This window comes from Dromiciops gliroides, chromosome 2, assembly GCF_019393635.1.
Source record: "Dromiciops gliroides isolate mDroGli1 chromosome 2, mDroGli1.pri, whole genome shotgun sequence".
NCBI lineage: Eukaryota > Metazoa > Chordata > Mammalia > Microbiotheria > Microbiotheriidae > Dromiciops > Dromiciops gliroides.
The window spans coordinates 463,091,614-463,235,792 of NC_057862.1; the positions used below are offsets into that span (position 1 = coordinate 463,091,614).

The 144,179-nt window shown below is 42.8% G+C and overlaps 4 protein-coding genes across 5 annotated transcripts; 2 read left to right on the forward strand and 2 right to left on the reverse strand.

Moving 5' to 3' along the window:
• The first annotated feature begins 3,013 nt into the window (after positions 1-3,013).
• On the forward strand, positions 3,014-9,593 carry LOC122743251 (thyrotropin-releasing hormone receptor-like). Of its 2 annotated transcripts, none has more exons than XM_043988059.1 (3): positions 3,014-3,228; positions 3,794-4,627; positions 7,831-9,593. In XM_043988059.1, exons 2-3 carry the CDS (start codon positions 3,806-3,808, stop codon positions 8,155-8,157), a joined length of 1,149 nt encoding a protein of 382 aa, XP_043843994.1. In that variant the 5' UTR covers positions 3,014-3,228; positions 3,794-3,805; the 3' UTR covers positions 8,158-9,593. The 2 variants fall into 2 exon arrangements, with proteins under 2 accessions (XP_043843994.1, XP_043843993.1); XM_043988058.1 differs by having other exon boundaries at positions 3,799-4,627.
• Positions 9,594-25,349: 15,756 nt separating this feature from the next.
• JPH2 (junctophilin 2) lies at positions 25,350-88,335 on the reverse strand. Its single transcript, XM_043989635.1, has 6 exons — positions 87,372-88,335; positions 63,988-64,777; positions 32,423-32,541; positions 29,155-29,957; positions 28,268-28,364; positions 25,350-27,288 (listed from the first exon to the last, which is right to left on the reverse strand). Exons 1-5 carry the CDS (start codon positions 87,748-87,750, stop codon positions 28,284-28,286), a joined length of 2,172 nt encoding a protein of 723 aa, XP_043845570.1. The 5' UTR covers positions 87,751-88,335; the 3' UTR covers positions 25,350-27,288; positions 28,268-28,283.
• Positions 88,336-96,620: 8,285 nt separating this feature from the next.
• Positions 96,621-109,774, reverse strand: OSER1 (oxidative stress responsive serine rich 1). The gene is made up of 4 exons (XM_043987541.1): positions 109,640-109,774; positions 105,512-105,629; positions 97,802-97,915; positions 96,621-97,463 (listed from the first exon to the last, which is right to left on the reverse strand). The coding sequence occupies exons 2-4, from the start codon at positions 105,586-105,588 to the stop codon at positions 96,767-96,769; spliced, it is 888 nt and encodes a 295-aa protein (XP_043843476.1). The 5' UTR covers positions 105,589-105,629; positions 109,640-109,774; the 3' UTR covers positions 96,621-96,766.
• A 475-nt stretch (positions 109,775-110,249) lies between these two features.
• Positions 110,250-114,954, forward strand: LOC122739850 (60S ribosomal protein L30-like). The gene is made up of 4 exons (XM_043981555.1): positions 110,250-110,491; positions 110,603-110,651; positions 110,763-110,894; positions 114,469-114,954. Exon 4 carries the CDS (start codon positions 114,501-114,503, stop codon positions 114,846-114,848), a length of 348 nt encoding a protein of 115 aa, XP_043837490.1. The 5' UTR covers positions 110,250-110,491; positions 110,603-110,651; positions 110,763-110,894; positions 114,469-114,500; the 3' UTR covers positions 114,849-114,954.
• The last annotated feature ends 29,225 nt before the right edge of the window (positions 114,955-144,179 follow it).

The following is a 144,179-nucleotide window of genomic DNA, read 5'->3' on the forward strand; positions in this document are numbered from 1 at the left end:
ATCCTGCCTCAGACACCTGACACTTGCTAGCTGTGACCCTGCGCAAGTCACTCAACCCAAATTGTCTCACCCACAAAAAATTTTTTTTAAAAAGAACATAGAATGTCAGAGCTAGAAAGAATCTTAGAACATCGAATGTAGAGGCTGCTAGGTATTAGAGTAGATAGAGTGCTAGACTTCTTATCAAGAAGATCTGAATTCAAATCCTGCATCATACACTTAATAGCTGTGTGATCCTGGGCAAGTCTCTATTTCTCTCAGCCTCAATTTCATAATTTGTTAAATGGGGATAATAATAACACCCTCCTCAGAGGATTGTTATAAAGATCAAATGATATACGAAGTGCTTTATAAATTTGAAAGTGATATATAAATGCTAGTGATTATCATACATCATCATCATTAAAGTGTCAGAGCTAGAAGAGACTTAAGAATATAGAACACAGAATGTCTGAGCTGGATGGGGTGGGACCTTAGAATAGAGGATTTGGTGCATTGGATAAGGAACCTTTGAATACAAGGTGTCAGGACTAGAAGCATCCTCAGACTGGGTATAGGAGAAAGAACCTGGACTTGGAGTCAAGAGAAAGACCAGGGTTCTAATCCTACTTCCACCACTTACTAGCTTCAAGTCTGTGGGCAAGATCTCTCTGGGTCTCAGCCTTCTCATCTGCAAAACAGCAATGCCCGTATCACCCACCTCCAAGAGTTGTGAGGATCAGAGGAAACATGACATGTACTCTAGAATCCTTAGCTACAGAGGGTCAGCCATTATTGTTATTGGGCCAGAGACCATCAAAGCCAAATAGGATGTTAGAATGTAGATCAGAGACTATCAGAGCTGGAAGAACCTTGGAACATACACACATCATGGAATATCAGACCTAGGCAGGATCTCATATCACAGAAAAACCAAAATTGGAAAGTCCCTTAGAGACTAATTCAACTTTTTATGTTACAGAAAAAGAAGGTGAGGCCCGGAGAAGGGAAGAGACTTGCCCAAGACAAGGTAGCAAGTTAGCTGCAAAGTTAGATCTAGAACCTGGATCTTTTGACGTTGATAGTATCACAAGGTGATGGATTTAGAGTGGAGATGGGACCTTTTTGGCCATCTGGTTCAACTCTTCCTTTTTACAAATGAGGAGCTGAAATCCAGGTGTTAAGTGACTTGCCCAAGGTCTCACAAATAGAAAGCAGCAGTTGTCATTTGAACTCTGGTCCTTTGACTCCACATACAGTGCTTTTTCTATTGCACCATGATTTATCAAAGTCTTCTTTGATAGGGGCTTCCTACTGACCCACACTCTGTCCTCAGGATCCTTGAGACATTTAGACAATTGTTTATTCTGCTTATGGGTAAGGGTGGCCCTGGCCCATTGTCTCCTGGGTGACTTTCATGCCATTTTTCAGTTATTTTGATAACAGAGGTTGTGGATTTGGGGATCTGGGCTTTAGGGTAAAGGGATGGTCCTAGCTCACCTGGCCTCCTCTTTGACTGCTGGCAGCTGGAACTACCTAGAATTCCAACTATCTCTTTGGTTGTAGAGAGGTCCAGGGAACAATTTGTTTTTCATGTTACTAGCTGTGTGACCTTGGACAAGTCATTTAACCCTGTTTGCCTCAGTTTCCTCATCTGGAAAAAAAGCTGGAGAAGTCAATGGCAAACCATTCTAGTATCTTTGTCAAGAAAACTCCAAAAATGGTTACAAAGAGTCATATTCAAACTCCTGAAAAGCAACAGCAAAGGTTTAATAGGCAACTAGCCACTGAAATGGCATCAAAGCCTTAAAGGATGGGGGATGGTGCTCCTATCCACAAATTTGTTGTTCCAGTTCAGTCATGTCTCTTCGTGACCCTATTTGGTGTTTTCTTGGCAAAGATACTGGAGTGGTTTGCCATTTCTTTTGCCAGCTAATTTCCAGATGAGGAAACTAAGGCAAGCAGGGTTAAGTGACTTGCTCAGGGTCACACAGTTAGTAAGTGGCCATTCCCCGATTGATGGGCGTTCCCTGGATTTACAATTCCCTGCCCCCACAAAGAGAGCTGCTATAAATATTTTTGTACATGTGGGTCCTTCCCCCCCTTCCATGATCTCTTTGGGAGCAGTGGTACTACTGGGTCAAAGGGAATGTGCAGCCTCATAGCCCCTTGGGCATAGCTCCAAATTGTTTTCCAGAATGGTTGGACCATGGAACTCACATTTAAAAAAAAATTAATGCTAAAAATTGGGGAATAAATAAAATGCTATTAAAAAGAAAGTGATGGTTAAAATGTTAATAGTGCAGAATTCACTTAGAAGTGTGTTGTGTGTATTTCTTTCCCCTAGAAAGCAGGCTGTTAAATATTTCTCAGCACATCTTTGATTTTCTAATCATTCTCTAATTGGACAGAGCTCAATAAGCCCTGGGTCGGTGATGAGTAGTGTTAGTGAGGGCTTTGGGGTAGAGTGAAGAGATGCTGAGATATTGAAGACTCCTAGTGGAGCCAAGTAAAGCAGACTATATTCTTTCAGCAAGTGAAAAGACTTGAAACTAGAAGAATTGTGTTCAAATCCTGCCTTAGACACTCACTATGTGATCAGTGTCGGCTAACACCTTGGTTTTCTTATTTGTAGAATAAGGATAATAATAACCCACCTCCCATACGGGTTGGTCATGAGGGAGGCAATTTGTGAGATAGAAAGTTTGGAGGATTCTGGAATGAACCCAAGTCCAAACCACTAAAAGGTGGTTTGCTTCATAGAATAAACAGGGTAAGACGCAGCAACACCCTGGTATGGTCGGAGAAAGGGGCGAGAGGGGAACGCAGAGTACTTAGCTGCTGCATCAGGCCATGGTTATTCAACTCTTCCTCCGCTGGGCTTCCCTGGGCTCGGAGGCTCTTTGACCCTTAGAGAGCTAAGGCTGGGGGAGGCTGGGGGTGGCGCTAGGACCCCAAAGGGGCGGACCCGCGCAAGGCTATGCGGGGCGGAGTTGAGTTGGAGCCGACCAGAGGCTGAGTCGGCAGCCAGAGCCCACAGTTAGTTCCCGCACTCTGCTTCTGACCAAGTCCAGTCCCAGAGAAAGATCACAAACGGACCCGACGTCCTGCGGTGGGAAGGTGAAGATGGGGAGAAGGCAGGCTCTAATCCTGCTTTAACTCGGGTCCTGCAAACTTGGGGAAGGAGGAATCTGGTTGGGGAAGAGGCATTCGGTTTGCATGCACTAGGAGCTTGGAGCCAAAGGAAAGGTGAGGTCTTAGCTGAATTTATGTCATGGGAAGGGGAGATTTAAAGGGTGGAGGCCAGGACAGAAACAACTGGATCTGGGGGGACGCAAGCAGGAGTCGCCAGCTGAGAAGGGTTATAGATCTCATAACCTATATATATATATATATATATGTGTGTGTGTGTGTGTGTGTGTGTGTGTGTGTGTGTGTGTATGTATATACATATAGCTGATCTAATAACATATATATGTATGTGTGCATACACACACACATATATACATATACATACATACACCCTCTTTTCTATGTGTGATCTCATAGTATCATAAAGTCAGAACTGGAAGGAACCTTAAAGGTCATTGAGTCTACCTTATTTTACAGATCCGGAAACTAAACCCAGACAGGATAATTAACTTGCCCAGGGTGACACAATTGTTAAGTGTCTGAGTCAGGATTCGAACCCGTGTTTTATTAACTCTAAGTACAGTAATCTCCTTAGAGGGTTGGGGAGGAGGTAACAGTTGAATCTGTGCGGTGGGAAGTGCCTAGAGGTGGACTTCACTGGCCTCCTCCTGTCTCCTCCAAGGGTAGTTCGGCCATGGAGAACGGAACATGGGAAGTCGGCGGTCTCCCAGTCAACGACTCAGATCCTGGTAGGACCCTGGGCCTGATGCCTCGGACGCCCCTGGCTGTTCAGGTGGTGACCATCGCGTTGGTTCTGCTCATCTGTGGCGTGGGCATCGCAGGCAATGTCATGGTAGTCCTGGTGGTGGCCCGGAGTCGCCAGATGGTCACCCCCACCAACTGCTACTTGGTCAGTCTGGCAGCCGCCGATCTCCTAGTGCTGCTGGCGGCTGGGCTGCCCAATCTGTCCGACGTTGTGGCTTCTTGGGTGTTTGGTCACGCGGGCTGCCTGTGCATCACCTACCTACAGTACTTGGGCATCAACGCGTCCACCGGTTCACTCACAGCGTTCACCGTGGAGCGCTACCTGGCCATCTGCCACCCCATCCGCGCACAGTCCCTGTGCACTGTGGCCCGGGCCAAACGCATCATCGCTCTTGTGTGGCTGGGCACAGCAGCCTACTGTGTCATGTGGCTCTTCCTGGTGGACACGAGCGAGGTGGCTTTCGACGATGGCGTGAGGGTGCAGTGCGGCTACCGCGTGTCCCGCAAGCTCTACCTGCCCGTCTACTTCCTAGACTTCGCACTGTTCTACGCGCTGCCACTGGGACTGGCCACTGTGCTGTACACTCTCATCGCGCGCATCCTCTTCCTAGGTCCCCTGCCCCGCGCGAACGATGCAGACTCTGCCAGCTCCATCCACCAGGGCCGCTCCCTAGAACTCCCTCCCGGCTCAGACGGGTCAGTTCGCTTTTCGTGCCGCGGGAACAGGGGCGCCCTGAGCTCCAGGAAGCAGGTAGAGGTTAACTCTAATCCTCCCCTTTTCTCTTTCCCCCGCCTGGTGAAGAGGCACAGGGGACGCGGGAGTGGGGAACGCAGCCTCGAAGGCGTATAAGGAAAGTCTGCTGAGAGGGTTAGGGCCAGATTTAGGGAGCTCGGTGGGTCTGATTGTGGCAGGACTAGGAAAAACGGGTGGCAATTTTGAAGAGGCCAGTTTGGGCAAACAAGGATAATAAAAAAAACAACTTCCCTAGCAATTGGAGCTGTCCAAAAGTAGCAAGGGCTTTCTCAAGAGGGGATGGATTTCCCTCCCACCTTGGAGGTCTTCAAACAGAAGCAGAATGACTACAAAGACGGATATGCAGTAGTGGGGAGTCTTTAGAGGCACGGGTTGGCTTAGATGGCCCCTGGATTAATTCCAGCTCTCAAAATTCTGTGATTCCGTGACTCGTCCAGTTTGTTTTTTGAAGCTTAAAGGGCCTCCTTTTGGGAGTCTTGACAGTTGATCTGTTTTTTTAGGTAGTGAGAAAATGTGGAGGTTCGAGCTTTTTCCATAAGAAATGAATCAGTCATGAATCACTAGACTTTGGTTCTTCTAACTTTGTCAAAGTCCATTCGCACCCATTATCACATCCGATCTTTTATGATGTGTCTTCTCCATCTTCTTGGCTACCACCCTAGCCCAGGTCCCCATCGCCTCTGGCCAGAAATGTTGCAGAAGATTTGTATCTCCTTACCTCCAGCCTCGCTCTCCCTAGATAAGAACCCACATCTAACTGCTGCAATAGCCGACTTTATAATTGTAGGGCTTGGTTACACTGTATCTTCCTTGCAAAAAGATCCCGGCCCACTTACATTATCAAATGTCAGAACTGGAAGAGACCTTGGAACATGGAATGTTTTTTTTTTTGTTTTTGTTTTTGTTTTTGTTTTTGTTTTTTTACAAGGCAATTGGGGTTAAGTGACTTGCCAAGGGTCACACAGCTAGTAAGTGTTAAGTGTCTGAGGCTGGATTTGAACTCAGGTTCTCCTGAATCCAGGGCCGGTGCTTTATCCACTGTGCCACCTAGCTGCCCCGGAACATGGAATGTTACTACTGGGAGGAACCTTAAAACCGAGTAGATCAGAGCTGGGGGTGGGGGGTGGAAATCTTAGAACATATAATGTTCCAACTATTTAATTTTTTCCAACCATTTAATTTTACAGATAAGGAAATTGGGGCCCAAAGAAGGCAACTGTTGCTCCTGAACATAGTGTGAAATAGTGGTGATATGGGTTTAAAAAATCAATTAGTTGGGTATGCTATAGTTCCTGCTCAGCAGTTTGGCTCTGCAGGAATTTCGCCAATGTTTTTGGAGATGATGTTCCATTCTAGTTGCATTTCTCATAGAGCCAAGGGGAAGGAAAAAATCTGGGGCAAGGGACTGATAACGTGTCATTCAGGGTAGAGTCTGAGAATAAAAGCCCTTCCAGGATTCACACCACCGCAGCATCAAACCACCGATTAGAACTCCCAAGTGGGTGTTGGTGTGGGGGTGGAGTTGGGAGGCTGGTCTAATTAGCAAGTTTGAAGTGCTAATGGTGGGCTTACTTGTTCTGTCTGCCTGGGCCGCCCCCACTTTCACTCCCCTGGCTTGTTTATAAACAATGCAGCTAGATTCTTTGGACCTTTCAGAATTGCTGTCTGGCTCAGCCTAGAAGTTCTCAGAGTCACTGCAGGACAGAATGTGAAATGGAAGGGAGGAGGAGTGACCTAGTGCTGGACAGAGCACAGGTTATGAGGAAGGGGGAACCTGGAAATCTGGAAGGGTAGCCACAGAGGGAGAGGACAGTCTCTTAGGGAATTTCCAGGTGAAGGAGAAATAACCTGGAGTGAGATGTGAATCTCCAGGGGAATCACAGACAGATTCATTGGATCATAGAAAAATTGGACTCACAAATTCATCTTTCACTCAAAGACTCATAAACTCTCAAGTTAGAGAGGAATCTTAGAGATTATCTGCTTAATTAATTCAATAAACATGCCTTTTTTTTTTGGACAGGGCAATGAGGGTTAAGTGACTTGCCCAGGGTCACACAGCTAGTGCCTGTCAAGTGTCTGAGGCTGGATTTGAACTCAAGACCTCCTGAATCCAAGGCTGGTACTTTATCCACTTCGATACCTAGCTGCCTCCTAAATATGCCTTTGTTAAGCACCTGTTGGTGATATAAGGATAAAAGTGAAACAATTCCTACCTTCAGGGAGTTTAATAATCTATCAGGGAAACATGTACCTGAATGCACATGTATGAAATATAAATCAAATAAATACAAGGTGACTTGAGGGGGAGGGGAGAGGTACTAGCACTTGGAAGAATCATGAAAAGCCTTATGTAGAACATGGCACTTGAGCTGAGTTTTGAAGGAAATGAGAGATTCTAAAAGATGAAAAAAGGAATGTATTTCTGACATGGAGAAACTTTTGTAAAAACATAAAGAAAGGAGATGAAATGTCTTGTGTGAGGAAAAGCAAGAGTCCAGTTTGCGTGAAATGTAGAGTTCTTGAAGAATGTCATATAGAATACTCTGGGAAAGGTGGAATGAAGCCAGATTGGGCAAGGCTTTTGTTGACAAACAGAAGGATTTGTATTTCACCTTAGAGGTAATAGGAAGCCAATAGAGTATACTGAATAGGGTAGTGATATGGTCAGACCTGTGATTTAGTAATATCACTTTGGCACATGCGTGGGAGACAGATTGGAAAGGGGAGAGAAATGAGGTAAGGAGACCAATTAGGAGGCTCTAAACAAAGTTAAGAATTTGTTGAATTGCAATGAACTGAATCAGGTAAAGAAACAAAACCATACCCACAGAGCCACCAAATTGTCCACATTTCGTGGTTAATAAGTTGTGACTCCAGATGCCTGGGGAGGGGTTATAGAGTGGGTAGGATAGAAGGGAATCAGTCCATTCCTGAAAAGAGGCAGAGATTGTTGACAAAATGACCCAGTGAAGCTCCCAAGTCACCACTGAGACAAAACATTGTTACACATTCCTTGAAGTTGGCTTGTGGTCCCATATTGCCCCCGTTTTGTAGGTGGTGAAACTGAGACTCAGAGATTAAGTGAACTGCTTAAGGGGAGCATAGCTAGTAAACTCAGATCTCCTGATTCCAAGTTCAGTGCCTTGTCTCCTCTACAAAACCTGAACAGGACTTCTTATCCCTTCCTTGCGTGGCAGGTCACCAAGATGCTGGTCGTGGTGGTAATTCTGTTTGCCCTCCTCTGGATGCCATACCGCACCCTGGTGGTGGTGAACTCCTTCCTCAACCCACCCTATCTGAATCTCTGGTTCCTCCTCTTCTGTCGAATCTGCATCTACCTAAACAGCGCTGTCAACCCAATCATCTACAACCTGATGTCCCAGAAGTTCCGCACTGCCTTTCAGAAGTTGTGCAGGTGTAGGACAGCCCAGCCTGAGCCTCCATCCCAATATACAGCCCCTATCTACTACAGCGTCATGAAGGATTGTTCCCGCAAGGATCCTGACTCTAATATCAACCATTGAAACAGCATCCCTGCTTCTGGCCAGGGGAGCTAACTGTCCAAATGAGATAGTGCCCTGGGATCTCCGAGCCTGGTGATAGGAGCCCCAGTTAGCCAAGAGCCCTCCACCTCACCCCCAATGCCATTCCAGATAGGTTGGATTGGTTAGTCTCAAGGGTCACCTCTGTAACAAATGCATGACATGAGCCTGTTTAGTTGGGTTGAGGATGGGAGGAAGTGACCATAAGATTTCTAACTTGAAGGGATCTTAGAAATCATCCATATGAACAGAACCCCTTCATTTTACAGGTGTGAAGATGGAATCCCGAGAGGACAAATAACTTGCCCAAGATTACACAGAGAGTTAAGAACGAAGCCAGTATTTGAACCCAGGTCCCCTGATTCCACTCGACCACAGTGCCTGTCTTCTTAACGAATAGAGGAGAGGGATAGGGGGTTGGAGGGACATTTCTCCATGCCAGAGCCTCCTGTTTCTTACTGGGTGGTCCCCTCCTCCCCGAGGAGATCACAGATAGCTCAGAGTCACCAGGAGTTCCTGGGAGTTCAGGGAGATAATACTTTCCCATCTCCAGCCAGAGTTGGCCATAATTGTCCCAGGCAGCTTGTTGAAGGGAGACTTCCATGGAGGGTGCTTTGAAGAATAGGGAGGCAAGCCATCATGGCAGAGCCAAGTCAGCATCCTACCTGGATGGGCATCCCATTCCAGGCATCTCTCATAGATGTTTCTGGATTCCCATTGTCAGTTCTGTGAGTCCTAAGTGTTGGGGGGGGGGTCATTTTACTTTCCTAAATTTGCCCAGATGTTTTCAACCAGATAAAACTGATTTCTTACTCGCCTGGAAAAGGGGAATGCTGAAGACATTTTGGAAGGGTGGACATTTTTCTGTGGGATGAGGGGATGGACCTTTTTGCATGCTTAGAAGCTATGCTTATCCTTTTATTCTTTACTGAAAATAATAGTGGAGTATTTCTTTAATTGAGCTGTTGCCCTCCACTCCAGATGCAGCTGCATTTCTATGCACTCTCTGTGCTTATGGGAGTCATTGATGACACAGAGGCCAAGAGGGTGTTCAGAAGAGCAGAAAGGATACAATGGGGAAAGGGATGAATTTTGAATTTTCTGAGAGAGAGAGAGAGAGAGAGAGAGAGAGAGAGAGAGAGAGAGAATATACTCCCATCCAATCCACAACTGTTGATGCTCTCTAGCTCACAGGAACCCACCAAAATAATCCCCAATTCCTTGAGAGAAAGGAAGAAATGGATTGGACAGACAATGGTGTCTAGCCCTGACTTGAACTATTCCCTAATCTCCCACTGGGACTTTGAGTGACAGAAGTCATTGGGATGAGGGGTTCAACAAATGCTTTACAAAAAGAAAGTGTCAAGGCTTCTGTTTCCATGTCTCTATACCTATGGTTGCATGCTATAATTATATCTTTGTAATTATAATAATAATAGCAATAATTCCTATTTCTCTAGTTCTTTAAGGTTTACAAAATGATTTCCCAATATAGTTTGGTGAGGTAGGCAATGCAAAGTATTATTTTCCCATTTTGAAGATGAGGAAACTGAGGTTCATAAGGTAAAGTGACTTGCCCAGGACTTGATCACAGGCCTTTCCTGACTCCAAGCCCTCTGCCTTACACCTATGTGGTTGTTGAGGTGTTAGACCTTATGACTCAGATGCAATCACCACATAGAGTCTGTTAACCCAAATCCTGATCAGAGGAGAGGGTGGGAAGGATGGTTAGGCTGGGTGGGGATGAGTCAGTGTCTCGAGGTGGGAGGATACTGGGCAGATCCTAGAGGACTGGAGCTTGACATCTCAGGCAGCCCAGGGACATATCCGTGGGATTTAGAAATGGCCCATAAAGGTCATCTAAGCTAATGCCCTTCATTCATTCAATAAGCATTTATTAAGTGCAGTCCATATGCCAAGCACTCTGCTAGGGATACAAGTCCCAAGGATGAAACAATACCCAAGGAAACTGAGGTCCCAAAAGATGAGGTGATTTGTCCAGGGTCATGGTAAGGAGAGCAGTGGGGATTGAGAACCCAGATTCTTCTGTTTGAGCCACCTAATAGTTCTGACTCATTCAACTCCCTTCCCCTTGCTAACCTCCCCCCCCAACTGATCCCAGCTGGGATGGTTTACCATGGCAACAGAGAAGCAGCTACCCCTCCTTTTTGCCCTGACCCCAAACCTACTAGACCTAGACTATCTATAGACCCTTTCTCCCAGAAAGCAAACAGCTGCTTCTCACTTCCCACACATACTTAGATTTAATTGGCCCCTGTGAAAAGGCATAAGCTTATGGTAAAACAACCCAAAAGGGAGAGAAGCCAAAAGAACCAAATGACTCAGACCATCGGGCAGGCAGCAAGTGGGACAGTAATAACCAAAGAGCACCCTTTCATGTAATCTACACCCATCCTGCCCCTGAATAACTAACAGGTGCCATCCAGGTGAGGTTCCAACAGGTGGAGAGAGCTCCAGTGATGCAGGGGAAGGAACCTGAAATATAGTCCCCACAGGGCCACTTTCACTGTGTGCCCTTGTGCAAATAATTTCTCCTCTATGGGGCTCAGTTTCCCCACCTGTGAAATGAAGAGGTTGACCAAATGACCTTTTCTTTCTAGTTCTAACATTCTAACTTTGTAATAAAAGAATTCCTTCAATTTATAAAAGAGCTTTATAGTTTATGACCATCTCATATAATCTTCATAATAGTTCTAAATATCCTAGCACAATTATAGCAGGGCAGGCATCGTACCCATTTGAAAGATGTGATGCTTGGTGTTCAGAGAATTTGTGACATCTCAAGTCACATAGCCAGTAATGATAGACCTACATTTATACACTGTTTTAGGGTTTGAAAAGTGTTCTTACAAGAGCTTATTTGAACCTGACAATAGGCCCCATAAAGTTGGCAGTGCAAATCTCATCAGCCCCATTGGACAGATGAGGCTCAGAGTTGAGGTGGCTTGCCCAGGGTGCCATGGCTACTAAGTAGTGGAAATCAGGACTCAAGCCAGGCTCCCTCGACTAGGAAGTCACTATGTCAAACCGCATCCTATTTGTTCCCCCTCACCCCCTCCAGGGTGAGTAGTCCCTTTGGCTGAGGGATCTGGGGACAGTGGGTAGAAAAGGATGAAGATGGATAGACAAAAGTTGAGGGAGGAATTCAGAGCACAAATCTAGAAGCTTCATCTTGCTTTGGGGTTCTATGCCTCTAATGCAGAATAACTGTGAGGATGCTAGCCAACCTTCCTCCTGCTTTCCAGCTATCCTCTGGCCAAACTCCTATTTTATGCTCCCATTTATCCTCATGCTTCAACCTTTGCACACTGTCCCCTGCATCTGGGAGGAGACCAGATCGATAAGTAATTCCATTATGGTTTCTGGGAACCTGGCTGCAGCAACCACTGAGATGAAGATGAATGATGCCGGCTTCATCTCCCTGCTCTGCCAGAGGATGGACCACAGTTATCTTGTGGAGGAATCAGCACCCTGGAGGAGGATGTGGCTACCCACAAGTCCCAGGATTGCAGGGCTGAGAGGGGCCTTAGAACACAGACTGTCAGAGCTAGGAGAGGCCCTGGGGCATAGAGTGTATAGTGTCAGTGCTGGATTGAAACTTGTGTTAAAAGAACATTTGTTAGTGCCCAGAGTATGAGCTGCTTGGGGTCCTATTCCATCACAGACCTAGTTAAGTGCCATATTTTACCCAGTTATCTCCGCCTTCCTAAATCCTACTTGTACTTTCAGTTTATGCTTTGGAGTGGGGGAATAAAAGATCCCAAGGGCTCCACCTCCCTGGAAAGGAGAGGTTCAGTCTCTGACTATCAGGACAGATTACCCTTCCTGACATTTGTCCTCATTTTTTTTTTTTGCTTTAAAAAATATATATTTTTGTCCTTTTTTTTTTGGTGAGGCAATTGGGGTTAAGTGATTTGCCCAGGGTCACACAGCTAGTAAGTGTCCACTGCACCACCTAGCTTCCCCTGTCCTCATTTTTAAAAAAGAAAAACATAGATAGAATGTAAGCTTTGATGTGGTCACAAGAAAACTAAATCCCCAAATGGGGGAGACTGGCTGGCCTTGTCCCGCACTCCCACCATGCCTGATGACCCAGGAGCCCAATCACCAGGCAGAACTCAAGGATGAGGATCATAATTTTAGGACAGGGGGCAGCTAGGTGGCACAGTGGATAGAGCACCGGCCCTGGATTCAGGAGGTCCTGAGTTCAAATCCAGCCTCAGACACTTAACACACTACCTGTGTGACCTTGGGCAAGTCACTTAACCCTCGTTGCCCTGAAAAACAAAACAAAACAATAAGTTTAGGACAGGAAAAGACTTCAAAAATCACCTTGTCCAAGACCCTCATTTTATGTGTGGAAACTGAACCCCACAGGGGTTAGGTGATTTGCTCCAGGTTGCGCAGGTAGTAAATAACAGAGCTAGGATCTGAAGCCACATTCTCTGATGCCAGGTACTGAAGTGCTGCTCCTAAAAATAGTGATGGGACCCAAGTCTATAGAAACTCAAGCTTAGTGTCTAGAGTGAGGGGGATGATAGTCTCACTGTCCTCTGCCCTGGTCAGCCACATTTGAAGAATTATACTCCTCCTAGGGCAGTCAGGTGACACAGTGGATAGAGCTCTGGGCCTGGAGTCAGGCAGTCTCAACTTGAGTTCAAATCCAGCCTCAGACATTTACTTGCTGTATGACCCTGGGCAGGTCACTTGATCACTCTTGGCCTCAGTTTCCTTATATGTACAATGGTAGATTAGACTGGATGACTTCTAAGGTCCTTTCCACCTCTATATCTATGATCCCATGACCCAGATTTTCTGACTCCTGGACTTGGACTGCCCTTTGCCTATTCCTGGAGGACCCAATTTTTGCTTCCTAGGGTCACTAAAACTCCTAAGAGCTCTCATCCCCACCTCTTTTAAGGCAACCAACAGATGATGAAAAGGCAGAAAAACAGAGTCAATAGGAGACCAGTAATAGAGTAGAAAAATATCTGGACTTGGTATCCAGAGAACTGGCATCAAGTCCTAGCTTGGTCACTTACTCCTCATGTAAATTAGGATGAGTCACTTAATCTTCCCGAGCTCAATTTCTTCAAATTGTCCCCTCAGGGCAGCTAAGTGGTGCAGTGGATAGAGCACCAGCCCTGGAGTTAGGAGTACCTGAGTTCAAATTCGGCCTCAGACACTTAACACTTACTAGCTGTGTGACCCTGGGCAAGTCACTTAACATCAATTGCCTCACTAAAAAAACAAACAAACAAAAAAATTGTCCCCTCACCCCGGAGTAAAATAACCATAATTCCTGTCCTGAAAACCTCAAAAGTAAAATTGTAAAGGGTTACAGAAAAGTGGGCTACTCATTATTGTTTGGTAGCATCTTTTCCTTTCAAGATTTAAAATGTTTAAGGACCTTCTGGGGGTGGCTGAATCCACAGGCAAGCATCTATCTGTTAGATAGAGATAGAGATGGAGAGATAGAGAAGGAGAAAGGAAAGAAGTCTAGGCAGATGGGAAGTGGGATGGTCTAAGTCTTCTGGGAGGTTGTGGGGGTAGAGAGGGAATGGGAGGAGTTTTTCTCCCGAGGCAGGGCAATCAATGATCCCAAAGTGGAGGGAAAACTCTGAGTCTGCTTAGCAACTGGATGGAAAGGAAATGGATTGAATTCCCAGAGATAGAGAACATTTCATCAAAGAGACTATAAACACATCAATAGCCTAAAAAATAAAAACCAAGAAGAAATACATCTGAGGGATTCACTTTAATTGGAAAGAGGAATTATTGGAAACATAAAGAAACCCTAGTGAACCAGGCTTGGGCTCACTTTTGGCCTGAGCTGATAGCCCTTTGGGAGTCTCCATCCGCTGGAAGGGGAACCCAGGGACAACGCCTGATTCTTCCTGGTTAGTTCTAACAAACCAAGGCGGTTCTTGCTGCCTCATACCCAGATTCTAGGGAGGAAAGCTGAAGACTCAGGGAACCACTTGGCCAAATGAATTTTAGTCCCTATCTTCTCCCACAACCAAACTAGTCACTCCCTAATGGAAAGAATATATGGGGACCAACATGGCTAATGTGGGAAAGTGTTTTACATGACTGTACATGTATAACCTAAATCAAATTGTTTGACTTCTCAATGAAGGGAGAGGGAAGGGAGGAAGAGAATTTGGAACTAAGGATTTTTTTTTAAAGAATGTTAGGGGCAGCTAGGTGGTGCAGTGGATAAAGCATCCTCCCTGGATTCAGGAGGACCTGACTTCAAATCTGGTCTCAGACACTGGACACTTACTAGCTGTGTGACCCTGGACAAGTCACTTAACCCTCACTGCCCCACCAAAAAAAATGTTAAAGATTGTTTTTGTGTGTAATTGGGGAGAAATAAAATATTAAATCCTTTAAAAAAGACTATATGGGAACAAGGAGGGTGGTTTGGGGAGGGATCATCCCTTGCCTTGCTCCATGTCTGAAGTTTCCCCAAGCACTTTCCCAGTGCCTTGTACATAGTAGATGCCTCACACGTTTGTCCTGTTTCCCATCCTCAACCATCCCATTTGCTGCTTACAACAGTCCCAGGAGGGCATCAGGGCAGCAGTGATCAACCCTGTGTGATTTCAGATATGGAAACTGAAGCATAGAAAGGGGGAGTTATGAGTAGTGTAAAAGAAAGAGCACCTGAGCAGGCACCCCAAGACTAGTCTTGTTGGAGTCCCTGCTCTACCATTTAATTAACTGTGTAACTTATGGTTAGTAATTTCCATTCCCTAGATTCTTTATCCATATGTAACCAGTGACCCAGAAGACCCTGAGGCTCTGGGTTTATGCAGACTATGTTCAATCTTGGGGTGTGTATAGATAAAGGAATGGGGGAGGGGGCAGGGGTGTGCTACAGCTAGCTGAGACAGCTTCCTAGAGTCGTAGTGAACAGGGCCTGCCCTCACCCCTGGACTGGGGCCAATGAGCCTTTGGGAGCCCCCTTCTGCTGGCAGAGGAGCCCAGCAACAGCTCCCTATTGTACCGAGTTAATTCTAGATGCTTTCTTTCTTTCTTTCTTTCTTCCTTCCTTCCTTCCTTCCTTCCTTCCTTCCTTCCTTCCTTCCTTCCTTTCTTTCTTTCTTTCTTTCTTTCTTTCTTTCTTTCTTTCTTTCTTTCTTTCTTTCTTTCTTTCTTTCTTTCTTTCTTTCTTTCTTTCTTTCTTTTTTGGCACGGCCATGATGGTTAAGTGACTTGCCCAGGGTCACACAGCTAGTAAGTGTCAAGTGTCTGAACTTAGATTTGAACTGGAGTCCTTCTGAATCCAGGACTGGTGCTTTATCCACTACGCCACCTAGCTGCCCCTCTAGATGCTTTCTTGATGCTTTTCCCCTAGCCTCTAAGCAGGGAGGAGGCTGAGGGTTCAGAGAACCCCCTTGGCCAAATGAATTTTAGTCTCCATATCCCTAGAGCCCATTGTTAAATTGCCTGTGTGTTTTTGCACCTAGGAAATCAGCAAAGCTACAGATCAGGGCTTGGTTTACAGTTTTGTTGATATGCAGATTTTAAAAAGTATTGATGATGAAATCTGAGTGCTGATTGAAGCATACTTTTTTTACTTAATTTGTCTTGGGTTTGTGTGTGTGTTTGCTTTTGCAACATGGCTAATATAAATATATGTTTTGCATGACTCCACATATATAACTGAGATTGTATGGCTTGCCTTCTCAGGGGGTAGGGAAGGGGCAGGAGGGAGAGAGAGAATTGGGAACTAAAAATGTTTACATGTAAACAGGAACTATTTGATGAAAGAAATAAAAATATATTTTAAAAAGTAACTTTACAAGGGGCAGCTAGGTGGCACAGTGAATGGAGCACCGGCCCTGGAGTCAGGAGTACCTGAGTTCAAATCCGGCCTCAGACACTTAACACTTACTAGCTGTGTGACCCTGGGCAAGTCACTTAACCCCAATTGCCTCACTAAAAAAAAAAAAGTAACATTACAGATTAAACTCAAAAGTGTGTACATACAGGGGCAGCTAGGTGGCGCAGTGGATAGAGCACCAGCCCTGGAGTCAGGAGTACCTGAGTTCAGATCCGACCTCAGACACTTAACACTTACTAGCTGTGTGACCCTGGGCAAGTCACTTAACCCCAATTGCCTCACTAAAAAAAAAAAAAGGGCGTACATACAGTTCACCCTTCCCCCAGTCTGGTTGTTGAACATTCACCAGCATATGCCTGAATTGCTCGAGAAATATAGCTTGAGCTCAGCAGTAGTACAATAGAAGACTCAGGGAATGAAATCATCACTAGACTTGGAAACCTGGTGATTATAGGCTAAAATAATGATGATGATGGCAACAACAATTATAACTGGAATTTATATAGTGATTTAAGATTTGCCAAGTGTTTTACATCCATTGCCTCATTTTAAGCCTGGAGATGGTAGGCTAAAGATGGTGGTGGTGGTGGTGATGAAGACAACACAATAGTAGTAACTGGAATTTATACAGCAGTTTAAGGTTTGCAAAGTGCATTGTCTTGTTTGAGACTCACAACAACCCTAGGTTGAGAGGACTTCTGACATCAGTACTTTTTTCGGTTTATATTCCTGGTTTGGTTTCCTCTGGGAAGATCAAAATTTTGTTCATCTGTAGGTTTCTACAGATAAAGTAGAGGGTCCTTGACTTCTACGCACTTGTTAGTACTTGAGTCAACAAGCAATTAAATATAAGAGAGACTTTATTTAATTTGGCATACTCTCCTGGATATGCAGTCCGTATAACTCACAATACCAGTGAAGGACAAGGACTAGGTGTATTCTTCCACATCACAATAATGAGGGTTCCTTAATTCTGGCCTCAACTGCTTCTTGGTCCATGGACTCCTCTATTAGGTCCAGGGGGCTTAATACTGGAACTCTTTAATCAAGGCACCATGCCTATTCCCTTTCTAATGCTGAAGCTCCTACCTTTGGCAAGGAACTCTTGTATCTAACCACTGTCTCCATCAGCCCTATCTCTAGGACCTCATGGTTCCCTGCTGGGGAGCACATATTTCCTTGTTGCATATGGTTCCATGGATGGGTCTCATTGATATGCAAGCATGCAAGCCTTCCCTTCAGGAAATGAAGTCCAAATGTCTGTAGCTCCTCTCCTCTCTGTCCCTCTCATTTCTAGTTTTCTGTCTCCTCTCCCTTTAAAAAAAATGTTATTGATATCTTTTTGTTTTTACATTTCCCTCAGTGTCCTTGCCCTATCTTACTTCCAGAGAGCTATCTCATGTGACTAAGAATACTTTTTTCTTTCAGGACAATGAGGGTTAAGTGACTTGTCCAGGGTCACACAGCTAGTTAAGTGGCAAGTGTCTGAGGCTGGATTTGAACTCAGGTCCTTCTGAACCCAAGGCCAGTGCTTTATCCACTGTGCCACCTAGCTGCCCCCTAAGAATACTTTTTTTTTTTTTAGTGAGGCAATTGGGGTTAAGTGACTTGCCCAGGGTCACACAGCTAGTAAGTGTCAAGTGTCTGAGGCCGGACTTGAACTCAGGTACTCCTGACTCCAAGGCTGGTGCTCTATCCACTGCGCCACCTAGCTGCCCCCTAAGAATACTTTTTAATGAGGAAACCCCTCCCCAGCAAAACCATTCAATGCATCAAAAAATCTGAAAATATATACAATTTTTTCATACCTAGGAACCTCCCATCTCTGCAAAGAAGACCAGGGAGGTATGTTATCCTATCTCTTTTTTGGGACCGTGCTTTCTCTTTGTAATTCTACAACATTTACTTTCAATTGTTTTATTGTGGTGCATCTTTTCATTTATGTTGCAGTAGTAATTTATTATATATATGTGTGTGTATATATGTATGTATATACATACATATGTATATCTTTTTCATGACCTTGTTTACTTCACTCTGCATCAGTTCACATAAGTCTTTACATGTTTTTTGTTTGTTTTTGTTTTTTTGTGGGGCAATGAGGGTTAAGTGACTTGCCCAGGGTCACACAACTAGTAAGTGTCAAGTGTCTGAGCCCAGATCTGAACTCAGGTCCTCCTGAATCCAGGGCCAGTACTTTATCCACTGCACCACCTAGTTGCCCCAGGACTTTCTTCTTATCAATGATCTCTTTGGGGGTAAATGCCTAGTAGTCAAAAAGTGTAGATATTTTAGTTACTTGATTTGCATAATCCCAAATTGCTTTCCAATATGAGCATACAGTAATGATTCGCTTCTCTACCAACAATGCACTGGTGCACCTACCTTCCAACACTGACTGTTCCCATCTTTTGTTATCTTTGTCAATTTGCTGGGTATGAGTCAAAGCCTCCAGTTCATTTGCTTTGTTTTTCCCTTATTATTAGTGATCTGGAGCATACTTTCATGTAATTGTTAATAGTTTGCAGTTCTTCTTAGTGAGTGGACCCTGTGGTCAACGCCCGTCTCAGACACTTACTAACTTCATGAATCTGGGCAAGTCACTTAGCCTTGGCTTGACTCAGTTTCTTCATCTATAAAGTGAGGCTAATGAGAGCTCCTGCCTCCTAGCCTTGCTGTGAGGATAAAATGAGATAATATTTGTAAAGATCTTTGCAAACTCCAAAGCTCTACTTAAATGCCAGTCATCGTTGTTGCTTTTGTTCTCTCCTTTGACTACTTCTCTATTGGGAAGTCTCCTCTCCCTTTCAAAGACCAAGTGCAAGCGTCTGGTCATAGATCAGTCAACCTCAGTCAATGCAGGGGCAAGGTGAGTTCCATGCCTTATCAAAGGGTCAATCATGACAAAGAAATTCTTCATTTTTTCTTCTTCAGTGGGTTCCAATGAGGACTTTTGCCTTTATTTGCTAAAAAGTCATCAAAGCCAGAATAAAGGCCCCATGGGAGAGTCACGTTAGGCCTCGGGATGATGCCTGAAGGATGCTCTTGCATGTAAAATGAAGGAGGTGGACTAGAAGCTATCTAAAGACCCTTCCAGCTCCAATATTCTCATTCTAATTATATGAAAGAGATCATGTGGATTGGCAGGCGCCGAAGCTAAATATGAGAGGGAAGCTGGGGGAGCTAAGAGCTCCCTCCCCATTCCCCTCCCATGCTCTGGTGCTGAAGGCAGAGAGAGAGAGAGACAGATCCATGAGGAGGAAGCTCCCCTCTCACAGAGCTCATTTTGTTCTTCAATTTCAAATGTGTGCTTGACTATCCATTTTGATCTCCATGGTTCACTTCCAAAGCCTTGGAGTCCAAAGAAGCTGCCTGGGGACTAGGAAGAGTGGGAGGGATGGGGAGATGGAGAAAGGCAAAGGAGAGGCAGAGCTACTGCTGAGCAGAGAGACCTTTCCTATGTAATCTGGGGATTCTACTCAAGTTATTGTTCTTTGTTCTTTATTTCAGGGGTTGAGGTGGGAAGGATGCTCTACCAAGCACTTCCCCTTTTTTCTGGCTCTCTTCTTTCTTCTTCTTCCTTATGAGGACACTCTTCTAGGCAGAGATGCCCATGGGTAGAGGCATTCCACAAAGCTGGAGTTGACGGAAACAGGTACAAATAGGAGGGGGCCGGCAGAACCCTGACCCCTTGTAATAATAATGACTCATATTGCTGTTCATTAAGATTTACAAAAACCTTTCCTCATGATAACCTGGTGAGTCAGGCAAAGCAGAGACTGTGCTAATGCCTTTGAGAGTATCTCCAATTTATCCTAATAATCAGAGCTAGCATTTATAAAATGGACTTTACAGATACTATCTCATTTGATCCTCACAACAATCCTGAGAGGAAGATGCTATTATTTTACAGATATGGAAACTGAGGCAGGTAGTGATTAAGTGACTCTCCCAGGGTCATAGGGCTAGTAAGTGTCTGAGATGGGATAGAAACTCAGATCTTCCTGACTCCATGCCCAGAGCTCTATCAACTGCACTGTCCACCTGCCTTGTCTTGTTTGTTTGCATAGCTGTTTGCATGTTCTCTCCCCTATTAGACTACGGACTCATTTACATCACAAACTAGGTTTTTGTTCGTTTATTTTTTGCCTTTCTTAGTATCCCCAGTGCTTGGCACATAGTAGGAGCTTAATAAATGCTGACTAACAATTCATCTTACAGATGAAACTGAGCTTCAGAAAGGTGCTAAATCCTAAACCTAACCCTAACCCTAATGCCCAAGGGCATATAGTCAGTCAGTACTGGAACTACATCCTAAAATCCAATATTGAAATCCTGACTCCAAGATCCCTCCATTACTCTCACTTAATGTGTCCATCCAGACTAGGCCGTGGCCTGTATTCCTATTTGGGATGGGAAATCTCCCTACACAGCTTTCTTAGGCAGACGGGGACAAGGGCCAGGACTTGCTTGGAACCATCTAAGGGCATCATCTGCTTTTCACGTTTCTCTGTATCCCCATAACTAACACAGTGCCTGGCATATAGTAAGTCAGACTAACTGAGTCACCATCAGATACCAAGCCTGGAGGAGCTAAGGCACTTTGGTTCTTCACTCTGAGGGACCACAAGTTCTGAATCTGAGCCCCTTCCCATGTATCACCCCTTAGACACCTCTTTTTCCGAGACCTGTAATCAAATCACCACTCCCCATGTTTCTGCAAAGGTATGTGGATGGACAGCTCTATTGTTTGCAATCACCATTTATGTAACTTTACCAGATCATTATTCCTTTCCCTGGCTACCATTCATTCCCCCATTGAAAGCAGAAACTATCTCCATTTTAAATTTGTATCTCCAGGGTTTAGCACAGTACTTGGTACACAGTAAGTGCTTAATAAATATTTTGTTTCTTTCATTCATTCATTCATTCATTCATTCATTCATTCATTCATTCATTTCTGTTTTCATTCTGCATAGTCTTTCTCCCCTCAGTCTTGGAGTGAGCATGGGGACAGTCTCTCCTCAAAGCTTACATTTCCTCATTCCCAGGACAGTCCCTGGATTCAGCAGTGACAGAGATGAAACCTGTTCTTCATAGGACTCCTTGGATACCCAAAGATTCCCTCTGCTCCACTCATAAAGACCTTCCCTACTTTCTCAGTTTTCTATGCTTCCTAGACCAATCCCTAAGTCAAAATTTACCTCTTTGGTGTCTGTTCCCTTCTGGTTTCTCTGTTCTCTCCTGATTTCAGCATGGTGGATCCTAAAGCATGCACTTATGTGACCTTAGGCAAGTCACTTTCACTTTCCCCATCCAGGTTAGTTCATACCTCAACATACCCATCTGAGCCTCAGTTTCCTCATTTGTAAGAATGAGAGAATAGGGGCAGCTAGGTGGTGCAGTGGATAGAGAACTGGCCCTGGAGTCAGGAGGACCTGAGTTCAAACCTGGCCTCAGACACTTGACACTTATTAGCTGTGTGTGACCCTGGGCAAGTCACTAACCCCAATTGCCTCACACACACAAAAAAAAGAATGAGAGAATAATATTTGGACCGATTGACCCTATTGGACTGTTTTGAGAATCAAATGAAAAAATGAATATAAAATGTGTTGTAATTTTTAAAAAAGCTATTGACAGAGGACAGGGGAAGGCTCATTCTTAATAGGCTACTAAATTAGCCCTTGCAGGTAACATACTCCCAGTACGCATGACTGTGGGTGTTGCCTCTATCACTACAGATTGCAGTTTAACCAGGCCTTCTCATCCTAGAGCATTCTTGGCCTTGGAGCATGGGGTCTGTCCATCTAGTCTCCTTTGATTTCAATACATAATTGCCCCCCTCTTCTTTCCCAATCAAGCCTGTAGGTGATCATCAGAAATTCGCTTCAGTCTATTTGGGCCTCAACATGGATCCCTCTGCCACAGCTATGATTCTTCAGATACAGAACATCACAAGATCACAGTTACATAGCATCATCGGGAAAATGTGTTAAGAAAAGATGAGGGGGCAGCTAGGTGGCGCAGTGGATAAAGCACCAGCCCTGGATTCAGGAGGACCTGAGTTCAAATTCTGCCTCAGACACTTGACACTTACTAGCTGTGTGACAGTCACTTAACCCTCATTGCCCTGCAAAAAAAAAAAGATGAGTCATTATATCAGGAAGAAATTTAGGATTGTGAAAAATCACTGAGCGGTTTCCCAAATTCAGCCCTGCCTCCTTTTCTGGAAATCTGGGACTGCCTTATTTTTTCTATTTGTATCCCCAGTGTCCAGGACTTTGCACACGATGAGTGCTTAAGTCAAGTCAGCAATCATTTATTAAGGTCACACTATGTTCCAGGCACTATGCTATAGACTGGTGATACAAAGAAAAGCAAAAATAGTCCCTACCATCAAGGAGCTCACATTCTAATGTTTAATAAGTGTCCATTCATTCATTCATTCATTCATTTCCCCCTTATACAACGCTAGACCCTGTTCCTCTTCAGGGCCAGACATATTATTGTTGAGTCTGTACAACAGGTATTTTTCATCCATATAGTTGTTCCTGTGTGGATCATTATGCCAATATCTTTTGAGTAATTATGGATTTCATTGATGATGCCTCATAATGTTCTGGGGCTTGGCACAATTAGCACAACATCATCTTCAAACAGGAGAACCTGGAGGATTTAATCATCCATAGGAAATAGCTCTTCTATTTGGACTTTGCTCAGGATATCCCCCATCATATATTCCTGGATAGCATTGCTGCAGTTTGACAGGGGTTTTCTGAAAGCAGAACCTGAGGCCAAAGCAGTATCCTTAAGGGGAGGTAGACCTTTCATTGTCCCTCAAATCACCTCTGGAGCACAAGAGCTCCTCTCTCTCTTCAGGTATTATTGCTACTCATCCTTTTAAAGCCTTACTCAAATGCCATATGCCTGATGGAGAGCCTTCTGATCCCCAAAGAGCCCCCATCAATGCTGATTTTCCCTCTTGGACCTGATATAACACTTTGTACCTCTCTGACACGTTTATCCTGTATTATAACTATATGTATTGGGGCTCATTCCCTTTGCTACATTATAGACTCCTTGGGGACATTTTAGTGAAGTAGGTACTATGCTATGTTTTGAGTCAAGTGTTCTATTTGGGTACAAATCCTGCCTCAGACACTTACTGCACTCACTGGTTATATAACTAGAAAGTTATTAATCTTTCAAAGCCTCAGTTTTCTTATCTGCAAACCAAGAATAATCATATTTTACCTGCCTCACCAGGGTGTTATGAGGAAATTACTATAGAAATAAACTATTACAGTTATGTGAACATGGGCCATGTTTTGTCTATACCTTGTGCTTGTGCCTGTGCTTGGCACAATACTCTGTACACAGTAGGTGCTGTTAAGGGCTGTTAAGTTGTGATTTCCTGTTGACATAGCTTAGTAGTGTTTAAAGGTTTGGAAAGTGCTTTCCTCACCCCATGAAGTAAACACCTGAGATTTGGGATGTGACTTAGAGCAGCCCCTCAGCCCTCCTTGGCTGAAGGTCTCCTCCCTGTTCATGAACTAATCCTATGACCTAGTCCCTGCCAACTGAGCCTGGCTGAGAGGCAGCATAGTGTGCCCACTGAGCTCAAGAGTCTAAATCTCCCTACTTGGGTTTTTCATCTGTAAAATAAGGGGTTGGGCAGAGAGGGGGGAGGGGTTTGGACCAGATGGCTTCTGGGGTTCCAGCTCTAGGGTCCTGTGTACTCCTTTCCCTCCCCCCAAACATACTCTGTCTCTGTGTGTGTCTCTCTCCCTGTTTCTCTGTCTGTCTGTGTGTGTCTCTCTCTCACACACACACACATACACAGACATGCACAGACACACACACCCCCTTCCTTTCCCTCAAAGCCCTTTAATGGCAGGGCTTGGGATGCAGGAGGGGAGCAGAGGGCTGGGGAGCTCTGAGGGCCGTGTGCAGTATTGTCTCAGATTGGAAAGAGAAGCAGGGCCAGATGCTGGGAGGGGTAAAGGGCTGTTCCAGCCCCATCAAGCCCTCAGCCAGAGCCAAGGCTGTTGGGGGAGCCCCTAGGGCATCATGATCACCAGCAGAGGGCTCCCTCGCACCATCCTCATCCCTCTGTACTGGAGATGGGGAGATCAGAAGTCTTATTGAGAGTAGCTGGGGCACAGCCATTGTTAAATTTTCCCTGTGAACACCTTGGAAATCAGAAAATACTACAAATCAGAGTTTGATTTATTGTCTTGATGATGGTCTAGACTTGAGAAAGTCACGAAAAAGATGTTAATAATGATGATTAAGCCTAAAAGTGGGCCATGCATACATATTGGGTGAGATCTGGTTATTGAATGTTTTCCAGCACATCCCTGACATCACACACACACACACACACACACACACACACACACACACACACACACCATATTTCCAGAACCCTTACACTGAAGCCCCTCAAGACCACTAAGCCCCTCCTTCCCCCTCCTCTGGGACAGGGCCAGCCTGACAATCTCAGTCACACAGTCCTTTTCGGACACTGGGCAGGCCTCTATCACTCAAAATATTTCCCCATGTGCTTATAACAGATGCCCCAAAGTCTCCTTTTCCTTTGGGACTCCATGAACACTGGTTTTGAAATCAGAAGAACTGGGTTCAAATCTCAGTTCTGTCACTTACTGAATGAGTTTAGGCAAGTCATTTTTTTTTCCTCTCAGACTTGTAGCTTCTTCCTACATAAAACAAGGGGATCTCCAAGACCCCTTCCACCTCTAAAAACTATGCTCTTATGTTGTCACCTCTTCACCTGCCTCAGTTCTCTCTCTCTCTCTCTCTCTCTCTCTCTCTCTCTCTCTCTCTCTCTCTCTCTCTCTCTCTCTCTGTCTCACACACACACACACACACACACACACACACACACACACACACACACACACTGAAATAAAAATAGCTTGGGAAGGGGTGAAACTGGATCCATTCATCCCTTTACCCCTTAGAGGGATTGTAAAGGGAATAGGATCTAAGAATCAGTAAGGAGGAAGAGTGAGATGAGCCCCCAAAGATAAGGAATTTTTCCTGGATCCCTAACAAATTCTGAGAGGTCATGCAGAGTTAAATTCCAGGGTCTCAGGGATGAGTGACACATCCAAAGGTCATCTGCATCTGATCCATCTCCTTGCCTCCAAACCCCTCCCTCACCAAACTTCACTTCCAATCAAGGATGTCTCCTATGCCTGAATATCCCCCAACCCTTTTAGTTGAGAGAAGAGTTTGACCCACGTATAGAACCAATACACAGGCCTCAGCCTAGGAAAGTGAGCAGGTAACTTTATTATTGCACAGAGTATAGCAGAAAGATAGACAGACAGGCCAGGATATAGCACACAGGCACCTCCCCCTGCCATCATCCTCTGGCCCTGGGCATGACCAGAGAGGGACATCCCAAGGCTGGAACCAGGTCTGAAAGGCTCCATGCTAGTCCTGGGGATTGAGGTGTTCTAGCCTGAGGTAGCAGGTACTTTTAGGTACCTCCTCTGAAAGGTCAATCCCCACATTCACACAAAAGTCAGGCTGGGTACCCCATCTCAGCCTAAAGCAAGAGGAGAGGAACCTCTGACCTCCCTGTGTAGAAATCAGAGCTGAGATTTAAACCAAGCTAAAGGGAAGCTGATGTCTGAACCTTGGCAAAGCGGACAAACGTCCTCAAGATCCCAAGGTCCAGAAACAGGGCTCAGGAGTATTTGGAGAAAGAGAGAAAAGAGATGACAGAGAAAGCTCAGTGTTCCTCACCCCAGCTCCAGCTCTCTGCCCATCTCCCTCCCAATCTGAGAGGCTTTGGGCGAGCACAGGATGGAAGCGGGGAGGGGTGGGGGGAGAAGGGGAAGGAGAGGAGAAGCCGTATTTTTCACCCCATTGCCCCTCCTTACGGCAGGATCTGGAAGGCAATCCTCCTCACATAGGACCAACTGAGGAGCTTCAAAAGCTGCCCTCCTCCCAGAAAAACAGGGACCAAAGAAAGTAAGAAATCAAGAAAGAAACCAGCCATGTCACTGACTTGGGCTCCCATAACCCACACATCTGCTAGTCCCACTCCTTACCAGCTTTCTCTTAGGCCAGGGCACCAAGGGACTGGCACTGATCTGAGTCCTTCCCCCTCAGGCCACTCTGCCTCCTCACTTACCTTCAGGGCTTTCTTACCCACCCCTCTCCACATCAGAGGGGCACATTCTGGGAGACCCACCACGGACAAAAATGCCTTTAAACATAGGCGCATGCAAATGCCATTCTCTACCAGTCAAGCCAAAAGTCATCTTCAAGCACTCCAAATAAACAGACAGTGATCTCCAAGCACCTAGCCTCCCATCCCAACAGAATTCCATGGGCTACCTGACCCACCTCTGCCACAGGGGGAGCCCCTTTTCACCACTGGGTTCAGGAAAGGCATCATCACTTGAAGTGGCTTTCCCAATGAACTTGGGCCTCAGACAGCTGGAGTGGATGGATTTGTGTTTGCTCCTTTCTTTTGGGGGGATAGTGTAGGTAGGCTGGGTCTAAGCTGCCATCATCTTGCTCTGTAGTGTCAGCCCAGAAGCAGAAATGGGAGAGAGGCAGGCCTGAGCCAAGGCAGCGTTTCCCCCCCCTGCCCCAAAGGAGAGCAAATGCCTCTCCGGTGCTTCTGCTCACCTTATGCCACCCTCCTTCCCAGCTGCCCCTGGCCACTTGAATCAGAGAGCCCCTTGTTCAGCTCTTTGAATTTCTAGAGGGATCCTACAAGAGGGTCTGGGCTAACCTCAGCAGCCTCAGAGAGCAAAACCAAACCCCTGCCTTGGGAAAGTGAGGCTTGGGGGTTGGGGCTGGAGAGAGTCATCCCATTGTACCCCAGATGCTCCTGGAGACACCTCAGCCAAGAGCCAGACAGCAGGAAGAGTGGGGGATTTTCTGGTCCCCTTCTCTGGGTCCACATGCAGGTGCAGCCACAAACACTCATGGAGGTGATGCTGCCCTCAGATTCAGAGAGGGCATAGAGAGGAAGGGCCCCTCCTCACCCCACACTGGGAGGGACCAAGCCAGATGGGGGTCAGGGAAATGAAACAGAGCACGGGGCAGTTTTCTTTCAGGGCCAGGGCTGCCGGAGCTGGAAAGCCTGCGCCCAGTTCCTGGGTCCAGTATCTTGCCCTCAGCATCTCTCCACAGCTGCGGTTGCATCCAGTCATTGCAAAGAGATCCAACATTTGCATGGGTGGGAACTCCTGGGGTCAGCAAAAAAATGAGCAAGAGTCATCACAAAGGAACAAGCTTGGGGACAGTACAGAGCAAGAAGGGACACTGTCTCTGGCCAGCTAAGCCTCACCCTAGGAGTCCAGGCCACGGAGAAGGCTCTTGGGAGTGTCTGGGTATCAGGTCATGAGGCAGAGCTGGGTAAGAATGTCAGAGGGACTAGGCTATGGGGAATTTACCCTGGAGAATTCAGGACATAGGGAGAGGGCCCTAGTATGGAGCCTGAAGATTAAGGTCCAGGGCAATGTCCAAAGGGCTCAGGATCTAGGCTAGTGTTTGAGAGATTAAACCACTGATCCACCTCTAAGGAGGTTTTTTTGGAGGCTTAGGTCAGGGGCTAGTGTTGGAAGAGTGTTTGAGGGCTCAGGCCACAGGGAGATGTTTTCGAGGGCTTGGCTCAAGGCCAGAGAGTAGAGTATCCAAGGACACTATCTGGAGACTTGAGCCCCCGGGGTCCCAACAGGGGAGAGGCTGTAGAGGCTCAGTCTGTGAAGCAAAATATTGGGGGGGGAGGCTCCCTGACAGGCCTGCCCATAGCTTAGGCTCCCTGGCTCAGAGAAGAGGTCAGATGGAGGGTCTAGCCTGGAACTGAAGCGCTGGCTACAGGGATAAAGTTCAGCCCACACCCTTGGGGGACCAGTGATAAATCTCTCTCATGTCCAGAACAGTTCCAGCAAAGTCACTCGTCAAAGCCCCAGGCAGCATTGCTTTCCCACCTTCTCCTGCTTGTTTCTAAGCATCTCACCTGTACTACAATGCCAGGGGCAGAGTGACCGATGAAGCCACCTGAGGGGCGGGAAGGGGCTTTCCACAGGTAGGCAATGGGAGGAGTGCATGCAATTTGGGCAGTATGCTCACCCCTTTGGCCCTGCCTTTGGCTTCTCACATTCATCCCCTCCCGCCCTGGTAGGAGGAGGATGCTGGCCCTGCACCTTCCCCGCCTAGCCTCACCTGAGCCAAGGCCACGTCAGGTCAGAAAATGCACGAAGAGGATGGCCAAGCCAATGTTCAGCAGAATCACCATGCAGATAAGGACAGTGTTGGGAGCCTGTGGGGGAAAGGATTGAGCGCAAGATCAAGAGAGGACCACAACACTTGACACTTGCTCTGTGACCCTGGGCAAGTCACAACCCTTATTGTTGAGAGAGAGAGAGAGAGAGAGAGAGAGAGAGAGAGAGAGAGAGAGAGAGAGAGAGAGAGAGAGGAGAGAGAGAGAGGAGAGATCACAGGATGAAACCCTGCCAGAGCATCCTCTGGGTACTCATACATGGGATAAAAGAAATCCCAGCTGCATGAGTCCATGGTGGTCACTTCATCTATTCCCCTAGCATTAGGTAGGATGGATGTCTCACCACGTATTGAAGATTTGCAGCTGAGGCTTGTGGTAATTCATGTGGGTGTCTCTGCTTGTGATGGAGACTTAAGCTGAATCTTTTACATTGCCATCTCTAACCCATGTGAGAACATAAGGAAGTGTCTCTTCCCTTCCCTTTGCTTAGTCCTCCCAGCAGCTCTGGCTGTCTATCACTGCACTGCAGGGGCTATAAGCCAGAAAAGATGGTCAGCATATGGCCAGATGGTCTGGGTTCGAGGCCTGCCACTTACTTCCTGAGTGACTTTGGGTAATGAGTTTCTTCTCTGCAGGCCTTGGTTTCTTTTTTTGTAAATTTGTTTGTAATCTTTTGTAAACTTTTTTGTAAACTGAGGAGAACTGACCGGATGAATTCTCAGATCCCACCTGACCCTGCATTGTGTGATTCTGGGGATCTCTCTGTAGCAGCCATCTCTCCCATGTGGGGAAGGTGACTCTAGCCCACACCCCCGAAAGCTGGCATTACCTCCTCCAATTCCATCTCAGCCTCCGAGGCTGCTGCAGCTGCTGCTTCTCGACGTCCCTTCTTTTTGGCCCCACCCTTGGATGAGCCTCGGGTCTCTGCTTTTCTGGTGGGCTTGGTGTGGCTTGTGGTGTCCGTCTTGATGGGAGAAGGTGGCTGCTTTGGCTCTGTTTTGGGGGCCCTAGCTTTCAGCTCTGGCTTGGGGGGTGTGGTGGCCCTTGGGGGCTCCTCCACCTCAGGCTGGACATCCGGCTTGAACACTGGGGAGGCTGGGGGCGTCATGGGTGTGGTGGGGGCAGTGCCGTCAGCCTCATCCTCATCAAAAGGTAGCGGGCCGGGGGGTGATGTGCGGACAGCATAGCTGTGGTAGCCCTGGTAGAGTGCTACTTCTGGCTCCTTAGCAGGATGCAGGGGTGGTGGCTGCAGGGGTTGGATCTCCATGTGGTCAGCAGGGGTTCTTATGGGGCTCCTGCTACTTCTCTCCCCAGGACCCACATCAGAGGGGGTCGCTGGACGGCTGCCTTCTCGGCTCTGCTCTCCATTCCACTCTCCTGGGCTCAGGAAGCCATCTTTCTGCGTCTGAGGCCTAGGCCTCTTAGCCTCAGGGGGTGTCCCTGCTAGGTGGGGGGATGGGGTGCGGGCCGGGGTGCTACCCCCTTGGAGGGAAGCCTCCCGTTCATGCAGCTGGGGGCTCTCTGGAGGGGGCTCCTGGATGCCTGGGGCCTCTCCACGGCCTACACTCTCCATCACACTCTCCGCATTCTCTATGATCTCCTGGAGCAACCTCCGTTTCTGGTACTCAGGGCCTAGGGTGAGTAATAATGATAACAATCAACAAGTGGCTGAGTTCTTCTAGTTCATTTACAAAGATGGAGAGATTTTTGATAGGGACACAGAACCAAGTCACTGCCACTAGGAATTAGAGAGGGCTTATCCTTAAGAAACTAGGATTTAGTGGTCGATGAAGATTAGGCAAGAAAGCCATAGAAATGGTATACCAGGAGACTGCAGGAAAATATGATCAGGTGGCAGAATTCTAAACCTGCAGCTTGATATACTTACGTACCAGGCAGCAAGGTGGCACAGTGGAGAGAGCGCCAGGCCTGGAGTCAGGAAGACTTGTCTTCCTCAGTTTGCATCTGGCCTCAGACACTTCCTAGCTGTGTGACCCTGGGCAAGTCACTTCACCCTGTTTGCCTCAGTTCCTCATCTGTAAAATGAGCTGGAGAAGGAAGTGGCAAACCACTCCAGTATCTCTGCCAAGAAAACCCCAAATGGGATCAGGAAGAGTCAGGCATGACCAAAACAACTGAACAACAAAGGAGAGTGACCTGTCCCAGGGCCATTTCTACATGAGGCTATCATATGAGAAGAAAGATAGATACAAAGAAATTTAAGACACATTTTATAGCTTGATTTTTTTTTGAGGAGCAATGAAGGTTAAGTGACTTGCCCAGGGTCACACAGCTAGTAAGTGTCAAGTGTCTAAGGCCGTATTTGAACCCAGGTCCTCCTGAATCCATGGCCGGTGCTTTATCCACTGTGCCACCTAGCTGCCCCTTAAGACACATTTTAAAATAAATATCGATATGCCAAATATTTTATTTCTAACCTACATGGAATGAAAGGTATCAAAATATAGAGATTTAGCAAAGGAAATCAAAATAATTTGGGAATGGTATGAGGTGTATATTATCCCTGTTGTCCTGTCTGCTACTGAAGCAGGACTGAGGATACTTTCAGTGATCTTACACAGAAGATGAGCTGACATCCTACTGCCTTTATTCTGTGATGTTGTTGTTCAGTTGTTTCAGTAGCATCTGACTCTTTGTGACCCCATTTGGGGTTTTCTTGGCAAAGATACTGGATTGGCTTGCCATTTCCTTCTCCAGTTCATTTACAGATGAGGAAACTAAAGCAAACGAGGTTAAGTGACTTGCCCAGGGTGCTATCACTAGCAAGTTTCTGAGGCTTGTCACAAAAATTTCTCAGTGCTCTAGACAACTCTTTAAGATTAGAAGTGGCAGCGAAGGTGTCAAACTCAAAGCCTACAAAACTCCCAAGTGCAGCTGGAACCAGATAAAGATGCCTTTGGGAAATAAACAAAATACCATGCAACCTAGATGATGTTAATTTGTGGTTTTCTAAGTCACTCTGTGGCTGCAGGCCTCCATTTGTATTTGAGTTTGACTGGACTCCTCACTACCAGTGACATCACAGACCTGATGGTCCCTTATCTCTATTCCCACAAGAACGATGGTCTCAGGACCATTTCTATGAGATCCCCATTGAGAAAGATGAGAAAAATGAGGCCATAAAAATGGTAATAACTATTCATATTACATAGTACTTAAACTACAGATATTATCTCTCTTTTTTAAAGAAAAATTTGACCCTCAGAGACATAGTGATTTGCCTACCATCACACAGCTAATAAATTTCCAGAATTTAAACCCAGACTCTGAACACATTTTTTTTTTATTATCTCATGATGTTCATGTAGAAGTCATATCTTGGTCATAACAACAACAATAACTAGCATTTATATGATGCATTTATGTTTGCAAAAGACTTTACATATATTAATTCATTTGATTGTCACACCAGCAACCTTGGGAGGCAAGTGCTATTATTATCCTCATTTTATAGATAAGGAAACTGAGGCACAGAGTCGCTAAGTAATTTGCCCGGGTCACATAACTAATAATTGCCTGAGGCAAGATTCACACTCTGCTTTTCCCCTCTCCAAGTCCATCACTCTGTACTGCATGACCTCCCCACCTGTACCTCCAGGAGCTGGCCTAGATCTATAGAGAGAATCCCTGAAAAAAAGAGGACTAAGGACCCTAAACGGGAAACCCTACCTATTCTTCAAGATCTGAACTAAATTCCACATTCTCCATATATAGAGGCCAGAGATAGCCTTGGATTATGAGTCAGATGACCTGGGTTTGGGTCCTAGTTCTACTACAAGGAACCCGGTGACCTCAGAGAGGTGGTCTCAGCCTCAGTTTCCTGACCTGCAAAATGGGAGAGATAATACCTGCCCCACCTATCTCGAGTATCATGTAACCATGAAGTATTCTGGGAATGTGGCTTGTTCTTAGGATAGTTGGCACTAGGTGGGTTAGGAGATAGCGGAGAGAACTTAGCAGCCCGGAGGTAGGGGTGGGGACAAAGTCCAAAAATCTCCTACCCCTCTCCTCACCTCTCCTCTCTCTGCTAGCCCAGGCCAAAGACCTCTTCACATCCCCATCATGCCCTGCCCTACCTGGCTGGTAGAAATCTGGAGACAGCTCCCTGGCCAGGGTCCGTGCAATGCTGGACTCGTTGTTGGCTGCTTGTGCGGCCTGCTCTGCTCCTTCCGCCTTGGCCTTGGCATGACTTGTCCTGGGGAAACAAGATGCAGAATTCAAGGTCTCTCCAGGGCACTTTCACCCTAGTGCAATATTGATCCCAGAGTCCAGTTACAGTAATTTCATAGAGTAGGTATTGATATCTTCATTAATAAGTGTGTACAGAGATGTACATCTGCACAACCATGTTCACTTTGGAGTCCACGCAACACGAGGGCTTATAGCCAGACTTGGGGAAAGGGCTGACTACAGATAAGCCAGCCTTGACTGTCACCTATCCCGATCTCCCACCTCCACCTAGCCTTTGAAAAAAGATGCTGGGGGGCAGCTAGGTGGAGCAGTGGATAAAGCACCTGCCCTGGATTCAGGAGGACCTGAGTTCAAAGCCAGCCTCAGACACTTGACACTTACTAGCTGTGTGACCCTGGGCAAGTCACTGCCCAGCAAAAAAAAGAAAAAGAAAAAAGATGCCAGAGAACCAGGCCAGTAGGAAGAAACAACTCAAGAGCAAAGCTTAGAAGATGACTGTTGCCAAGAGATAAGGCCCGTGAGCCTATCAGAAGATCTAGACTAGTCCTGTGCTGCATCTAAGGCAGCGGGAGTGCCAGGTATACCCAGCTCTGGAGCAAGGAGAGCTGGCCCAAGGCACAGGATGGATCCGGGGCTCCTTCTGGCCTTTCAGGGAAGCCCTCTTCCTCATTTCCACTTAGCCAGGGGGGCTCCAGCCTGTCCTTTCCTTATCTGTGGCTCCCAATTTGGACCTCATTTACCTACTATAAAACCCTATTGACCACCAGAAATGCTAAGCAGCTTACACGCCAAGAAAGGAGAAGATAGAAGGCAATTCTTATTCTAGGCAAGGGCTCTTAACCTGGAATCTCTGAACTTAAAAAAAATCTATATCTTGTTAACTGTCAGAGGGGTCTATGACACAAATGAGATGGAGGCGCTGCTTTAGGAGTTGAAAGGCTTGGTAAGTGAGAGCTGATGTCAGGGCTCAAAGCCGTTAATACAAAGTGGGAGGGCAGTAAATAGATTGAACAACCCTGACGTGTGGATTTGGCTTTCAGCTGCTCCTGGAAATAAGTTACAAGCTGGTGCGAGGGTCAGGCTACAAGGGAACAAAGCGTGGGCAGCTTTAGCTTGGTCTCATTTCTGAACCACTGGTCGCCATCCTTGGACAGCTGGGGTCCAAAGGAAAGCCATTCCCTGGAGGGAGGAGGGAGGAGGGAGGAGGGAGGGTGAAAGAAAGCCATGCTTCCACAAAGGAGACAGGATGGGAGTGAGTAAGTCCCTCCCCCATCACTGGCCACCCCTTTGTCCATCGTCCTTCTCTGATTCTACCCCAACCTGCTGTTAGGCCTGCCTACCTCACTAGTGCCCTCTGCTGGTTAACTTTCATAGACTGTGTGTGTTTATGCAGAGCCTAGTGTAGAAGGAAGGGCTATTTTTTGGAATCAAGAGAGCTAGATTCAAACCCATTTCTGATGCTTATTAATTATTTGATCCTGAGCAGGTCATTTTACTTCCAAGTAAATGGGGATATTAAAATCCATACTATTCACCACTGAGAGTTGTAAGAAAAGTATTTTGTAAATGGTAAAGCACTATAGAATTATAGTAATATAATGTATGTCATTATTAGTAACACTTGAAGGGGAAAAGAAATCACTGAACGGCGACATGAAGACTGATAGACCATGGCATCCCCAGTGGGGCTAATAAACTGATTGGCAAATAACTCCCATTTCTGCAGCACATTAAAGATTCCAGTTTGAGGGTTTTGTCCTTTAACAATGATCCTGTGATGCAGTAAAATTATGATCCCATTTTACAGATGAGGAAACCGAGGCCCAGAGAAATTAAAGTGACTTGCCCAAGGTCACACATAGAATTAGTAGTAGAGCCAGATCTCCTGAATCATTCCTTCTCCTCATTTCCTACCCCCAGAAGTATGTGTCCCCTAGTCTAAGCACACAACTGTTGGGGCAAGGAACTTGAATGAGTTATCCCATGGGTACTTCTTGTGCTATTATGGGGCTTCCAAATATCCAGGGGAGGGCTAGGATGGGGGCTTCCTAGAAGTGGCTGACTATCAGGAGAACAGTGCTGAGTTGGAGGCCTTCTGGGGAGGGGGGTGGGCAGTGCTGTGTAGTGGGGGGGGTTCTTCCTGGGGGAGAGGTTAGTACCAGAACAGAAGAACTCTCTTCTTGATTTCACATGGGATTATCTCCCCACTGTCAGCAGGGTTAAAAATAATGCTAGTGGTTCTGGGAAAGGGAGCAGACAGTCCTGCAGCTGAAATCCCTGAGGGAGGGAGACGCATTTGAGCTGCCTGGCCCAGCCTGGCCTAGCCTAGCCTAAGCACTCTCCTCCTCCCCTTCTGACCTGAGGTTATATTAGGCACAGTTGATCTCTGGCTTCCTAACCACAGATATTTATGCTGGGTGCCACTGGTTGCTCCATTTGTCAGAAAGGTAAAACTGAGGCCCAGAGAAGGATGGTGCCTTTCCCAAAAGGACAAACTAGGTTGAAGCAGGGTTGGACTAGCTGCTTTCCAATGTTTTAACTAACTCTGAAATCCTATGAACCTTCTTTTTTTTTGGGTGGGGGGGAGCAGGGCAATGAGAGTTAAGTGACTTGCCCAGGGTCACACAGCTAGTAAGTGTCAAGTGTCTGAGGACAGATTTGAACTCAGGTTCTCCTGAATCCAGGGCCAGTGCTCTATCCACTGCGCCACCTAGCTGCCCCAAGTCACTTAATTCTTTATTTTATTTTATTTTATTTTATTTTTTTAGTGAGGCAATTGGGGTTAAGTGACTTGCCCAGGGTCACACAGCTAGTAAGTGTTAAGTGTCTGAGGCCGGATTTGAACTCAGGTACTCCTGACTCCAGGGCCGGTGCTCTATCCACTACGCCACCTAGCTGCCCCCAAGTCATTTAATTCTTGAAGCCTCAGTTGTCTCACCTCTAAAATGAAGGTTTGGGATAGATTCCTTCTGGCTTTAAGAATTATAGAGATGGGGCAGCTAGGTGGCGCAGTGGATAGAGCACTGGCCCTGGAGTCAGGAGTACCTGAGTTCAAATCCGGCCTCAGACACTTAACACTTACTAGCTGTGTGACTTTGGGCAAGTCACTTAACCCCAATTGCCTCACTAAAAAAAAAAAAAAGAATTATAGAGATGCTCCCCTTATTAGGAATTAGGAGCATGGTGCAGCCAACGTCTAACATGTAAATGAATGGCATGGGATTAATCACTTAGCTCTAGAGAGAGATCTTCCCCTTTTCTCTCTCCATTTTCAGAAGTTTCTGCATCACTTTGATTTTAAAACAAACAAACAAAAAACTCTTAACCTACTATGAGCTCCATGTGAATCTTGTGTCACCTTTGAGAGTGAGGACTTCTGTGTTCTGGATACTGGATAGGTACCTAGTAAAGATGTGGTGCTGCTGGTTGTTGACTGAATTGATTGCCTCCCCTCCATTTTAGAAAATTTTGAGTCGAAACTAGATTCACTTAATAGTTGAAACGTAATTCCTTCAATTGATGTTTTGGAGAAAAGTTTGATTTTGAATAACAACAATTCTACTTTGAACAAAAATTTAAAAAAAAGAATTCTGGGATACGATATTCTTCACAGATCCTTTCCAGCTCTAACGTTCTGTTCTAAAGTATCTTCCAGGTCTCACATTCTTTTTTTCTATTGTTACTATCCTGTTCGAGACTTCTATTCCCCCTTTGCCTTCTTTCCCAGTGCCCAGATCTGGCCACAGGAAGCAAGCAGGGCCACGCCAATGGGGTCACCCTGAAAGGTGTCATTGCTACATTGTAGTTCAGGCTTTCTCCTCAACCCCCATCTTAGTTTATCCCTGTATTCCAAACTTGAAGATGGTCATTCCCCATCCCCAGGTCATGGTACTGCAGTTGGTATCCAAATTCCCTTGCTGATCCCTAAGTTCAGAGACTCTAGAACAACCCAGGATTCTTTGTGTCCCATCAGGAAGGCTGACTGAACCCAACTGCAGGAACAATCTCTGGTATTTGCCCCTCCTTAGCCATTCATCTTCCTAGGGGCATAGCAGAAGCTTCCCCTATTGAAACTGGAGCTTCCTCCCCTAAATAGCTCAGGGCCATCTGGCTCCCTCACTGAAAGTCCACAGGATCCTAGGATTGAAAATTTGAAATGACCTTAGCGACTACTTAGTTCAGTTGTCCTCATTTTGCAGATGAGGAAACTGAGGCAGACGGAGTTCAAGTGACATGTCCAGAGTCACACAGCTAGTAAGTCTCTGAGGCCATATTTGAACTTAGATCTTCCTGACTCTAAGAGGCCAATTTCTCTAACAACTTAGAAAAAGGTCATGATAATGATAGCGGTGGTGATGATGATACATACCCATGTAGAGTTTTATCTTCCCTCTCCATAACCTTGGGAAGGAGGTCAAGAAAATGTCATTGGCTACTTTTTACAGATGAGGGAATTGAGGTACAGAGAGGGAGAATGATTCGGTAGTGATCACAAAACTAGCATCAGGGTTGGGTTACAGACTCAGTTCTTCTGCCTCGACATTTGATGCTCTTTCTACCACCCTACACTGCCCAGTATAAGGAATGAATCACCTTAAACACTATCCCAATGATCAGAGCCCTAGAGACAGACAGGAAAAGGATGGTTTGGGGGGGGTTTCTTCTCCTTTTGTTTCTGTCTGGATTGCTTAGCTAAAGGATCCTACAGTGACACAAATATTGGCTACTTTCATTTGCCCACTTTATGGGGATACGGGCAATATCATTTTAAAAGCCCTGTACTTCAGGGGGTGGGGGTGCTGGAGCCAGTGAATGCTGGTTTGAAAAAGCTGATGGTTAAAATTTCATTGTGAGGGGCAGCTAGGTGGCGCAGTGGATAGAGCACCGGCCCTGGAGTCAGGAGTACCTGAGTTCAAATCCGACCTCAGACACTTAACACTTACCAGCTGTGTGACCCTGGGCAAGTCACTTAACTCCAATTGCCTCACTAAAAAAAAAAATTTCATTGTGAGCATTTACACCTTGGAAATCAGCAAATGCTACAAGTCAGGGCTTGATTTGTTGTTGTGTTGATTCTCTAGACTTAAGAAAATGATGGAGAAAATGTTAATGCAAATGAAATTTTAAAGTGTGTATTTGGAGTGCTAGTTATTAAATATATACTAGCACATCCCCACCTGTCCTCAGCATCAGTCCAATTATGTCCCTAACTCACTGAATGACTTTGGGCAAATCACTTTCCATCCCTAATTCTGTAATGAGGCTTGTACTCTGGACCTCCCAGGTCTGTGCTGTAAAGGACTTTATAACAATACACTTTTCTCCATATGTGAGGCAATAGTGGTGGTTGGCAAAATGTCTGAATCTCCTCTTCCTTGACGGCCATCTCTGCCTTCCCCGATCTTTTCTTCCTGGCCAAAGCCGTCATGGAGTCCCTTGGCTAAACCTTTTTGCTTGGTCCAGTTCAGCCTCTGCGAGCCTTGAGTGCTGTGGTGACAGGAATTTCCTGGGTTGTCAGGATCTGAGTCTTGTGAAATACATGGGGCAGCCGGCATGGGAGATCTGTCCCCGAGCAAGAAGTTCTGGAAGGAGCCAAGGAGGAACTTGGCTTCCTGGCTGAAGGGGTTGGGGGTGGGTGGGGTTGTTGGGGAGGGGCAGAAGAAAACTGCCAGGAGGAAGTCATAGTAAGACAGACTCCTTCCAAGTCTGGGGAAGGTCCAGACTGGAGCAAAGACAATGGCCTGTGACTAGTACTTGTATACATCTCTGGATGGCAAAGCCAGGACATCTTTTTCACACATAGAAAGGGTCATTTTTCTTTTTCTCTCTTGTGAGGCCATTGTGGTTAAATGACTTGCCCAGGGTCACACATATAGTGTCTGAAGCCGGATTTGAACTCAGGTCCTCCTGACTCCAGGGCCAGTGTACGATCTAGCTGCCCTAAAAGGATCATTTTTATACAGCAAAATTCTAGCAAAAAAGTTCTCAGAGGCTAGATAAAAAGCCCCATTTTTACTTTTAAAGACAGCAAAGGATGGGGAAGCTAGATGGAGCAGTGGATAAAGTACCAGCTCTGGATTCAGGAGGACCTGAGTTCAAATCTGAACTCAGACACTTGGCACTTACTAGCTGTGTGACCTCGGGCAAGTCACTTAACCCTCACTGCCCCACAAAAATGAAACAAAAAAAGACAGCAAAAGAATAAACAGGCAAAGTAGGTCCCTGAGTAGGCCAAAATCAATCTTCTGTTTCTTCACTCCAGTCCTCACTGACCAGTTCCCAACTATACCTTCTTCACTTAGATGCTGATCTTCCCCCTGACCCATTCCCTCTACCATCATCCCTACTCTACTGTTAATGGCTAAAATTCTAGCTAAACTGTCTAAAATATCTAATGAGTGGTCGCCAATAAATTATAAGCTTTAGCAAGAGTTAGACTTTTAAGCATTTATTAAGGAGAATAAGAATTTGGTAAAGAGAGAGAAAGGCCTACATTCATCTATCTATTAAAGGGAGAGCACATTTCTAGCTCCGCTCTCCACCAGAGTCCAAAGGAAAGAGCGTGAGACCGAGCACCAGTCTCTTCTTTCCTCCTCCCACTCGCCCGCGTCACTTCCTGACACCAAAGAAAAGACTCCTGGTCTTGCCCTCAAAAACCTTCGCTTCATGGGTGGAACTCTTCTACAGTAGGTCTCCAGCAGGTGGCGTCATTCCAATCGTTACACTACTCTGACCCTCAGGCCCACTGCCCCTTTCCCACCAGTGACTGATGGAACACACAGCTGCTCAAACTGCTTGGATGAACATCACCAACTACCATCCTTCCTACAAGATGATGGAGCCCTGTACCTTACCATCTGCACTGCTGATGCACCCTAAAGACCACCTGGCCTTTTCATTTGCCCTGTAGCTGAACCCTCCTCTATGTTTTGTCCCCTCTTTAGAAAGTGAACTCTGAAAACAGACTGTCTTGCTTTTCTACATGCATCTCTAGAATTTGCCACAGTGCCACTCACTAATCATCTAAGTGCTTATTCTCTGTCAGGCATCGTTCTAAGTGCTGGTTTTACAAAGAAAGGCAAAAACCAGTCCCTGCCTTCAAGGAGCTCACAATCTATTGGGAGAGACAACATATAAAGAACTGTGTGCAAACAAGCTATATACAGAATGCATAGGAAATAATTAACAGAGGATGGCGTTAGAGTTAAGAGGGAAAGATTTCTTGTAGAAGGTAGGAATTTAGCTGGGATCTGGAGGCCAGAGAATCCAGGAAGCAGAGATGAGGAGGGAGCCTGTGCTGGGCATGAGGGACAGTGGGTGAAAATGCCTGGAGCCAGGAGACGGAATGTTTTGTTTGAGGAACAGCAAGAAGGTCGGTGTCACTGGATCACAAAGTATATGAGGATGGGTAGTGCCGGGGTGATGGGGAGGTGACATAAGAAGACTGGAAGGGTGTGTGGGAAGGGGAAGAATAGGTTATGAAGGGCTTTGAATGTCAGACAGGATTTCATATTTGATCCTGAAAGTGACGAGGAGTCATTGGAGTTTGTTGTTGCTGTTGACTTTCGATTTGAAAGGACCAATGATATCACTGGGTGCTGTCTTGACTTGTGCATGAATTGGTTTGAAGTGAGGCAGAGCGGCACAAAGTCATCAGCCTCACTCTCTCTTCCAGAGTCATTGAGGTCCAGTGACAAGACAAAAATTCAGGACCACCAGCGATGGACTGGGATGCAATGGATGACCTTAGCTTATTCAATGCCTCACTAAGCTCTAAGTGCTCTATGGGGCTTGGTTCAACTGCCTTCATGGTCTTTGGATCAAGCTGTTATCATCTGCTCATTGAACTGAGAAGTCTTCTTATGCTTGGGGTAGACATCCCCTAACTCACCAACAGGTAGGAGGCCTATCAAGTTACCCTCTACCTGGTTTAGCCCGTCTGCTGAGATGGTTCTACTTTGGCCACTGTTCATACAACAGCTCCTTGGAGACACGTGTGAGAATTGGGTGGCAGGTAGACACCAAAGGTGGATGAGCAGGATATTGAGTAGAGGGATGATGTGGTTGGACCTTTGCTTTAGGAAGATCATTTTTACAGTTGAATAGAGGATAGAATAGAGTGGGGAAAGACTTGAGGCAGGGAGAAAACCAGGAGCCTATTGCAATAGTTCAGATGTGAGGTGATTAGGGCACGTACCAAGATGGTAGCAGTATCAGAAGAGAAAAGGAGGCATTTGTAAGAGATGTTACAAAGGTCAAATCATTAGGTCTTGGCAGTAGATTGAATGAGGGCTATGTGTGAGAAAGAGGGGTCAAGGATGACACCTAGGTTTCCAGCCTGTGTGACTGGATGGATGCCTGGTGCCCTTGGACAGAAACAAGACAGTTTGAAAGGGGAGCATGTTTTGAGGGAAAGATAGTGAGTTTAGTTTTGAACATGTAGAGTTTAAGGTGTCTATAGGACATCCAGTTTGTGAAGTCCTGTAGGCAGTTGGAGATGCCAGACTGGAGGTCAGAAGAGAGATTAGGGCTAGATAAATATATTTGAGAATCATCAGCATTAATTGATAATTGAATCTGTGGGAGCTGATGACATCAACAAGTGAAATAGAAGGGAAGGAAAAGAAAGGGCCCAAGACAGAACCCTGTGGGGCACTTACTCACAGTAAATGGACATGATTTGGATGAGGATACAGCAAAGTGACTGAGAAGGAATGGTGAGATGGAGAACCAGGGAAAGTAAGAGAGAAGAGGGTGCCTCGCAGCTCTGATTTTGGTGTTCTAAGGTCTCTTCCAGCTCTAACATTCTATGATCTAAGATCCCTCCAAGATTTGACTTTCCATGTTTTATGGTGCTTTTTACATCTAACTGTTCTGTGTTGAAGAACCCACCCAGACACATAAATCTCAACTGGTGTAATTGATGTACTTCTGAGATTGGGGTTCTCGCTGTGTTTTGCTTAGCTTGAGCAAGCAACAAACAGGCCAGTGGATGAGATTGCCAATGATCAACCTGTAGAGTTTGCTTTTTGCTCAAGCCACTCCTTCCTCAACAAGAATGACCAGCCAGCCCCAAAGCTTCACCTATCACCGAGCCTGGTCCTTGGCTAGAGTTGGGATGGAGTTCTGTCCTAAGACAGAGTGAGCATCTGGGTCGTGGAGGCCTGACTGTGAGATGGTACTCTTTACTGATAGTTCATCCCCACCTCCATACCTGTTCTTGGGCTGTTCCTTCCAGCAGGAAGGCCCTCCCTCTTCCTCTCTGAGCACCCGAATCCCGATCTAGCTCACAATGGGTCAGAGAGTCCTAGATCTAGAGTGGGAAGGAACCTCAGAGGACATTGAGTCCAAACCCCTCATTTTATAGATGAGGAAACTAAGAGACAGAGAAGCCAAGTGACTTCCCTGGGTCACACAGGTAGTACCCAGCCTTTCTCGATTCCAAATCCAGAGCCTTATTTGCTAGATGCCGCTGCTATGACTTTTCCTTTCTTGTTCTTTTTTTGTGTGTGTGTGAGGCAATTGGGGTTAAGTGACTTGCCCAGGGTCACACAGCTAGTAAGTGTTAAGTGTCTGAGGCCGGATTTGAACTCAGGTACTCTTGACTCCAGGGCCAGTGCTCTATCCACTGCACCACCTAGCTGCCCCAACCTTTCCTTTCAATGAAAAATCTATAGAATTTATGGTCAGGCACACTATTTAGTACTTGGTCCACACCATCTTGTAATCTGTAATTATTTCATATATGTATCTTTTTTTTTTCCCAGATCACACTGGGAGCACCCTGTAATGGCAGTTTCCCCATTTTCTGTTTTGTACTATCTTGAACACACACACACACACACACACACACACACACACACATACACTATGCTTTTTACAGGGGTAGGCACATTAAGTGTTTAACAAAATTCATGTTGAATCTTCTTAAACATGTGGCACAATTTCCCATTTTGTGGCTTTTGTTCACATTGCTTTCCATGTCTAGAATACTCTTCCAACAACATTTTTTTTTGTCATTTATCCTTCCTTAAAAGCCCAGCTCAGATGTTGACTTTTCCCAAAGCCTTTCTTGAGTTCCTTGGCTGGGAGTAGTGTTTCCTCTCCTGTGAACCCCCAAAGCACATTGGATCCCTCATACACACTTTGTATTGTAATTATTTCTCTTACGAGGTCTGACAACCTGACTACAATGTGAGCTCCTAGGTCAGGGGACACCACCACCACCAAGCATTTACATAGCATCTACCATGTGCAAGGCACTGTGCTAAGAACTTTTTACAAATATGATCTCATTTGATCTTCACAACAACCCTGGGAGTTAGGTGCTATTAGTATTCCCATTTTACAGTTGAAGAAACTGAGGCAAGCAGAGGTCAAGTAACTTGCCAACTTGCCAAAAGACACACAACTAGGAAGTGTCTGAGGCTAGATTTTAATTTGGGCCTTCCTGATTCCAGGACTTCCCCCACTTCTCCCAGCTCTATCTACTGTGCGTGGTCTGTATGTCCTTCAGTGCCTTGAATACACGAAGGAAATGTTTCTTTAATTGAAATGGAGAGCTAGGAAGTAATTTTGAAACAAGGCAGGGATAAATGTGCTATTTCATTCCACACCCAGATTTGAACTCAGGAAGGTTTTGTTTGTTTTGGTTTGGTTTTTTCTTCTTTGTTTTTTGCATGGCAACGAGGGTTAAGTGACTTGCCCAGGGCCACACAGCTAATAGAGGCTCCAAACTTGAACTCAGGTCCTCCTGAATTCAAGCCTGATGTTTTATCCACTGCACCACCTAGCTTCCCCCAGAAGGTAAATCTTACTGACTTCAGGTCCAGTACTCTTACCACTGCTTGGTTACATAGGAGGTTCTTAATAAATATTGCTTACTGATGGTTGATAGAAGAGAACCTTGAAGACATTTAGTCCAGCACCCTCTCTTTACAGGTGAGAAAACTGAGGTGAAGTGACTTATCTAACATCACAGAGACAAGACTCAAATCCAAATCCTGTGCTCCTTCCACTTCAAGGGTTAGCTCTAACACTTACTAGAGGTGTGGTGACCTGGGCCAAGTCACTTTGCCCTTACTGAGTTTGTTTCCTCATCACTAATATGGGGTTATAGCAAGGGTGAGCTGGAGCCAGCTCAGCCCCAGCAATCAATTGTTAAATTTTCAGTGTGAAAATTTACAAATCAGCAAACATTACAAGTCAGGGTTTCACTTATTGTTTAGTTGACCATCTAGACTTAAGGAAGTAATGGAGAAAATATTAACAATTCAGATTAAAATTAAAAGTGTGTTGAATGTACCCTTCCTCCTCACCCCTGCCAGCTGGTTGTAAATCACTTTCCTGTATACCCCTGGGTATTACCTAGATATCTCACTGTGAGGAAAGGACTTTGCAAATTAAAAAAGAGTCATTTTTGATCGTGGTCTAATAGAAGAAACCCTGCATTGGGAATCAGGCATTTCTTCTGTTAAATGACCTCTCTAATATAAATGAGAATTAAGCTAAAAGGCATCAGAATTCAGGCTAACTGCAATGACCAATCTTGGCTCCAGGAGACCAAGGAAGAAACACTGCCAACTTTTTAGTAGAGAGGTGGTAGGCTGTAGGTACATATGCTATCAGATACAATGACTATGATAGTTTATTTTTTCTATATTTGGGGGGGGGTGAGGCAATTGGGGTTAAGTGACTTGCCCAGGGTCACACAGCTAGTAAGCATTAAGTGTCTGAGGCCAGATTTGAACTCAGGTCCTCCTGACTCTAGGGCCAGTGCTCTATCCATTGCGCCACCTAGCTGCCCCGATAGTTTATTTTTTAATTGTTTTTCTGTTACAAAGGAGCATTCTATTGGGGAGAAGGTGGGTATTAGAAAGTAATAATGGCATAAAGCACCAATACCATGTTTAAAATTATAAAATAAATAAAATCAAAGAGTTGAACTAGGTCAGGGCTCTTTTACTTTTGGGTCTATGAACTTATTTTTTAAAAATATTCAATATAATTGATTTCCTTTGTAGCCTTTTGTATTTTATTTGATGCATTTAAAACCATTGTTCTGAGAAGGGGTCCATAGGCTTTATCAGACTGCCAAAGGGGTCCATGACACAGAAAGGGTTAAGATTCCCTGCATTAGAAGGCCTCTAAGATCACTTGTCAGTCAGTCAGTCAACAAGCATTTATGAAACATTTGCTATGTGGATCTAACTTTCCATGTGGAATGTTTTAAGGTGCCCTCCCAGTCTGAATCCTAGGATTCTGGGACATTTAATATGCTCCTGGTCTATAGTCATAGTCATGATGATGAGTGGTACTTAGAGGCACCTGGAGAGCTCTGCCCCACCCCACCTCCCACCTGCTGTTTCACTCCCTTTCCTCCCACCCTTGGGGTCTTCCAATGCCTTCCAACTTCCTCCTGACTTCCTAGGTCACATGCAAAGAGAGCCTGGCCCTTTGGCCAGTGAGGTTAAAAATAAAGCCCAGCCTCAGCCTTCTAGAAGTGAATACTCGGCCTTCTAATATTAGCCACTGCATCGGTGCCTCTAATCTGGCAGGGAAATCGAGGGCAGGGAGAGGGGGAACAGATGCCATGTCAGGCCTTTGATCCTCCCTGCCACTCGCTAGTTCAGCCAGGCTTTCATTCCCTGGTGGGGAGAGGAGAAGGCAGGTGCTTCACCCCTCCCAGACACAACTCTATTAGCAGGGTTCCCGCTAGTGTAAGTGAACTCTCTGCTGTGGAAGAGAGATCAGAATTGAAGCCACCACTATCCATCATTTTCTCCCTTTCCTTAACTTCAAAACCTTTCTTGGTTTTCCTCCTACCTCTCTGTTCTTTTTTTTTTTATCTCCACCATGGTTTAAGAAGGACATGGATAAGCTACAGAGCATTCAGGGGAGGGAACCTGGGATGAAGCCCATATCCCATGAGGATCAGTAGGAGGAGCTGGACCCACTTAGCCTGCTGCTGGGTGGAGGAGGGGTTAGCCTTTGCTTTATCCCAAAGGGCAGAACTAGGAGCAAGGGGTAGATGTTCCAAAGAAGAAAGTCAGGGAAAGCTTCTTAACAACTAGGGCCATCCACAAGTGAGACAGGCTTCCTGGGAGGTGGTGAGTTCCTCCCCCTAGAAGTCTTCAACAGGCTGGACGACCGCTTCTTCAGTGTGTTATATTGGATGTCCCTTTCATGGATTGGTCATAGACTATGCACTATGTGGAGGCCCCAAGAAAACTTAAATTTGGTGATTGATTCACTTGCTCCCCAAACTCTTTCTGACTCCTCGATGTGGGTGTTTTCCAAGTGGATATCTTGTTTGTATTCTCTCTATATACTCTCTCCCTTGGCAATTTCATTCACAACTACAGTTTCATCTGCCATCGCTATGAGGATGGCTCCCAAATATATCTCTCCAGTTCTGAACTTCCTCCTGAGCTCCAGGACCACATTTACATGTGCCTATAGGAAGGAAGGAAGGAAGGAAGGAAATAAGCAATTATTAAGTGTCAGGCACTGTGCTAAACACTTTGGAGATATCTCATTTGATCCTCCAAACAACCCTGGAAGATAGATGCCATTGTTATTCCCTTTTAAAGTTGAGCAAACTGAAGCAAGCAGAAATTAAGTGACTTGCCCAGGGTCACACAGCTAACAAGTATCTGAGGCCAGATTTGAAATTGTGGTCTTCCTGACACCAGGCCCAGAATTCTATCCACTAGCTGTCTCACCAACTGGGCATTTGGTGAGAATTGGTGATTGAGAAACCACAATACTCTATTTACAAAGGAAATGCATAGACAAGGTGTTCAGGAAATGAGTCACAAACATGGTACCTCTGTACTGTGTACTGTTTAGGGGAACTTCAGCTTTCCGAATTGTCTGTTGAGGCACAGCAAAATGTCTGGTAAATTCCTGACTTGCCTTAAAAATAACTTCATTCATCAAAAGGCAGAGGAAGTGGGAGCAGCTAGGTGGCTCAGTGGATAAAGCACCGGCCCTGGATTCAGGAGGACCTGAGTTCAAATCTGGTCTCAGACACTTGACACTTATTAGCTGTGTGACCCTGGGCAAGTCACTTAACCCCAATTGCCTCACCAAAAAAAAAAAAAAAGGTAGAGGAAGTAATAAGGGGAACCTAGTGTATGTCCTGAGCTACTAAGGACCATGAAGGAGGAATCAACAGGTAATAGAAATGATGAAGGGAAACTGACCACTCCATTTTAGAAAAGGAGAGGCAAGCCAGGCTTTGTTTAGCACCAACCTTTGATTTAGGGATGGCAGATTTAAAGGAAATTAGAGAAAGGGTAGTTAGGATTCCATGGGCTAACATTCTATAGGGGAAGTTGGTGGAGGACAGGGGAGAAATTCTCAAGAACAGAATTCCAAAAACAAGACAAAAATAAGTCTGTTGAGATAGAGAAGGGTAAGTCTTCTAGAAAGATGGATGTGGATATAACAGGGAAACAACTTATATTTTTAAAAGACATGGAAAGTGATTGGGATAGAGACTAAACTGGGCCAGTGGACAAGGAAATTCCCCCGAACAGTGAAGTATGGCACCTTCTTTTCAAATTATAATTTAAAGAGTTCCTTGGAATACTGAGAGATGACATGATTTGCCACAGACAGCATATGTCAGAAATGGGATTTGGACTCACGTCTAACATCTCCTGCTCCTTATCCCTTTACTCCAAATTGGACCTTTCTCTCTGTCCTTTAGACTTGGGCTCCCGAGAGCTAGAGAATGATTTTCTTAGAGTCAGAGAGAATGAGGGAGATAACTGACTCCAGCAGGAAAATACAATAAAACATGAATGGGTTAAAAAAAAATTAAATTCACTTATTATGTTCCTCAGCACTATATAGAAAATGGAGGTAAGAGCAGGTAACAGAGGATTAACACAAAAGCGTGTTAGGGTCCTATAAGACGGGTGTCAGGGTGTCAGGGCACTAAAATGCAGAATGAGTTGAGGCTAGTGATGAGCTCTACAGACAATGAAAAGGGAGTTTTAAAGCTCTGTCGAGGGGGAAAGAAAGATCAAAGAGGGGATGGGGGTCAGGGTGAGTGAGATGATGATAAAAGGTGTCAGAGTGAAGGAAGGTAGAAATCCTTGGCTTTTATTTTGCTCTTTTCTTTTCAAAAGAGAATACTCTTCAGACTGGGAACAACACAACAAAAAACAGCTAAGAAATAGATTCCAAGATCAAGGAGGAAATGGTTAAAGACCACCCAGCTGGCCTCAGTGAATTCAAATCACTAGATCCGGTCAAACCACAGGGTGGGCCAAAAGTCACAAAGGGATCTGATGTTTTAATAACTTTTTAAAAAAATGTAATAAACTTTTATTTATAGTCTTGGGTTCCAATTTTTATCCCTCCTTCCCTCCCTCCCTTCCCCCCTCCCTAAATCAGCAAGCAATCATATATGGGTTATAGACGTATGATTATGTAAAACAGTTTTAATAACTTTTTGAAAATTATTTTTTCTTTATTTTCACTGTTTACAAAATTTTATTTTTCACAGGTAATATTAATTCATTTCCTACGTATACTGTTTATGATGGCATGATATTGCAAGCTAAAAATAAAAACTAAAGGAATTATTAAATATTTGTGACTTTTGGCCCACCCTATACACTATAGAGTGTCCAAAGAACCAACAGTTGTGATCACTGAGCCAAGGCCAGTGATCTTTGAGAACCAGAGACCTGTCCCCAGACTGGAGAAGGATGAGGGTTATCTCAATTTAAAAAAAAAAAAGAAGAGATCAGAATTTTCATATTCTTCACTTGTGAGGTCATTTATATGCCCTAGAATATTGCCAAAAATTAAAGTCAATCTCATGGGTCTATAACTTGAAAGCTGACCTTCTTGTCTTAGAAAACTGGGATGACATTTGCCCCCTTTCAGTCTTGTGCTACTTCTGTTCTCCATCAATACTATCTCAGCAAGTACATCTGTCAGCCATCAGAGCTCTGGTCCTAGGTTCATATTTTCACCCCGGATGAGAATTTTGTCCTCAAATTGAAGCAAAGGACAGTCCCTTCCCTCAAGGAGCTCACACTTGAATGGGGGAGGCAACAAGCAAGCTATGTATAGGATAATTGAAAATAATTAAAAGGAGAAAGGCATTAGGATTAAGAGGGGTTGGGAAAGTCTTCCCGTAAAAGATGGAATTTTAGGTGGGACTTACAGGAAATACAAATTGAAACAATTCCAAAGTTTCACATCATACTCAGCAAACTAGGAAAGATGATAAAAGAGATGATTAGTTAATGCCAGATGAGTTTTGGAAAGAGAAGCACCAACACACTGTTGGTAAAATTATGAATTATTTCAACAATTCTGAAAAATAGTTAGAATTATGTGGGGAGAAAAGGAAAAAATGCCTACATCCTTTGAATCTGTTTCTAGGTCTGTACTCAAAAGATGTTAATAATAAAAAGAAAGTCCAGATTTACATCAAAATATTCCCAGAAACACTTTTTGCAGTAGCAAAGAACTGGAAACAAGTAGTTACTCATAAATTAGGAAACAGATAAGTTGTGGTCAGTGAATGTGATGGAATATTATGTACTGTAAGAAATTATGAAGAGGATGATTACACAGAAGATTCCTGTGAATGGATGAGAAACAAAGTAAGCAAAACCAGGGATACAATATACCCAATGACTACAACAGTACAAATGGAAAGAAAAACAACAAAACAATCAAAACTGAATGTTTCAACACCAAAAAAATCAAAGTAGAATGTGATAAAATTAGACAGGTGAAGCATGACATGAATGAAGAAATGGGAGAAGACAACCCTAACCCAACTCTTCAGGAAGGTGGGAGATCCACAGGTGTTATACATTGATCATGATTTCAGACCTTCACAATGTATTGATAAATTGTGTTGATTTTTTTCCATTTAAAAAAAAAACACAGTTTGTTTTATGGGATGACTCTCTGGGAGGGGGAGAGGGAAGGATACTGGGAATAACTATGATGCTGTAAGAAACAGAAGATTTCAATAAAAACTTAGTTTTAAAAAAACCAAATTCTTCAAAATTAGAATGACCAAGCATAGTCCCAAAGAAAAGGTAAGAGAAGGCACTTCCCCAAATTAGTAGAGATGAAGGATTGGTACAATTCATAGTCAAATTTTTGTTCAATATGTTGGTTAGTTATACTGAAATTTTTTTCTCTTTATATTTTTTATTATAAGTGATGGCTCTCTGGGAGGAGGTTGGAGAGAAATACGGCTGGAAATGTAGGCGATAGAAAAGAATTCATTTAAAAACATTACTAGACCATCTGTAGATAAGGAAAAATCTGTCAACATAAAACTCTAAATAAAATCTAATTGTCAACCAACTTCTTAAAACAAAACAAAACAACGTGAGATGACATCTTCCTTACTTCTTAGCAGAGGCAGGGGACAAGGTGCATGGCACAGCGTATATCATGTAAGAGTTTTTCAATGTATTTGATAGTTTTGCGGAATAGGGTTTTTTTTTCCCTTTTTGTATTTTTGTTTTTGTTTGTTAAAAGGCATGGTTCTCTAGGAGGGAGAGAAGGAGTAGGGCTACACTGGGAAACGTAGGTAATTTCAAACAAAAGATAGCAATGAATATTTTTTAAAGACTACACATATGAATGACTGAGACATAGTCATACAACTGAATAATGTCTTCAGACATGGGCATTAAAATGGAGAGAATAAATAAAGGAACCAAAAAGGAGATGGCTAGACAGAAGCTGGTTGGACACACAGATTTTTTTTCAGTTCTGGGAGAAAGGGCTCAGCAGTCACAGTGCCCTGCAGCCTCCCTCTTCACCCCAACCCCAGGCTACCAAGAGCCTCAAGCAATGAATGGGAAAGAAGAGTGGAGCAGTGAAGACGGCTCCTGGTTTATACCAGATTTGTAGGAATGAGAGCCAGCAGGAGCTGGGCAGCAGCATTGGAGAAATAGTAGTTGCTGCACCAGCCGGGGAATTCCAGGACCAAGGCTTCTAGACACAGAGGAGTTCCTAGACAACACCAAGTTTTGGACCAGGCTTCTTGGAGAGGAGAGGAGGTTTCTGTACTAAGAGAAGGGTTCCGGGCCTAAGCAGGAGGCTGAGGCCAAGACACACAAAGGAGCAGAGCAATGATTTATAGAAGCGAGCCCAGACTTCACCCAGTCAAGTGCTTGAAGAGCCAGCCTGAGGAAGAAGGTTTAGATTTGCTCTTCTTGGTCACAGAGGGCAGGACTAGGAGCAGGACGCAACAGTTACAAAGAGGCAGATTTAGATTCCTTTTAAGGGAAAAATTCCTAACAATCTGAGCTGCCTCAAAGTATAATAGGTTGCCTTGGGAGGCAGCATTGCCCAGCATATTGAAGTTTGGGCTTGTACTCATGAGGACCTTGGGTCTAAATCCCACCCCTGACTCTTACTTATGAGCCGTGTGATCATGGGAGAGTCATTTGAACCTAACGAACCTCAGTTCCCTCATCTGTAAAATGGAAAAAATAATACAATAATAATACTTTTAGTAACTACCTCACAGAGTTGCTCTAAGTATAACCAGGTATACAGCCTTTCCCTGTGGACAGAGGAAGTCTGTGAAAGCTAAGTTAGGAATTGTCGTCCTGAACAGAATACATTTTTCTTCACCCTGGTAGAAAGATTCACAAAGGGATTTCTTTAAAATGGATAGAGGGACTGGGAGGAGGCAGAGCTGAACCTGGAACACAAAGTCAGATGCAGTTTGGGTTTGGAGAGGAGTAAGCATGATGGAATCATGGGGTATGGGGTAGGAAAAAGAGGAGATAGAGAGTGAGAGCAAGAGAAATAGGGAGATGGAGAAGGTGAAGAAGAGAGTGAAGATAAGGGAGAAGAGGGAGGGAGGGGGAGGGAAGAAGAAAGGTGGAAAGTGGGGGTAAGAGAGGGGGAGAACAACAACAAAAATGAGGAGGAGGAGGAGAGAGAAAAGAAGAAAAGGGAGAAGGAAAGAGGGAAAGGAAGAGAAGACAAGAGGGAGAGAACCCCCGTAGGCATTTTTCAATACAGATTCAGAGACATCTAAGACACCACAGGCCTGGCTTCTGTTTGCTCATTAGGGGCAAAAATAATGTGGCTGGTTGGAATGGACCAATACTGCAGGCTATTGCCACTCTCAGGGATCAACAAAAGGACATTGAAGATTGAATTCTCTTTTCCCCCTTCCTTGGTGCTTATAGTGAGTAAGCATTCTCTATTTAATTTTCTTTATTTCTTTAAGCTGTTTCTAATTCCTGATTGATTTTCAGGTAAAGTTATGGTTAATCATAATTTCTTTGTGATTCTTGCATGTTAATTGTGTACAGAGGTCTTGCAAAGGAGGAACCAGGGAACAGGTTTGTGGTACAGAATAAAGAGACAGAGAGGATAAACCTTCTTTCTCTGACTGCCTGATATGACATAGAAGAGCAATCTTTTCCTCCCCCTAAGCCCCCTAAGGGACTGAGGGCTGAGTCAATTGAGAGGGAATTTTAGAGTTCGTACTTAATTCATAACTCTTAAGGAGAAGCAACCATAGTATAGTGGGTAGAGAAATGTTCTCCAAGCCAGGAAAGGGTTCAGGTCTTGCCTTGGTCAAGTCACTTCTCTGTGCTTTAGACAATTCTGTATGTTGCAAAGAATAGCCCAATCTACATTGGTAGATAAAGTATCTTCCTCTAGGAGTTACGTAGATCAGTGAAATCACAGGTCAAGTCCAATCCTAATATCTCTTATGAGTTCTTAAATAGCAGAAAGAGATTAACTCCAGGCTTCTTGGGATCCGTAGGCTACTGAGTCATTAGCAAGTTAAGTTCAGGTGGTGGGTCCTCCTTTCCTCTTTGGACTATGAATTCGTATTCATCAGTTAAAACTCAACCTAAATGCCATCTTTTCCATACCATTGCTTCCTCTGACTCCCCACTAATTACCTTCCACTTTGGAGCTCACGTAGCATTTTGTGGGGTTTTTTTTGTTTTTGTTTTTTTTGTTTTTTGCAGGGCAATGGGGGTTAAGTGACTTGCCCAGGGTCACACAGCTAGTAAGTGTCAAGTGTCTAAGGCCGGATTTGAACTCAGGTACTCCTGACTCCAGGGCTGGTGCTCTATCCACTGCGCCACCTAGCTGCCCCTCACGTAGCATTTTGACAACGCTCTAATCAACAAGCATTTATTAAGGGCTCACTATGTGCTAGATCCTAGGGATATGAACACTAAGTGAAAAGGGGCCCTTGTCTATTGGGGGAGACAACATATACCTACGTAGGTGATGCTAAACAGAAGAAGGGTGATTGTTATTGTGTTTTATCATTATTTGTGTTGATTCCTAATCCTGTACTACAATGTGAACTCCTTAAGGGCAGGGACCACGTCATACTTAAATGTCCTATGTCCCCCATGGCCCAGCCTACTGCTACACATCATAGATGTTTAATCAATGTCTGCTGTGTTCACTTGAGGCCCCAGACAAGCTTTGTGATATCCTAACAGTCACCTCCTATAGCACTTTGTGACTGCCAAGTGCTTTATCTAAGTTACCTTGTTTGACCCTCACAAGAGACTTTTGAAGTAGGCAGCACAAGTATGATCCCCATTTTAAAGATGGAGAAACTAAAGCTCCCAGAGGTAAGTGACTTGCCCAAGCAATCAGCAGAGCCAGGCCTCTGGGCTCACAGTGCAGAGCTCTTTTTACTGCACTTGTTTATCCAATCTAAAGAAATAAACTCCTCCAGTTACTTTGTGAGAAATACGTTTCCTCGGGTTCAGTTTGTTTTTTACCTGCCTGTCAATTTTCCCCAATAGCTCCCAGTTCCCAGTACTGCTCTATCAGGTTCTACAGTACGTAGCACAGTGCCTGGCACAAAGGAGGCACTTAATAAATGCTGATTGATTGATTGTAGTAGGCTTTTTTGGGGCAGGGCAATGAGGGTTAAGTGACTTGCCCAGGGTCACACAGCTAGTAAGTGTCAAATGTCTGAGGTCACATTTGAACTCAGGTCCTCCTGAATCCAGGGCCAGTGCTCTATCCATTGGGACACCTAGCTGCCCTCAGTAGGCTCTCAATAAATGTTGATTGTTGGATTGTCCTCTCTGCCCCTGCTATTCACTGCCTGTTCCCAACTGCCCTAAGCACTGGAGGAAGAAACAAAGATTCCTAACAGAAAGGCACATCTGTCAGGAAGAAAAGAGTTACCCATACCAAGTGGTTGATTAAAGAAGGCTGGACTTGACAACTACCTCAAAGGACCAAGCCAGTCAATTTAACACACTAGAGATGGTAGGATGAAAATTTTAATTTCAAAGTAAAATTACATATTTATGTCATTCACTTATTAAAATTATAACATCTACTTGTAATTATTTATATGAAAGCAAGTGTTCACAGAAAGGAAGTCAGTAAATCAGAGCAAAATTTAAAAAAATTTCTCGCATTGATGAATATAATTGAAGTGTCCGGTCTTTTATTAATCGGCCAGCAATTTATTATGATGTGGCCAGACTTGTGGGATGCAAGAGAAAGAGATACTCCCTCTGTTCTCCCACATCTCAATGCACAGGATAAATGAGTGGCACAGACAGAGAATTGTCTTCAGAATGGGTTGAGTAACCATGTTCAAAAGGTAGTGACTAATGGATCAATCAACATGAGAACTCTACTTGTTAGGAAATTCTTATTGATTTTCACTCATCCATCCATCTACCAAATGTCTGCTATTCTGTACAAGTCACTACATACAGCAACAGAATGGTATGAAAGATAGGATGGACTGACTGCCTTGGGAGGTGGTGAATTCAAGGGCATGGGGGATGGATGCTTGGCTAACAATGCTATGGAGGGGTTTCTTGGTCAAGTACAAGTTGGACCAGAGGGCCCCTGAATCTTCCTTCCACCTCTGAGACTCAATGATTGTAAGCACTACAGGAGTTCAGAGGAGGCCAGTATATGCTGGAGCGGTCAGGGAAGGAAGACGCAGGGGCTTGAACAGGATGTCAGAGGCTAAGATTTGAAGAAAGGGGGAATACAAAGAGGAGGAAATGGTGTGAACAAAGGCACAGAGGCAGAAAATCATCATCATAGCTAGGACTGATATAGCACTTACTCTGTGCTAGGCACTTTACAAATATCATCTAAGCATGTGGCAGAGCCAAGGATTCTGACCCAGGCCTCCAAGCCCAATGTTCTTCCCACTCCATGCCATTCTTTTCCTTAGGCTACAAGGCAGCTAGGTGATGTAGTGGTTAGAGTTCTAGGCCTGGAGTCAGGAATATCTGATCAAATCCAGCCTCAGGCACGTACTGGCTGTGGCACCCTAGGCAAGTCATTTAGCCTCTGTTTGCCTCAGTTTCCTCATCTGTAAAATGGAGATAATAACAGCATAATAAGCTGCTTACCAGAGTTATAGTGAGGATAAAATAATGTTTATAAAGTACTAGTACATAATAGGTGACAGATAAATGCTAGCTATTATTATTATCTTCTGCCCCATGTCATTGTTCACACAGCTATTCACAACTCCTTGTATTCCCTCTATCCATGGCACCATCCGGCTGCCACTAAAGTAACTTCATCTCAACTCATAAACATAAAGGTAGAAATGGAAGCCATAGAGTTGAATGAGATTTACAGGTGGGAGTGTATATGGAGAGAAGAGAAGCAAGGGCAGAGCCTTGAGGAATGCTCACACTTAGTGAGTAGGATAAAGATGAAGAAATGGCTATTTCGGAGATCAAAGAGAGGAAAAAATGCCTTGGAATTCAAGGAAGAAGAGAGTACCAGGAAAGGAGGGGGTTATCAACAATGCAGTTCTGTAAAGGGATCCAGAAGGATGAGAACTGAGCAGTCATGAGATTCAGCAAGCTAGGAATTCACTCACGATCGTGAAGGATGTGGTTTCAGTGGAGTGTTGGCAATGGAAGCCAGATTGCAGGGGATGGAGGTGTGAGCAGGTGTCTTGAAGTGTAGACCACTTTTGAATGAATGAATGAATGAAAAAAGCATTTATTAAGTGTTTACTGTGTGCAAAGCACCGCACTAAGACTTGGGGATACATATAGAAAAAGTAAGAAGATCACATTCCATTTGGGGAAGTCAACCCGTAAAAAAAAGATCAGCAGCAGAGTGGAGGGAAGGGACCAGAAGTCCTAGAGGTTCAGCAGAGCAGAGACAGCAAGGTCCAGAGGTATTTAGGCTAAGTCAGTAGCTCAAGGGTCTGCAAGGCAATTGGTAGGTGGTCCTCCATCTTACGAGGAGGACTAGGGTTGGTAACTCCCACATCATCCAAGCCTTGTGATCATGTGAGCAGCCAAGAGGAGTTAGGGCATCCTCCTCTTACCACCCCTACCCCTGGCCAGGGGGAAGAGGTGAAGGAAGAAGACAAGGGGGCACAATGGCCACAGTGGTAGAAGGTCTTCTAATAATCAGGCTCTCCTAAATGGACTCTGGGACAGCCCAGCAAGGAGGAGAGAGGGGGAAGGGAGGAAAGTAAAAGGGAATGGAACTCCTGGTACCGCCACTGGCAATCTCCCAGAAGAGAGAGACTACCATAGCTTGAGGGAGTAACAGCATCACAGGAACTTTTTTTAAAAAGATAAAGGAGGGGCAGCTAGGTGGCACAGTGGATAGAGCACCGGCCCTAGATTCAGGAGGACCTGAGTTCAAACCTGGCCTCAGACACCTGACACTTACTAGCTGTATGACCTTGGGCAAGTCACTTAACCCCAATTGCCTCACAAAATAAAATAAAACAAAACAAACAAAAAAACAACAACAAAAAATAAAGGAGACCTGATCATGTTTTTAGGCAGAGAGCAAAGATACAATAGAGGAGTGAAGGCTGAAGATTTTAGAGCTGGAGATTATCATTTTAATTATGCAAAAATTTATTATAAATACATATATATATATATTTTGGTTTTTGGTTCCAGGTTCCCTCCCTGCACTCCCTCCCCACCTATTGAGAAGGCAAGAACTACAATACCATTATACATATGAAGTCATGCAAAACATCAAGCTGGGAATTACCTTAGGCATCCTTTAGCCCCGGGGGTTCTTTACTTTGTTAAAGTTATGTTTTTGTTTGTGTCATGGACTCTGTTAACAGTCTGCTGATGCCTATGGACCCCTACCCACAAGAAGATTTTTAAATGAATAAAATCAAATACCTAGGACTATAAAAGAACCCAATTCCATTTATCTACTGTTATCGAAATATTTTTTTTTACAGTTCACAGACCCCGGGTTAAGAATCCTTGCACTTAACCCCCTCATTTTACAGATGAGGAAACCAATTAACAGAATAAGCAGAAGATCAGCCTAGTTCCCATGGACTGTCCCGTGACAGGAGGGTGGTGGCACAGAGCTCTTAATTAACAAGGGTGGTAATGGTTCCTGGAAGCTTCCTGCTGGAATTTAAGGAACACTAGACAGGGAGTCAGGACACCTGGGTTCTCCTCAGGCTTTGCCATGAACTTGATGCATGACCTTAGACAAGTCCTTTCCATCTCTGGGCCCTCCCTTCCCATTTGTTAACAATACCTTCTTTTCATCCTGAACAAACTTTGACCTGGATTGGATTGCCCATTTTGCATTCTCTAAACTCCATCCAAGAGTTGTTTTTTTCATAAGGTAGCCTGTGGGAGACATGGCTTCAGCCCTGGGCCAGGGGAAGCCAGACTCCATCAGTGTTAGTGAAGAGATCTTTTCTCTGGGTTGTGTCAAGGGATCAGTCTCTTCTTTGCCAATATCCTTCCTCATGGGCACCAGGGGGGTGGTGTGTGTGTGTGTGTGTGTGTGTGTGTGTGTGTGTGTGTGTGTGTGTGTGTGTGTAAGCATTCCCACAGCAGCACTCCTGAAAGAATAAGGATGGTGGGAGCTGCGATCTTGCTGATGCTAGAAGTGGGCAGCCCAAAGCTGGCGCGCCTGACCATGAGCCCCTATGACATAGCAATGGGGATAGGACTTTTGATTTCATGGGTCTAGGGAGCTCACAATGAGTTACTTCCTTGACCAATGCAGGTCAGTGTCTTCTCTGAAACATAGTATTAGAGAATAGCCTCATGCATTATAAATTATAAATTATAAGTTATAAATGACTTCCCCAGCAGTTATATGTCAAACAAGATTTGAACCTAGGCTCTGAGGCAGTCTCTTAGCACATAGGAAGCACTCAATAAGTATTGCCTATTGGATTGCTGATTAGCAATGGAAATACCACGGGGGAGGAGCCGGGTGGGTTGCAGCTAGGTGGTGCATCAGATAAAGCACTGGCCCTGGATTCAGGAGGACTTGGGTTCAAGTCCAGCCTGGATACTTGACACGTTCTAGCTGTGTGACCCTGGGCAAGTCACTTAACCCTTATTGCCCCCCCCCAAAAGAGGAAATAACACTGGGCTAAAACTCATGACTCCTTGGTTCTCCTCCCAGCTGTTGCTCTAGCTAGCTCTTTGACCTTGGTTAAGACACTTCTCATCACAGAGCCTTGGCATCCTCTATAAAATGAAGGGGTTGACCTAGATCAAGGGTTCTCTTGAGGTCTACAGACCCTTGGGTCCCATGAACTTGGATGGGTAAATAATTATATCCTTATTTTCACTAACCTCTAACAGGAATTTAGTATTTCCTTCACTTATTTAAAAACATTCTTCTGAAAAGGGGCCCATAGGCTTCACCAGACAGCCAAAGGGATCCATAACATAAAAATAATTAAGAACCCCTGGAACTGATGGCTTTTTAGGGTCCCTTCCAATGATGACATTTTATATTCTATACCTTTACACGTATCGTAGTCTTATCTTTCCCCCAGTTAGACTAAATTCCTTGAGTTGCTTACACTTTTCTGCATCCTCAGCAGTATCTGGCCCAGGGTACTGCACCCGGAAGACATCAGTAAGCATGTGTGGATTGCCTTAAGTCTGGGGCTCAACAGATCCAACCCAAGACCTGTCCTTGGGGAACATAAAGGTAGAATCTCAAAAATCACAGAACATCCAAGTTGGCAGAGATTTTAAGAGATTATTTAGTCCCCAGGCTTCATTTACTCCCCAGAGAAGGGAGGTGATTTGCTTAAGCTGACCTAGTTAACCAATGTAGGAGCTAAGAGGAGAATTCAGGCCTTCTGACTCCCAGTCCAGAATGGGACCCCGGGGAGGCCAACTCCTTCTGCAATCCCACTGCTCCCTAAATCTCTAAAAGGACCCATGCCCAGACACTGAAGATGCCGGAGGAAATTCTTTCCCTCCTTCCCTGCCCTCCCCCTCCCTACCCCCACTGGCTTTATCAGTTTTCAGACCTGATTCTAAGCCCTTAAGAAGGTCCAGATGGTGGTGGGGGCAGGGCCAAGGGGTGTCTATGACACCGGGGGTAGTTCTGGAAGGATCTGGCTCACTGGAATGCTGAGGCGGGGCCCCACCTGGGATGGTAGGGGAAGAAAAAGGAGAGATGCAGGCTGAGGGGGGCTGGAATTTCATGGGCAAGCCCCACTGCTCAGCTGTCACATTCCCCCTAGGCTCGGCTAAACCAGCGCTCTGATGCTTTCCCATATTTAGACAGGGAATGTCTGCTGACTCCAGGGCTTTTCAGAACGTCATCCACACCACCAGCCATCATCCTGGGTCAGGGGCTGGGGCTGGGCCCCATTCCAGCCTACACGAAGTCCTGAGCACACAGAGATAGGAGGCAAAGGGAGGGAGGGAGGATGTGCCTTGCCTGGAAATTATGGGGAGAAACCCAGTGAGTGAGCTGTGTTAGTCAAGATGTACCTCACCACACCTCGTTTTAAGTGAGAGTTCTGAGGGGGTGTAGTCTGGACTGGGTACAGACTCGAAGGCCCCAAGGGAGTCAGTTAGGTTTGAACAAAGAAGGGAAGCTGGCCAGGCAGGAGGCCCAGCCCCCAGATGTCCCCAGGCATGTGAGCCAGAGCAGCTGGGCCCTCTGAGGAGGCTCCTGAGAGAGTGTGAGGGCACCGATTGAAAAGAAACACTTTATAACTCACAGACCATCTGACACCTGGTGCAAGGGGGCCAGTTAGGAGCTGCTCCCGAGGTTCGAGAATATCCCAAAGGACTTGGCTTGTGCTTTTCCTAGAGGGGACAGCTGAGCATCCCCAGAAGATCCCAGAGCTGAAAGGGAAGGATGATGTCTGACACCCTCTGCAAAGCCCCAGAATGCCTCATGAAGGACAAGGTCGATGTTTTCAAATCAGCTCATTGAGTCTTTATGGACCACCATCTTCTTGCCTGTGGCAAGGAGCCCACTCTCCCTCCTCACATCCACCTCCTGGTTTTCCAGCCTCCCTTCAAAACTCAGCCCAAGGGGGCAGCTAGGTGACAAAGCACAGGCCCTGGATTCAGGAGGACCTGAGTTCAAATCCAGCCTAAGACACTTGACACTTACTAGCTGTGTGACCCTGGGCAGGTCACTTAACCCTCATTGCCCCCCCCACACCAAAAAAAACCCCCAGAAAACAAAAAGCAGCCAACTCAAGCCAAAATGCAGCTTCTACAAAAGGCCGTTCCTGGTTCCCCCCACACACACCAGTTGTTTGAAGTTCCTCTCTGAGATTATTTCTACTCTACCCCCTCTATGGCTTCTATTAATCTAGTTATTTACATGATCTCTCCCCCATCTGAATGAAAGCTCCTTGGGGTCAGAGACTGTTTTTTTTGGTGAGGCAATTGGGGTTAAGTGACTTGCCCAGAGTCACACAGCTAGTTAAGTGTTAAGTGTCTGAGGCCAGATTTGAACTCAGGTCCTCCTGACTCCAGGGCCAGTGCTCTATCCACTGCACCACCTAGCTGCCCTCAGAGACTTATTTTTTTAACCTCTCTTTGTATCCCCAGCATTTAGTACAAATAAATGCTGAATAAATTGCCTCTTAATTGATTGCTTTATTTAAGATGCTCAGAGCCTTAAGAAAACAGAACTCCCACATGTGAATTTTTTTTTGGTGAGGCAATTGGGGTTAAGTGACTTGCCCAGGGTCACGCAGCTAGTAAGTGTTAAGTGTCTGAGGTCAGATTTGAACCCAGGTCCTCCTGACTCCAGGGCCAGTGCTCTATCCACTGCACCACCTAGCTGTCCCCACGTGTGAAATTTGAAGAGAATCAAAATGTCAGTTGGAGATTGTGTAGTTCAACTGTTTTTTTACATGCTAAATCATGTTCCCTTTGGGAGCCTCAGTTTCCCTAGTGTAAAGTGAGATCTGAATACTCTCTAGGATTCTTTTCTGCTCTGATATTCCCTGTTCTAAGGTCCCTTCCAGTTCTGATAGTGTTTGTTTTAAAGTCCTTCTGAGTTCTGATGGTCTATGCTCTAGGACTCCTTTTATTTCTGATGTCCTACCTTCTAGGATTCTTGCTGACTTCACTGGAAGGCCGTTGCTGCCCAGGCTTCGGTGCTGCATTTTACATAGCCCAACCTGACACTTCTGCTGCTCTGTCAGCTCTCTCCCGGCTCCACCCATTCATTGCCTCTCACCCCATGCTCAATCATGCCATCTGTGACTGAGCTTCAGCCCTGTGTCCTTTGCATTGCACAAAATTTAGAGCCCAGGGATAAGCATGTGAGTCAAGTGGAGAAGGAGGCAAGTGAGGTTAAAATACAATTTGCATCATCCACCTGAATCCCTTTCCACAACCCCAGGTCTTTCCCTTATAACTCCCCGAGGCTGCCTGTTGCCCTTGGTGACACCTCTTCCCTGAAACATCCTTATCTACACATGCACTTTCTCATGTGAATGCTCTGGGTTCCACAGTCAAAGCCATCTTTGGTAGCATGGTGCCAGAAAGTCAGGATGCTAGCTCTGGCTTTGTCACTAGCTCCCTGTGTGACATCAAACAAGTCATTTCTCCTTCTCAGGGTCTTGGATTTCTCCTTTGTAAAGAGGCAGGCACCTGAAATCCCAACTACCAGGGAGACTCAGTCTTGAGCATCTCTTGAGCTGGGCAGTTCTGGGCTAAGAGCCCCAGGGAGTAGGGAGTACACCTAGTTGCCTAAAGAAGGGGAAACTGGTCCAGGTTGGAAATGAATCAGGTCAAAGCAGGATCAGTGGTGTGATCTGGCACCTTCAGCCCGGTTGAGAGGGAGATCAGGTCTTTAAAACCAAAACCAAGGAGATTAGACTAGGTTATCTGCAAAGTTTCTTCTACCTCCTATTCTATTTTCTAAAGGGCCTGGCTAACTGACAATCTATGTTCTGTGACTTTTTCCAGTTCTAATGCTCTCAGGACTTCTTTATATTTAGGGGCCATTTCATATTGGAGTTGGTGGTAAGGGAGCAGTTGACTAAATTTCTTTGCCACCAGATTGCTGTGCAGAACAATTGACAAGACACTGGAATCAACCCCCCCCCCCACGCCTTTGGTGCTAGGGTCCTCAGGATTAGAGGCATAGAGCAGGGGACCTTCAGTCAGGACAAAGCCACGCCTGGCTGGCACAGCTTCCTGAGTGGTATGGGGTGAGCCACTTCTCATGTCTGGGACTCAGTTTTTTCCTCTGTAAAATAAGAGGGTTAGACTCAATCTCTAAGGTCACTTCCAGCTATGACATTCTATGGTCTATAATCCTTTCTTAGCTGTGGTATTCAATGCTTCCAGCCTCCACATTCTGTGGTTAATGATTCACCCTGCTGCCTGTCTCCAACTCAGAATCAGATTCCCAGAGCTCAGATGGACCTTAGGAGGTCATTTGTCTAGTACAACCCTGAACTGAAGCAAAACTTCCCTTTATAACCTGCTATCTTTCCTTTTCCTCTCATCAGCTCCTAGAGGTCCCGGGCGAGAAGAAAGAACCTCTAGGGAAAAGAGCCTTAACATTGCATTTCCTCCAAGCCCAGAGTTGCCCTTAATAGGAAATTTATCCCATGCCTCAAGAGTAAGTGAGAATAGCTTTCCCTCCCCCATCAAGCTCGCCAACCCAGAAAGAACAAGGCATTCCCAGGCTGATGGAAAGTGCAGCAGCAACTTTGGTTGCCTCACATACAGCCTGAATCCAAGGGAGATTTATATCAACGGAGGAGATAGAGAAGCCCAGGAGTCTCAGATCTCTATTTATGGCTCTCAGAACCCTTCCAATGGGAACCGCTTGCTCAGAACTTCGACTTGAAGAGAGAGAATGGCGTCGTGGGGCCAAATCCCTCTAGGGGCAAGAAGGAGAGTAAAACCAAGAAGGGACAACTACTTGGAAGTCATTTTCCTTCCTCATTTGCTCCATAGCCTCTGGGATTTGCTGCCAGAGATGAGCAGTTTCACTCTGGACTTTGACTCCTAGGGCTAGAAATAACCTTCCAACACCAAGCACAGAATGTTACAATATAGGGCATCAGAACTGGGGAGGTACCATAAAGGCTGTCTTGGTCTAATCATCTTGTTTTCCTGGGGGAAAATGAGAAGAACAGAGAAGCAAAGAGGCTTTCTTGGGGTCACACAGGGTGAGGATAGTGTGAGAGGTCTCGCCAGGCTTTTTCCCAAGGCAAGATGGCAAATGCAAAATGGTGAGGCTAGATTTAAACATGAGGTAAATATAAAGCAATTATATTTTCTGAGCCCTAAGTCCAAACATATGGACAGGTCAAGAATATTCCTTGTATAAACCCTCATTAAAAGTATACTTTTTTTCCCTTGAAATCAGGATTGTCTGGGAAAATCCACATTGAATGGTTATTGTAGGTGGATAGGATGGGGCTAGTTACTCTAGGAAACTTATGACTACTATACTTTGGGTACAGGAGTTAGTAGTGAAAGGACCCTTAGAAATCACCTACTTCAATCACCTCCCTCATTTTACAGGAGGGGACACAGAGCCCAGAGAGGGAAAGTGATCTACTTGTCTTAAAACTACATTTTAAAATTAAATAAATAAAAATTAAAGAGCAGCTAGGTGGCACAGTGGATAAAGCACCTGCCCTGGATTCAAGAGGACCTGAGTTCAAATCCGACCTCAGACACTTGACACTTGCTAGCTGTGTGACCCTGGACAAGTCACTTAACCCTCATTGTCCCGCAAAAAAATAAACAAAAAACAAAACAAAATAAAATGCTAGTAAAGCCTTTCTGAAAACTCCTCTCTGTCTCTAAATGTTAGTGAGAGATAAATAGAAAGATCAGCTTCCAGGATTTCAAGAGGGCTGATGAGAAAAAGTCAATAGAGCGGACGAATAAACCTTTGACAGGGTTGGATCTGCTTGTTTTCTCTCCTCCCAGGAGCCTCATTTCCTCACCTTGAGCCAGGAGGTATAGCTAGTGGAAAGAGAGCACAAGATTGGTTCAAATCCCAGCACGGCTGCTAACAGCCTGTAGAACCTCGGCCAAATCGCTTTCTCATTTGCCAAGTTGGGGAGTTTAGACTAGACCGTCTCTAGAACCCTTCAGAGCTTGACATCCCGGGGCTCCCCCTCCCAGAAGAGCCTCCCCGTATCCTGGTGGCCCTCTTGGGTGACCTCCCCGGGCCCTACCTGGAGGCTGCGATCTCTGACTTCTGGCGGGAGATGGCCGCCGCCCGCTGAGCCCCCTCCACGCTGTGGTCCACCTTCTGCCGGATCTTGTTGCTCTTGAGGGGGAGAACGCGCTTCTTCATGCCCTTGACCAGCACGTTGTGCCGGTACTTCCCTTCTTCCTTCTTGCCATCGGGCAACGTGGTGCAGCCGTAGCCGTGCCTCAGGTTGTCCAGCCATTCCCCCTCATACTTCAGCCCGCTGGAACGCTCGCTGACCCCAAAGCCTGACCGCTTGTCATTCTTCCACTCGCCCATGTAGGTCTCCGTGGTGGTGGCATCAATGTCAGACTCAAACGGGGCAAAGTCCTCCCCCTCAGCCCCCTCTCCCAGGCTGGTAGTGGAGGCTGCATCACTGGCCGCTGAACTCAGGTCGCTCTTCAGGAAGCTGACCCGGCTCTTCTGGCTGGCCAGAGAGCTCCTCGACTCTGAGCGCCTCAGTTTCCCCAGCAGGGAGCCTCTCTGGAAGAAGCCACCGCTGCCCCGAGGGAGCTTGGCGGCAGCCTCTGCATTGGCATAGAGGCTGAGGGCAAAGCCACCACGGGAGATGGTAGGGGTAGCCAGGGTGGTGCCGTCCATGGGGGAGGCGGGTGCATCCTGCTGGGCCAGGGTTCCATTGCTGTGTTCACTTCGCAGGGAAGATAGGGACGTTCGCAGTGGTGAACGGACCACCACTGCCATGCCGTATGGGACGCTCTGCCGGATGCCATAGCCGTGTCGCATGCCATTGGTGAACTGGCCCTGATATGTTCCTAAGGAGGGAGAAGAAAAATCATGTTAGTGCCTGGGACCAGGCTCTTATGCTGATGGGAACAGCCACCGACAAATGCCTTATATCTATAGAGAACCTAGAGTTCTGGACTGAGTGAGACCTAGATCTGGATCCGGATTTGCTATGTGACATTCTTCAAGTCACCTACCCACTTTAAGCCTCAGTTTCCCCATCTATAAAATGAGAGGAATGGATGAGATCATCTCTAAGGTTCCTTCCAGGTGAAATCCAGGTGGTGGAATGGATAATGGACTCTGGGCCTGGAGTCAGGAAGACCTGGGTTCAAATTTCCTCCATCAGAGCTAGCTAGCTGTATGACCCTGGGCAAGTCATCTGACCTCTACTTGCCTCAATTTCCTCCACTATAAGGTAGAGATAATAATAGCACTTACCTGCCAGAGTTGTTGTGAGGATCAAATGAGACAATATTTATAAAGCACTTAGCCCCGTGCTTGGCACACAGTAGGTGCTAATAAATGTTTGCTTCCTTCTATTCTTCCAACTCTGACATTCTAAGGCTCTCACCATTTTCAAAGCACCTTTGAATTTCTTCTTCCTTTGATCCTCCTGGTCGGTAAGTAGGGTAGAATAGAAAGAACCCCAGCTGTGGGGATCAGGAAATCTGGGTCTTATCACCAGCTCTTCTTCTAATTCTCTTTATGACCTTGCATGGTTCTCTTGTGTTGTCTGGGCCTCAGTAAAGTGATGGGTTGGGATTATATGATCCCTCATTAGGGTGTTACATAAGTATAAAAGCCTGGGCCTGGCCACTAAGGGAGAGGAGCTCATTTACAATATGAAGAAAAAAACGGAGGCCAGGCAAAATTAAACAATTTGCTGAAAGTCATGACAAAATTCAGTGGTAGGACTAAGGCACAAATGCAGGGCTCCCAATGGCTACTTCAGCAGTTTTTGTTTTTTCTTACTTCGGCACCCAGCATATTCCCTGGCACTACTAAATAGGTACTTAACAAATAATGCTGACTATTTGATGATAGGATGCCAACCTTTCCCATCTATGCAGAGGCTTAGCACGTGAGAAATCAAAAGGAAGCAGAAGTGATGGGTCTGTCCTTGAAGAGTTCACAGCATAACGGGGTAAGATGAATTTATGCTCTTAAAAATGTATGGGGGGGGGGCAGCTGGGTGGCGAGGTAGATAAAGCACTGGCCCTGGATTCAGGAGGACCTGAGTTCAAATTTGGCCTCAGACACTTGATGCTTACTAGCTGTGTGACCTTGGGCAAGTCACTTAACCCTCATTGCCCCGCCCCTCCAAATTCCTACATTTGACCCTACACCTATGAAATTCTGATCCTTTCTCCCCTCCCTTTCACAGTTTTAACTTCTAGAAAAAGCCTTCTCCACCCTTGCCTCCATTTTTCTCACATGTCATTCATGTCCCAAACCTTGGCTCTCTGGATTCTGTTCCTACCCTTCCACTGAAGCTGCTCTCTCCTAGGTCACCAATATTTTATGATGGCCGAATCCCATTTAAAAAAAAAAAAAGTCCTCATCTTTCTGTTCCTCTCTGCAGCATTTGGTATTGCTGATCATCTCCTCTTTCTAGATACTCTCTTTCCCTTCGACTTTCTGTACATGACTCAGCCATGATCCTCATTCAGACCTATCTTTCCAGTCTCCTTCATAGGGTTATCATTCGTCACTGCATCATAACGACCCAGGATGGTCACTCTGCACGGGAATACCCCAAGATGTTGTCCTTAGTCCTCTTCACGCCTTTCTCATGCCAGCCAGCTCTATACTTCTCAACAGGCTTCACATATCCATCATGGTCCTAACCAGTACCTACCCCCTTACTCTTCTGAGCTTCCTTGTATTTATTTATCTATTTACTCATCCACTCATTTATTTATTTATTTGCTTGCTTATTCATTCATTTATTTGTTTATTCACTTGCTCATTTACTTATTTAATCATTTATTCATTCATTTATTTGTCTGTTTATCTATCTATTTATTGTTATTATTATTATTCCCCCATCACAATTAAGTTCCTTGAGAGTGGGAACTGCCTTTTTTATTGTATTTGTATTTCTAAAGCTTAGCACAGTACCTGCCACATAAGAAGGGCTTAATAAATGCCTGTTGACTGACTAAACTGACTAACCATCATCCATGCAGCTGCCAAAGTAATGCTTCTAAAGCACAGGACTGACCACATCATTCCTCTATCCGAGAGGCTTCAGCATTCCCCCTTTGCCATAAGGATAAAATAGAATTCCTCTACTTGTTATTTAAAGCCCATCACGGACTGGCACTTGACTACTTCCCCCCAAGGGATTCCATGTTATTCATCCCTAAATACACTCTATAAACAGGCCAGCCAATGACCTACTCACCATTATTCATATATGACCTTCCATGTGCTGTCACCATGCCTTTGCACAGGCTGTGCCCCACACCTGCAATGCTTCCCTTCCCTCCTCCAGCTCCTGAAACTTAGCATTGCCTTAAAGGTTCAGCTCAAGCAATGCCTCCTTTAGGAGACTTTTTCTGATTCTTCAGAGGTTCGTGCCTACCCCCAACCACCATAAATGTGTATTGTCTATATCCTATATTTATTCATCTATTCACAGGCCGCATCCTCCAGTGGAATACAAGCTCCTTGAAGGCAGGAATGGTCTCACCCCTCTTTTATTTTGTTGTTTTTTGATTTGTTTTTTTGGTGAGGCAATTGGGATTAAGTGACTTGCCCAGGGTCACACAGCTTGTAAGTGTCAAATATCTGAGGCCGGATTTGAACTCAGGTTCTCCTGAATCCAGGGCTGTTGCTTTATCCACTGTGCCACCTAGCTGCCCTGATGTTGTTGGGGTTTTTTGGGGGGGAGGGCAGGGAGCAGATGTGATTTTTTTCGGTATAAGGAGCTCCTGATAAGGAACTTCCTTCATCCAAACAAATCAGTTCCTCTCTGCAACCTAGAGTCAAAGAGAGCTCCCTGAGGCAGTGGGGGGTTAATTGATTTACTTGGGGTATCACAGCTGGTATGTGTCAGAATCAGGTCTCCCTGACTCCAAAGCCAGCTTTTGATAGATCAATTGATCCACTGATGAGGCCATGCTGCCTCTCAGATGGTCTCATTTTTATATAGGTGTCATTAGCTTGTAGCACAGGGCTTAGTGCATAGAAGGTGCTTAACAAATATTCACTGAATGATTGATGCTAAAGTGTACTAGATACAGGATGGGGGGGGCAATGGAAAGGAAGGACAGTATCATGGAGAGAGTTGTTGTGGTTTGTCCTTCGTTTTCAAAGAGGACCATGACATCTGGGTGATGTCATGATTTACAGTGAATTGGATTTAAGTGGGAGAGGGCCGAGCAAGGTCACCAACCTCACTCTCTCTTCCAGAGCCATCTGAGTCCAGGGGCAAGATATACATCAGGACGAATGGAGATGGCTCTGGATGTTTTAAGGCACTTGGGGTTAAATGACTTGCCCCAGGTCACACAGCTAGTAAGTGTCTGAGGTGAGATTTGAACTCAGATCCTCCTGACTTCAGGTCCAGTGCTCTATCCACTATGCCACCTGGAGGGAGTAGTGGACTCAGGGCAAGAAGACCTGAGTTTGAATCCAGCTTCTGGCATTTACTAGCTGTTTGACCACGGGCAAGTCACTTTTGCCCTGAATTGGGAAACAGGGATAATTCCTGTACTCCTGGGTGGTCTACATTATTCCTGAAATTCCTATCTTCCTCTACTGTACTTCTCAGGGCTATTGGAAGGATGAAAGGAGTCAAACAATGTCTGCTAAAATGCTTTGTGTAGGGGCAGCTAGGTGGTGCAGTGGATAGAACACCAGCTCTGAATTCAGGAGGACCTGAGTTCAAATCTGACCTCAGACACTTGATATTTACTAGCTGTGTGACCCTGGGCAAGTCACTTAACCCCAATTGCCTCACTAAAAATAAATAAATAAATAAAATGCTTTGTGCACTTCCAAGGGTCACTTATTGTTACTTTTAATACCATTTGTGAGAAGAATTTAAAAGTAAAAGTAATAATTAGTCATTCTATAAGTGATGATTATCACTACTACTACTACTGTGACTACTACAACTACTACTACCACCACCAGCAGCAGATTTGAAGGTCCTCCTAATATTCTGAGGCCTTAGGATGGTAGGTAGAAGACACATATCTCTGGAGGTCTCCTGCCCTCCAACAGAGACCTCTCCCTCCAAGCACAGCCTGTACTCTTTTCCAGAGCTAAGCTCTGTTCTCTTAGCAAACTAATTTTAGAGGGCTCTAGCCATTGAGAAGCTTAAGAGGGGGATCCAGGGACCTGGTTGGTTTGGGTCTTGCCTCGAGGCAGAAATTGGTAACAAAATCTGGAGGTGTTGATTTCTAGATGCAAATGCAAAAAGCCTCCCCTTGCCAGTGGCTACAAGAAGTATCACTGTGACACCTCAGGTCAGCCCCAGAGCCCAGGTCTCATATTTATATGCCTGACATGCCTGGGAGGGGGATGGCCTAGTAGCCTAGGGGAAGAAACCATCCTTTCCTTTTAGAGTTAACCTGAAACCTCTTTTGTACCCCCCAAATCTCATTTGTTAAAGAATGACAACATCTCGTCACTAGAGGAAGTGATAGATTAGAGGTGGAATATACCATAGAAATCATCTGATGACTCAGTAGAGTATTGGGTTTGGAGTTAGGAAGACCTGAGTTCAAATTTGGCTGCAGACACTAGCTATATGACCCTGGGAAGTCACTTAACCTCTATTTCCCTCAGTTTCCTAAATTGTAAAATGGGCATAATGGGACAGCTAGGTGGTTCAGTAGATAAAGCACCAGCCCTGGATTCAGGAGGACTTAAGTTCAAATCCTGCCTCAGACACTTGACACTTACTAGTTGTGTGACATTGGTCAAGTCACTTAACCCTAATTGCCCCGAAAAAACCCCAACACCCCCCAAAAACAAACAAACAATAAAATGGGCATAATAACAGCACTTTACCTTGAATGGTTGTTGTGAGGATCAAATTAGATGTTTGCAAAGTGCTTAGCATTGTATCTGCCATGTAGTAGGTACTATATAAATGTTTATTCCCATCCTTTCTCTTTTCCCTAGTCCAGTCCTCTCATTCTCAAAGGAAGAAACAAAGAAGCAGAACATGGGGGAAATAATTCCATCAAGTTCTTGTTGGAAGTTCATGGCAGAGCTGGAACATGGAACATCAGAACCAGAAGGGACTTTAGGAAACCATTTCCCCAGCTCACATTTTACCCCCACTTTACCAAGGAGGAATGAAAACCTGATAGGAAATAACTTGTCCGAGGTCCTTCAGAGTTAATGGCAGAACTAGGGCCTTCAATTTCCCCATTCTCAGTCAGCTCTTTCTATAACACTACTCAGTGATTTCATTCTTTTGAATAGCTTCAGTCTTTTTTTTTTTTTTGGTGGGGCAATGAGGGTTAAGTGACTTGCCCAAGGTCACACAGATAGTAAGTGTCAAATGTCTGAGGTTGGATTTGAACTCAGGTCCTCCTGAATCCAAGGCTGGTGCTTTATCCACTGTGCCACCTAGATGCCCCTAGTTTCAGTCTTAAAACAACAACAACGCCCACCCCTTGTTCCTTTCTCCTTAAAACTTCCATGTCCAATACAATTCTCTTGGAAAAAACAAAAAACAACTTCCCCTGAGCCCTCCTCCCTAGCTCAACTTTAAAGCATTCTTCAGTACTGTTTCTTTAAAGTCTACCTAAAGCAGTCTTCACAATATTCACACTCCCCAGTCAAACAGGACAGTCCAAATTCTACCGGCCCTCCTCCTTCCTACCTTCCTTCCCCTTTCCAGCCTCTCTTTTACCTTGGGTCCTTGTCTCCTTCTATAGATCACTTTTAGGTCATTTTTCAGTCATGTCTGACTCTTTATGACCTCATTTTGAGGTTTTCTTGGCAAAGATCCTGGAGTGGTTTGCCATTTCCTTCTCCAGCTCGTTTTACAGATGAGGAAACTGAGGCAAACAGGGTTGAATCATTTGCCCAGGGTCACACAGTTAGTAAGTGTCTGAGACTGTATTTAAACTCAGGAAGTTGAGCCTTCCTGATTCCAAGCCCAGTGCTCTATCCACTGTGCCACCTAGCTGCCCCTCTATAGACTATAGTTCCTGGAAATAACCAGTAACTCTGGGAACAAGAATATGGGGTTCCTTTTCTCCTTAGAGGACTTGGACCTAGACAGGGTTTATCATGGTGGTTCAGTAGGGCAACCTTGCTGAGCACCATCTCCCAGGCCCCTGCCTGGCTCTGAGGCAGTTTCATAGAAAGGAAGAGAGAGAGAAAGAGGAATGGAGGAAAGAATAGATAAATGGAAACATAGAGGGAGAAAGGAAAACACAAAAGAGGGGACAGAAAAGAGGGCGGAAAGGATCTGGTGATTACTTTAATGACAAACTCTGAAATCCACTATACCTAATGCAGGCATATTGAATTTGAGGTGAGAAAAGGTCCCTTTAAGTCTGAGAGAAGGCCAAGTTGCAATGGGAGAGCCATTTCTGCCAAGTGAGCAGGAAACAGCCAAGTTATATTAGGAAACTTGCTGGTCACCAGCTGAGAAGCCTCTGGGCTGACAAACCCTGGAATCATGACAGGGAGAGAACAAGATTTCAGGGGCAGGAGCAAAGTGTCAAAACCTGTGACACCTGGCGTGGGCTTCCCCTTCCCCATTCTCTGAGGTACTGGAGGGAGTGAGGCTCATGAAGTGGCAGCATGGGCAGTATAGAACTGTCTGGCCTTGGGGTTGGCCTTGGGTTCAAGACCAAGCTCAGTCATTTATTATCGATAGGTCACCTGGTCTCTTCCTGCAGCTGCTGCTGCTGCTGCTGCTGCTGACAATAATGATAATAATCAGCATTTATAAAGCACCTACTCTGCCCCAAGCACCATGCTAAGCGCTTTACAATTATTATTTCACTTGATCCTCGTAGCAACCCTGTGAGGTAGGCACTATTATTATCCCCATTATTTTTGTTCAGTCCCTTTCAGTCATGTCTGACTTCATTGGGTTTTTCTTGGCAAAGATACTGGAGTGGTTTGCCATTTCCCTCTCCAGCTCATTTTTAGATGAAGAAACTGGGGCAAACAGGATTAAGTGACTTGCCCAGGGTCACACAGCTGCCTGAGGCCAGATTTGAATTCAGGAAGATAAATCTGACTCCCAGGCCTGGCACTCTATCCACTGTATCACCTAGCTGCTCTTATCTCCATTTTACAGTTGAGGAAATTGGGGCAAACAGAAGTGAAGTGACTGGCCCAAGGTCAAAAAGCTCATAAGAATCTGAGACTGTATTTGAACTTGGGTCTTCCTAACTTCAAGCCCAGTACTTTAACCACTGTACCACCTAAGTGCCATAATAATGATAATAACACCAGTATTTTTATGGTCAGTCTTGTGGTACAATAAGTAGCGCACTGGGCTTGGAATCAAGAAGATTCATCTTCCTGAGTTCAAATCTGACCTCAAGCACTCATTAGCTGTGTGGCCCTGGGCAAGTCATTTCACCCTGTTTGCCTCAGTTCCCTCATGTGTAAAATGAGCTGGAGAAAGAAATGGCAAACCACTCCAGTATCTCTGCCAAGAAAACACTAAATGGGGTCACAAAGAGTTAGACAAGACAGAGAAATGACTGAAAAGTATTTATATGACACTTTAAAGTATTTACAATAATAAGAAGTGTCCACAAAACATGTCAAGATTTTCCATATATTATCTCATTTGGTCCTTACAACAATCCTAAGAGGAAGGTGCTCATCTGTCAAACACAAGTAATACCTGAACCACCTACATCATAGAGTGGTTATGAAGAAAGTACTTTATTTACATCAAAGTGCTTTAGAAATATGTACTATTATAATTTGGTCCAATCTCTCAATTGAGAAAAGAGGCAAGTGAAGTCCAAAATGGAGAAGTGGCCTGGGCTGTGCTGGTAAATGCTTAATAAGCAGCTATTGCTTTTTTAAAAAAAAGTAACCATGACTCAGTTTTAAGTTTAATTTGCATTATTAACATTTACTCCAACACTAGCTGAGTCTAGACAATCAACAAAACAATGTCAAGGACTGATTTGTAGCATTTGCCAGTTTCCAAGGTGTAATGCTCACATTGAACATATAATAATTGGTATGAGCTGGCTCCAGCACACACCTGGAAGTGACTCACTCAAGATCACACAACTAACCCCAAGCCTCCTCCCTAGAAGTGACCATATAAATTGGACCAGTGTGATTGACTCAACTTGAATCTGGGATTTAGGATGCCTGTGTTCTTTTTGGGGAACTCCACTGATTTGAGTGGATAAGGTTATTAGTTCAAGACTCAGTATCTCCATTAAGATGGAAAAGTTACATAGAAATATAATGAGTTAAGCAGGTTATAGTTTGCAATCCTTGGAAGTGATATGTGTGTGTGGGATTTACCATAAGTCTGTTCTCATTTCAAATAAAAGTTAATTCCATTGAAAAAATAAAAATTAAATTGAAAAAATAAAATTAAATTTTAAAAAATTTTAAAAGATGGGAATGTTACCCACCTTCCTCATCATCTGTCCCCCCACCTTCATCTTAGAGTCAGGCTGAAGACAGTTTCCACTAGGAATTTTTTGGGGGGTTGTTTTGGGTTTTTTGAGGGGCAATGAGAGTTAAGTGACTTGCCCAGGGTCACACAGCTAGTAAGTGTCAAGTGTCTGAGGCCGGATTTGAACTCAGGTCCTCCTGAATCCAGGGTCAGTACTTTATGCATTGCACCACCTAGCTGCTAGGAATTTTTAAAAAGCTGTTCTACCCACCTCAGCAAGGAATGTACTGACTCTTGATCCCAGGGTGGATCATATCAGGGATTATAAGGAAAACATAAGTGAGTCTTCAGGTCCTACAGTCTGGGAGGTTAATAGGAAAAAAAAAACAGGCTCAGAAATGTTGTAATTTTCCATAGTAATACCCTTAGTAAATGTTTGAGCCAGGATTTGAACCTCAGGATTTGAACCTTCCAGGAATCAGAGCCATAGAACCTTAGACTGGAAGGAGTCTCAGAGGCCTTATAGTTCAACCCATCCCTAGATAAGAATCCTTTCTATGATCCCTGACAAGCAGTCATCTAGGTTCTACTCAAAGACTTCCAGCTTTGGGAAACTCCCTCTCTACTATTCCACTAACGATCCATTCTATTTTTGGCTAACTCTACTTCTTAGGAAAATTTTTCTTATATTGAACAGAAATCTCATTCCCTGCATCTCAGCATCATGAAATCTCCTATGAGAGGTACCTCAGTGGTTATCTACATATTACAGCCTATACCTAAACATGAATTTTTTCCTACTGTGATTCCCCAAGTCTTAGTCCTCATTCCTTTGTGTCTGGATGATCTCCTAGCATCTATTGGTCCAATTCTGTGATCTGGGGTCAAACAGAACAAATTTAATCCTCTTTCCACCTGGCTGTGTTCTTCAGAGGATTCACGGCTTTGTTGCTGTGGCTATTTGCTCCAGTCAGCTGTCTGAGAAAGAACCCATCCGTTCTGTACTTACCAAGAAGAGGAGCTAGAGGTCTGAGGCCTGTAATATTCTGCCCTGTTTGGTCAGAAAGAAAGCCTTAAAAATTTGCCCCACTTAAGGGGGTTGGATAAGATTTTTTTAAGGACCCCTCTAACATGATAAGAATTCTTCCAGTCTGACATTCTGTGTTCCTGGGGCTTTCTCAGCTCTTACATTCCTTGTTTAATGGATGTCATTCCATTCTAATCACTCTCCCATGTACCAGACACTCAAACGAGTCCTCAGACATTTTATGGTATGAGACAGTGACAAGAACACAGGACTGGATGGATATCCAGTTCCAGTCTTGGCTTTGCACAACCCCCTCCATTAACTGTGTGATTTTGGATGAACCACATTCCCTCTGTGCTCCCCATTTTCTTCCGCTGTAAAATTAGGGGGATTGAACTTGATGGTCTCTTAAAGTTCCTTTTAATTCTTGACATTCTATAAGAAAGCATTCTATAACGGAAAGAGTCAGGAGACTGAGGTTCAAATCATGGTTCAAACATTTACTAAGGAAAAAACCCCATTTACTAGGGTATTACTATGGAAAATTATAGCATTTCTGAGCCTGTTTTTACACCTGTAAAACAAACAAGACTACACAAGGATTTTGTGAAGAAAGCATGCTGCAAAGCTTAAAGTGCTAGAGAAACAGGAGCAACTGTCATCGCCATCATTGTCATCACCATTAGAGACAAAAAGACCTTGGCACCTCAGCTAGGAATGCCTTTCTGATGATAGGGCTTGGATTGGGGAGCACAGACTTCAACTCAGTGGCATTCTCTGGGTAGAAAAATTGTCTGAAGTTATATTTTTGAGGTCTCTGATGGTCAGAACCAAAGTGGAAGGAAAAAAAGTCAGAATATATTTAAATGAAGACAATGATGTCAGGTGGCTAGCTTAATGAAACCTATTTCATATTTCCAAAAGAGCCTTATCTTGGAGGGAAGAAGCTGAGAAGCTGGAGCCTAGACAGACTATGGTGACTGGGACGTGAAGGGGGGTTGGACCCTGCCATAAAAGAACCACTTTAAGGAACTAGAGATGCTCAACTGAGGAAGACAAGACACACACAGAGAGAGATGATCTACTGCCTGTCATATATAAGAAGAATCTGATTTGTACTCTACAGGTCCAGAGTATAGAACCAGAACCCTTGAAAACTAGAGAAAGGCAGTTCAATAAAAAAGAACTTTTTAACAACTAGAGCCATCAAACAATAGAATGTCGTGCCTTGGTAGGAATGAGTTGCCCATTGCTGGAAGTATTCAAGAGGAGACTGTATGTCCAGTAGAGATTCATGTTTTGAATAAAAGGTGGGTTAGATGATCTGAGGTCCTTTCCAGCTCTAACCTATGATCTTTTATTTAGTCCTTTCTTTCTTTCTTTCTTTTTTTTGACAAGCTCACCAGACTGACTGGTAAATCAGAGAAATTTCATAGATCATATATGCCTGAGTTTCAGCAAAGCATTAAAATTTTTTTCATACTATCATGTAGAAAAGATGGAAAAATGTGGTCCAGATAATAGTATAATAAATTTCAAACTGGTTAAGTGACCAGACCTAAAGAACAGCCAGTCATTAATGGATTTGAAAATTCATCTCTTTTGTTTTTATATTACCTCCCTTTTCAAATATATTCTTCCTCCACCCAGAGAAGTATCCTTTGTAACGAAGAATTAAAAAAAAAAAAAGGAAAGGAGAAGCAGTTCAGGAATACTAATTAACACATTAGCTGAATTTAACAGTATATGTGATGTTTCATACCAAGTCTCCCACGTCTGCAAAGAAGGGGAGGGATGACGAACTGCTGATGATGTCATCTTAGAGGGAGGTTTCTAAGGGAGTGGTCCAAGGATCTGTCCTTGGTCCTTTTCTGTTCAACATTTTTATCAATGACTTGAATGAAAGTATTGCTGTTGTATTTGTTAAATTTGTACACGACACAAGATTAACAGTGATAGCTAATATACTGAGTGACAGAATGGGAGTTCAAAAATACCTCAACATGTCAGAACAATAGGACAAATCTAATAAAATGAAATTTAATGGAGATCAATGTAAAGTCCTACCCTTGGGTGCAAACAATTAAAGTACAAAATGAGGAAAACATGGCTAGACACTAGTTTGTGTAAAAAAGATTGGTGGAGAGGGGGAGTAATATTTGATATTTGTGGACTGCAACCTCAATAGGATTCGACAATGTAACCTGGCAACTTCAAAATGTGATGGTATATTAGGCCTTATGAAAAGAGACATGGGTGGGGCAGCTAGGTGGTGCAGTAGATAAAGCACCGACCCTGGATTCAGAAGGACTTGAGTTCAAATCCAGCCTCAGCCTCTTGACGCTTACTAGCTGTGTGACCCTGGGCAAGTCACTTAACCCTCAATCCCCTGCAAAAAAAGAGAAGAGAAGAGAAGAGAAGAGAAGAGAAGAGAAGAGAAGAGAAGAGAAGAGAAGAGAAGAGAAGAGAAGAGAAGAGAAGAGAAGAGAAGAGAAGAGACACAGTATCCTGAACAAGATAAGCAATAGTCCCTGATGTCCTCTGCTCTGGTCAAGCCATAGCTATCAAGTTTGGGTGCCACATTTTAGGAAGGGCACTTTTAAACTGGATTGGATACAGAAAAGGGGTCCTAGGACTAGAGATCACAACATATTAATATTAGTTAAAAGAATTAGAGATACTTAGTCTAGAGAAGAGTGGCAGGGAAGAAGACATGAAGGTTATCCTCAGGCATCTGAAGGGCCACCACACAGAGAAGGGATTAGACTTTTTCTTCTTGGCCGTAGATGGCAGAACTTGAGGCGAAGGCGAGGAGTTACAGACATTTTTTGGCTTCACATAAGTCGAAGTTTCTTGGCAATGAAGACTGTCAAAAAGTAGAAGGGGCTACCGCAGGATGCAGAGAGTTTCCTCTCACTAGAGACAAGTGGATGGTGGATCACTTGCTAGGGAATCACAGAATGTCAGAGTGCTCATATCTGAACAAGAATCCCCCCTACAATATAACCCCAAAGCGGTCAGCCAGCTTCCACTTGAAGAACTCGGTGATGGAGAACTCATTTCCTGTCAAAGCAGCTTGCTCTATTCTGAATAGCTTTAGTCGTTCATTCATCCTTTTCCCTAAAGCTCAAACCTCTCTCTACCAATTTCACCTACTGCTCCTAGTTCAACCTTCTGGGGCCCAGCTTGACAAGCTTAGTTCATTTTTCATATGGACAGACCTTTCCATCCTGGAAGAGAACTAGTGTGTCTCACCTTCCCCAGTTAATTCAACAGATCCTTATATGGCAGGATCTTAGGGCCTGCTGCCCTCCTCAGAAGTTCTCTAATTTATCAGTGTCCCTTCTAAAATGTGACATTTGGAACAGATCACAATATTAATATTATAGATTTGGATTGACAATAGCACCATTTGACCCCTTGCCGAAGACACTATAGAGGTGGGCTCTTATCATGATAGAGGATAGACTAGATCTTTTTTGAGATACATTTCAACTCTGATTCTCTGACATTAAAATGGAAAAGAATAAGACATAGAAATGAGCAGTCTGACCAGACCCCTGGTGGCACTGGAGTAGGGCTGGATGCTCAGGGGTTCACATCAGGGCATCTGGAGTTCACACTGCAGGCAGACCCAGGCTCCCGGCAAGGACAGTGTCTGGCTCATGTCAGGAGCAGAGCTGAGTGATAAGTGTCAATGAATGATCCTTTTATGGCTAAAGATGGGCAATGATCCAAAGAACCCTCCCTAACATGACCTCTATTCCTGATTAGCATAGAACATTAGACACGGGGCTCTGAAGGGCTAAAAGAAAACATTCTCTTTCGTTAACACATTCAGTCCTCACAATAGGGCTATTAATCTATATTTTTCAGATATGGAAACAAAGGAAGTGACTTTCCCAAGAGCACACAGTGAGTTAGTGACAGCGCTGAGACTCAGATTCAGCTCTCTTGGCTCCTAATCCAGTTGGTCTTTCCACTATGCTCCATGAAGAATGTTCATGCAGGCAGAAAGTTTCTGTTGCTATCTACAAGCTGGGATCACAGTCTCACTTCCCATCGAAAACCACCAGTGCTGAAAGTCAACACTCCCTGGCTTGAAGAGACTACAGCATGCCGCCCAAAGCAATGAGGGTGATTTGGACTATTTTTACACTCTGTGTAGAAAGGATTGAGTTGCATATTATGGGGAGGAGAATTCTGACCCTGGGACCTCATGGCTCCAATACTCCTTGGCTTTCAGAGAGTCTTTAATTAATTACCCATTACACCTCGCAGAAATGCTTGAGAATGAGGCGGGCAGCTTCCCTATCCCCTCCCCAAAACAGAGTGCTGACAACCTTCAAGACTGCAGCTGATGTGGCCTTGTACGAGCTAAATTCCCTAGTGCTCTTCCCATTTTACCACCCTGACTCCCTGCGGGTCTTATGGGCCTTCATTTAAGCTGTGAGTCCATGGTAGATTAGTGTAGCAGAAAAACAACAAATAATGGATTTGAAGGCAGAGGAACTGAATCCCAGTCCTTACATATCTTTGAGCATGTCAATCTTTCTAGGTCTCAATTTTCCCATTTGCAAAATAAGGGTATTGGACCAGATAATCCCTAAGGTCCTTGTCAATTCTAAATCTTCTAAGTTTAGAAATACATCCTGAACCCTGACTTGGCTCTTCTCCAGGGTTAAAGGAACACTTCCCCTCTAGTTCCATCCACTTTAGGGGCAAATAAAAAAGTCACTCTACCAGCAGTGCCTCATAATTAAATTGAGGAAATGGTTTGCCTGTGGGAAATATGGTTTGAGAGTTTGAAAGTAGAGCAGAAAGATGGAAGGGAAAGAGCTTGAAGAAGACCTGGGTACCTTGACAAAGATGTCAAAAACACAGTGTTGGAGATTCTAGAGAAAGACTAGTACATGAATATGCTGGTTGGTAGAGCTATTGATTGGTCCAAGCAACCTAGAAATTAATTTGCTTTTTTTGGTTTGTTTGTTTTTGTTTTTGTTTTGCGGGGCAATGAGGGCTAAGTGACTTGCTCAGAGTCACACAGCTAATGTGTCAAATGTCTGAGGCTGGATTTGAACTCAGGTCCTCCTGAATCCAGGGCTGGTGCTTTATCCACTGTGCTACCTAGCTGCTCCTTGGAAATTAATTTGCAAAGAGTCAGTTTCTAGTTCTGTCACTGATTTGCTGTATATCCTTAGATAAACCATTTCTCTTCTCCAGGCCTCAGTTTCCTCACCATAAAATGAACAGATGATACTTGAACTAATCTCACCAGGTTGTAAGGATCAAATGAGATAATATTTTTACAGCATTTTGTAAATGTAGAGTCCTATAGAAATGTCGACTATATTTATAGTTCCCTTTACCATGAAATCTAAAATTCTCCTCCCATTTGTGGTCTAAATATTTCAAATCAATCTATTATTTTAGGAGGGAATGAGAGGTTAAAGAGGGTAAAGAGGGAGGTGTGATTTCACTTTTCTGAGTCTTAGCTTTCTCATCTGTACAATGGGAACGTTCATTTATACCTATGCCCAAGACTCTGTGCTCACTGTTGGATGGCATGCAAGTCACAACTTTCTGGGCCCCAGTTTCATCATCTAAAAAATAAGGGGGTTGAACTAGGTGATCTCTTATGGGACTCTAAATTTTAAAATCCCATCCTGACAATCTAGTATGGCCTAGTCAGTGATCCCCATTGGGTAACTCAGACAAGATGGATGTGAAAGTGCTTTGAAGAGCGAATCCGGGGGCAGCTAGATGGCGCAGTGGTTAAAGCACCGGCCCTGGATTCAGGAGTACCTGAGTTCAAATTCGGCCTCAGACACTTAACACTTACTAGCTGTGTGACCCTGGGCAAGTCACTTAACCCCCATTGCCCTGCAAAAAAAAAAGAGAAGAGCGAATCCTCTTCACTTCTGGCTTCTAAGGGGCAGGCAGGAAGGACTTTCAGAGCCAGAATGATTCTACCTGTGAGCCTGGCCAATTTCTAGACACCTCTGATCCAGCTAGAAGGGAGTTTTCTTTGATTACTCCCACCAAACTTTCAGCAACAAGGGATCTCTCCCTCTTTAAATGCCACTTTATTTGGACCTCTCTCATGCAATTATAAGGAAGTCAGGTGGTGCAGTGGATAGAGTGCTAGGTTCAAATCTGGCCTCAGACACTTACTAGCTGTGGGATCCTGGGCAAATCACTAAACCCTGTTTTCCTCAGTTTCCTCATCTGTCAAATGAGCTGGAGAAGGAAATGGCAAGTACCCAGTATCTTTGCCAAGAAAACCCCAAATGGGGTCACAGACAATCAGAAAGGACTGAAATGATTGAACAAACATACCATTATAACTTGGATTATGATGGTCTATAGCGGATAATGTGATTTGAAGCAGCTTAATGGTATGGCGAATAGAGCACTGGACCTGGAGTCTACAAGACCCAAACCCAAATTCTGTCTCATACACCAGCTGTGTGACCCCGGACAAGTCACTCAGCCTTTTTTGGTCTCAATTTCTTTATCTGGAAAATGGAGATAATGATAGCATCTACCTTACAGGGTTGTTATGAGTAACAGATAAGCCAACGTAGCTAAATCACTTTGTAACCCTTAAAATACTACAGAAATGGTAGCTATTACTACTATTTGTCTCATCCCATTTGCTAGATTGTAAGTTTCTCAAGAGCAGAGAGGAGCACTGTACAGTTTAATTTCTGTATCCCAAGCACATAGTGTTTGGTGAGCTGAATTGAACAAGTCATTTTTTCCAGTTTTCCCCCAAAAGCAAGATGGGGAGAGATTATGGAAATCACACAGACAAAACAGATGTCTTCTGCAGTCAAAGATCTCTTTTTTGGTTGCTCTAGCCCAAAAGGCCTCATGGGTAGGGGGAAGGAAGAGGGAGAGAAAACAAAAGGTAGGAAAGAAGTCTGTTCTAGTGCAATTGGGTGTGCAGAAGTAGGGGAGTAGCACCATTCCACCTCCCAAGTCCTCCTGAAAATGTGAAGCCCTGGCTTCTTCCCTGAGGTATAGCAGGTAAGGCACAGTTCAACAGACAGTCAATTCTTGGGAAGGCTGAGTCACACTGCGACTGAAGCAATTTCAGTCCTGCAACTCATTAGCTGCAAGTCCTTGTTCAAATTCTCCCCAGCATAAGCATTTATAGGAATAAAGAGTCCCTATGAGTGTGAGGCATTGGGAAGTTGATTCAGACCCTCTCCAAAAATCTCCTCAGATTTTCATTGGTAGTCATTCATTCCTGCAGAACCTTGAATGAAATCCAAAATAATGCACAAGAAATCTGCCTAACTATCCATACAGGAAAAACTAAGTAGATAAAGAATGTCTATTATATAGAATATGATATACACATAAATGGACATCCCATGGAACTGTTCCATATAAATCCATATCTTAGAGAGAAAATATAGATGAATATGAAGAAGAGTTCATCCAAGATAAAACTCATTTGTTTTTCTTTTTCTTTCTCTATCTTTTTTTACCTTCCTTTCTCCTCCCCTTCTCTTCCTCCTCCTCCTCCTCCTCCTCCTCCTCCTCCTCCTTCTTCTTCTTCTTCTTCTTCTTCTTCTCTCTCTCTCTCTCTCTCTCTCTCTCTCTCTCTTTCTCTCTCTCTCTCTCTCTCTCTCTCTCTCTCTCTCTCTCTCTCTCTCTCTCTCTCTCTCTCTCTCTCTCTCTCTCTCTCTCTCTCTTTCTCACTCTCTCCTTCCCTCCCTCTCTCTCTCTCTCTCAATGTAACCCACCTGGTAGATAAGGGCAATGTTGTAAACTTAACAGACCTATATTTTACTCAATTATTTAATCGACTCTCTTTTTCTATTCTTGTGGGCAATATGGATATATGTGGAATAGAGAACAATACAATTAGAGCTGTATGAATGCTCAGATCCAGAGTCATCATTAATGGATTAATGTACACTTGGAAAGAGGTCTTCAGAAGAGTGCCCTATGAAGATGTCTGTGGCTACATTATTAATAAAATATTATTCAATATTTTATCAATGACATACATGGAGGCATAGATGGCATGCTTGTCAAATTTGCAGATGATGAAACTAGGAGAAATAGCTAAAATATTGGATGACATATTTAGGATCCAAAAGTATCTTGACAGGCTAGAACTATGGGCCAAGGCTTATAAAATAAAAGTTAATAGAGATAAAAGCAAAGCTTTCATCTATATTCCAAAACAACCAACATTTCAAGAAAAAGATGAGAGAGGCATTGATAGATGTTCAGGTGAAAATAAATCCCGAGTTTTTAAGCAGATGGCAAGTTCATGTAGTCAACAGTGTGACAAGGCAATAGAGACAGTTAATATTATTCCAGGCTGCATTAAGGGAGGCATAGTGTCCTATTACAAGGGAGATGATAACCCAATTATACTCTGCCCTGGCCAGACAACATCTGGAATCCTTTGTCTTGTTCTATGTACCATATTTTAGGAAGGATATACTTCTGGAATGTGTCTAGAGGAGGGCAACCAGGACACTGATAGGATTGGAAGGCATGTCAGATGAGGATTGATAGCAGGAACCTGGGGATATTAATTTGGAGTTGTGAAGACTTGGGGGGGGGCCTCATAGGCATCTTCAAGTATTTGAAGGTCATCCCAAGGAAGAGGTGCTGGATTTATTCTGTTTGGTCCCCAAAAGAAAGACAAGAAACAATGAATAAAAGTTGAAGAAAGGCAAATTTTGGCTCAATGAAAGTAACATTTTCTAATAATTAGGGCTATAGAAGAGTAGAATCAAATTGACAATTTAGGAAGTAGTGGATTTCCCCTTACTGGAGGTCTTCAAGCAGACTGACCACTTCTCCGGTGATACTGTAGAGGGAATTTTTGATCAGGAACAGGCTAGACTAGCTGATCTTTGAGGTTCCTTACAACTCTAAGACACTGTGAACTGTGTCTAGACACGAGGAATAGAATGGCTGGATTGTGTTTGAAAGCACCAGACTATTTCCCAGTGACCCTAAATTTCTCAAAAAATTGCAGCTTTTTAAAACCAATAGTCTTCCAATGGAAACATATAACTAGAAATCATGCAACAAATACCACAATCTCCAGGATATCACAATTACAGCTTGCCCAAAGGGAGATGGAAAGCTATATAGTAGACATAAATAAGCAGCACATTGATGACCAAAAATTGTGAATAATGGGCACAAAAGGCATTATCCGAGTTAGAAGACCAGAAAAGGAGTTGGGTTGGTCATACAGAGTGAGCAATTCTGTATGCTCCATCAGTACCCATGGAGGGTTAAGAGACCTAGAAAAGGGAGGCTTCCCACATGCTAAGTGGAGATCCCATGGAGATCCCACAGGACAACATGGAAAGAGTCATACAGAATGAGAAGGCATGGAAGGTCTGCGATATTCACTGATGAAAGGAATATCTGCATCAACAAGCTGACAGATCCATAGAAATGATTCATTCCTTTTGCATTAAGCATGGTTCTTAGTGAATCACTTAAACCTCCTTGGGCCCATTGTTCTAGCCTGGTCAGATTATTTTTAGATCCTAACTCTATCATCCAATGTCTCATAGCTTTAAAATACAATACCCACTCCTTTCCCCATCATGAGAGAAGTCAGATCCAGAGGAGGAGGCAACAAAAGGGAAATAAGGGGGAAGGGTGCAAGCAGTAGGGAAGATGATAGAAAAGAACATTCTTTATATTGTCCATCACTCCCTTTTCCTGAATATCCTGTCATTCCTTGGCTTTGGTGATGCTGTTCTCCCTTAGTTCTCCTTCTACCTGTCTGACCATTTCTTCTTAGTCTCTTTTGCTAGATCATAATCCATCTTCAAGTGTGAGTGTCCTCGCAATGTCCTGTCCTGGGCTTTGTCTTTTCCCACCACATACTCTCCTTTGATAATCTCATTAGCTTACATATCAAAAAAAGAAATGGGTTTAGTCAGATATGACCTGTTCTTTTCTTTCTCTTTCTTTCTTTCTTTCTTTCTTTCTTTCTTTCTTTCTTTCTTTCTTTCTTTCTTTCTTTCTTTCTTTCTTTCTTTCTTTCTTTCTTTCTTTCTTTCTTCTTTTCTCTTTCTTTCTTGCTAATTGGGATTAAGTGATTTATGCAGGGTCAAACAGCTAATAAGAGTCTGAGGCTAGATTTGGACTCGGGTCCTCCTGTCTCCAGGGCTGGTGTTCTATCCATTGTGCCCCAGGTATGACCTATTCTTAATGAAAAAACATTTCCCTTTGCAGATATTAAGCAACCTTTCTCCTTAATTATTCGTTGCAGGATATTCCCCAGAATCAAAATCAAGCTTACAGAACTCTAGATTGAAGACTGCTCTCTTCCCCTCTTTCCCCCCTGCTCCCATCCTCCCTTTCTCCCTCCCCTATCTTCTTCTCCTTCCCTCTTTCCTCCATTTCCTCTCTCCCATCCACCTCCCCCTTCCACCTCCCTCTCTCTCCACTCTTCCTCATGCCTTCCCTTCTTATCTCTGCCTATTACAATTTCCCTTTTCTTTGAGGCCTTCCCTGATCTCTTCCAATTGTTCTTGCTTTCTCCTTCATCACATTCCCTCCTATTTTACTTTATTTTTATATGTGTTCTGCCTCCAGACACTTACTACCTTGTGTGACTGGACAGATTGGCTCACCTCTCCATGTCTCACTTCTCTAACTGTAAGATAGGGATAATACCCATAGCCCCTACCTAATCCAGTTATTGAGGATATATTTTTTCTAAAAACCTATTTGTTCTGCAAACCATAAAACACTACATGTGTCAGCTATTATCATTTGTATATTATATTCCTCAACAAAATGTAAATGTCAGGAAAATAGACACTACTCTTATTTTTGTAGTCCCAGTGGCTTGCATAGAGTAGGTGTTGCTGTTGTTGTGCGACTTTGGTCAAATCATTTCCCTTCCACTGGGCCTCAGTTTTCCCATCTATAAAATTATCTCCAACATTCCTTTTAGATGGCATCCTATGTTTTAAAGGCCCTTCCAGTTCTGATATTCCATGGTTTGATCTCCTATAAGGCATGCTGGGTTCCAAGAGAATCTCTGAAATACCATGAGTGGCAGCACATAACTGAAGAGCTGATTTTCAAGTGTGGATTCCACCCCCCCCCCCAATAAACAGCTTTTTTTAGTCTTGCTATATATGGCCACGGCAGGAAGGAATGCTGCCCTAGCCAACTGGTAACAAGCCGGGATCAGAGTTTTCCCTCGACTCTCTCTGAACTTACAGGGTCTGCCAGGGTAATGGTCTGCACCACTGTTCAGATCTATGTCCCAAAGGATAACTGGGGAAGGACAGGTAGCAATGATGGCAGAAGAAATGACCAGGTGTCACAACTATAGACCCAGTCACTGAGAAGGCACAGTGCTGTTTTCTGGGCACTCGTATGGTTTCTAAACACAAGGAACAAGGTGGGGAGATCGGTTATATTTTTCTACATGGGGTAGAGCAAAAAAGAGTTTGGGACTTGGAAAACCTGGGTCCCAGTCCTGGCTCCATCACTTATTGGACTGGTGACTATGAGCAAGTCACCTTCTCTCTCTGTGCTGTTTGTTTCCTTATCTCTGAACTGGAGATATTGACACTTTGACCCACAAGGTTATTGTAAGGATCAAATAAGGGTTAACATGAATGCACTTTGTAAAGTGTGCATGATTGAATGACTAAACTGTAAAGTATTATATACGTGGGAGTTAAGAGTGCCAATCTTATCTGCCCCAATGAACTGAATTTATGCCTTGAAGAAACTGCCTTAAATATCTCCCTGTCCTTCATAGTATAGGTTGGACACAACAGGAGCTCACCAAAGATGGATTGATGGATTGGGAATGGAAATAAGATGTTTCCCAAAATAGATGGATCAAACTTTACACACACCACAGAGTATTTTGCTTAAGCTAAAATGGTACCATTAGCATACAGGTCTCCTTGAGGGTGCTAGTCTCCAAAACTACTCTCTCTTTGGTAAAGGAAAGAGTAAAATGTAATGGCTGAAAGTCTCTTGTTGAACACCCATTTCTCAACAGAAATATCCTGAACTTATCACACTTTCCAGATACCCAGGCTCATTGTTACTTTTCTACACAATACCCCTGAGTCAATGAAGTACCCCACACATCCATGATCATACAATATGTGGGTACAAACACAAAGTATATACACCAATTGGCAAATATATCTCCACCCTGAAAATGTGAGTCCATATTTAGTAACAAGCCTACATGCATACTCAGTCACATCATTGAGTCAACTTTTGATTATCTAAAGCAAAATTTTCATGCTAGACAGGCATGGCCCGCCTTCTTCCACACTCACAGAAAGCAGGAGGTGAAGAGCCCGTTGTTTTGTGTTGTCCTAGAATGCAAACTATTTTAAATGTTAGCCTGTAGAAAGAAAATCTGGTACCAAAAATGTATTGTGGGGGCAGCTAGGTGGCACAGTGGATAAAGCACCGGCCCTGGATTCAGGAGGACCTGAGTTCAAATCTGGTCTCAGACACTTAACACTTATTAGCTGTGTGACCCTGGGCAAGTCACTTAACCCTCATTGCCCCACCAAAAAAAAAAGTATTGTGCATATGAAAGCCAAATATAAACATTTAAAATTTTATCACGATTTTTAATCATCCATACCACTTCCCCTTTTGACTACAGTAAATTATAGCACCAGAGCTAGAGAAGGGACCTAGGAACCACCTGGTCCAACCCCCTCAACTGAGGCTCAAAATTGGGACACAAAAAGAGGAAGTGACTTGCCTAAAGAGACACAGTTAGTGGTAGAGAGGGGATGGAAACCCAGATCTCCTGACTGCTGGTGCATTTCTCTTTACCACACCCTACCACCTATAAGGGCATCGAATGTTTTATGGAGAGACTCTATGTCTAAGTTGCCTCTACTTAACACTCCAATGCCTCTCTTTGTCTTCCAGGTCAACTCTTCTTTATTCCTCCTTTGCCTCCCACATTTTCTCTGCTGCTCTGCTGGCCCCAAGTCCAACATACCTCCATCTGCATAGGTCTCCGTGCCATAGCCATCCTGAAGTCCGTTATTCCAAGTGCCCTCATACTTGGCTCCACTGCTCGAGCTCTGCCGGGTCCCGTAGCGTCCCTTGAAGCCATGCGTCCACTCCCCCTTGTAGAGCCAGCGTCCCTTGGTCTCTATCCCCAGGCCATGCCTCTTGCCTTGGCACCAGTAACCCTCATAGGTGTTGCCGCTGGGCCAGGTGTAGATGCCCACCACTTCGAAGCCAAAGTTCCAGGAGCCAGAATACTCGCCCTGGCCCTTGGGTCCTGTGCAGAGCCCATGCCCATGGGCCTTGCCATCTTGCCAGCCCCCGCAGTAAGCACCACCATCGTCAAAGTCAAAGCGGCCTCCGCTCATCTCATCGTAGCCCCCGTAGCCCCCGGCTTCCTCTCCGCCCTCCAGCTCGAGCCTGGGGGGGAGCCCCAGGGCTCCACCCCCCAACCCCTTTCCAGGCCTGCCTCAGGGCTGTACCTTCACACTCAGGATGTGGTTCCAGTGTGGTATGAACATGATCCTGCTAAGGGTCTGAAGGTCCCAGGAACCAAGGAGGTAGTGTGTCTGTCTGGAAATGACAGGCGGAGAGGGGCCTCAACCCTCACTCAAGAATCAGTCTGAGGGAGCAGAGAAACTGTTGCTTTAAGACAAAGAGGCAAGAAAGGCTTCACATCGCCCAAAGGGTCCCTTTCCTCCCGAGGCACTTCTAGGAAGGACTGGAAAAGTTGCACGGTCCCTTTAAGAAACCTCACTGGGGAGGTTACTGGGGAAAGGATAGGGGTAATGACTCTCCAGTCAGTTCCAGCAAGGGGGAAATCCCCCGGTGAGCACCCGGGTTGTGCTGAGTTCCCCGAGGCAATGCTACTCCTCCGAATGCGCAGCTCTAGTGGGTGTGTGGGGTCCGCCTGTCTCTCTCCTGTTGCCCCCGCCCCCTTCTCCTGGTCTAGTGGAAAGGTCAGTGCTACCCTAACAAGGCCTTCAGATCCGAGGAGCTGTTCCCAAAATAACCCTAGAGCCCAACCTCCCAGGGCCCCTCCAATGAGGTAGGTAAAAGTCCCTCCTTTCCCTGAAGTTAGCTGGGGGCAGAGGGCAGGGAGGCTAAGGGGGTGGGGTGGCCAGGGAAGGGAAAGAGGGGAGGGAATGGGAAGGCATGTGTTTAAAATCAGGGGCCAGAGCTTCAGATTAGGGAGTGGCTGGAGGGGAGGAGAGGCTGGGGATGGGTATCTGTCACAGCAGTTTTTAGCCTTTTCTTGCCTCTGGCCATATATCTAGCATACCTCTGGGTTTGGGGTTGGGGAGGTGGAGAGTATAAAGAAGTTTCAGAAAAAGGCAGAATACTTAAATCAAATAAAACTTTAAAGTGATGAGAGCCTTGGGAGAAAAAACACTGAAACCCTGCCCCCATCACCTCTTCAATCTACTCCCTCCCTAAAACAGGACCTCCATGCCAAACCCTGACCAATCCGTTACAGGAACCCACTGCCTAGAAGGCATGGGGAATGGTGTTTTTTAAAAATTCTGTTTGCTTTTGGAAGAGGCTGGGTTCTAGGCACAGTCTAGAAGGTACGAGAAATCTGACCCACTTCCACTTGTTTCCACTTGTTTCCCCTTCACCCTCTACCCCCGCCTCAAACCCAACACACACTTCAGGAACCCTGGGGAACACTGGACAACAGAGCCCTGAACATATAGAACTCCCTCCCTTCTCTGGAAACAGCAGCATACATGCTTACAGCACACACACATATACGCACACCTACATGTACATACACACATATGTACTTGTGTAAATGTATATTTTTTTTCTGAAAGGGAAAAGGGGCTGTATATATATACCTTTGCTTCAATCTCCATTATATTCTGCTATCACTGAAGCCCTTATGCACCACAGGACAAGTACACCCTTCCCACCTCCCCGTCTTTAACTCTGGCATTTTAAGTGAATGTACTCCAGAGAACCTCCCCTCTCCATCCTTCCCCCTCCCAAACCCCCTTTCAGAATGCTCTTGGGCCAAAGGGTCTGAGTGGATTTGGCAGCATCTCGGTTCCTACCAAATGTTATTGAGACCAATGAATCTTTCTGATGTGGAGTGCCAAGCTGTGGAATATCCCAGCCGACCTCTGGGGTTAGAAGGACTTCAGAGGTGGTTCTTGGGAAAGTGGAGGCGTGGGAATAATAGGAACGATTCAGGAATCAGGGTACAGGAACATTGCCAAGAAAGACGCAAAGGAGGAAGCTATGGTACTAGTTACCCAACAGCTCTATTCAGTTCCACAGTCCTCTGTCACAAATCAGACTCTGACCTGTCAAACCTTTGAAGGATTTTCTCTTTATTTGAATCCTTGGAGGAGGAGCCAGATTCACATGCTGTGGCACCTTTTAGCTGAGATGTCAAGAAAAGCATGATAAGATTAACAAAAGATTGTTTCAGTCTTAACCCTGAGGTCATCCTATCATACCAGCTATCAGAAAAACAAGGATTATTGAGTTATCTGATGACCAATTTCCTAATTCACTTAAAATCACCCAGGGAAAGACTCTGACTTTGCTCTCTCAAGGGCACCTGGGTTTTAAACTGAAGCAGGAAGCTGACCCTTCTGCTGCCACCAACACAAATCCCAAGCCTGCTTCTAGAGCCTGGCCCAAAGAGACTTTGTGCCTACTCGTGTTTCTGCTCCACATACAAGGGGGAAAAAACAAAGGTGATGAAGGCAATGTGATTTTCATGAATCGTGAGCTTTCTTCAGCTGTTAGCTTAACAAGCCAGTGGGCAGAAAAGAGATGGCTATTCTGTTTCTTTTCCTCTATGGCCATGCCACGTCTTTTTGCCAGTTTTCCTCCAACCACTTTCTCCTACACAGGCAGAGGAGACTAAAATAGGGATGACATATTAAGAGTTTCTGAAACGCCATTCCCTGTTCCAATTAAAAACTGCAAGTACAAGGAATACAACGATGGTTAACTACTTATATTGCTGCCCTCTTGACAAATGAGACAATAAATTTAGGTTGTCACAGTTGTGTTCTTGGGGGTGGGGAAGCACATTAGATTTCAGAAATACTCTATTAAAAGGCATGGGAGGGGCAGCTAGGTGGCACAGTGGATAGAGCACCAGCCCTGGATTTAGGAAGACCTGAGTTCAAATCCAGCCTCAGACACTTAACACTTATTGGCTGTGTGACCCTGGGCAAGTCACTTAACCCCAATTGCCTCACCAAAAAAAAAAAAAAAAGGCATGGGAAACTACATTCTGACTATAGTACTATATTTAACCCTGGCCAACCCAGTGTTTGAATAGCATTCTGCTAATTCAACATTAATGGTCTTTGTACTACTAGCTAATTGACTATTTTTTATGTGACTTTTAACTCCCTCTTGTGGGGTCCTACTTCCAAGCTACACTGTTCCAAGCTTCAGAGGGTCCCAGGTGTTTGGGTTTGAGGGAGGGCATGTTTTTCTCTCACCTGGCCTGTTCTCTGGTCCAAAGATAACCTCAAGCCAATTTGCTAGTTAACCAGGCATCAGAGTGCTGTGTTGGTGCTTATTTTCAACAAGCCTGCATTCCTCTCCATCCTGGGCCTCCCGCTGTTCAGGATTTCTTCCTGGTTTCCTGCTGGGGTGGGATAGCAGAATTCCTCCTTAGGTCCTGCAGACAACTCCTGCATTTTTCCCACCCCAGTCAGCTGTTCGGCCCTCTCACCCAATGGTAAGCTTAGTTCCAGAAGACTCTGGTGCTACAGCTGATTCGGAGGCTGGAGATAAGTTTCTCTGGCACAGCATGTTTGGGGTGTGATGGTGGGGTTGAACTCTGCTCGCAGCCCAGTATGGCCCCCTTTAATCTGGAAAATAATCCTAGCCCATCTTTTTGTGGGTTTTGCTGCTCCAGGGCTTGTTTTATTGCTGTTTTGGGGGTAATTGTGTCAGGAGCTCTGTGCGTGTAATGTCTTTCCTCTGCCATCATGTCTCTTGGCTAATTGACTGTTTATCAGAAGCCTAACTATATGACAAAGTTGTAATTCTCAAATTCAGTCAAAATGATAGATGAGAGAAGGTGAAAGTACTTCATTGCCAAAAACTACCTGCCAAAACTTAATACCTATTTTGTTGGCTGAGTTGCAAACAATTTCCTCTCTCCCTTTATTTTGTGTATCTTTAAGGATTGAGGGGCAGTGTGGCACAGTGAATAGAGTTCTGAACTTGGAGTTAAGAAGACCTGGATTCAGATCCTTCCTGCAAAACCAGTTACAAAATGGCCACAGGCATGTTACACCCAGAGTCCCACAAAACTCTCTAAGATTTTAAGTCATAGGTTGTGATCTGTTGGTAGAGGGAGCTTCCAAAGCAATAACATCACCAGTCCTTGACATACATTTGAGGGTTAAGTAAAAAGGTTAAATACATGTCGGATATCATACTCTAATCCTCCAGGGGATGTTTTCTTAACAGTGTAGGTATTCCCTCCAACAACAAAGCATTTAAATCTACCCATCTTTTGAGGGTCTTGTCCATATTTCCCCATAAATCTACCACAAGCTCACCCAACATGATGGCCTGATGGCCTTCCTGAATAGAGATGGATAGCTATTTGTTGGTTATTTCTTGATTTTATTATACTATTGGCCCATTTTTTTTTGTGGGGGCCATGGGGGTTAAGTGACTTGCCCAGGGTCACACAGCCAGTGTCAAATGTCTGAGGCTGCATTTGAACTCAGGTACTCCTGAATCCAAGGCCAGTGCTTTATCCACTTCGCCACCTAGCTGCCCCTACTGGCCCATTTAAAAAAAATTATCTTTTATTTATATATCATCTCATTTAAAAATATATCCCTCCTGTCCTTACCAGAAGGCTACCCCTTTTAAGAACTTTTAGAGAAAAGCTCTTTAGCCAAATTAACCAACATATAACAAAAGCTAATAACATATGCAATTTTCATACCTGTGATACCCAACCCTTGAAAAAAAAGGGAAGGGCATCTTCATATCTCTTTGGGAACAAGCTTGGCCACTAGAATTAGTTGTTTGGGTTTTGTTATTCCCCCGCCTGCCTTTGCATTATCGTCATCATGTGAATCGGTTTCCTGGTTCTGCTTACTTCATGTTGCAACAATTCACGTCAATATATTCTTCTGAGTTGCTTTTCATGGCATAGTCATATTCTATTACATTCATGCACCTCAATTTGTTTAATCAATGGACACCCATTATGCTTCTTTTTTTGCTATTGTGAAAAAATGATGCTATCATGTATGTGGAACCTTTCTATATTTGACCTCCATGGGAATATATGCTTAGGGGTACGGTCTTTAGATTAAAGGGTATGGATATTTGAATCATTTTCTTAGCAAAATTCCAAATTGTTTTCCAGAATAATTGGTGCAATTTATAAGTCCACATACACTATATTAATGTCTGGGCCCTTTTTCTTTTTTTGGTCATATTTCTCTGATGTATGATTATGTGTACATATATATATAATAGCATAAGGAAAAAAGATTTAAAAATTGATCTAAAAGAGCTGCTCCACCCACTTTTCTAGGAGTCCTAAGGTTTCTTCTATTTCATTGGGGGGAAAATGAAAATTGATTTCCTATTAGTTTGAAAGCTTTTAAAGAGAGGGATACCCATGGCAACTCATTCACAGGCAGTTTGTATGCTGAAAGGACCCTTGGATATCTAACTGAATTCTCATTTTACAGATAAGAAAACTGAGACCCAGAGAGGCTAAATGACATGTCCCAAAGTCATCTAGGTAAGGAGAACTAGAACCTTGTTCTCAACTCCAAATCCCGGGCTCTTTCTACTTACATTGTTATCTGACTCCGACTTACCTTTCTCCAAATTCAGTGTTATTCCACATCACATAAGTCATTGTGGAAGCTCATCCTTTGTTTCAATGACCAATTTATAGCTTTTCTCCTTCCCCAGTTGGAAAATGCCTTCTGAGATATATGCTCCCTACACAGCAATAGTTTAGTCTTAAGGAACTTGTAATTTGCATCCAAATCACTTCTTCAGGAATATGATATTGTAGAATGGACATGGATTTGAGTCTGGGCAAGTAACCTCACCTCTCTGGACCCCAATTTCCTCATCTACAAAAACAGGATAGAGACAGGAGTTGGATTAAAGTTTAAGGTCCCTTTCAGTTTCAAATCCATGATCCTGTGATTCTGGACCTATCACATTCCCTTACTAATAACTGCTGGATCTAAAGCTGACAAGTAGCAAGCTGAGACGGGAAAACACCATGTCTAGCTTGACTAGACTGTCAGCTTGCCTGGGCTGTTTGATTATTAAGAATTCCTCAATGTTACACCAAAGACCTGCTGTGACAACTCCTACATGCTGTAGGAACTCACATGTTCTTTGGCTCAGTGCTGACAAAGGAAGATATGATAACTCTTGAGTTGGGAGAGAGGGGAGCTCTTCCTTGAGGAATATTGTCCCATCTCCTACCCCTGAGAGCAAGTTGAGTCATCTTCATGAGCCAATAACAATCTTCTTGATTTAGGGGAACATGTCCACTAATTCCAAAAAACAAAAATTCTATTTATACGAATATAGGCACTTTTCATCAAAATTAGAACTCTCTGGAAAGGTTACAAAACAAACAGCTTCACCAAAAAGCCCTTTCAAATCTGTTTATTCAGGAGGCAGTTTTCACACTTTAAGAAGCCATCATGCCAAACAAAATAGTGAGCAAGTGAAAAGGAACTCCCTTAAATGCTAAATACTTTGATGGTATCATTCCCTTCCCCTGACCACCCCCTCCTATGTCTATTAGTACAAAATTGCATTTCTTTTCTTTTAACAAAATTCTTCTAACTGGTAAAAACTCACTCTACTTTCTTAAAATTCCTAAGTAAATGATTTTATAAATTTGGTAGATAGTCCTTAGCCTATGTTGATGCCACCTGTTTCCATTTTGAACATATGAAAATACAGCTAAATGGATGAGCAATCAACCACTTTGGGGCTAATGCTCTCCTGGGGCATCTCCACAGTAATGTTATTGCTGCATTTCTTAAGAAGAAAGGGCGACCTCACGTGGCTAGATGTATTACAAAGCAAAACAAGATTTTTTTTTTCCTTTCTGCCCCCAGGAAATATACATGAAACTGATTGCATTGAACCATTTTGGAAATTTAATTTGGAATTTTAGTAGTTTGCTACAACCAAAAAGGAAATAGTAGAATTTAAACCGTAATGAATTTGCTTCTTTTCAAAGCAATATCCCAACAACCCATATTTGCTTTCCTCTAATGTCAAAAACTCCATTCACAGATCAAAAAAAAATCATACACCCTCCCTCACCTTTCAGCCTGTTTCCTTTCCATTCCTACAGCCTTATTTCATGTGGAATACACAGTGGGAGAAGGAAGCTTGCATGAAATGTGTGCCAAAGAGCAGTACCCAGAGGGTTGTACACAGAAATCTCGGCTTTCTTAAAGCAGGGAAACCAGAATTCCAATCAAGATTTGCCTGCTATAAACATTACTGAATCTTAGTAAAGTAACAGTTTTCCCAAAACTGGTTCTGTCAAGGGGTCATCATAGGAAAACAGGATCACAGGATTTAGAGCTGGACGGGACTCCTAGAAAGGTAAAATTAACCTTCCCTGGACTGTAGTCTTTAGTCATAAATACCTCTATGTTCATTGAGATGCATGAAATGTTGACGTGTATCCCTATTTCCCCACAAATCTGAACTAAATCCCCATAAAAGACTGGACTTCTTCACCGGGAAAATATTAATAGGAACTAGTATTTGTTCTAATTTTCAATACTTGCATCTCTTTATAATGTCTGTAACAGGACAGCTGACTACTCTTCATTCCCTATAAGCTGTTCCAACATTTATAATTCAATGTTATGAAAAAAAAATTACTTCCATTTTTGTAATTTAAAAAAGTAACTAAAAGATGTAGTGGCCCATTTTAAGACAGATTACTCCTAGCTCTGTCTGCTTTGCCCCTATCTAGTAGCAACACTGAAGCCAAGATGGAGCTTGGGTTGCTTATAAGGTTGCCCAAATCAACAGCACCCAGAAGTTGCAGGTACATAACTGTGCGGCAGCCCCTGGTTACTTCTCAAAAATCATCTCCATTTAGGCTTTAAGTACACCAATAAGCAAGCAAGCCATCTTGTTCCTGTGTTCCAGTGGCCCGATGGGACAATACACAGAGATGCTTGCTATCACTGTATTCATACTAAATCAGTGACTCAGCAGAGTTAAACAAACAGCAAATGGGTTCATCCAAATAAACTTACGGCCTCTATCACACACTGTTACTGCTAACAAAATCATACATTTCTGAGGCCTGAAATTTCATTCTACCACCAAATACAGAATACATAGCTTGTGGGAAGTTTCAGTGGATGTTGACTAAACGATTTTGTGTTATATTTAGTGAACCACATGTCTATGGCCTGACATTACCAGATTAACTCTGGAATCATAAAAACTTGTACTGAATTAATTAAATCAGGGACAGTAAATCCATTTTAAGGCTTTTCACTCTTTGGAGTATTCTTTGGGTCATTAACTATGGCACAAAATCATTTACAAAACCTGGTTCGGATTTTCCCAAGTTATCTGTTGCTTAAAAGGCCTGAAAAAAGGAGTTCCTTTTAGGAAAGCATTGCTATTAAATATTCACCCACTAATAGTTTTGTGAGATTGGTCTCAATTAATTTGGAGTCAAAAGACCTGGATTCAGATCTCACATCACCACTACCTGTGTAACCATGGATAAGCCTTAGAATCCACAGGTTCCTTTAAAATCCAGGTACCAACTTAAAGCTTTTTTGGATCCTCTTACTGTTGGTGCTCTCTCCCTCCTCAAATTATACTGTATGCTTTACTTAATTGTTTACATATCTGTACACTTTAGCACAAGGAGGCTCCTACAGGGCAGAGGCCAATTTTCATGGTTGTCTTGTACCCACATAGCATAGTTCTTTGCACAGAGTAGGCACTTAAATGCTTGTTGAATTAAATTAAAAATCAGTTAACATTTATGGACTTCAGTTTCTTCCTCTCTAAAACTGGGGTTGAGGGAAATGGTAGGGTTAGATTGTTTGGTGTTCTAAGGTTCCTTTCAGTTCTAAATCCTATGATCCATTTTGGGATGCTTCAAAAATGAAAGGGGTTTTTGGTTTGTCTGGGTTTTCTTTTGGGACAAGAGAGGAGGAGAGAGGAAGGGAAACTAGTGTAAAGAATGAAAATTAACTGAGATGCAAAGAAATGGTTTTATTGCAAGCACAGTGAGCAGAGGAAGGTATCTTCTCACACAGAGTGGCTGAGCGGTCTGCCAGTAACTAAGTCACTTCTCCAACCCTTCATTGGTTTTAAAGCATGTGGTTTTGCTTATTGCTATCAGGTGTACATCATTTCTGCCATATGGGACATTTTCTTGGGAATATACAAGTAATATTCCATGTAGCCTGAAAGATCTTCAATAGTTACATCATCCACATAGGCCCTAGCTTGCTCAGAACAAGAGCGGGGCGAGCCAGATGGAGTTCTGCTATGGAAAGACTGCGAGTAGTCCTCGAGGGTAGATCTTCGTTCTGGTGCCAAGGGAGGGACATTCTGCAAGCCTGAGAAGGAGTACACTTCCATGTCTTGCCATCTCTTACATTGGCACTCCTTGCCTACACATGCACATGGCTTGCCCAGGTTTAGCTTGGACACTGATTGAAAGTCAGAGAGATCACTGGCCTTGAGACTTGCTTGGGAGACCAAAGCAGCATCAGGGGAATCTTCTTCTGTTTTGCCTTCTGATACACCATCAGGAACTGTAGCCCCCAAGGGCTCCTTCCCAGCTCGTATGTGATTAGCCTCACTAAGAGAAGAAACAGAGCATTCCCTCGTACTGAACTCGTTAGTGGGTAGAATCCCTAGGCGGTTATTGCTGTCAGGACAGTCAGTTTGGCTTTTGTGTCTGAGCTGACTGGTGGAAGACGTAGCCTTTGCACTGCAGTGTATAAACTTTGGAGGATGAAGGACTGGAGACTTGGATCGTCGACGACGCTGGGTTCTCACTGCTCCTCGTGAAGTCTTTCTAGTAGAACTAAATGGAGAAAGCACAGAAAATAATATTTAGGTGAAATACAAAAATAAGAAGAGTTAATAACTTTCTACTCTATTTTTACCATACCTAACTAGGAGGTAAACAACGTAATGTGATCTTCACTAAAATACAGTTAAGTCCAGGAAATCTTGATTCGACATGGAGGCACATATTATCACTTAATTATAACGGAAACTGTTGTTGCTTTAAACAGATTTTTAACTACCTTTTCATTTTTATGAGAAGAGTTTCAACATTCCTGGCAAAAATATACTAATATCCCTTAGGTTTAATGAACTTAGCTTTGACTAAAAGGAATTTGCAAAAAATATTCTTACCTGTGCCAACTGTCTTTAGATGCACATATGGTTTTAGGTTTGGTCTCATCTGTAGCTGTCCTAACTGATGCTCTGACACTCGTTCCCTCTCCAACAGAAAGAGAAGCTATGGATCTAGAAGACAAAGATAAAGATTATGGTCACTACAGACATCTCTAAATGAGTTTTCAAGTGTTTCTAAAGTCTGACCTCTTTTCCTGTGCCATTTAAAATGTTCTACCATCAAAAATCTCTAACCAGCTAAGGAACATACAGATACTAGTATAGTCTCTTACATGGAGGACTAGGCAACTTTTCTCTCTACTGCTTATCATGGCAAGTTCTCAGCTAACATAGAAATAAGACTACATTCTTCAAAGGAGTCATTTGTGTGGCACAATTTTTATGAAGCTTGTATGGTTAGTTAACATGACAATCAGTCTTCTGACAGTAGTCAACTCTGCCCAGCTCAACCCCCCTATAAACCTCTACCTTATCAAATATCTTTTTAATGCTTTTAGTTTATATGTACTGAAAACTCTTTCTACAGAAATTCTCCCCCATGCCCTGGTCCTCCTCAAATGGCAAGTTCCTAAAGGCCCTCAGTTTTCAAAGTCATATATCAAAGTATTAAGTTATAAGTATGACCAGCACAGGACTATTAATAGGCTTTTAGACTGTTTATCTGGGGCAGATCAGTCTTCATGTGGGGGGAGAATGTAAATGACCCTGAACATCTTTTGTTGGTAAGCCAGACTTTCACTATAACTATCTGATCTTCAGAATCAAGCTTCTAAAAGACTTAATCCAACTTGATTTATGGATTAGTTCCAAATCTCCAACTTTCATTAACAACCCTCCCCCCCCCCACAACATAATCTAAAAAATATGCACATTTTAATCTCACCATAGAACTCAGGGCTAAATCATATCCATGTAAGAAACATCAAAAGATGCTGTTCAGGGTATATTGCAACAGGTCCATGGCTTCAAATCCATGGCCATATATCTTCCACAGGAAGTCCCATCACCAGACTGGAGGTCTTACTCTCGGACTTAAGCATTATGGGAGTTCAGTGCAATTCAGATTGTCCATTTACCATCCTTCATTCTCAATAAAAGACCAGTCAGGCTCTTTTTCCAAACATATCTAGAAGATATTTTTTATGCTTTATCTTGCCCATAAGTCATCCTTAGTACTATGTTACAGATTTTATATTTATATATATGTAAGTATGTATACTAAGTCCATTGCCTTTAGAGTCATCTGAAATTTTGATTTCTTTAGATAATGTGCTATACCATGATATAAACTAAGAGAGCATGAGAAGAACTAGGTTAAAAAGGTAGATTTTTGTTTCTGGGAGAAGTTTGGGATTACTGAAAGCACAGTACAGGTACTCAAATCCAACCTAATCCACTCTTTACCCTACCTATATACAATTCTGAGTCTAGCTTATTGTCCACCTGCAATGTCTATCTAAGACTTAGGTACTGACAGATAACTCAATGGGCTACCCATCTCACTACATATAATTTAACCCAGTGGTGTCAAACTCAAAAAGAAAGAGATTCTTGTGAGTTGTATATTTACTTGGAAAACCACAAATTAACACTATGTTGTATTGTATTTTGACTTATGTTTTTTGGTTTTTTTGGTGGGGCAATGGGGGTTAAGTGACTTGCCCCAGGTCACACAGCTAGTAAGTGTCAAGTGTCTGAGGCCAGATTTGAACTCAGGTACTCCTGAATCCAGGGCCAGCGCTTTAACCACTGCACCATCTAGCTGCCCCCCTTGACTTATGTTGTTAACCACTTCCCAATTACTTTTCTTTCTTTTTCTTTTTTTTCAGGGCAATGAGGGTTAAGTGACTTGCCCAGGGTCACACAACTAGTAAGTGTCAAGTGTCTGAGGCCAGATTTGAACTCAGGTCCTCCCGAATCCAGGGCCGGTGCTTTATTCACTGCACTACCTAGCTGCCCCCCAATTACTTTTCATTGTTTGTTTGTTTTTTAGTGAGGCAATTGGGGTTAAGTGACTTGCCCAGGGTCACACAGCTAGTAAGTGTTAAGTGTCTGAGGCCGGATTTGAACTCAGGTACTCCTGACTCCAGGGCCGGTGCTCTATCCACTGCGCCACCTAGCTGCCCCCCCATTACTTTTCAATCTTGTTCAGGACTTCCTAGAGAATTTGGGCAGCAAGTCTGACACTTCTGGTCTATGTAACAGTTGCCCACCTGGTTTTTCCTATGTGTATTGTTAGGCCAAGCCCTTTGGTGGTTTTAGAATTCATTTAGAAGGATCTGTGATATTCTTTTTTTTTTTTTTAAACGGGGCAATGAGGGTTAAGTGACTTGCCCAAAGTCACACAGCTAGTAAGTGTCAAGTATCTGAGGTCGGATTTGAACTCAGGTCCTCCTGAATCCAGGGCTAGTGCTTTATCCACTGCGCCATCTAGCTGCCCCCGATCTGTGATATTCTTAAGACTTGCTAAAACCAGCACAACAATATCCACAAATAGGGGTCATATGAAAAACATCTTCTATAGACTCCTTCCATATATCTGTATATTTTCCACAACAGCAGCAATCACCTTTGCTCAGCAGGTTGTCCTATTTGTTCCATGTTTTATATTGATTATGAGTAGAGAATTGACCAAAATTATCTCTGCTATTATCAAGGTATCTTGTATGAGCCTAACAGGTGTGTGAGAGATACCTTGTTGGAGTAGAGTCTTTAAGGGAGTGTTCTGCTCTACCAACTGTTTTTAGAAACAAACAATGAGACACAATGGGATCTTATATTGGTCCAAGTTTTTCAGTCTGTGTGCCTATGAGAAGGTGTAAATATCATTTGTTAAAGTCGGTCTTACAATTTTTTATTTTACCCTCAATGCATGTGTAAATTACTCTCAAAGATTTAACAGAGCTGACAAGCTAGGCATATGAGTTGGCAATCATCATACTATTGACAACTTTTTTGGTCATAATGGTAGCTATGATTTTTCCCCTAATCATATATCTTTCCTTCTTTTCAGCTACCTTGAGACTTAATCCCTTCTTACCCTCACAATTATATTGAATCTGGGGCAGCTAGGTGGTGCAGTGGATAGAGCACCGGCTCTGGAGTCAGGAGTACCTGAGTTCAAATCCAGCCTCAGACACTTAACACTTACTAGCTGTGTGACCCTGGGCAAGTCACTTAACCCCAATTGCCTCGCTTAAAAAAAACAAAAAACAAAAAACAATTATATTGAATCTAAAACAGATTTCCTCAATTTACACTGTGTCTGTGTTCTAATGCACAAGGTCTTCCTTAATGCCATTTCCACATTCTCATTTATCATATTGGAGGCTAAGAAGCAGAATTCAAATTTGGTGGGGTTCCATTATCATAAATGAAGAAAATAACTTATGGTAGAAATGCTGATAAATCTGCTCCATTTTTCACCTGCTGTTTTCCTTCAAATTTCATTTTTAAATGCCTAGGGATGATCTTCCTTGACAGGGTCTCAGGCTAAGCTCTCTGAAATTTTTTTTCTTTTTACTGCTTCATGCCATTTAATGAGGTGATTTAATGAGGTAATACTGTTCAAATTCTTACTGACCTTCTCCATAAAGTTTTGTCAATGAATTTGTATTCTAAACCGTTTCCTCTGACTGTCATCTGTCTCTGCTTGGAAGGAGATAAAGTGTTTGCTGGCAGAGGGAATTTTTAAACTTCCATAAGAAATGATGATAATCTATGTCAATCTCTTTTCCCAATTCTAGCTACCATTCTTTAATGTCAATAAATCATTTGACTAGGTCACACAACTGCATACTAGATCTCATCTTTATCTTTTTTTCAAATTTGGTATATTGATTTTTTTTTTCTTCTGGGCAATGGGGGTTAAGTGACTTGCCCAGGGTCACACAGCTAGTAAGTGTTAAGTGTCTGAGGCCGGGTTTGAACTCAGGTACTCCTGAATCCAGGGCCGGTGCTTTAACCACTGCGCCATCTAGCTGCCCCGGTATATTGATTTTAATCTTTCTTCTAATAAGTTGATGTTCTAACTGCAAAGAGATATCTGATTCTGAAACAACTTCCCTAGTGTTATCTGATTATTTCCTGTCTTAATATATAGTCAATTTTATTTCTTTGGATCTTTTGTACTCTCCAACTTTCTCTTTAGAAGAAATATGTATATTTAAATATAAATAAGATGTAATATTGAGGGTACAAGTGTCCTGCCTTATTTCTTAAAAATGAACTATATTTTCCCATGTATTTCTCACCATCTTCTCCACATATAACTTTGTATTAAAATCACTAGTTTGGAGGATATTAATGGGTTCTGCATAGAATTTCTCAATTTCCCCAGCTTATGTTGGAGCATAGGTCGCAATTACCTTCACAATGGATTTTTATTACACTCATCATGAACACTGAAAGGCAATATGATCAAATTGCCTTTTTTGTTTTCTTTGGGCACAAGCTAAAACTAACTTCTTTATCTGCATCTCCAAGAAAAATTTCTAAGTCACCTACCTTTCCAATTAGCTCTAATTTCTTTATATCTTCTAGTTTCCTTTATAGTGAGAATTTCAATGTTCACATAGTTCAATTCTGCCAGTAATGTTGACTCAGTTTTTGTACCAGAATCTCATTTAAAACAACAACTGTTAGTGGATAAAGCACTGGCCCTGGATTCAGGATGACCTGAGTTGAAATCCAGCCTCAGACATTTGACACTTATTAGCTGTGTGACCCTGGGCAAGTCATTTAACCCCCACTGCCCCACCAAAAAAAAAGAATAACAACTGTTAAAATAATAATTACACTATCTAAAAACTATGTTTCAAGTCAAGAATGTTCATAAGAAGATATTAGCCCAGATAATAGATTGCCATTACAAATTAAAACAATCTGTAGAAAGTATCACATAATTTAAATATTTCTAAGGTTTATAAGGGTTACCTGGCACTTGCTAATGAATTAATCCACACATATCTCTTTAGAGTAGCTCATACCTTTTTTTTAATCATAAAAGTATTTTATTATTTTCCAGTTACATGTAAAGACAGTTTTCAAAATTTGTTTTCATAAGATTTTTAGTTCCAAATTTTTCTCCCTCCCCAAGACAGAAAGCAATCTGACATAGGTTATGTACAATCACATTAAACATTTCTGCATCAGTCATATCGTGAAAGAAGAATCAGAACACAAGAGGAAAACCTCAAAAAAGCAAAAAAAAAACCTGCCAAAAGTGGAAGCAGTCTGGTTCAATCTGCATTCAGAATCCACAATTCTTTTTTTCTGAATATGGAGAACATTTTCTATCATGAGTTCTTTGGAACTGTCGTGGATCATTGCACTGCTGATAGCTCACACCTTTATATAGTATTTTGGAGCAAAGCTTCTTAAACTGTGGGTTGCAACCCCATATGGGATTGAGTAACTGAATGTGGGGGGTCATGAAAAATTTGGCAACAGTAAAAGTTTATACAGACCTATTTTATATGCCTATATACCCAGGGTCGCATAAAAAGTTCTAGTTAAAGGGGCAACTAACTAGGTGGTGAAGTAGATAAAGCAATGGCCCAGGAGTCGGGAGGACCTGAGTTCAAATCCGGCCTCAGACACTTGACACTTACTAGCTGTGTGACCCTGGGCAATTCACTTACCCTTCACTGCCTTGCCCCCCCCCCAAAAAAAAAAAAAGAAAAAGAAAAAGGATCACCAATGGGAAAAGTTTCAGAAGACCTGCTTTGGAACTTATAAAACACTTTCCTCATAACAATCTTGTGAGGAGGGTAGTATAAGTATTATCAATAACTGAAAGCTTTTGAAACTGAAGCTCAAAGAGGTTTGTTTAAATTACTTGTTACAATCATCTAGCAAAGTTGGAATTTAACTTAGGTCTTCTGAACCCATACTCTTTCCACAATACCTCAGTTTCTAAACCAATAAAGACAAAAGTGGCTGGGAATTGCTGATGAAATGCTAGTATTCTCACTCTGCTTAGTCATGGTAATGACTCATCCTTTGCACTATTTAATATTCTCTTTCACATGCTCTCCTTTCTTCCTTTTCTACAAATCTAGAAATGTACATTTTGGACTATACACTGTATATTTTCACTTTATCAATATTTTTAAGGGCTTTTAATGAATCATTGGCAGTGGGGGTTAGGAATCACAAAAGCAGCTTGCTTTAGTGGTTTCAATTTCTTAAAGCAGTATAAACGATGACTTCCTATACATAAGAACATTGCATTGCCTTTCCTGATGATAGCTCAAGGGAACAAAACCAAAAAAAAAAACCTGTCACAGTGGAATTACTAATTTCAAGAGTTAAGGGAAAATGGCACACTTGTTAGGCTTTGTTTCATGAAGATCTAAGGATTTCAGAATATGAATCTTTTTGTGAAACTCAAATTCTTTCTGATTTTAGATTTCATCAGTGCAAACAGTAGGCTGTTGCCACATAAATAAACTTACTACCTTCAGACAAACTTAGCTTATATATAAAAAGGAAGTATAAAGATATCAGTTACTTTATAAATTTGATAATGCCCCAAGTTTAGCCTCTAAAATAGGAAATAAATTGCCTTGTTTTCCAGAATATTATTTATAACCATAGAAAGGGATATTTATATAAGTTCACATTACTGAGACCTTTTTATCTACATTCTATCTGGTTTTCATTTTTTCTATATAAGAATACATTTAGGAGCACTTACTGTGAATGCAGAATTCCAAAAATGTCTATTTCTTTGCTTTATTAAAATGAAACTATGTTTGGGAACAAGGGAGAACAAGTATTCTTCTTACTTCTCTCTGCTGCTAACAAGATGCCAAAATAGTAGCAAAACAATCAACCTAAGAAAGGTCCTTATTTGGGGTATCATGGAAGTGAATAATGAATACTTCAGGAGCAAACATCTGTCATGAAATCCTCTAAGACAAATGACCAAATCACAAGCAGCACCGACAGTAAATTTCATATATACACACACCTGTTGCTAGGTGCTCTTGTTTTGCACAAGTAGGAAGCCTCAAAATCCAAAGGAAAATCCTAATTACTAATAAAAATTTGAGATTTCTTCCATTATTTGGGTGGGGAATGAGGATACACATGACATTCTGAAAAGGTCAAGATATTAAGATTCAGTGAGCAGCTGGTCTGCAGGTGCACTAATTACTCTGACCAAAGGGTCCAAGATTATTGATCTCAGTGACAGAACCCTACTGAATAGGTTTCCATAGTGATCAGCTCAGCAATCAAGGTCCATGAAATCTACAGTCTTTAAAGATTTCTATTGAGCCAATTCAGTTTTAGTGAAAGATCCTATGATTCCTTTGAGACATTCAGGTTAAATCCATCTCAGAACTTGTTGGGATTTATCGAATAACTTCCAATTTAAAAAAATCCCACAGAATAAAATAAAGCTATTCATAGTGAAAGACAACAAAACACTCAACTCTGAAGTATTTTAAAGAATAGCATACTACCTTTCAGATTTAATGTGAGCAAGAGACCAAGGACAGGTAGACTGAATAATTTTTACCTTTTGATACATGAAATTTTACTGGCAGACTTTGGCTAGATACTGCATTATGAGAAGAATGTGCATTAATTTCCTAATGATTTGAGATATTATATAGAGGATAGAAAGACCTTTAAGAAAAGGTGTCATTTAAATACAATCAATGACAAATTCCCAAATATCATATCACACATATTTACCCTGCTGCGTCCACCCTTAGCTTCTTGAAAGCAGTCTGCAGACTCTCTTCTTCTCCATCCTTGGCTTCAGATTTCATTGTGGAAGTTGCTTCACCGTTGTGATTGTTAACTGTTAATGCTGAAAATAAAATTTTTAAAAATTTAATTAAAAAAAAACACAGGTTCTTTAAGATCATTATTTCCATACTAATTGGCATTTCTCACAGGGAAATTCCAGTATGAATAAAAATATTTTGCCATGGTAAAATATTTGGAGATAGGGGGAGGGAATCAAAAATGAAACAATTAAAATATAAACTGTGCAATTTTTTGGAACTGAAATCAATTTCATGCTAATATCCTAACAACTGGGCTTGAAGAAGTAATTATCTCAAATAGGCTTGCTTTTTGGTTTACCTCCTAACAGGAAAAAATAAAAAAGTTTCCTCTTTTTGAAAGGGTCTAGAGACCCTACAAATATACTAATCTTTTCATCAGATATGAACTGTATATATGTGAGAGCAGGGGAAACATGGATTAAAAGCTAGAACATTGGATTCTAAGAAATGCTACTGGGTTTCCTGCCAGTCTAACACTTAACCCCAGCTTAATATAACCCTATGACACATATACTATTCTCTTCCTGAAATACTCACTTAAGTACTTCCTAACCTACACATTAATGTTAAAAAAAAAAAGTACTTCAGAGTATAAGGTATCATTAAGCCAAGATTAAAGCAGGTAGAGTTAGAAAAATAGTTCTTTGATTACTGATGTATTCCATCTAGTACCTAGATGACTGCTACCTGTTCTTCCAAATCATAAACAAGAAACTTCTTGATTTCAACATACAAAATTCCCACTTTAGAGTAGCAAAAATTTGAAAAATGTAAAAAAGAGTCACTTAATAAAGGTTCAATCTATACAATGTATTTGTAAGTTAATGTGAAGTTATGTACAACAACAACAACAAAAAAGGCAAACTAATATCCACCTTCAAAGAATAACAATACAACTAGAAGATACACAAAACATTATATTCTTGAAAAAATAATTCTCTTTACCTGTCTCTCTATACTGCTCCCTTCTCCATTCCTAAGCCAGTCCCCTCCCCCCACCAACTTCCCTATTGGTTCTTCTAATTTCACATCTGCTCACTTCTCAGTTTGATGTTATTATGAAACTTCCAAAGACTAGAGATGTCATAATATATTTGATATGTTACCATATAGAGGTGGGATGGAAGAATGATTATTTTCACTTAATTGCTGAGAATAGGAATCAGATGATGGCACTGCAAAACAAGGTCCATGGATACTTTATATTGTTTTATATTTAAACTGTCCATTCACATTGGCATTTCAGGCAGTGAAAATGTGCTCAGAGAATTCAGTCTAATTTCACCCCAACTTCCTAATACAGAGATTTAAATATACTCTCCATCAATCCTGAATCACTGCCCCCAAGTTTACAGATTGAATCCTCTCATCCTTCTCCATACCTCACCTGCCCTTTAAATTCTAGATCTACAGCAGAATTGCCCAAATGCACAAATCAACTATCTTTGTTTAAAGCTTTTCTAGAGGGTAGGGACTTTTTACTACAATTGTATTATCCACAGCAGTGGTGTCAAACTGAAATAGAAATGGGGACCACTGAACATTACATATGTATACCTGTGGGCCACATACTGATTTAGAAAACGAAATACTATTAACATTATCTATGTTCTATTAGGTTTTATTTATTTTTAAAATCATTTCCAAATCAAACTTTAATCTAGCTCAGCCCCAATCCGGAGTATTGCAAGTCTAGTTTTCACACAACACCACACCGGCTAGAAATTATATGCACATTATAGATGCTTCCAAAAAAAACCCCAAAACCCAAAAAAACCCATCAGTTTTTCTTAACTCCAAATCCAGGATCCTTCTACTATGTTATAATGCAGTAGAATATGTAGAGCATTATAGACAGTTGGGGACACAAAAAATAAGTGAAAGGGGGCAGCTAGGTGGCGCAGTGGATGAAGCACCGGCCCTGGATTCAGGAGTACCTGAGTTCAAATCCGGCCTCAGACACTTGACACTTACTGGCTGTGTGACCCTGGGCAAGTCACTTAGCCCCCACTGCCCCGCAAAAAAAAATAAATAAATAAAAAATAAGTGAAAGACTATGTTCCTGGTCTCTAAAAACTTCTAATCTAACACCATACGAAATAAACTTCCACAGATTTCCTTCACTTCCTTCCCAGCTCTTGAACTCCGGGCCATAAATAGTGATAAAACTTCTGATTCATACCCAAACTAGGCATGGTGCTAAACTACTGGCTCTGCACATGTATGCTGATTGTTTTAAAAAGCATCCTTTTAACGAGCTTTTTCAAGAGTTGACAGACTTAAATTTCTATTCTATCAAAACAGGTCCCATTCATCTCAAGAACAAAATGAATGCTTCAACTATTTTCCAATGTCCAGCATTTTCTTCATGCTTTTCTTTTTTTTAGCTCGAAGTAGTTAACCTTTACCCTATAGGGTTAATCCCCCTTAACTCTAGTGTCTGCCCTCTAAGATTATCCTCAATATATCCTGTATACAGCTTGTTCCATTGGACTGTGAGCTCCTTGAGGGCAGACATGGTCTTCTGACTTTCTTTGTATTCCCCAGCATTTAGCACAATTCCTGGCACATAGTTTGCACTTAACAAAGGCTATTGACTGATGATCAAGGTATATTATAGATGTAAAGGGTTTATTATATAGTATGGTATTCCTTGTTTCTTAAGAGTTCTACAAGCTAACTTTAAGGACAAAGATAGGATTAATTTGTGGCATGGACTCCTCCAAACTCCCCGAAATTAGCAACTAAATCCCTTAGAAACAAAATTTTACAATATTGTTTCTATTTTAAAAGCACAAACATTACTTTAAGTTGACCAGTTCCATGAGAATCTGAAGTTTATTCACTCCTGTGTCAATTCAACTTTCTTTCTCTCCCTCATCTTTCAAAAAATCATAGGATTCGGACCTGGAAAGGTCCTTGGAAATCATCTATCTATATCTAATCCAACTTTCATTTTAAGATGAGTAAATCGAGGCACGAAAAGATAAAGTTTAGCAGAGGTGGAATTCAAACCCAGCTTCTGACTCAAAATCCCATCATTTTTCCACTACGGCAGCAGTACCCCCCACCCCCCACCCAGTCCAAGAATCTTTAAGTACCTCGGTATGAAAGGTAAAACACTAATTTTCTTGACTTTTAAGGGACATTGATACTTTGGCACTCTCGGTCTACCCCTTTAATCTTTCTGAATAGCAACAAACAAGCATCGACTCCAGCAGCACCTGGGCCTCGTTAAAGGCAGAGAATTTCCCTTTTACTAATTTAGAGACTTTTCCAGAACCTGGAAGACGTGGACAGCAAGCCATCCCAGCAACTCCCCCTTCATCTAAGAGCACAAAGTAGAAACAAACAGCCCTTAAAGATAAAAAGCCACATTTTTCAGCTTGGAAAGAAGTCAGTACTCCCGGCATCGGGAATTTGCAACAGGTCCTGGGGCTGAGGGGGCTGGATGAGGACGGCACATCCCTTGCCCCCTTCCCTCCTAATTCCCAAAGCCGCTGCCCAGTGTCCGAAAACGACATTGGGCCCGCGGAGCCCCAGGTGCTGTTGCCCCCTCCCCACTCCAGGCGTCCGGGCTCCGGGGACCGGCAAAGGCTGTAGGTTGGGGGGGGCGGGTCGGCGGAGGACGAGGGAGAAGGGCCGGGAGCGGCCGAGGGAAAGGGCGGGAAGGGGCAAAGGGCAGCCGCCGCCAAGGGGAAGCTGGCAGCTGACGGCGGCGCCGAAGAGGGGCGGGACGGGGGCAGAGCCCGGGGCTGAGGAGCCTCGGGCGGGAATGGGAGCAAACCCGGTACGCGTCGGGGATGGGAGGCCCGAGAAGATGTCTACGGCTCCCGGCCAGACTGAACGGCACAGGGTCGGCCGAAGGGCCGCCCAGGAAGAGCGGGGAGACGGCCCAGGCGAGCAGACTAGAAGACGACTGCCCAGTCGGCCGGAGGGCCAGGCCCGGCCCGGCCCGAGGGCCGCTCCAGGGCATCGTAGGACAGGGCTAGACAGCGACCGCCTGGGCCCTGCCCAGTCAGACACTTACCTCCCAGCGGCAGAGGTGGTTGCTCGACCCGGTCCAGTCGGCTCCGCTCTTCTCCCCGACCCGGGGCCCGGAGACACCCGGATCCAGAGCGGTGTGAGGGGCGCCCAGCGCCACTGTACTCTCCCACTGCGCCTGCGTCGCAGGGACCGCAGCCCCGCCTCCGCTTCTGCTCGTCCCACCCTCGTGACTAGGCAGCGCGCGGACGACGGGGGGGCGGGGAAAAATCAAGGGCCAATGCGCAAGCGCAATTTAGAAGCACGTGCGGGTGACATAACTTCCTGTTATTCTTTCTCTTTTCCCCTCCCCCTTCATTTCTTCTAATTTTCTCTCACTTCCCCACTCATCTTTTTTTTTTTTTTTTAAGCGGAGTGGCTTTGGAGACTTGTCTTTCTCCTACTTCCTCATTAAGAGAAGTCAGCGTTCCTTCCTTCTCCCTTCCTCCCCCTCCCCCAAGCCTCTTTCCCCTGTAGTCTCCATGGCGACCAGGCTCGGACTTGGTGCCTCTACCTGGGGTCACTATGGCAACGAGACTCGAACTTGTCCATCATGGGGATGGGGGGCGGGACGGCGAGGAGGCTGCGTTTCTATGGAAACGGAGGTTGGCCCTGAGTCCCGGGAGGAGGTCGTCATGGAGACGGGCTCAGCCCGTGCCCACCAAGAAGACATAGTACCAGGATAAGGCCCTTTAGGTGCCAGGGGGGAAGGGAAGGAAGGGACTGGCTTCTGGCCCGACTGCTTTGAAACTAGACGAAGAAGAGGGATGGGAATGGAAAATCTATAGAAATATGAGTTGTTATTCAGGCTTCCATTTCTCTAGCACCTTAGTTTATAAAGCCTCCACAATCCCGTGAGGTAAGTTATGCAAGTATTCTTATCCTCATTTTGCAGATTATAAGGTCTTTAGAATATTTAGAGCTGGAAGGTACCTTAGAGGTCATATAGCTTAATCCCCTCATTTTACAGATAGGGAAACAACTTGGAAAAGAGATGTGGATTGTCCAGCGTCACAATGGTAAGACTAAAAATAATGTTTCCTATTGCTTGTAGTGCTTTGCAGTTTGAAAGCACTTTCCTCAACAGCTCTGAAGAAATGAATGTAAGGATTATTATCTCCATTTTACAGATAAGGGAACTGAGGCAGAGGCAAAAACAATTGCCTATAATCTTTTCACTACTGAATGACAGCTACTGTACTGTCTAGCATTCTTCCGACTATTCAACATTGGCCTCATTTCATGAAATATGTCTGGTCATGGTAAGTTCAGTGCTTGTAACTTGTGGCCATAAAGCTGCTTCAGATGCTGTCTTTTGAATTATGATTCTGGGTTTCACCCTTCAAGAGATAGTTTGGTACAGTACAAAGAACACAGATCTGGACATAAGGAATCGTGGTTTTAGTTCTACTAATTCGGAGCTATATGATCTTGGGCAGGTCATATCACTTCTTTGAATCTGACTTTCCTCATCTTGAAAATGGAAATAGAAATCCCAGACCTGCTGATTTCACAGGAGGAGTTATAAGTTTCAAATGAAATAATGGAGACACAAAAGCACTTTGCATTGTGCTATATGAATATGAACTACTGTCATCCCTAGAGTTTGTAAAAATATGAGTATATACACATATGTATGTGTATGTACATATATGTGTGTTTGTATGTATATTCATATGCGTGCATACATACACATATACATACAAGATTTAAACCTTCAAGAGGATCAGCATAGGATCATAGATTTAAAACCAGAAAGGACTAATCTAACTTCTTCATTTTATAGATGAGGAAAGTGCAGCCCCAAGGTCTCAGCACAGCTAATGAATAGAAAAGCCAGAATTTGGACCTAGGTTTGTCAACTCCAAATTCAGTTTATTTTCCATTGTATCATGCTACTTCCCAATTAAAAATTAACTAGTCTGTCCCGATCATTTTAAAGATAGAGAAATTAACTATGGAATAGTGAAAAGAGTGATGGATTTGGAGCCAAAGAACCTGGTTGCGAATACTGGCTTCTCTATTTCTAAATGTAAGATCTGGGCTTCACTGTTTGTTTAATGAAGTCTCTAAATCTCTTTTCTAAAAAACCTCTAAAGCCCATTTCTAAATCTGTAAACCCACGAGCCCCAGAAAAGTTCTGTCACTTTCCCAAGGTCACAGCTAGAAACAGAGCCAAGATTTGAATCCAGTTTTTATGATTCTAATTCCTGTGCTTTTCCCTCTACATCAGGCTCTCTACCTACTATGCCTGAAGATAGTTACTACTGTCTATCCAAATGACAAATGCCCAGGTGAAAAATTCTTGTTCTGGCTCAGGTGGAGGTCTGAGATAATTCACTGTGGCATGGAGGTAAAGCCTTATGTGAGCAGAGGACAAGTTCTGGCAGGTTCAGCCAAAATAGAAAGGCTTTTTCATTATGGTCCTGGTGACAAGACTTTCTGCATGAGAATCAGCCTAAGTAAATATAGAGAAGCTCCTATGTGACCTGCTTCTGCAATGAGAATAGTGGAAAAGCAGACACAGGATGCTAAGAATCACAGTTTTTAAGTCATTCACAAACATTAATAATCTCAGTGTCTGCTCCAGAATCAAGTCACACTGTGTTCTCATTGTTACAATGACCTTGCAGCAGACTAAAGGGACAATTGTGGCTATTCCCTGATGTTCTCTGTACCATCTGAATCCCTGTTCTGTCTTCCTAGGGATGTAATCACTGTTTGGTAATTTGAAGTTTATTACATTCCCAGAGTGTCATAGGTCCTGTGCAGAACATATAAAACTCAGTTCTTTCATAGTTTGGGGCAGCTAGGTGGCACAGTGCATAGAGCACTGACCCTGAAGTTGGGAGGACCTGAGTTCAAATCTCACCTCAGACAGACCTTGGGCATGTCACTTAATCCCAATTACCTTAAATATCTTGGGTATCTCCAGTCATCCTGATATGTGTGTGTGTGTGTGTGTGTATATAGCCACTGGACTCAGATGGTTCTGGAGGAGAAAGTGAGGTTGGTGACCTTGCACAGCACTCCTTCACTTAAATACAATTCACTGCAAGTTATGATATCACCCTGATGTAATGGTCCTCTTCGAGAATGAAGGCCAAACAACAACAGTTCATAGTGCAAAGCTTCTTAAAATGTGGGTCACAACCCCATATGGAGTTGAGTGACTGAATGGGGGGGTCACAAAAAATTGGCAACAGTAAAAGATTATGAATACCTATTTTTTTATACTTATATACCCAGGGTTACATAAAAATTTCTCAGGCAAAAACGGGTTGTGAATGGGAAAAGTTTAAGAAGCCCTGTCATAGTGGATGCTCTGTAGTTCTTGATACACTAAAAATTGAATTAGTTGAAAAGTACTATCTAAATCATATCAAGAAATATGACATAAAGGGGGAATAAATGACAAATATAGGTTAAGATTGCTTATAAGCAGGACTAGAACCAAAAGTAGGAAAGATAGTTGCTAAATTCATAACACATATCAGGGAACACAATAAAGATCCCTCTTTAACATTACTTTTATAAATTCATATGCTTTTAATGTCATAAAATCTCACTCTCCATAATCCATATCAATTAAATGCTTATGTAGCTTCCCTAGAAGTCTTGTTCTAATATCTCCTTGTGGCATGTAGATGACTTAGGATTTTTGAAGCTTATGCCAATACAGCAAAAGTTCTAGCTGGGTCAACTAATCTCGAAAGTCTTAGTGACAGAGTGTGCCTCCTGAGTGAAGACCAGCTTCACTAAGTATAGAGAGGTTCCAAAGTATCCCTCTTCTTCTTTAGTGTCAGGGCAAAGTGTGGTAAGAATCACAGTTTTTAAATCATCTGCAAACTTTCCCAAGGTCATAGCCAAGATTTGAACCCAGGCTTTATGATTTTAATTCTTATGCTTTTTCCTCCTACATCATGCTCTACCTATGATTCCTGAGGACAGTTACTGTCTGTCCAAATGACAAATGCCCAAGGTGAAACATTCTGGTACTGGTCCAGCTTGGAGGGTCATTTATCTAACTATTCATATTCTAAATGTGAGGTCTTTGTTAACCAACAATTAAGTACACCATAAATGAAACCAGAAAACCTTAAGAAATTTCAGCTAAATCGAAAGATGATTCATAGGTTTGTCTTGAAGAAGAAAATAAAGGAATTGGAAGAGTTGGTTTCATCTGGCATCCAAAGGCTACAAAAACCTTCATTTCCTGAGCTACATGGTCATCTTGCCTTATAGAACTTGGGACCAGCATAGACAAAGTGAACAACATGAAGAAAGATGCAGGTTATGAACCAAGATTTATTACAGGATGTGAAATAATTGTGAGATAATTCTCCATAAAACTTCACAAGATTGTTTTAACCAAATTAACATATATTAACAAACAAGCAATTATTAAATGCCTACCATGTAGTTTTGGTGTGTAGGGACCCAAGAAAGGATGAAAAGAAATATGTTGGAAAATAAGATAGCAGAGCTTGTAGCTTACTCAGGAGCCTCATGCCTATATCTCATGAATACTATCTACTAGGAGGGTTGACAAGCATAAAAACTGACATTGACCATATTTTAGCAGACAGGAAATAACCAACATGTGAATCATTTCAGAACCAGTTGTTTGAGCTCACTCAGATCATCATCTGGTCAAAAATCAAAATTAACATGAAATTAGGAGAAAGGATAAAGATGGGAAAACATAGCTTGAAATTAAAACTCTAGGGGCAGCCTCTGTGGGCTCGGGGATGGCGTGGCACTGGGGGTCGTGCAGAGTCGAGGGTTGGAACGTTCCAGATGCTAAGTGTCCCCCTCTGTCTCTCCATGCTCCAGGCTGAGGATCCTCCTGCACCGCAGGCAGGAAGATGGTGGCCGCAAAGAAGATGAAAAAGTCGCTGGAGTCTATCAACTTGAGGCTCCAGCTGGTCATGAAAAGCGGCAAATACGTGCTAGGCTACAAACAGACCCTGAAAATGATCAGACAAGGCAAAGCCAAATTGGTCATCTTGGCCAACAACTGCCCAGCCTTGAGGAAATCAGAGATTGAATATTACGCTATGTTGGCCAAAACTGGCGTACATCACTACAGTGGCAACAACATTGAATTGGGTACAGCATGTGGGAAGTACTACAGAGTTTGTATACTGGCTATCATTGATCCAGGTGATTCTGATATCATTAGAAGCATGCCAGAACAGACCAGTGAAAAGTAAACTGTACAAAAGTATTCTTTAATAAACTGGCCAAAGCTTGTTTAAAAACAAAAAACAAAAAAAACCTCTAGGGGCAGCTAGGTGGTGATGTGGATAAAGCACTACCCCAGATTCAGGCAGACCTGAGTTCAAATATGACCTCAGACACTTAACACTTACTACCTGTGTGACTCTGGGCAAGTCACTTAACTGTCATTGCCCCTGAAAGAAAGAAAGGAAGGAAGGAAGGAAGGAAGGAAGGAAGGAAGGAAGGAAGGAAGGAAGGAAGGAAGGAAGGAAGGAAGGAAGGAAGGAAGGAAAAATTAAATCTCTAAAGCCAACCAATTTAAATAAACTTGGCTCTTAAAAATGGAAAATGAATTTTTAAAAAATATTAAATGGATAAAGGTAAAGATATTGACTACTTAGCAGTTTGCTTAGTCATAGAAAAATGGAAAATAGATAAAAGTAAATATATTGACTCTGATTATCATAATTTCCTAGAAGTTTAATAAGTGCAATGTAGTTACAGCAATGAAGAAGCCCAGAGATCACTTCTAAAACTTTTATGTGGAAACATTAATTTCTCATGAATAGGTTGAGCTAATATGATACAAATTGTAATATTAGCTAAATTAATTTACTGAACTGTGCATGACCTTTGACCAGCTATACCACTACTAGGTCTATATTACAAAGAAGTCAAAGAAAGAGGAAAAGGACCTATATGTTCATGAATATAGCAGCTCCTTTTGTGGTAGCCAAAAATTGGAAACTAAGGGGGTATCCTATTAGGGAATTGCTAAAGAAAATATGATATATGACTGTAAGGGGATATTTTGTGCCATAAGAAATGACAAAATGGACAATTTCAGAGGAACTTGGGAAGACCTTTATGAACTGATGTAGAGTTAAATTGAGCAGAACTAGGAGAACAATTTATGTAATAACAACAATATTATAAAGAAAAATAATCTTGGAAAAACTTTAGAACTCTGATCAGTTCAGTGATAAACCATGAGTCCAAAAGACGAAAGATGAAACACTCCACTAACCTCCTGCTAAAGAGGTAATAAACTTGAAATTCGGGGTTGCTAGGTGGCGCAGTGGATAGAGCACCAGCCCTGGAGTCAGGAGTACCTGAGTTCAAATCTGGCCTCATACACTTAACACTTACTAGCTGTATGACCCTGGGCAAGTCACTTAGCCCCAATTGCCTCACTTAAAATAAATAAATAAATAGATGAATGAATGAATGAATAAATAAATAAATAAGTGAGTAAGTAAATAAATAAATAAGTAAATAGATAGATAGATAGATAGATAGATAGATAGATAGATAGATAGATAGATAGATAGATAGATAGATAAACTTGAAATGCAGGAGGTTAGTGGAAACAGGCTTTTGCTAACAATTGTTTAGAACAAACTATATCTTCACAGTTGTACAATTGTACCATACATGTTTCCTTGATAGGTACCACCACAAAGCTAACTTTGTTCCATAATCATCTGATTACCAATTATCAAATGAGATATAAAACAGAGATATAAGCTTATTAGACATCTTCACCACTGTCATAAAGGATACCCTGCACAGAATCTAAATAGATTATATATAGATGATGAGGTTCTCTAGCCCCTAATATTGTATCCATACTATAGGACTTCCAGAAATTCAAAAGAGAGCAGCCTAATAATTTCCACAGGAAAAAAATGGATATAGTATATATTGCCCGTATTATAACATAAAATTTGAAGGGCAAATCATTGAGGTATGTATCTTTACTACACACTGCATTTGGACCATGAGGTAAGCACAGAATTGACTCATTAATTAGACTTGTTCACATTTGCGAAAGGGAGTACTGCTTTCAGTGATGCCAGCTTGCTCTCTAATATAAAATCCCATCATTATTTATGTCAGCATCCTCCCATTGATGTACTGTGGTTGAGAATCATGGAAAACCTCTCTTTAAGAAGAGTAAAAATTTCAGTGAACCAAAAGGATTGTGGAAAGAACCGTGATGATCTGTAGTGTTATTACTAACAATGACTTGCATGCAAGTAGAGGCAAAAAAGATATCATTAAGGACATGTATAATGGGAGTAGGATGTGGGCCAGTTGTGGTGAGGGCAAGGGATTGCAGACATAGTATGTGTAGCATTAGTATATATAATATAGCATTAGTATGTTTAGTGAGATTCTCTGACCTCACTTTCCAGATCAAGACCAGCTACATCTCCCCATTAGGTTTCTGGAGTTACAATTGGGTGGAGTAATTTATCTAACCCTGCAGGAAAATAGGAGGGGAAGGGAATAAAGAGAGAGGGGCAAAAGGGAGGGAAGATTGAGGGAGGGAGCAGTCAGAAGCAAATCCCTTTTGAGGAGGGATAGGGTGAAAGAAGATAGATAACAGAGTAAATATCATGGGGAAGGGAATAGGATGGAAGGAAAAGTTAACAATAGTAACTGTGAAAAAGAGAAAAGGGGAAAAATTGCACCAAAAATATTTATAGCAATTCTTTGTGGTGGCTAAGAATTGGAAATCAAAGGAATGTCCATCAGTTGGAGAATGACTGAACAAGCAGTGGTATATGATTGTAATGGAATATTATTGTGCTATAAGAAATGACAAGCAGGATGATTTCAGAAAAACCTGGAAAGACTCATACGAACTGATTTATAGTGAAATGAGCAGAATCGGGAGGACATTGTGCACAGTGACAGCAGTATTATTCTATGAGGTTTCTAGAGTTACCCTGAGGAATTGGAATTGGTAGCATCTCCTCTATAAAGCTATTGGCTTAAACTCCTTCCTACTGGTTGTGTTCCTTCCACTGTTAGCTAACAGTAACCAGCACCCAAGTACTTAATATTAATTAGCTTCTTCAGAGGAATATTTATTTAGAAGATAGAGTAAATAACAAAAAGTGAAAGCCTTTTCCCTCAAAGCTTTGGTGGCATACTTTCCCCTATACTGCCTTAGTCTGTAGGGAAAGTAGGCTTAAATAGCACAGTTTCTACATTGCATTGATCCCACCAAGTTCATGTCAAAATGCAGCATTGATACCAGATGATTCCTCACCTTAGCTACTTTGGGGCAGGGTTCCAAAGGTCAGAAAAACCCAGTATGGATTTGATTCCTGGACTCCAAGACTCTAAGAAGCTCACTTTCCTGACCTGAAACTCACAACTCACAAACCCTCCAGATTGATCACCTCAAACAAAGGAGGATCCAACTGAGGCAGGAAAAGAACCAAGATCCATATTCATGGGGCCCCTTGGCCCAAGAAGAGAGAGAGCCTAAGTAACTTTATGACATTCTCCCTTCCTGCAAACTAAGCAGAAATCCACTGAGAGAGAAAGAGACTGAGGCTATCAGACCTTTTTGAAGGTATCCCCATTCCAGTTCCATAACAACAATCAAGAAGGCTGCTGTCCACCACGTGGCGACAAGATCAGAACCAGTTACCTAATGTATGTGTGTGCATCAAAGTCTCTCCGTTTCACTTCTATCACATGTCATCACGACTATCCCAGAAGTAGGCTTCCCAGATTCTTCCATGTAGGGAGTAGTGCCAAGCACACTATGCATGTGCCAGTTCCCCCGTTACACTTATATGAAATATTAAAAGATCCAGAGGAAGGCCTCCAGGCATTGCCTGGATCCTAAATGGAGAATTTATGGAAGAACATGGACACGAATTGTAGGATTAGAAGAGTTGAGATCTGTCCTTGCTCATAGCCTCACAGCTAGCAAGTGGTAGGTCTATGGCTTAAAATGGGAAATGATTTTCAAACTCAATCTAGGATACATACTTTAGAAACTAGGTTTCATCTTAAGCCCTTTTCATGCTTTCTCCCAACATCTTCCTGTATTCACTGAGACCTGGCTCCCACTGAATGATGTGACTACCAGGTCATCCTTTCCCACATTGGTTGTGCTTTCCCTCATATCTATAACTCACTGGTCATAGTAGATGTTATGAGCCTGGGTACCTCATTTGAATGGCCCTGGGTACCCCAGAAGTTTTGTGGGGGTAAATCAAAAGAACCTTCTCCTTGAGAAACTAAAACAAAGGATGGACAAACCTAAAGAAATAAGGGGCACGGGATCCGGACTGAGTTAACTCCAGGACTACCACCCTTCATTCCAGTCTCCCTCACCCCTGGGGAGATAAGATTAGGTGTGGCTGTTGCCTTTGTGGTGTGAGGAGGAGAGAGATGGCTTGAGAGATCCGCAGCCACCCCTCACCCAACTCCCCCAGCTACCACCAGTGGGGGATGGTCCTCCCCCAATAAGGGAACTTTCCACAGTCAGATGATCACCTCATTGGATCACCATCAGACCTCTATAAAAGTATCTGCCTGTCTCCTGCTCCTGGAGATAGGTATCTCAGAGCCATACTCTGTGCCATGCCTTCTCCCCATGAGAAGAAGTCCAAGGATTTCTCTCTTGGTTTCCTTTCCTTAGCACCCTAAATAAACTTATTTTATTCTAATTGGATTTTGTGCAAGAGGGTGTTTTCCCCATAACAATAGAGAAGCTGAAATACTTGGCACTTCTAGCTTTCCCTCTGCCACCATTATTCATTCATCTCTCCTCCTTTAAAGTTTATTCAATCCATATTTATCACCCAATCAAGATTTTGGTGGCTATTATCTGCCAACCTCCAGGATTCTTCTTCCTCCATGAGTTCTGTGCTTGGCTCACAGCCTTCTATCCTCAACTCTTGCCCTTATATTAGGGGACTCAAACATATATAGTGTTGAAAAAGTCAGTACATTTTAAAGCTACTAACAGTCCTAAAGCACAAGTCTGTAAAATGCTCTATCTGGCTTTTAAAGCCCTTCATAACCTGGCCTCTTCCTACCTTTCCAGTCTAATTACACCTTATTTCCCTTTGTGTACTCATCGATCCAATGACACTGGCCTTTTTGCTGTTCCTCAGACATGACATTCTATCTCCTAACATCAGACATACTCACTGGCTGACACCCCACCCCCACCCCATGCCTAGAATTTACCCCCTCATCTCTTCCTCCTGGCCACCTTTAAGTCTTAACCAAAGTCCCACCTACAGAAAGTCATCTTTATCCTTCTTGATCTTGGTGCCTTTCATTTAAGATTATCTCCAGTTTATCCTGCATAGATCTTGTTGTGCATATGTTGTCTCCCCTCATTGAACTGTGAGGCCCTTGAGAAGTAGGACTCTTTGGGGTTTCTTTATATCCCCAGAACTTAGTGTACATATTGTAGTTGGTGCTTAATAAATGCTTCTTTTTTAAGGAAAGATAAAAACTTTATTCAACAATCAAGATCTCCTTCACATTCATAACCTTTTACTTGCATGATTTCTAATATTCCTGCCAAATCCTTTTTAATTCAAGTAATAATCATTGATAGGCATAAAGGTTTCAGATTTCACTTAATGTCAGTTTTTACAAAATTGAATTTACTGCTATAAATAGTTACTGTAACTAAGTGTTTTGTGGAATAGTTTTGACCTATTAATTTGTATGTCATCTTTTACGTAAATAAAAGGTTAGAAACATTTTTGGCTTTAATATAAATTTCCAGCTGAGAATAAATGGTCAGGCACTGTACATGTTTAAGTAATATCACTGAAAGTACATTGGCACAATTATTGAAAAAATAAGGAGGTTTATCAGAATGTTAATATGAGATTCTACATTATTACAGATTTCTTTGGTACAACATATGTACTGTAGTTGCAATCACATCATTTCTCATTAGCTGTAACTAAGTGCAGCTTAGCTCTAATTTCCAGGATTTGAAATTTAAGCAGTTGTTCATTTTGTGTACATTAAATATGGCACAGTAATCATTGTAATTGACCAATGATAACAATACAGATTTTCACTAGAAAATAACATAAAAATAAACTTATATAAAGATTTTTCTGTTTTTATAAATCAGTATTACTAGTACCTATTAATAAATGTCTCTTGACTTGAACTTATTTGATATGTGACATTTGCCAGGATGCTATCAGGAAGGATCCTAGAGTTGAGAATAGTTACTTTTACCAAAACAAACAAAATCTCCATCTATAACTCATTTTTACCCTTTTTTTCTTCCACACTTAACTCCCTCACCCCCCCCCCCAAAAAAGGTTGGAGGATGGAAAATACTAGTTTAGGCAACTGAGCCGTTGATATGGATAGAGCACCAGACTCAGAGTCAAGAAGAACTGAATTTGAATTCTGCCTCAGATACTTCCTAGCTGTGAGACCCTGGGCATCTCACTCTGCCTGTTTACTTACTTGTAAAATGGGGATAATAATGGCAATGTTACAGGGTTGTTGTAAGAATCAAGTGAGGTAATATGTGTAAAGCACTTTGCAAATTCTAAGCTCTATAAATGTTCCCTAGTACTATTTTCCCTTCTTTCCAAAAATTTCTTCTAAAGCCTCCAGGCATTACCTGACTTCTACACCAAAAGTCTTACCCTGGAGAAACTTCCACCTTGAGTTTCCTCTCCTGATTGGTGATTGCCTCTCCCAGATACGTTGAGGAAATCTTCAGCTATGCTTCACTTCACTCTTTCCTCTACATTAATCTCTGAGCAGCTCCAGAGGACCTATGATGAAACATGCTACCCACTTCCTAAAAAAGGTGATGAATACGAATTGAGACGTAGTTTTAAGACATGGCTAATGCAGGATTTGTTTTGCTTGACTCTGCATATTACAAGGAATTTTTTGGGGGGGGGGGTTTCCTCCAACAGGTATAAGGTAGAAGGAAGAGAAAATTGATTCTTTTGTTAATTGCTTTTGAGGGGCATTTTCTACAAATATTTTCAATCTCCTCTATTTGTTTTAAACTGGGAAAAGTATGTAATTTCTGGTAGAGATAACAACAGAGAAGGTTACTTTCAGCTCTGTGAAATTAATGTTTCAGGGGGCAGCTATATGGCACAGTGGATAAAGCACCAGCCTTGGATTCAGGAGGACCTGAGTTCAAATCCAGCCTCAGACACTTGATACTTACTAGCTGTGTGACCCTGGACAAGTCACTTAACCCTCATTGCCATGCAAAAAGAAAAGAAAAAAGAAAAAAAAAAGAAATGACTGTTTCTACCAGGTAAAATGAGTGTCATTTCCACTTAAACATCACAGTAAATCACGGAGTTACTCTCTGAATTAAAATAAAAATAATAATAAAGAAATTAAATGTCAGCTCCTTGAGGCTGGGGACAGGTTTTGCTTTTTTATTTGTAACCCCAGTATTCAGCACAGTGACTCTCACATTGTAAGTACTTAATACATGCCTCTTCATACACTCATTGCTTTACCTCTCCAGGCCTTGGTTTCTTCCTCTTTAAAGTGACTAGATGAAAGCCAAGGTCCCTTCCGGTTCCAATATTCTGTTAGTTGATGAGTCTTTTTTTTTGTGGCAATATTTATGTAACTCAGTCTTGGAAGCTGAAGCCTGCTTTATAGGGATATGACTCAGCCAGCAGTAATGTGTATGGAACACCTTGTCAGGTGAGAAACCTTGTGGGAATGCTGGGTTCACACACAACCTGGTGTGACTTGAAGTTTCTGGTTTTATATTATAGGCCTATTAGTTCTGGCCTTGGTGCAGCATGATTTGGAATGATGCATTGAAGCTATAGGAGTGTGTGACCTGAGTGAGGAATCGGAAGGAAGGTCCGGCTACCTCCAGCATCTGGAACCCTCGAATTGCTTTTCACTCATGGAACACCTTTCCTGGCAAGCCAAAACCTCCTTGGGTCCGAGTTTTCTCATCTGTAAAAATGGAAATAATAACACTTGCATTTCCTACGTCACAGGGCTGTTTGGGGGAAATAAAGTACTATAGAGATATGTCTTAGTGTTTTTATCTGTGGCCTTAGAAAACTTTTATGCACACCAAGTAATTAACATATATTCATGCCTAACAGAGAGGCCAGTAATTCCTTTCTTACTTTGAAGGGGAGGGTAGCAGTAATTAAATTATCTCAAGACTTCTTAATAAATCAGGGAATTGGATTTAGACTATTGAATTCCTTGACAGTGTTACCTCTCTATTGATCTGTTGGGTCTCTAAGGGTAAGCCTGGTTTCCACCAGATTACAATATGAAATCATTTGTTTTTCAAAACCCTTGTGACAGTGACCAGGCAGCTAGGTGATGTAGTGAATAGAGTTCTGGGCATGGAGTTACAAAGATTCATCTTCATGAGTTCAAATTTGGCCTCAGACACTTTCAAGCTCTGTGACCCTGGGCACAGACCTATTTACCTCAGTTTCCTCATCTGTAAAATGAGCTGGAGAAGGAAATGGAAAACCAGTGCAGTGTCTTTGCCAAGAAAACTCCAAATGGGGTCACAAAGAGTCAGACACAGCTGAAAAATGACAACAAAATTGTGGCAGTGAAATTGGTTCACTGTCATGAAAGGAAATGACTGATGATGATTTGAGGAAACCAGGTGACTTGAGTTTTAGTCTAAGTATGAAAATACAGTCAAGTCACCACTTCTGAACCTATAAAACAAGTAGGGTAGACTAGATTTTTAATGTCCCCTTCAACTCTGACGTTACACAATTTTAAGTCTTGTTGATTTTTTTCTTTGAAAAATTCTTTCATTTACATTCCTACCAGGCCCTTATTATGTCATACCTGTACTATTACAATAGTAATTGTCCTCCCTTATCTTCAGCCTCTCCTATTTCTCCATCCACATACCAAAGACAGACATCTGTTCTCTACTCCAAAACTCCCAGTACTTCTTAATCTCCCCCATATAGAATAAAGTCCAAATTCCTTGACCTTGTTGGTCAAGTTGGGACATTCTGTAATCTCACCCTACTATATCTAAGTTTACACCCCATATTCTAACCTTCAGCTTTAACTAGGCAGGTCTTCTTCCCTGTGCCTTAAGCCCCCTGAGCTTATTGGCAAATTTTAGCTTTTGCTCATGCTGTTCCTTCCATATCGCATACCCGCTGCCACCCTATATCTTGTCCATCCTTCATGGTCCAGTTCAAGTCTCACATCTTCCACACAGTTTCACCAACTATTCTAGACCAGTGATCTTTTCTCTTCTCTGAACTGACTTGCTAGTTAGCTGTATTACTGGAAGAGACACATGAACTGCTTTACATTGTTAAACAGTGTTTCACATGAATGGGTCTTGTCTTCCTACACACTGTCTGCCACATTGTTTTGCACATAGTAGGCATTCAATAAATATTTGTCAAGTGAATAAATGAATCACATAGTGTTTGTGAGATATATACGAATAGTGGACACGGACATTTCTACATCATACAAAGCACCTTCCTCATAACAACCCTATAAAGTAGGTGAAGCAAGCTATTATTAATCCTATTTTACAAATCAACACTCAGAAGTGATTTACCCAGGCAGAACCAGGGGATCAATCATAGGGTTAAGAGGTAGGAAGGATATCAACAGTGATCCAGTTCCTTAATTTTACACATGAGAAAACTGAAATGTGCAGACAGCATCCTCAAACTCACATAGATAATAATAATAATAGCTAGTATTTATGTAGCACTTTAAGGTCTACAACATACTTTACAACTATGTCATTTGATCTTCACAACAATCCTTAGGGATAGGTGCTATTATCATTCCTGTTTTCCAGCTGAGGAAACTGAGGCAGATAGAAGTTATATAACTTGCTCTGGGTCACACAACAAGGAAGTGCCTAAGGCACTTCTCAAGTCATTTTGTTTTTTGTTTTGTTTTGGTTTTTTTTTTCTCTTTTTTTCTTCCCGCCCCCCCCCCGGGTCATTTTGACTCCAGTTCCAACACTTTATCTACTACATGACCTGTTAAAGTAGCAGAAAAATGATTCAAATTCAAGTTTGACTCCAAATCTAGTGCTCTTTTCATTATACCACACTTTGAAGGGAGTACTCCTCACTAGAACAGTACGTGTCAAAGGCAATTTTACCCAGGTCATCCAATTCAGATCCACTGCCCCTACATCAAGCTGCCTTTCCTAGCATTGTAAACAAGATTTAGTTAAGTGTACATTTATTGGCTATTAGCTAGGTGCTAGGGGAGGTACAGGTTAGTCTTTTTGGTGGTCTTCAAAAATAAAATCAAATGACAAGAAATTGAAATGCTGCCAACACTCTCATCATTGATTTCAGCTTCAGAGCCTGCCACAAGGTCCTCTTTTCATAAAGAAAGGAAGGAAAGGGGGCAGCTAGATGGCGCAGTGGTTAAAGCAACAGCCCTGGATTCAGGAGTACCTGAGTTCAAATCCGGCCTCAGACACTTGACACTTACTAGCTGTGTGACCCTGGGCAAGTCACTTAACCCCAATTGCCTCACTAAAAAAAAAAAAGAAAAGAAAAAAAAAGAAAGGAAGGAAAGAAGGAGGAAAGAAAAGGAAGGGAGAAAGAGAAAGAAAGAAGGAAAGAAAGAAAGAAGAAAGGAAAAGGAAGAAAACCAAGCATCTGGTTCTCTGTTGAAGGTTGCCCTCAGCACAGAGACCCTCACTTGCTTTTTCATCACTTCTAGTGCCCATAGCTGTAAATATGCTGCTCATCTCCCACTAGGTGGCAGCATGAGTTCACTGGTAACCACTAGGTCATCAGAAGACTAATTCCCTGGAACTCCTTTTTCGTGACTCCATTACAATAGTGTATAAGACTATCAAATACATCTGTTATTCATGGATTTGTAATTTTTGCCCAGTGCTCTCCTCTCCTCCCCCCTCAACCTCCCCCCCCCCAAACACAAAGGAGCTGAGTTACCTTAGGGAGACATACTACCTGTGTAACATTGGATAAACCAAATTTACCTGTATAACATTAGACTCGCCCCCCCCCCAGTTTTTCTTTAAAGGTCTTTTTCATCTCAAAATAATATGATCTTATGACATCTTTCTGCTCATTGGCTCAGAGTCCACACCCAGCCTAATTCCTTTGCTCACGAGAGAAAATGTTGTTATTCAAACACAGAATAAAGAATAAAGAAATCCATGAATAGTTTAAGATCCTCAAGCTCACAAGATGCTCAACTGAAGGGTCCCTTCCAGCTTTACAATCTATGTTTTGCTATGCTTTTTTCTAGAGACAATTTCTGGTTCTAGATGAAAATTTCTTTCATTGGGGCTATGCTTCATAATCCACTGAAATACTTGGTATAAGCAATAATTTTGATGTGATTTTTTTCCCATCAGTGGTTATAGATATTTCCCATTATGACTCTAGGCTGACACAGAACATATGGCCTTGATCAATGAAACCAGAAGAGCTAAGTTCCTTACTTTGCATTAGTTCTCCTAACAGTTGAATGCTGTGGTTTTGTTCCATATACATGTGTTTCATTACTCCTTTATTGTGTTTTTAATTTTGTGGGGTTTACCCCAAGGAAATATACAAAAGTTCTAGCTTTTAAAGAGTATACTTCAGTTACTAGTAGAGATGTTGCATAGGCTCATAATTAGAGAAATCAAGGATCATTCAAGCCCATGATAAAACAGGATCACATCAAGGCACAAAAAGAAACAACACAACCAATTGCAACAACTGATAAACTATAGTTGGGAATAGTCTAGTCCATCCTGAGAAAATAAACACAGGCCTTCTGGGAGATCTGGTGGTTGGAGAGGTTGTTACTGATTTCTCTATAGTGTGAGGTAGTAATAGGCAAACCAATATAAATGCTGAAGTACTGATGAGATGCATTCTTTCCTTCGAGGATATACCAAAGGCATTGTTTGAAGAATTCCAGAAGTTTGAGGATTTTTTTTCTTCCAGTGTACCTGGAAATCTTATTCCCATTGAGGGAACAATGGATTCTGAGAAATATATTAGTCTACTGAGAAACAGAATCATTCTAGAATTACAGGAATTCTGAGATAGAATGTTACAACATAATCTTCCATCATGACATGTATTAAGAACCATGCCACAAAATATTAAGAAATTTGCCCACAGGGGCAGCTGGGTGGTGCAGTGAATGGAGCACCACCCCTGGAGTCAGGAAGACCTGAGTTCAAATCTGCCTCAGACACTTGACACTTGCTGGCTGTGTGATCCTGGGCAAGTCACTTAACCCTAATTGCCTCACCAAAAAAGAAGAAAGAAAGAAAGAAAGAAAGAAAGAAAGAAAGAAAGAAAGAAAGAAAGAAAGAAAGAAAGAAAGAAAGAAAGAAAGAAAGAAAGAAAGAAAGAAAGAAAGAAAGAAAGAAAGAAAGAAAGAAAGAAAGAAAGAAAGAAAGAAATTTGCCCACTGATGGAAATAAACATGATTCAGTGCCTGGGGAACTTGACTGATTTGACCCCATTGAAAACCTATGGGCTATAAACAATTAGACTTAGAAAAATGTTCTGTTTGTGAAAAGTATTGCCAAATTGTGCAGAATAAATGATTGTAGCTAAAGGATATATGGCATATTCAAAGTTTTTTAAAAGACATAAAAAGTTTCAGGTTTGTTATATGTCATTCAATTTAATTATTTTGCTTTGTCCCAAGTAATTCACAGGGCACTGTTTATGCTGATCACCATCTCCTCTCTCCTCTGTTCATACCTCAGCTCAGCTCATGGTGGGTTTCCCTATCCTGGGGAGTTTCTAGGGGAAGTCTGCTTCCCTTAGTACCTTCTTTAGCACCTTCATTCTCTTCATAAATCTCCAAGCCCCACCGTTTATAGGCTAAAGTCATTTGATCTTTTTGTTGACAGCTTGTCAGCACCTAACTGATATACTTCATTATTGCCTTGCCAGGAGTTGTTGGCAGTGGTGATGGAGGGGATCTTTAACAACTCCATTTGCTGAAATACTCTATGAGATTAAGTGGATCACACACAGAGAATTTCTCCTTCACTATCATCATGATCATCGCCTTACTCCCAACAAGTGATGTAGGTTACAAAGCCCACAGGCAGACACAATACACAACCTGTGATCACAGTCATTGGGGTGTATATCCAGGGAATTTTATTTTTTAAAGGTGAATGTGTATTGAAAATAGGCTCAAAAGTTAGAAAAAGTACATATGGCAATGGGGTAATTTCTCCAATTCATGGGGAGCTGAATCAGTTCTTTTTAGGCATGGTGTAATTTCTTTGCTAGGCTCCTTGTAGAGCAATGAGTCCAGTCTCTTCTTGGCTGCTGCTGCTGCTGCTGCTGCTGCTGCTGCTGCTGCTATGGACACTGCCATCAGCCGATCAAGGAATGCTGCTGAGACAACAATGGGAACATGCAAGCACAGCATCAGTCTGCCCTCTGTGAAGCTTGAAGGTCTGCCTCCCGTTAAAGGGGATGGGGAGAGGAGAAGGGGCCCAAAGCCTAGGCATCTGCTTCCCCATCACCCCTAGTCAATTCCTACTTAATGGTGTTCTGGAAAGCTACATGTATTCCAATTTCTGGAATTCTCTGCTCTTCCCAATTGACTTGATACTATAAAGACAGTCCCTAGAAGCTTGGTTAAGTTTTCCTACTTCTTGGAATAGACTTCTTGTCAGAGATGATTTCATTTCATCTAATGACTTTCAAAGACTTTTTTCCCCAAGGACAGCTAGGTGGCACAGTGAATAGAATGCCAGGCCCAAAGTCAGGAAGACTTATCTTCTTGAGTTCAAATCTGGCCTCAGATACTTACTAGCTCTGTGACCCTGGGCAGTTCACTTAAACCTGTTTGTCTCAGTTTCTCTTCTGTAAAATATTCTAGAGAAGGAAATAGCAAATTATTCCATTATTTTTGCCAAGGAAACTCCAAATGGGGTCACAAAGAGTCAGCCCTAACTGAAAAATGACTGAACAACAACAGCTAAGGTCTTTTGATTGGTTGATTAAGACTTATTTTCACTTAGTTAAGGTATGAAGGCTAAAATAGGGTGAGGTGGATTCAATCCCGCTCTTACATAAGAATAGACTAGTCTCCTTCTTGAAGCCATAGGCTAATACTATCAAGTTGAGGCTGAGTAATAAATTTTGTTTTTTCTCATATTTTATTTGAACTTTTTCGGATGACAGTATGGTGTAATTAGTAACATGTTCAGGCTAAGGGATAGAATCAAAGATGAAGGCTATAGAAGAGAAGGCTTAAAATTGCCTTAAAAAACTCAGAGTGGATAAATTTAGGTATGTATGTTCTCAGGGTTAAGTGATTCATTCACTTTTTCCCTTTTATTTATTTTAATAATGCTGGTTTAAAAAAACACCATAAACTTTATGCTTATTATTCTTGGCATAAAGAAAAGGTCCCCCCGGGGGGGGGGGCAGCTAGGTGGCTCAGTGGATAAAGCAACAGCCCTGGATTCAGGAGGACCTGAGTTCAGATCTAGTCTCAGATACTTGACACTTACTAGCTGTGTAACCCTGGGCAAGTCACTTAACCCTCATTGCCCTGCCCCCCCCCAAAAAGACCAATGGGGGTGCAGCTAGGTGGCTCAGTGGATAAAGCAACAGCCCTGGATTCAGGAGGACCTGAGTTCAAATCTGGCCTCAGACACTTGACACTAACTAGCTGTGTGACCCTAGGCAAGTCACTTAATGCTCATTGCCCAGCAAAAAAACAAAAAACAACAACCCCCCCAAAAAACAAGAAAAGAAAAAACCAATGGATTTACTTGAGTTAAAATCCCAGCTCTTACACTCACTTTGTGAACCTATGCAAATCAGCCTCCATGTGTAATATTAGGGTAGTAACATATATATTCCCTGTCTCACTGTTCCCTAATGAGAAATGCTTTGTAATCTATAAATCCCTAAAGAAATGTGAATTTTGCTAATGTTGATACAATCATATATCACTAGGATATTGATAGAATAAGGCATCACAGTTTATTACTGCCTACAGCCCATTAGGGATAACTCCTGTCCCTTGTATCCTTTCTCTTAAGCAATTTTAAAAAAATGTTAATGTAATGTAAGCAGCTGCTTAAGACTTGGGTCAAAAAAACACTCCTAGTGCTTAATTCAGCATCTTAAGCATTGAAAATGTTATGGGTCTGGCTAGATTTAGGATGGTCTGATGCTTCAGATTCAGGATATGAATGGAATGAGTTACCTATAGATCATCTGACAGTCAACAAAATGAGGTTCACTTAGCCATAGCAGAGAAGGGGTATTCAGCAGGGATACAGCCTTGATTCAATTGAGCATATCTTCCCCGACTCTACTGGGCATGCTGGCATGCTGGATAGAAGCCTGAAGAAGTAGCTCCTGATTTCTTTCTTTCTTTTTTATTTTGGTGGGGCAATGACGGTTAAGTGACTTGCCCAGGGTCACACAGCTAGTAAGTGTCAAGTGTCTGAGGCCGAATTTGAACTCAGGTCCTCCTGAATCCAGGGCTGGTGCTTTATCCACTGCACCACCTAGCTGCCCCTCCTGATTTCTTTTTTTTTTTTAATGTATGAGGTATTTTATTTTTTCTGTTACATGTAAAGATAGTTCTCAACTTTTGTTTATACATGCTTTACAATTTCAGATTTTTCTCCCTCCCTCCCCTCCCTCCCCCCCCTCCCCTAGACAGCAGGTAATCTGATATAGGTTATATCTATATATCTATATACATATACATATAGATATATATATACACACACACATATATATATACACATAATAACATTAATCCTATTTCTGCATTAATCCTGTTACAAGAGAAAGAATCAGAGCAGTGATGCAAAACCTCAAAATAGAAAAAAAAAACAACAGCACCCAAAACAAAAGAAATAATATGGTTCAATCAGCATCTATACTCCACAGTTCTTTCTTTCTTTTTTTTTCTTGTTGTTGGAGATCCTCTTCTATCATGAGTTCCCTGGAACTCTTCTGTACCATTGCATTGGTGAGAAGAATATAGTCCATCACAGTAGGTCAACACTCAATGTTGATGATACTGTGTACAATGTTCTTCTGGTTCTGCTCATCTCACTCATCATCAGCTCACATAAGACCCTCCAGGTTTCTCTGAACTCCTCCTGCTCATCATTTCTTACAGCACAATAGTATTCCATTGTATTCATATACCACAACTTGTCCAGCCATTCCCCAATTGATGGGCACCCTCTCAACTTCCAATTCCTTGCTACCACGTAAAGAGCAGCTATAAATATTTTTGTACATGTGGGACCCTTTCCCCCTTCCATGATTTCTTTGGGCAAAAGACCTAAAAGTGGGATTTCTGGGTCAAAGGGTATGCACAGCTTTATCGCCCTTTGGGCATAATTCCAAATTGCTCTCCAGAATGGTTGGATCAGCTCACAGCTCCACCAACAATGCATTAGTGTTCCAATTTTCCCACAGCCTCTCCAACATTTATTATCTTCCTTTTTTGTCATTTTAGCCAATCTGATAGGTGTCAGGTGGTACCTCAGAGTTGTTTTAATTTGCATCTCTCTAATCATTAGAGATTTAGAGCATTTTTTCATATGGGAATAGATAGCTTTGGTTTCTTCATCAGAAAACTGCCTGTTCATATCCTTTGACCATTTCTCAATTGGGGAATGACTTGGATTCTTATAAATTTGATTTAATTCCCTATATATTTTAGAGATGAGGCCTTTATCAGAAGCACTGGCCTCAAAAATTGTTTCCCAGCTTTCTGCCTCCCTTCCAATTTTGGATGCATTGCTTCTGTTTGTACAAAAATTTTTTAATTTAATATAATCAAAATCATCCATTTTGCATTTTATAATATACTCTATCTCTTGTTTGGTCAAAAACTGTTTTCCTTTCCAAAGATCTGATAGGTACACTATTCCTTTCTCTCCTAATTTACCTATGGTATCACCTCTTATGTCCAAATCATGTATCCATTTTGACCTTATTTTAGTATAAGGTGTAAGATGTTGGTCTATGCCTAATTTCTGCCATACTATCTTCCAGTTTTCCCAGCAGTTTTTGTCAAATACTGAGTTCCTATCCCAGAAGCTGGAGTCTTTGGGTTTATCAAACACTACATTACTAGTGTCATTTACTACTGCATTTCCTGAGCCTAGCCTATTCCATTGATCTACCACTCTATTTTTTAGCCAGTACCAGATAGTTTTGATGACTGCCGCTTTATAGTAAGGCTCCAGGTTTGGTACCGCTAACCCACCTTCCTGTGAATTTTTTTTCATTATTTCCCTGGATATTCTTGATTTTTTGTTTTTCCAGATGAATTTTGTTATTATTTTTTCTAGCTGTATAAAATAATTTTTAGGTAGTCTGATTGGTATGGCACTGAATAAGTAAATTAATTTAGGTAGAATTGTCATTTTTACTATATTAGCTTTGCCTATCCATGAGCAATTGATATCTTTCCAATTATTTAGATCTGATTTGATTTGTGTGAAGAGTGTTTGGTAGTTGTGTTCATAGAGTTCCTGGGTTTGTCTTGGCAAGTAGACTCCCAAGTATTTTATATTATCTACCGTTACTTTAAATGGAATTTCTCTTTCTATCTCTTGCTGCTGGACTTTGTTGGTCATGTATAGAAATGCTGATGATTTATGTGGATTTATTTTATATCCTGCTACTTTGCCAAAGTTGTTAATTGTTTCAAGTAATTTTTGACTTGATTCTCGAGGATTCCTTAAGTATACCATCATATCATCTGCAAAGAGTGATAGTTTTGTTTCCTCCTTGCCTATTCTAATTCCTTTAATTCCTTTCTCTTCTCTGATTGCTAAAGCTAACATTTCTAGGACAATATTAAATAATAGGGGTGATAATGGACATCCCTGTTTAACCCCTGATCTTATTGGGAAGGCCTCTAATTTATCTCCATTGCATATAATACTTGCTGATGGCTTTAGGTAGATACTGTTTATTATTCTAAGGAAAGCTCCTCCTATTCCTAAACTCTCTAGTGTTTTTATTAGGAATGGGTGCTGTATTTTGTCAAAAGCTTTCTCTGCATCTATTGAGATAATCATATGATTTTGGTTGGTTTTCTTATTAATGTGGTTGATTATGTTAATAGTTTTCCTAATGTTGAACCAGCCCTGCATTCCTGGTATAAATCCCACCTGGTCATAGTGTATTATCCTGGTGATCACTTGCTGTAATCTCCTTGCTAATATCTTATTTAAGATTTTAGCATCAATATTCATTAGGGAAATTGGTCTATAATTTTCTTTCTCTGTTTTTGCTTTGCCTGGTTTTGGTATCACCACCATATTTGTGTCATAAAACGAATTTGGTAGAACTCCTTCTTCACCTATTTTTCCAAATAATTTGTATAATATTGGAATTAATTGTTCTTTAAATGTTTGGTAAAATTCACCCGTAAACCCATCTGGCCCTGGGGATTTTTTCTTAGGGAGTTCATTAATAGCTTGTTCAATTTCTTTTTCTAATATGGGTTTATTTAAGGATTTTATTTCCTCTTCAGTTAACCTGGGCAGTTTGTATTTTTGTAAATATTCATCCATTTCATTTAGATTGTCAAATTTATTGGCATACAGTTGGGCAAAATAATTCCTAATTATTGATTTAATTTCCACTTCATTGGTGGTAACATCACCCTTTTCATTTTTGATACTGGTAATTTGGTTTTCTTCTTTCTTTTTTTTAATTAAATTAACCAATATTTTATCTATTTTATTGGTTTTTTCATAAAACCAGCTCTTAGTTTTATTGATTAATTCTATAGTTCTTTTGCTTTCAATCTTATTAATTTCTCCTTTAATTTTCAGGATCTCTAATTTAGTGTCTAATTGGGGATTTCTAATTTGTTCTTTTTCTAGCTTTTTAAGTTGCATGCCCAATTCATTAATCTCCTCTTTCTCTTTTTTATTCATGTAAGCATTTAGAGCTATAAATTTTCCCCTAAGCACTGCTTTGGCTGCATCCCATAGATTTTGGTATGTTGTCTCATTATTGTCATTCTCTTGGATAAAGTTATTGATTGTTTCTATGATTTCTTGTTTGGCCCATTCATTCTTTAGAATGAAATTATTTAGTTTCCAATTGATTTTCATTCTACTTTTCCCTGGCTCTTTCTTACATGTAATTTTTATTGCATCATGATCTGAGAAGGATGCATTTACTATTTCTGCCTTTCTACATTTGACTATGATGTTTTTGTGCCCTAATACATGGTCAATTTTTGAAAATGTGCCATGTACTGCTGAGAAAAAGGTATATTCCTTTCTATCCCCATTCAATTTTCTCCAGACATCTATCATGTCTAACTTTTCTAGTAATCTATTCACCTCTTTCACTTCTTTCTTATTTATTTTTTGGCTAGATTTATCTAATTCTGAGAGGGGGAGATTCAGATCCCCCACTAGTATAGTATTACTATCTAATTCCTCTTGTAACTCATTTAACTTCTCCTCTAAGAACTTGGATGCTATACCACTTGGCGCATACATATTTAATATTGATATTACTTCATTATCTATAGTACCTTTAAGTAAGATGTAATTTCCTTCCTTATCTCTTTTAATGAGATCTATTTTTGCCTGCACTTTGTCTGAGATAAGGATTGCTACCCCTGCCTTTTTTACTTTAGCTGAGGCATAATATATTCTGCTCCAGCCTTTTACCTTTACTCTGTGTGTATCTCTCTGCTTCAAATGTGTTTCTTGTAAACAGCATATTGTAGGGTTCTGGTTTTTAATCCACTCTGCAATTCGCTTCCATTTTATAGCAGAGTTCATCCCATTCACATTCACAGTTATTATTACTGACTGTCTATTCCCCTCCATTCTATTTACCCCCTTTGTACTTTTCCCCCCTTCTTTCACCCTATTCCTCCTCACCGACGTTTTACTTCTTACCCCTGCCTCCCCCGATCTGCCCTCCCTTTTTATCACCCCCCTCTCTTTTCTTTACCCTTTTCTCCCTTGCTTTTGTCCTCCCTTCTATCAGTCCCCCCTTTCCCTTCCCCTTTTGTTTCCCTAAAGAATGAGTTAAGTTTCTTTATCCCAATGAATGTATATGTTATTCCCTCTTTGAGTCAAATCTAATGAGAATAGGGTTGAAACCATGTTCCCCCCTCCTTTCTTTCCCTCTATTGTAATAGGTTTTTTTCCACCTCTTCATATGATATAATTCATCCCATTCCACCTCCTCTTTCCTCTCCTCCCCATAGACTCGCTTTTTATCCCCTTAATTCTTTTGTATCATCACATCAAAGACAATTTATATTTATACCCTCTATATAAAGTCCTTCTCTCTGCCCAAATACATTTACAGTTCTTAAGAGTTATGAGTATTATCTTCCTGTGTAGGGATATAAACAGTTTAACCTAATAGGGTAATTTTTTTTCCCCTCTGTTTACCTTTTTAAACTTCTCTTGAGTCTTGTATGTTGAGATCAAATTTTCTATTCAGTTCTGGTCTTTTCACCAGGAAAGATTGAAAGTCCCCAATGTCATTAAATGTCCATCTTTTCTCCTGAAAGAAAATGCACATTTTTGCTGGGTAATAGATTCTCAGCTGCAATCCAAGCTCCTTTGCCTTCCGGAATATCATATTCCAAGCCTTGCGGTCCTTTAATGTTGAAGCTGCCAGGTCCTGAGCAATCCTGACTGTGGCTCCATGATATTTAAATTGCTTCTTTCTGGCTGCTTGGAGTATTTTCTCCTTCACCTGATAATTCTGGAATTTGGCTACAATATTCCTTGGAGTTTTCCTTTTGGGGTCTCTTTCAGGAGGTGATCGGTGGATTCTTTCAATGATGATTTTATCCTCTGATTCTATGATATCAGGGCAGTTCTCCTTAATAATTTCCTGGAATATGGTGTCTAGATTCTTTTTCTGGTCATGGCTTTCAGGCAGTCCAATGATCCTCAAATTGTCTCTCCTCGATCTGTTTTCCAGATCAGTTGTCTTTCCAATGAGGTATTTCACATTTTCTTCTATTTTTTCATTTTTTTTATTCTGCTTGACTGATTCTTGGTGTCTCATGGATTCCTTATCTTCCAACTGAGCCACTTTAATTTTTAAGGCATTGTTTTCTTCAGTGAGATTATGCACCTTTTTTTCCATTTGGCTAGATGAATTTTTTAAGGTATTGTTTTCTTCAGTGAGATTATGCAGCTTTTTTTCCATTTGGCCAAGTGAATTTTTTAAGGTATTGTTTTCTTCAGTGAGATTATGCAGCTTTTTTTCCATTTGGCCAAATGAATTTTTTAAGGCTTTGTTTTCTTCAGCTTCCTTTTCCAAGCTGCTGATTCTTTTTTCATAGTTTTTTTGTTTTGCTTTCATTTCTCTCCCCATTTTTTCTTCTACCTCTTGCAATTGATTTTTAAAATCCTTTTTGAGCTCTTCCAGGAAGGCTTTTTGTTCTTGTGACCAATTCACCTTCCCTTGTGAGGCTTCAGATGTAGACAATTTGAGGCTATTGTCCTCATCTGAGTTTGTGTTGGCTTCTTCCCTATTGATACAGAAGCTCTCAATGGAGAGGGCTCTTTTTTGCTTCTTACTCATTATTGCAGCTTATTTATTTATTCTTTAAGTTGAGGTCTGCTCTGGGGGCACCAGGGTCCCAGTTTGGGGCTTCTTGTGCAGGTGTATAGGTGCTGTGTGACCGGGCTTTTACTCTGAGGCCTTTATGGTGTGTGGAGATCCCCCGCCCTGCACTTCCTGTCTGATTGTGCTCAGCCAGCCAGGCGCCAGACCCCGGCGTCTGATCCCGCCATTTGTGGCCCTCTCGGCCGGTGCAGGTAGGTTTTTCCACTGTCCTTCTTGGCCACCAGATTTTTGAACCAGGTTCTGGGAGCCTCAGTTGTTCGGCTGTGGCTCGCAGCTCCTGCTGACTTGCCCTGACCCCCTCGGTGCTGGGTTGTTGCCCTGCACTGGGCCTCCCTTTTGCCCGAGTCAGACCGACCTTTTCCTGAAGTCTTCTAAATTATCTCTGGTTGGAGGACTGTGTCTCTCTGTCTCTTTGCAGGTTCTGTAGTTTCAGAATCCGTCCAGAGGCTTGATTTAATGTTCGTTTTGAGGGAACAGAAGGAGAGCTCAGGCAGCTTGCTGCTTCCTCTCCGCCATCTTCTCCTGATTTCTTTTAAACTGACTTTTGTACTTAGGCCACCAAGGAATTTATGTCAGTGGTATGAGTCTGAGCTCCATTGACTAATCTAGTCTTAAGGATGACTTTAAAACCTTTTAGGGAAAAACTAGCAGTAGATCCTAATAAATATTGCTCCTATCTAAGAAGTGTAAGCCATGACTGCAGCTATTATAATTGTGTCTCTTCTGTTTCTTTCCCTACTTCCGCTCTTTTCTCTCTTTTATTAATAAAAAGACTGACCTGGAACTACTACAGTTATAGCTATGACTCATAGTGTGTCCTGTGGAAACCTTTTATAGGTAAGGTATAGACTTACGTAGACTGCATCAACTTTATAACTGAGTCTATGCTTCTAACATGAAATATAACAGTATGCCAGACATTACTTTGTATGGAGCTCTGTGGTGCAGACCTAGTTGAAGCCTTTATCCCTTCTCGTTGGAACCCATAGCTCCTGTCAAGTTGCTACCTCCTTCAAGAGACCTATCCTGATTCCTCCAGTTGAGAGTGCCCCAAACCCTATCCCTCTTTGTTGATTTTGCCTATGTCATTACTGTTTACTGCTCTGTGAATATGGAATCTCCCACACTAGAATGTAAACTCCTTGAAGGTGGGATTGTATTCCCAGTGTCTGGCACATAGTGGGCATTAATAGCTTCTTATCAATTGATTGAGTGAAAGGATAGATGCAAAGTTTATATCAGGCATGGCCCCTAGGATCATAAGATACCAATACTAGCAAATATAATATACAGTATTACAGAATAGCTTCATCTGATGAATGCAAAGTACCTCGGGTCAGATCATTTGCCAGTTGTTGGGGAGGAATCAAGGAAGGCCTCATAGAAGAAGTGGCATTTAAATTAGACATTAAAAGATGAGTAGGAACTCAACAGGCAGAGAGAACGACAGGAGCAAAGACACACATGAGAAGGCAGAAGAACATATGGCACTTTAGGGATAGAAGAATGGGTTTTACTTGGGCATAGAAAACTGGATACAATTAGAAAGTTAGGATGGTGTCTGTAAAGACCTTCAAATGCCAGGCAGAGAAGTTTAAACTTTATTTGGTTAGCATTAGGGGGTTCCCAAGATTTTTTGATCAGCAAAGTCACATGATTGGTTCTGGCAACAGTTGTAAAGGGCAGATTGAAAGAGGTAAAGAGAGAGGTCATAAAGAATTGCTATAGTCCAAGTAGGAGATAATTGGGGTCTTTTCCTAATGTAGCAGCAATGGGAAGGAAGAGAATGATGTGAAAGGTGGTGGGGGTAGAATAGACAGGACTTGGATTTTGCTTAGATAAGAGAAATGAGGAAGAAAGAAGAGTTGAAGATAATCCAAGGTTATGAATATGGGAGACCAGGTAACAACAAGAGAAATAGGTAAGCCAACCTAGACTGAGAGGTAGTTTGATATAGTCAGAAAAAACATTGGATCTGGAGTCAGAAAACCTGTCTTCTCTTTGCTGTGCTGTTAGTCGAGACGAATAATTTCCCCTTTCTGGGTTTGTTTCCTCATCTGCCAGCTAACAACTCTTGTACAAGGTTGTTCTTAGAGTCAAGTGAGAAAATGTATATGAATCTACTTTGTAACCAACAAAAACTACAAAAATAAGTTCTATTATGACAGTAATCCAACATTTCAACCAAGTGTATTTTCCTTTAAAATTTGGTTGCTGGCACTTATACTATATGATCTCAAAATAAAATTCCTACTTAATGATCACTGGGCTCTGATTTCTAGTTTCCTCCATCAACATTATTTTGATTCGTTTTTAAACACACACATACATACACATACATACACACACACACACACACACACACACACACACATCTTGTTCTTAGCCCATTTCCTGGGGAGAGATGAGCTTGTAGTTTATTTTTGTTGTAAAGCTGGTTAGGACCAGAAGAGGAATGCTGATGGTGTGGAATCTACTTTGGGAAGACAAATATTCAGCTCATCTTTTTGTGGAAAGGAATAGCTATGTGACCTTGAGCCAGTCTCTTCAGCACTATGGGCATCTGCTCCCTCCCCTGTAAAGTGACCAGGAAGGATTATATGGTCTCTTAATCCTCTCTGCTCTAACGGTCTGAGTCTCTGAACAGAAGCTGGAACACTAATGCAAAGGAGCTAGACTGAGCCTAGCCATGTGGGTTTCTCATTGCCTTTTGGTTCGGTGGCCTGAAACAGGGACTTCAACAAGTAGCATCATCATATGAAAACCAGAGTATTGATTTTGGTGCCAGGAGACCTCAGTTTTTAAGTCCTAGTTCCAACTCTTATAAGTCTAGTCTTACTTGACTTTCTCGTCATTTAACTCTTTAAGTTTCAGTTTCCTCATTTGTAAAATGAAAACAATCTTTTCACTGCCTCCTGAAGTTGTTATAAAGATCAAATAATATAATATTTCTCATTTTTATAGCTTTTCAGGGCTTATAAAGCCTTTTACTCATAACAATCCTGGGAGGAAGGTGGTGATTTGTTGTCCATATTTCATAGATAGAAAAGTTGAATCTCATGGAGGTTAAGTAACTTGCTCAGGGTAATACAGTTAATAAATGTGAAAGACAAATCTTAAACCACTCCAAATCTAGTGGTATTATGTAAATAAGGACCGTTTGGAAGATGCTATTTGGAACCTGCGATTTCATCAGTATAGGGAATGCCTGTTAAGTCATTCAGTCAATAAACATTTTTTTTGCAGGGCAATGAGGGTTAACTGACTTGCCCAGGGTTACACAGCTAGTAAGTGTCAAGTGTCTGAGGCCCGACTTGAACTCAGGTCCTTCTAAATGCAGGTCCGGTGCTCTATCCACTGCACCACCTGGCTGCCCCACCCCCCAGTCAATAAACATTTATGAATGTACCAGACACTGTGCTAAGCTTTGCAGATAAAAAAGAGGCAAAAGACAACCCTGTGCCCAAGGAGCTTACAATCTAATGGAAGGGACAACATGCAAACATATATACAAACAAGCTATGTGTGTGTGTGTGTGTGTGTGTGTGTGTGTGTGTGTGTGTGTGAAATATGTAGGGAATAATTAACAGAGAGAAGGCATTCGAAGGAAGAGGGATTGGGAAAGGCTTCCTGTAGAATGGATTTTTTTTAGAATGGATTTTAATGGGAATTTAAAGAAAGCCAGGAGGTGATGAGGAGAGAGAGCATTCCAGTCGTCATGGGGGATAGCCAGTGAAAATGCCTGGAGCAGAGAGATGGAGTATCTTGTTATTGAGCATCCAGGAGGCCACTGTCACTGAGTCAAAGGGTATTTGTCAGCCAGTAAAGTGTAAGAAGACTGGAAGAGTAGGAGTGGGCCAGGTTATGAAAGAAGTTGAATGACAGAGGATTCAGCATTTAAATCCCTGAGGCAATAGGGAGCCACTGGAATTTATGAATTGGGGGCAGGGAGCAGGGGTAAAATGGTTGGACCTGCCCTTTGGGCAGGTCACTTTAGTAGTTGAATGGAGAATGGATTGGAGTGAGACCAGAGGCAGGTGAACATATCAGCAGGCTATAAACATAGTCCAGGTGTGTGGTGATGAGGGCCTGCACCCAAGTGTTGGTAGTGTAAAGGAGAGATGTTACAAAGGTAGAGGTGACAGAAATTGACAACTGATTGGATGTGGGAGGGTGAGAGAGGGAAGAGTTGAGGATGATATCTTAAATTATGAGACTGAGGGATTGAGAGTATAATGTTTTCAACATTAATAGAGAAGTTAGTTGGGGTGGTGATTTAGGAGGAAAAATAATGAGTTTGGTTTGGGATATGTTGAATTTAAGATGTCTACTGGACATCGAGTTCAAGTTGTCTAAAAGGAAGTTTGGAGATGTGAGACTGGAGGTCAGTAGAGAGCAGGATAGGTAGATTTGAGAAACATCAGAAGAATCACAGAGAAGATAATTAAATCCATGAAGGAGAAAGGCAGAGAGCCCAGGACTGTGGAACTCCTCTGTTTAGAGGGCATGATGTGGGTGAGAATCCAGCAAAGGAGACCAAGAAGTGGTTAGAGAAGTAGGAGAGACAGAAGAGAGTTGTGTCCCATAAATGTAGAGAAGAGAATTTTGAGGAGAAAAAGGTGGACATCAACAGTATCAAAGACTGCAGGTGAAGAACGAGGATTGAGAAAAGGCCATTGGATTTGTCACTTAACAGATCCTTGGTAACTTTGGAGGGGGCAGTTTCAGTGGAATGATGAGGTTAGAAGCTGGATTGTAAGGAGTTAAAAAGTGAGTGGGAGAAGAGAAAGTGAAGGCACCTACTGGATATGTCTTTTCAAGGAGTTTGGCCACAAAGGGGAGAAGAGATACAGAACAATAGTGGGCATGGAAGGATAAAATATGGCTTGTTTGTTTTATCTTTTGAGCATGAGGGAGACATAGGCATAACTGTAGGAAGTAAGGAAGGATCCAGCAGACAAGGAGAGACTGAAGACAAGTGAGAGACTGGGTTGATGGGGGCAATTTGTTGGAGGAGGCAGGAAGTAATGGAATTGTGCAAATGGAGAAGTGGACCTTAGTAAAGAGTAGGCCACCTCTTTGTGTGAGACAGGGGAGGAGGAAATAGTGGGAAAAGGCATCTGAGTGATGTGAGATAAGGAAGAAGGGAGAAGAGGGAGCTCATGGTGAATGTCCTCTATTTCTGTTAAATATAAGGCAAGGTTCTCAGTTGAGAGGGGAGGAGGGAGACACATGAGAAGTTTGAGGAAAGATGAAAAAATTTGGAAGAGCTGCTATGGAGAGTGGAATAGCAAATTGATAAGGGAGGTATAGAAAGATTGTCTAGTGGCAGTGAGGGTCCAATTGAAGTTGTGTAACACAGATATGTAGCAGACCCTGTCAGAACAATTGTGTAACTTTTCTCTATGTTCAGTAATGTGTATAGGAACAAAGGTGGTGTATGGTGGGAATAATCTAAGGCTGTGCCTTGGCATGATGCAATTGGTGAAATAATAATAAGGGGGTACAGTGGATAAAGCACCGGCCCTGGATTCAGGAGTACCTGAGTTCAAATCCGGCCTCAGATACTTAACACTTACTAGCTGTGTGACCCTGGGCAAGTCACTTAATCCCCATTGCCCTACAAAACAAAACAAAACAAAACAAAATAATATGGGGGGCAGGGACTCCAGAGAAGAGGACAGGGTAGAGTTGAACTTGTTCACCAATGTGTCATGATGGAGAAGAGAAGAGAGAATGGCTAGTACAGACATGATGACCTGGGACAGATTGTTGTTGTTTGTCCTTCATTCTTTTTTTTTTTTTTTTTTTTGGTGAGGCAATTGGGGTCAAGTGACCTGCCCAGGGTCACACGGCTAGCAAGTGTTATGTGTCCGAGACCGGATTTGAACTCAGGTACTCCTGAATCCAGGGCCGGTGCTTTATCCACTGCGCCACCTAGCCGCCCCTGTCCTTCATTCTTAAAGAGGACCATGACAGATGTCATGACTTGCAGTGAATTGGATGTAAGTGAGGAAGGGTTCTCTAAAGTCACCGGCCTCACTTTCTCCTTCAGAGCCATCTGACTCCAGTGGCAAGATACATTATCAGGACTACTGGAGATAGCCCTCGATGTTTAAGGTAATTGGGGTTAAGTGACTTCCCCAGGGTCACACGGCTAGTAAGTGTCTGAGGTCAGATTTGAACTCAGGTCCTCCCAACTTCAGGCCCAGTGCTCTATGCACTGTGCTGCCTAGCTGCCCCATAACCTGGGACAGAAGTGAGGGGAGGAAGGATTAGAGGTCATGGTGTAGATGAAGAAGTAGGATTTGGCATGGGAAGGCAGAAAACCAATAGATTATGGTTGGATGAGGAGTTTTCAGAATTCTTGATCATGGAGGTGATATATATGTGGGTGATGGAAAGCTCAAAGTTATGACCATCCTTGTGTGTGGCTGAGTTGGGGTGGAGGAGTAGGTCATAGGAAGTGAATAGGTTGAAGAGTGGTGAGAGGGAGTGTGTGAGAGGGTGTGCTGAAGTACCCTATTACAAGGGCAGGAGTTAGGAAGGAGAGAAAAATTGTGAGTCATGTACTGAACTCATTGAGGAAGGAAGGGGAGTGACCTGGAGGTAGTAGGCAATGGCTACCAGGATTTTGATTGGGAGATAGATATGACTAGCATGACCCTCGAAGGGGGAGAGGCTACTGAGTGATGGAGGTAGGGGGAGAAGGTGAACATGACGACGGGGAGCATGGAGTATTACAATTCCCCTACATGGATCAGTGAGCAGAGGATAACGTGTGAAGGATCCTCCAGTAGTGGAGAGGGCGGCCAGGGAATCTGAGTCATCAGGGAAATCCAAGTTTTGGTGATTGCTGGACAGTGGAAGGAAGAGGAAGAGGATGAAGGGAAGAGTGTTGCCTAGGGAACAGGAAGGAACTCCAGAGGCTACGGTGGAAGGTGTGGGTGACATTCGGCTGTGACTTTGGGGTGGGGGTTTGGAGGGATGGAAATGAGGAGTTGGGAGGTCAGGAATGGGATTTGAGGGATTTGAAGAGGTTGAGAATCACTGGGATGTGAAGGGTATGACCAGCTATGAGAATGTTTTTCCCTGAGTGGATGGTCCCACTCCTCTGAGGAGGCCGAGATCAGACAGGAGACAAGGGCAGCAGGAGATAGAAGGCACGTGGTCAGATGGTCAGCCAGAAGTCCCAGCTTCATATTCCTCTTCCCTCTGAAGCCTGGAGATTACGCAGAAGATGGAAGTCAAGACTACATAATAGAAGATGAAAGTCCTGTTCCCCACTGACCTCCTATTCCGCTTCTGTCAAGGGAAAAGAGCAGCAGGAGATGGAAGGGGATTGGTCAGGGGGAAATCTCCCTCTTCTTCTTACTTGAGGCTGGAGATCAGACCGATTGCAGCAGGAGGTGGAAGTCTCCCCTGCTGGGAGAAGTTGCTGGGCTCCTTTATGCCTTCCATCAAGGGACATTAGGAAATTACTTGAGGTCAGAGGGAGTTCTTACTCCTTTCCCACCTCTTCACCTGCTTTGTAACTTACTGTCTTAGAGAGCTGACCTGGGGACTGAGAAGAAAAGTAATATGCTGGTAGTAATACAGTTAGTATGTTATCAGAGGAGCCCAAGTGTGATGAAGTCCTGTGGACATGGGTTACTGGAATTCCCCTGGGACCCTGAGCTCATCTTCCCCTCTCACTCTCCATTCTACTTGGTTCCTCATCCATTAATAAATAATATTATAGAAATGGAAGAGACCTCAAAAATTATCTAACCCAACCCTCTCATATTGCAGTTAAGGAAACAGGCCCAGAAAGGGGAAGTGATTTGTCCAAGCCAAAACAACCAGAGCAGATATAGGATTCAAATCAAAGACTTATGACCCCTACCACTAGTGGTCCAGCTCCACTACTCTTTTCAC

What these genes read in the sequence shown, in the direction of transcription:
- LOC122743251 (XM_043988059.1), top strand. Translation starts at nt 3,806, where the DNA reads ATGGAGAACGGAACATGGGAAGTCGGCGGTCTCCCAGTCAACGACTCA. An exon ending in CCCTGAGCTCCAGGAAGCAG is followed by an intron (nt 4,628 to 7,830) that starts GTAGAGGTTAAC and finishes CTTGCGTGGCAG; the next exon opens with GTCACCAAGATGCTGGTCGT.
- JPH2 (XM_043989635.1), bottom strand. Translation starts at nt 87,750, where the DNA reads ATGAGCGGAGGCCGCTTTGACTTTGACGATGGTGGTGCTTACTGCGGG. An exon ending in GGAGACCTATGCAGATGGAG is followed by an intron (nt 64,778 to 87,371) that starts GTATGTTGGACT and finishes CTCCCTCCTTAG; the next exon opens with GAACATATCAGGGCCAGTTC. An exon ending in TCCAGATTTCTACCAGCCAG is followed by an intron (nt 29,958 to 32,422) that starts GTAGGGCAGGGC and finishes TACTCACCCTAG; the next exon opens with GCCCTGAGTACCAGAAACGG.
- OSER1 (XM_043987541.1), bottom strand. Translation starts at nt 105,588, where the DNA reads ATGAAATCTGAAGCCAAGGATGGAGAAGAAGAGAGTCTGCAGACTGCT. An exon ending in CTAAGGGTGGACGCAGCAGG is followed by an intron (nt 97,916 to 105,511) that starts GTAAATATGTGT and finishes TTTGTCTTCTAG; the next exon opens with ATCCATAGCTTCTCTTTCTG. An exon ending in TCTAAAGACAGTTGGCACAG is followed by an intron (nt 97,464 to 97,801) that starts GTAAGAATATTT and finishes TTCTCCATTTAG; the next exon opens with TTCTACTAGAAAGACTTCAC.
- LOC122739850 (XM_043981555.1), top strand. Translation starts at nt 114,501, where the DNA reads ATGGTGGCCGCAAAGAAGATGAAAAAGTCGCTGGAGTCTATCAACTTG.